General features: G+C 44.0%; 3 protein-coding genes and 3 pseudogenes across 6 annotated transcripts in view; 2 read left to right on the top strand and 4 right to left on the bottom strand.

Moving 5' to 3' along the window:
* The first annotated feature begins 45,614 nt into the window (after nt 1–45,614).
* Nucleotides 45,615–83,935, top strand: ccnd2a (cyclin D2, a). 4 transcript variants are annotated; one of them, XR_013500170.1, is made up of 6 exons: nt 45,615–46,276; nt 50,598–50,813; nt 51,607–51,766; nt 59,113–59,261; nt 66,196–66,332; nt 78,274–78,398. XR_013500170.1 is itself a non-coding variant. In XM_078235482.1 (5 exons), exons 1-5 carry the CDS (start codon nt 46,082–46,084, stop codon nt 78,427–78,429), a joined length of 903 nt encoding a protein of 300 aa, XP_078091608.1. In that variant the 5' UTR covers nt 45,615–46,081; the 3' UTR covers nt 78,430–83,935. The 4 variants fall into 4 exon arrangements, 3 of the variants coding, with proteins under 3 accessions (XP_078091608.1, XP_078091610.1, XP_078091611.1); XM_078235482.1 differs by lacking the exon at nt 66,196–66,332 and having other exon boundaries at nt 51,607–51,793; nt 78,274–83,935; XM_078235484.1 differs by lacking the exon at nt 66,196–66,332 and having other exon boundaries at nt 78,274–83,935.
* On the bottom strand, nt 72,459–72,678 carry LOC144508128 (U2 spliceosomal RNA; annotated as a pseudogene).
* LOC144508154 (U2 spliceosomal RNA) lies at nt 72,815–73,020 on the bottom strand (annotated as a pseudogene).
* On the bottom strand, nt 73,175–73,354 carry LOC144508160 (U2 spliceosomal RNA; annotated as a pseudogene).
* Nucleotides 83,936–90,161: 6,226 nt separating the features above from the next.
* On the top strand, nt 90,162–111,268 carry tigara (TP53 induced glycolysis regulatory phosphatase a). The gene is made up of 6 exons (XM_078235504.1): nt 90,162–90,251; nt 94,187–94,224; nt 96,065–96,186; nt 97,151–97,228; nt 106,845–106,955; nt 109,089–111,268. Exons 1-6 carry the CDS (start codon nt 90,187–90,189, stop codon nt 109,551–109,553), a joined length of 879 nt encoding a protein of 292 aa, XP_078091630.1. The 5' UTR covers nt 90,162–90,186; the 3' UTR covers nt 109,554–111,268.
* A 7,757-nt stretch (nt 111,269–119,025) lies between these two features.
* LOC144507486 (fibroblast growth factor 19-like) overlaps nt 119,026–144,179 on the bottom strand; it is a 48,939-nt gene continuing 23,785 nt past the window's right edge. The window contains exon 4 of the mRNA XM_078234612.1: nt 119,026–119,070. Within this exon, the coding sequence (XP_078090738.1) occupies nt 119,026–119,070 (45 nt within the window). The remainder of the gene's footprint in view (nt 119,071–144,179) is intronic.

Raw genomic sequence — 144,179 nt, forward strand, 5'->3', positions numbered from 1 at the left:
CCCCCCCCCCCCCTCACTGCTCCTTCCCTATTTGGCGAGCCTATGCTCACCCATTAGGGGAGCTTGTATTCCATGAGGCCCATGGGGAGATCTATTGACGATCCCCCATGGCCATAACAGTAACCATGATGCAGTGTCACATGACTAAGACACAGATCTGGTGGGATCCAGAAAAATACAACCTTGTGTAGAATCTGGGATGTATTTAGATCTGCAAATAAACAAGAATGTTTTTACGCATGACAGTCTATGGTGGCATTCTTAGGGTAACTGGCAAACCCTAAAGAAACCCCATCTGGACCCTGAACTCAAGAAACACTCAACATTTAGAACTCTAGTCAGTGGAGCATCACTCTCACCTGTTCGGCTAAGATCAAGTTCAAGATGGGATGCAATGCCTTATCTTGTCAGCTTGGATCTTGCTTGTGTCTCTCTTGGGCAGGACCATGAATAGGGTTCAATTGGATTTTGAATTTGTTTTTTGGAGCAAGCATGGAATGGTTTGGGTTTGTCTGGTCCACTCTGATTGGCTTTGTAACTTTAAGAGTTAAAAAATATTTTTAAAAGTATAAAGGAAGCTGAATATCACACACTTAATTTAAAATATTGGTAATTAATACCACTTAGGCTCCACAAGTTTTTTTGTGCTTTAAAAGAAAAGGAACATTTTGTTCATTCCTATTTTTCTTAAAATGACAGCAATAAACCCAGTAACTGGGTGGTTTGGGTGGTGGGTGGTCCATTGGTTACTGTCCTGTTCTTTTACCTCGATGACATCTGGGTTCCACTCCAGATCAGACAGATGGGATGAAAGTCCACTGTCTCTGATGGCTATTTGTATCCTAATTAAGATAGGTTTTGGCAGTCTCAGTACAAGTCCCACTGACAAAGTTAGGCCACAATGCAAATCTGGCCTCACAACAGTTCAAAAATGCAAAAAAAACCAAACAGTAAAAATGCATCAGAAGATTAGATAGATATTCTAACTTTGAAGTTGAATATTAACATTTATTATTCAGCTAATGATACCAAACTCCCTCATAGGATAACTGCAATGCAACACTTAATCAGTAATGTTCCTAACTGCTGTGCATGTGAATAACATGGCTAGATACTGAGATTGCTTCACGATAGGCATTCCGACATACTTTCCACTGTATTACGGAGGGAGTTCAGCAACTGGTTTAAAAGAATGGGAACAGATGTCGCTGACAGAAGGAGGCCTGTGACAGCCAGCAGTTTCCTTCATCCCCTGCGGAATGTGGTCAGGCACAATTTAGACGGGAAAAATCCTCCAAAGTTTCAAATTTGTACGGAAGGAAATATTTTGTCATTTTAAAAAATTTATCTTGCACTGCTGGGTCATGGTGCACAGATCAGGCAGCAGGGAGTGACCCCAAATAATCCTACTTTGCAATTCTTTTAAGGTCAGCAGCCGCAGAGAACCATATTTTCCCAGGTCCTCCCAGTTGTGGCTGGTCTGCATGGCTACAATGAGTGCATTGTTCCGGGATAAACTGCAAGTCCCACCTGTGACGCTATGATATCAGCACATGGATGAACATGTCTGGCCGCACAGTTGGCAACATGTCACACCACGTTTCAGCCTATCAGCATTGTGGGCTTTAATAACTCCAGTCTCAATCATTGAGGAATAATCAGTCCGTGTGTTTACTCCACTGGTAGACAAAATCACGTGCTCCAAAAATTTAATTCACAGAAACATTCTGGCTGTACTATAGCAATAATAGGCCACTCGGCCCCTCAAACCTCCTTGAAACCTGAACATCCACCATTCAATAAGATCATGGCTGATCGGATTGTAACTTCAACCCCATATTCCTGTCTACCTCCAATAACCTTTCACCCCCTTGTTAATCAAGAATCTATCCAGCTCTGCCTTAAAAATATTCAAACGCTTCCACTGCCTTTTGAGACTCACGAGCCTCTGTGGGAAAATATTTCTCCTCATCTCAATCTTAAATGAGCGACCCCTTATTTTTAAACAGTGACCCCAAGATTCTCCAACAAGAGGAAGCATCCTCTCCACATCCACCCGGTCAATACCCCTCAGGATCTTGAGTCGCCTCTTACTCTCACCCTCATAGGGTGGCAAGGTGGTACAGTGGTTAGCACTGCTGCCTCACAGTGCCAGGGACCCGGGTTTGATTCCCGGCTTGGGTCACTGTCTGTGTGGAGCTTGTGCACGTTCTCCCCTTGTCTGCATGGGTTTCCCCCGGGTGCTCCGGTTTCCTCCCACAGTCCAAAGATGTGCGGGTTAGGTGGATTGGCCATGCTAAATTGCCCCTTAGTGTCAAGGGGACTAGCTAGGGTAAGTGCATGGGGTTATGGGGATAGAGCATAGGTGGGATTGTGGTCGGTGCAGACTCGATGGGCTAAATGGCCTCCTTCCGCACTGTTGGATTCTATGCTTCTGTGGATTCTATGCTTGCGTTGTGTGGGGGAGGGGGGTAACCCCATTATTTTAGTGATGGGGGGAGGATGCCCCTATTTCCTGAAAAGTTGGTAGTGTTCCCGTTGACAGTGGGGGTGAGGGGGGGGGGGTGCGGGGTTGGTTGTCACCATTTCTATGGTGGAGGTGTTCTCTAACATGGAGATTGGGATGTCCTTTAAAAACTGCACCCTGATCTCGGTGAGGGTGGGCCAGCCAGCGTGCCTCTTGCATGCTGAAGGTGGGTGAATCCCAGCTGGGGGAGGTTGCCAGCACCAATGGGAATGCCACCAATTTTCCCACTGGAGTGGGCACTTACTTTTTTTTCCAGAGAATTGCGGCCATAATTTATTGCAAAAGCAAGATAGTGAGGATGCTGCAAGTCTGAAATAAAACCAAAAGTGCAGGAAATACTCAGCAGCTTAGGAAAAAGAAACAGAGTTAACATTTCAGGCTTTAGCCTTTCATCGGAATTGGGAAAAGCTATAGATGTAAAAGCTTTCAAGTGGGTGAGAAAGAACTAAAGGGATAGGGCAGAAGATGGGAGACGTTAAATGATGAAAGAGTTGTTGGTGCTGGGCCACTGGGAGTAATAATGGGACAAGTAAAGAAGCAAAGGATGAGTCGTGACAGAATAAACAGCTGCCATCCAAAAGCAAAAACAAAGAGAAAAAGGAGAGTAATAGTGAAACCTGCAAAGAAAAAGGAAACAAAATGGGACAGAGACTATGGTCTGAAATTATTGAATGCAATGTTGAGTCCAGAAAGTTGTAAAGTGCCAAATCAAAAGATGATGTACTATTCCTCGAACTTGCATTGATTTTCATTGGGACACTGCAGTAGGCTGAGGACAGTGGTCAGTGTGAGAGCAAGATGGAGAATCACAATGGCAAACCACTGGAAGCTCAGGGTCGTGCTTGTGAAATGATCAGAAGTGTCATAGAGTCATAGAGGTTTACAGCATGGAAACAGGTCCTTCGGCCCAATTTGTCCACGCCGCCCTTTTTTTTAAAAAAACCCTAAGCTAATCCCAATTGCCCACATTTGGCCCATATCCCTCTATACCCATCGTACCCATGTAACTATCTAAATGCTTTTTAAAAGATAAAATTGTACCCGCCTCTACTACTACCTCTGGCAGCTTGTTCCAGACACTCACCACCCTCTGTGTGAAGAAATTGCCCCTCTGGCCACATTTGTATCTCTCCCCTCTCACCTTAAACCTATGCCCTCTAGTTTTAGACTCCCCTACCTTTGGGAAAAGATATTGACTATCTACCTTGTCTATGCCCCTCATTATTTTATAGACCTCCATAAGGTCACCCCTCAGCCTCCTACGCTCCAGAGAAAAAAGTCCCAGTCTATTCAGCCTCTCCTTATAACTCAATCCATCAAGTCCCGGTAGCATCCTAGTAAATCTTTTCTGCACTCTTTCTAGTTTAATAATATCCTAGTTTAATAATAGTGTCCTGAAAAGTTGTCACCCAATCAGAGCTTGTCATCCCAATATGTATTGAGTGATTGGTGATTATTAATTGTTGCAATGCACTGAGGGGATCACAGTTTGCATTTGAGGTGTGAATTACACACTAAACAACTGTTCATGTTCAAAATGGCCAGCACATTTAACACACCATAAGCTTTCTAATTGATAGCAATGATAATCTCAAATGGTTTGCACTATTTGCAAAATGTAAATGATTGCCTGATATGAGTTGGGGTGGTTGAAGCAGCGCAGACTGGAGATTTATTGGGCCACCTGCTCAGTGAGCAAGAACTTGTGCATTTCTGCAGCTGCTATTTTTTAAGATTTGTCACCATTATATCAGCATGTGTGTGCTTTGTGCATATCGCAGCATTCACCAAAATGTGGTAGCTGAGTAGTGCCCGGAATATGGCAACTATAACTCTGATCATCTGGCCCCTTTCAGGGGGCGATCCCTGAGGACCTATGGGAAGCAATGCAGGAATTGGGAGCAAGGGCGCCCTTCCTGGGTAAGAGAAGACCCTTCGTTGCAGTCAGTGAGGAGAAGAGAGTTGACATGTATTGCAGTTCTGCCAGATCATTTTTTGGACATAAATAAATATTATTGATAATAAACCCTTCATAACTTGATGCCACAATGGTGGGGGGGAGGTGACCGCTGCCACTTTGCAGCAACAATCAGTGGAGCAGGGACCGCTGCCACTCCGCAACATTGATTGGGGGCGGGTGGGGACTGCTGTACACTCTGCAACCTGCGATCAGTCGGTCCGTGCGCGGGGGGAGGGGGGGGTGGTTTTGGCTTGCGGTTGATCCTGGCCGGGGGATGGGTCCGGGGGGGTCACGATTGGCTGCAGAGCCGCATGGTAGGGGGTGGTGGGGGTGATTGGCCACAAAGGCTGGCTATAGCTGAGGTAGGCAGCGAGATCTCATAGAGCACAGAGATCTGCACATGCGCAATGGCACCCTCTGCTGCTATCAGCTGGCTTTCGGGTGAGCTAGCCCTGCCCACTCCCCCTGCTGGTGAGAAACCTGTTTGGCCTCGTTTTTTTGACAGAGCCAGGTTAGATTCAATTTTTAAGCTGCCCCAAAAAAAGGCATGAATATTTCTCGTTTTCACGCTCGTTTGCCACTTAGAATTTTTTTGATAAGATCGCCCACATAGTCTTTTGACCAGATCATTGATTTGTTCAAAAATCATTTTAACCCCTGAGCTTCAGTCATCGTGGAGAGGTACAAATTTCATTCTGTAGTCCGGGAGCCAGGGTACACTGTCTTCCGTTTCATGGCAAGATTGAGAGGTTTAGCAGAGCACTGTGAATTTGGCCCAGATTTAGGGGAGCTTTTGAGAGACCATTTGATCTGTGGAATAAACAGCCTCATAACACAGAAGAAGTTACTGGCTGAGACCAAAATCTCTGTAGAAAAAGCTGTGGCGATGGCCCAGGCGACTGAATGTGCTGAGCAGGACGTAAGCGAATAACAAGTCGTGCCCAACGAGGTGAACTGTTTGTGCCAGAAAGCAGCTATTGCAAGGAACAGCCCAAGTGGCGGCACAGCAGAGCCCGAGAGGGGAGTGCAGCGTTGGGGGTGGAAGCTTGTTTTCAATTTTGGGGGAGGACACTCACAAGAAACTTGTCGGTGCAGAAATTATATATGATACCGATGTAAAATCAAGGGTCATTTACAAACATGGTGCAAAATAAAGTAGATGGGACAAAACATGCAAAAAAAAACAATGGCAAGTTTAAGCACAATTGGAAAATTGGATGAGGAGCCCGACAAGGGACCCGCGTTGACATAGGAGCTGCAGCCACAGTCATGGGGGCCAGGTATTTTGTTATCTTCAATGAGCTCTTCAACTGTTGAGGTTGTGTGAGTCAGGAGCCATATTGTCTACATATACAGGTGAGACATTGTAGACAATAGGGTCAGCAATAGTTGCTGTAACCTACAGAAACCAAGCAGCTCGAATACCTGTTCTAGTCACTGATCTTGCCTAACAGGTTGGGGTTGGCTGAAGCAGATAAAATTAGATAAGTTTAATATTTCCAACCAATGTGATGGAAATTTTCAAGAGTTACATAGAAACATAGAAAATAAAAACAGAAGAAGGCCATTCAGCCCTTTGGGCCTTCTCCGCCATTCATTATGATCATGGTTGATCATCCAATTCAATAACCTGATCCTGCCTTTCTCCCCATATCCTTTGATCCCCTGGCCCCAAAAGCTATATCACCTCCTTCTTGACATCCTGTGCAAATACTCTGAGGTTTGAATCCCATGGCAACTCCAAAATTCTTTTGGGCCTGCCCAATGTCTATTACATTGCATCATAAGCTTGAAGTAGAACTTGGGAGACTGGAAGATTTAGGTGTACAATTTTCTGAATGATCTGCACCCATAGTCCCTTTCACAAATCAGATCGTACTGAAAGAATCTGTGGGAATTATCCTGGGTGGAATTTTACGAGATTTTTTCTAAGTGTCCAGCTAGTCTGAAAATGGGAGAGTTACAGATCTGTTTTTTGGGTGAGTTTTCACACCCAATCTTAAACATTCTGTCTCTTAAAGATTGGCTAGTAATTTCTATGATGTGGAGATGCCGGCGTTGGACTGGGGTAAACACAGTAAGAAGTCTCACAACACCAGGTTAAAGTCCAACAGGTTTATTTGGTAGCACAAGCCACTAGCTTTCGGAGCGCTGCCCCTTCATCAGGCGAGTGGGAGTTCTGTTCACAAACAGGGCATATAAAGACACAAACTCAATTTACAAAATAATGGTTGGAATCAGTCTTTACAGGTAATCAAGTCTTAAAGGTACAGACAATGTGAGTGGAGAGAGGGTTAAAGAGATGTGTATTGTCTCCAGCCAGGACAGTTAGTGAGATTTTGCAAGCCCAGGCAAGTCGTGGGGGTTACAGATAGTGTGACATGAACCCAAGATCCCGGTTGAGGCCGTCCTCATGTGTGCAGAACTTGGCTATCAGTCTCTTGGCAATCACCAGGCAAGAGTGTTCTCTTCCTGTTGGGGAACACTTCAGCGGTCATGGGCATTCGGCCTCTGATCTTCAGGTAAGCGTTCTCCAAGGCAGCCTTCACGACACACAACAACGCAGAGTCGCTGAGCAGAGAACCTCTCCCGGCGAGGCCATAAAGGCAGGTTATCCTGGATGATTGAGCACCAGGCTCGGTAAGCAGACGCAAAGCAGCATCTGCATACATTTCAATAAATTAATCAGCCTCTCACCCATTTCTGGCTAGAGGCTGACCCCGCCGGAAATCCAGGTGTCGTAAATTCGCGACAGGTGCAAAAATGGCTGCCATTCCCGCTAGCCGCTTTACGCCTGATTTTACAACATTTTCCCACCACAAATGGGTGCAAAGAGGTCGTAAAATTCCGTTGCCTATTCCTAGAATTCAGGACTTCTACACCAAATTAGCAGGAGGCCTGAAGTATACCAGGTTAGATCTCAGTCTATTCCTACCAGCAGCTGGTGTTGGATGGGGATTCTCGGAGATTGTATTCTGCCCACAAGTGACTATAGCAGTACACATTTACCTTTTGGAGTCTCAACGGCCTGTGCCATTTTCCAGCATATGATGGAAAGTTTATGACAGGGCACTCCTAACATAATGGTGCATCTAGACTCACCTGATGAAGGAGCAACACTCCCAAAGTTTGTGCTACCAAATAAACCTGTTGGACTTTAACCTGGTGTTGTGAGACTTCTTACTGCATCGAGACAATGTCCCGATTACAAGAGGCTCACCTGAGGAACACAAGTCAATCTTAAAGGGCATTTTGAGAAGATTTGAAGAAGCAGGCGTCCATTTGAAACGAGAGAAATGCAGATAGAGGAAGTTATATACTTGGGTTTTAGGTAGACAATAAAGGCTTATATCCCTTGGAGGAGTTAAAACCATAAAGGAAGAATCACAGCCAAAAATGTGTCAGGATTAAAATCGCTCCTAGGTATCTTATTAAGGCAGATTCTCTCAAAATGTGTCTACAATCTTAGTCCCACTTCACCAGCTTTTGACGAAGCATCTGCGTTGGAAATGGGGGGAATCACAAAATGAAATATTTGCCAAAGTCAAGCAGGTTTTACAGCCGTTGGCACTACTTGCACACTTTGTTCCAACCAAACCATTGGTAGTTACCTGTGATGTGTCACCTTATGGAGTGGGAGCAGTTTTGTCCCACAAGATGTCAGATAGAGTGAAAGGTCAATTGCATTTGCATTAAGAACATTATCAGACACAGAAAAGGAGTATTCTCCAATAGACAAGGAAAGTCTGGCAGTAATTTATGCAGTGAAGAAGTTTCATCTATATATATATATATGGTAGGTACTTCATTGTTGCGTTTATCTGAGAGGATAAACCAGTGTCACCAATTGCCTCTGCGAGGATGCAGAGATGGGCACTACTGCTAGCTGCTTACAGCTACTCTTTCCAGCATCAAATAGGGACGCAAATATCAAATGCGGATGCACTCAGCTGCTGACCTCTGCCACAGACCTTCACCACCAGTACCACAATAAATTGTATTGGCGCTACACTTGATGGAGATTTTGCCAGTCCCAGCAAATCATATAAAAACTTGGAGTGACAGAGATCCAATATTATAAAAAGTTGAGAGAATGGTGATTCAATGATAAGTCAGAGCGACTTAAACCGCACCAGCAGCATAGGATGGAGATAACGTGAGGATGGCCTTTCATTTTGGAGAGGTGACAGCTTTTATTACAGGAATTGCATGATGCACACCCAGGACAAAGTAAGATGAAAGCACTTGTCCAAAGTTACTTTTGGTGACCAGGCGTCGATAAAGAATTGAAAGAATACTCAGCCAGTGCCCAAGTTGTGAAACACCAGCAGGCGTTGCTGCCATTGGCAAATATGCATCCATGGGAGTGGCCTGGTAGGCCGTGGTCAAGACTACATATAGATTTTGCAGGTCTGTTCAAGGGGCATATGTTTCTCATCTTGGTTGATGCGCATTTCCAATGGTCGGATGTCCAATTAAAGAAGTCTACAACGGTCACAGTCACCATCGACAAGTTGAGGCAGATTTTTTCCATTTATGGAATTCCAGAGGTCTTAATGTCAGACAATGGCAGTGTTAACAGAGTTTTGAAAATTTGTTAAGTAAAATGGTATTTGCCATGTTCAGCCAGCACCCTATCTCCCGACTTCCAATGACTTAGCAGAATGTTCAAATCACTGATAAAAAAACAAACTAATAGGCCATTACCTTTACATTCACCCTTGCTGCTGGGGTAGTCCTCAGTGGGCTGCCTGAACAGGAGAGCCATTTCCCCCTCCAACAGCCCATAGGGAGACCACTAGGGTATGTGTGGTGTTGCCTCCCCCTTTAGGGGCCTTAATTGGTCCGGGGACAGAAAGGCTGGTGTCAACCTTCATCACCTCAACTTAATTGGGGGGGGAGTTGGGAAGGTGACAGGCTCTCCTGCCCCCCACCGCCCCCCCCCCCCCCCCCCCCCCACCCCCGTGCCTTTGCACCCGATTATACACCAAACCTTCCTCACACCTCCCTGCCTCTTCCATGGTGGTGGTAGTGAGGGGGGGGGGGCGTAGGGGGTGTGTGCTGGGGATGAGGAATTAAATTCCTCGCAACATATGCAAGGTTTTCATATAGTGTGATTCAACTCTCCATTAATATATCGAAGCAAATGGTTCCAACAAGCAAAATCACCTGACTTTCAGATGATGCTACAGTAAGAGGCAGAATAAACCATGATGAGGAATGCAACCACATTCCGGAAGACTTTAGATTTTGAACTGAGCTACAGGTGTCCGATCCAGTTAATAGAGATTGGCAGAAAGTCAAAGGAAAAAAGACAGAGAATGTATTATCTGGAAGAGAATGTGCTGAAGCGATCAAAAGGCTATGATGAATAAACCAATAAAAACAGCACCACAGAGCTCAGCTGCAATTAAAAAAGAACACAAAGTATTGCGTTCTATTAGCGCAGAGATAGAGCACAAAGCTAAAAAGGTCGTGTTGCTGTTCCAGGACCTCAGTATACCCCTTGTAGTTATAAGCACATCACTGTAGGAAAGTTATTACAACTCAAGAGGGGAGACAAGGGAACAGCAAGGATATTTCTGAGATCAGAATTTTAACTTATGAGTAAAAGTAAAGGCAATTGGCCATTGTCTTTGGAAAAGAGGCTTTGAACAATTTCATTTGAAATTGTCCAAGTTATGAAATGTGTTGATCCTGTGGTGAAAGATTGGCATATAGTTAAGAACATTGAAGTTAGTAAGAAAGTATTGCTGAAAAAAAGAGACAGGCTGTTGAAGCTTTTTGTCTTGCACTCATCAGGACAATCCACAAGAATACCAATTCTAAAGGGACAAACAATTCATACTGCATGAGAAGAGAGTATAAATTGTTGTTCCCTTTAGAAGTGGCATTCTTGCAAATTGTCCTGATGAGTGCAAGACAAAAAGCTTTGACCGCATGTCCATTTTTTCAGAGGTCCTGTACAATTAAATGACTATGAGAAGGAAGGAAAGAATTTGCTTCATGTAAAGAAAGACTGCATTTATATGGCATTTTTCATATGCACAGGATTCCCAACTATTCAACAGCCCATTTATTACTTTTGAAGAATAAAATGTTGGGAATACACAATTTCTTTTGCACAGGATTGTCCCACAAAAGGGCACTGAGATGAACGACCAGTTAATCCACTTAGGTGGTGTGGTTGAAGGCTGAGTGTTGGCCAAGTCACTGGGGGAACTCTCTGTTCTTCTCTGAATTGTGCCATGAACATTTCCATCCAGCTGGATGGCTGATGGGTCTCAGTCTATGTAGATTATGTGTTCAGGTCCTGGAGCAGGGCCTAAAACAACAATCTCCGAACTCCCGAAAGTCCTATTACTGAGGAAACCTGGAGACAGAAAATCAAGCTAAAGCTTTCCACTAAATGAATGATAGAGCTGTGACGTAAGCTGCAAAGAGTGAATATGGAGGAATATTATGAGAAGGTCAACCTATGAACAGGAAATGGATTTTTTCAGGTCCGATAACCTTGTTCTGTTCGTACGATGCAACATTTCACAAAGAGTGGAATTGTGTCTTTGTCCATAGATTGTTTTTGGGGGTTACACACTGACACTAGAGGAATCCAGTGACGTTAATTCATATTAAGATGCCCTGAACATGGGCAGATGATCATAGACAAGTCACTAACTTTTGCTTCCATCCTCCTCCACCCTAAAAAGCTTGAGCAATTCTGAAATGTCCGCATGATTAAGTTCATTCCTTTCATCTTGCGATTCGTACGGTTAGTTCATACACTCTAACCCAACCTCAAAGCTTCCTTGTAACAAACAGACTTCTGTCATTCTCTCACACCCAACCCACTTCCCTTAGCTCTGGGTTGTTATGGGTGCAGCGGAGGCTCCCAGTCGCATCTCCAGCAGCAAGCAGAACCCTACTACTGCAGCAGGGGGAGCTTGTGCTGGTGCTGCGGACAGAATGCCACTGCTGTATCAGGAGAGAATATATAAAGTGGATGGAAGAGCTGGAAACATCAGTATTCAATTTTGTTTTGCTCACCTCAAGCAGGTGAGAGATAGGGCTGAGATAGGACTGACCTATTAACGTCATTGACTCTCATTCCCACCATTCAGAGATTTATGGGGTTTCCAAGAGGCTCGCTAGCTCCATCCCAGCAGCCAACCAGTCAGTGAGCCAGTACCAGAGTTCCACTTTTTATTTATTCATTCGTGGGAGATGGGTGTTCCTGGCTGGCCAGCATTTATTGCCCAAGCCTCGTCGCTCCTTGGAGGGCAGTGGAGTGTCAATCACATTGCTGTGGCTCTGGAGTCACATGTAGGTCAGACCAGGTAAGGATGGCAGATTTCCTTCCCTAAAGGACCCTGATGGGATTTTCCGACAATCAACAACAGTTTCATGGTCATCAGTAGATTCTTAATTCCAGAATTGAATTCAAATTCCACCAACTGCCGTGGCGGGATTCGAACCTGGGTCCCCAGAACATTAGCTGAGTTTCGGGATTAATAGTCTAGCGATAATACCACTAAGCCATTGCCTCCCCGCTGTTATTTACACGACAAACATAACAACATGAGACCAGGGCAGAAGGCAGGGTTCTTACGAGGCTGCAATGCCCTCAGTCATTATAAGTTTTGAGATTCAAATCCAGACACCCGAGTTGGGTCCAACACTTTCACTGTGGCAACCAGTTGGCCACATGTAATTCAGGGATTTTGATTTTGCCTGATTATCATATCTCACCACCAACTTGATTGTCTTGTATCCATCTTGGACTGACTGGTGAGTGAGGCAGGGACTTGTTACACTGTTTTCTAGAAAAGAAAGTGACTTGAACAATCCCCTCTCTCCCTGTTCGCACCCTTGGTGATCTTGCCCCAGTTCTTCTTCACATATGTGGAGTTGGAAATATTATATTCCTCAGTATTTCAACTAAATGCAAGATATGCTGCAGAATATCAAAGTGGAATGTTCCACAATAATCTCTGCTTACCTGAGAATGTTAACCTGAATCCTGTAATTCTTGTGAAATATTATTTAGTCGGTCACCCCAAGTATTGGAAAGTCCATCCTTCAGTGGTTACATCAATTGCAACCCTAATGTGCTTGCCGACATTAGTTCTTCCGGGCTCTGAAAAGAATATTTTCTGCCTCTGGCTCTGTAAGCTGTTCCACAAGCCCCATCCGTGTTACCTCCATCTGGTGGATGTTCACAGAGAGCTCTTATAGAGCTCTAGAAGTGTTGGCAGATGTAGGCCGGGAATTTCCGGCCCTGTCATGGCAGGACCCGCCAACAGAAATCTGGCGGCCCAGGAAAATGTCCATTGACCTTTGGTGGAACCTGACAATCCCACTGGTGGGCGAGGCCAAAAATCCCATGGTATCAACTCACCTCCTTTCCTGCTTCAACCTACTGTTGTCAGAGCATACACATTTATATATCCTAACCTAACTGACCTGCTGTAGGCTCACCCATGGTGCTGTTAGAAAGGAAGCTCCAGTTTTCTAATTCCCTTTAAGGGAATGGGTCATGTGACCTCAGCTGTGGAGTGAGCCGTTGGAACTTGCCCAGAGTGGGTAGTCTACGTTTGGAGTGTGGAGCGAATAGACAAACCCTTCGGAAAGGGTTTTACAGTCCATGGAGTATTTTTGAAGTGTAGCCACTGGTGTTATGTAGGAAACACGGCAGCCAGTTTGTGCACAGCAAACTGCCTCAAACAGAATTGTAATAATGACCAGGACCAGAATTCTCTGACCTCGCCCGCAGTTAGGATTATCTGGTCCCGCTACAGTGAATAGAGATTTGGCTGTGCTAAATTCTCCGTTCTCGCTGGCAGCTGTAACGGGGCATGGAAAACCGAAGAATTCCAGCCAAGATATTCTGTTTTTGTGATGTTAATTGAGGGATAAATGTCAGTTAGGACATTGAGGACAACTGTTATATAAGTTCATAAGATATAGGAGCAGAATTAGACCATTCGGCCCATTTGAGTCCGCTCCGTCATTCAATCATGGCTGATATGCTCCTCATCCCCATTTTCCTGCCTTCTCCCCATAACCCTTCAACCCATTACCAATTAAAAATCTGTTTAACTCCTCCTTAAATTTACTCACTGTCCCAGCATCCACAGCAATTTGGGGTAGCGAATTCCACAGATTCATAACCCTTTGGGAGAAGTAGTTTCTCCTCAACCCTGTTTTAAATTTGCTACCCCTTATTCTCGTCCTAGAGTGCCCCACAAGAGGAAGCATCTGCTTTATCCATACCTTTTAAACATCTTGTGTACCTCAATTTGATCTCCCCTCATTCTTCTAAATTCCAGAGAGTATAGGCCTAAACTGTCCAATCTCTCTTCAGATGACAAACCCCTCATCTCTGGAATCAATCTAGTGAACCTCTTCTGAACTGTTCCAATTTAGGATGGTATGTGGCTTGGAGGTAGACTTGTAGGTGGTGATTTTGCCACGAATTTGCTGCCCTGCTGCTTCTAGGTGGCAGAGGCTGTGGGTGAAGAAAGTGCTGTCATGGGAGCCTTGGCGACTTCCTGCAGTTCATCTTGTAGATGCCTCTGTACGTCACTGGTAGAACATAGAACATAGAACATAGAACATTACAGCGCAGAACAGGCCCTTCGGCCCACGATGTTGCACCGACCAGTTAAAAAAAAAAAAACTGTGACCCTCCAACCTAAACCAATTTCTTTTCGTCCATGAACCTATCTACGGATCTCTTAAACGCCCCCAAACTAGGCGCATTTACTACTGATGCTGGCAGGGCATTCCAATCCCTCACCACCCTCTGGGTAAAGAACCTACCCCTGACATCGGTTCTATAACTACCCCCCCTCAATTTAAAGCCATGCCCCCTCGTGCTGGATTTCTCCATCAGAGGAAAAAGGCTATCACTATCCACCCTATCTAAACCTCTAATCATCTTATATGTTTCAATAAGATCCCCTCTTAGCCGCCGCCTTTCCAGCGAAAACAATCCCAAATCCCTCAGCCTCTCCTCATAGGATCTCCCCTCCATACCAGGCAACATCCTGGTAAACCTCCTCTGCACCCTCTCCAAAGCCTCCACATCCTTCCTGTAATGTGGGGACCAGAACTGCACACAGTACTCCAAGTGCGGCCGCACCAGAGTTGTGTACAGTTGCAACATAACGCTACGACTCCTAAATTCAATCCCCCTACCAATAAACGCCAAGACACCATATGCCTTCTTAACAACCTTATCTACTTGATTCCCAACTTTCAGGGATCTATGCACACATACACCTAGATCCCTCTGCTCCTCCACACTATTCAAAGTCCTCCCGTTAGCCCTATACTCAACACATCTGTTATTCCTACCAAAGTGAATTACCTCACACTTCTCCGCATTAAACTCCATCCGCCACCTCTCGGCCCAACTTTGCAACCTGTCTAAGTCTTCCTGCAAACTACGACACCCTTCCTCACTGTCTACCACACCACCGACTTTGGTGTCATCAGCAAATTTGCTAATCCACCCAACTATACCCTCATCCAGATCATTAATAAATATTACAAACAGCAGTGGCCCCAAAACAGATCCCTGAGGTACACCACTTGTAACCGCACTCCATGATGAATATTTACTATCAACCACCACCCTCTGTTTCCTATCCGCTAGCCAATTCCTGATCCAATTTCCTAGATCACCCCCAATCCCATACATCTGCATTTTCTGCAGAAGCCTACCATGGTGAACCTTATCAAACGCCTTACTAAAATCCATATATACCACGTCCACTGCCTTGCCCCCATCCACCTCCTTGGTCACTTTCTCAAAAAACTCAATAAGGTTAGTAAGGCACGACCTACCTGCCACAAAACCATGCTGACTATTACCTATCAATTCATTACTCTCCAAATAACTATAAATCCTATCCCTTATAATTTTTTCCAACATCTTGCCGACAACAGAAGTGAGACTCACCGGTCTATAATTCCCGGGGAAGTCTCTGTTCCCCTTCTTAAACAATGGGACAACATTCGCTAACCTCCAATCTTCTGGTACTATACCAGAGGCCAACGACGACCTGAAGATCAGAGCCAGAGGCTCTGCAATCACTTCTCTTGCCTCCCAGAGAATCCTTGGATAAATCCCATCCGGACCAGGGGATTTATCTATTTTCAGACCCTCCAGAATATCCTGCACATCCTCCTTATCAACTGTAATACTGTCTATTCTACTCCCTTGCAACCCAGTGTCCTCCTCAGCTATATTCATGCCCCCTTGCGTGAATGTTTTAGGGTGGTGGATCGGATATATGACTGATGGGCTTCGGTGGGAATGTTTAGTTAGTGGAGTAATGGGGAAACGTCAGCAAATTAACAGGGGGGGCTGCAGCTCGAAGTAACGAAGTAAGAGAGAAGGGAAGTGTGGAAAATACTAAAGAGAGAATAAGGATATTTTAACTTGAGGTTTCAAAACCAAACAACATTAATAAAAACAAAATCTTTACTTGCAGAGTACTGAGGTGATTTAATAAAATATTTCCTTCTTCCAACTGTCCTGAAAAATCCTCTCCCGAGGTTACTTCCAAGGTTCTTGGAATCTGTCCACATATTGTACTGGCCTTGGTTTTACTCCAAAGTACAGTTCTTCTGCTGTGAAAACTTTTTACCATCTCTTTGTTTTGTGATCTTGCTGCAGAAATATCTGGAGTAAAGTGCAGCTTTCTATTCTCATTTTTCTGTTAAAATTCCATTTGGTTAGAATTTTCCTTTCTTTATTTCTTTTTGCTTTTAAGTCTCAGCTGTTTACTTCTGCAGTCAGGCCCAGAAGGGAAAAAAAAACCCGTTTGGACCAGTACTCTTCTTTCCCTGTTTTACTGTTTGTTCCTTCTGGGAGTTTTCATTCAACTAGTGGGCTCATGTTTTCAAATGCTATGATAGGACTTCTTGTATCCAGGTAGTTTGACATTGTTTAATGTTTCTTAGGCCTTCTGCTTTCCCTGTACCTTTATAGCAGTGTAAAAGCAGGATGCAAACAGCATTTAGCTTTATGTGACTGCAAATTTTCCAGTATGTTCTCGCATAGGAATGTATGAATCACACAACAGTTAATAAAATAATACAGCATCCTTTCTTAAGATTATTTTAACTCCATCAAATGATGGAAGATCAAGTACAGAGAGTTGGTAACCCGTTCCTTGTTCTTTTTAACTAGAGTTTGCTACTAAATTAACTACCAATAACTCCTAAATGAATTAATATTTACTCGTTGCTAAATTAAATATCCTCATCCGACACAAGTTAAAACATGCTTGAACGGTTTTGTTACAAGGCAGTAAAGGCCATGTCACTATGCAGTGCTTTTAAAGTACTATTACATCTATTCAAGCTATTATTGACATAGTGTATTAGAGAAGATCCCAATGCTGTGTATAATTTGGCTAGTCTTTCCCACACTCAAGTAACAAAACAGCATTTTCTGTCAGGCAGCTGTTGCTGTATCTTCATAATTCTTATGAAGGATTTTCCCAAGTTTAGTATTGATAGCTTTCTGGTTCCTCTGTTTGGAACAGCTGCTGCCTGATACCAGACGTAGTCCAATTTGTTTCCATTGCAACCCAAGCACATTTGTGAACAAGCTTTGTTAATGATAAATGAACAAGGTTTTTTTTGGATCTGCTCTTTGCCAGAGGTTTTCAGCAAACTGGATTGCTTACTCCCATCAGCAGGGAATATAACAGGAAGCATTTTTCCAACAAATGTTATTCTGTGCTTGGGACAACTGCGATAAAAATCCAAATCTCTAAGCAGCCCTTTACAATTTCACTCTCCGACACTGATTTCTTAAGGACAATGGGCTGAAAATCCACAGCTCTGAGAGGGTGCAGGGAGGGTCGACACGAATAATAATAACTCAGCAGTCCAATTGCAAGGTTAGGCTCGTGTACAGTGAAGAAAATGTGGCTTACAAAGGCATATGACTAAGGTTTTTAAAATGATGATGTGTTTGAATAGAGTACTGTAAGTTTGGTCACCATATCCTCTGTCCTGTGACTCAGGCCCCCATGTGTTTCTGTCTTCCATACCACCTCCAGTTACAGTGTCTACAGCTGCTGTAGCCTTACACTGTGCAACTTTTCCCCAAACTCCTTCTTTAAGACCCTCCCTCAGCAATGAAACTTTTCTAAACTGTCCACAACACCAAGCCTCAGAGCCCATCCTTTCATCTCAGATCAGGAGTTGCTGCACCCTATCTATTTCTCATATTTTAAACTAGCACAAAATGTTTGCAATGAAATTCATATCTTTACTACAACTGCATTTCTTTAAATCCCCTCCCCATGCCATTCCATCTTTCCCATGCTGTCCCTTTCATGCCATTATTATCCCACTTCTTTTATCCCACTTAGATAATCCCCAATTCATTCCCCAAATGACCCCTTCTCCCCATGCCATCCCCATCTTCAATTCCATCCTTCCCATGTTGTCTACCTGCTCTCATGCCATTCCCCTCATGCCCTCCCATCTCCCCCATGTTAACCTCAGTCATACTATTCCCCCATGCCACCCCGCCCCCCCCCTCCCCTTCCACTGGCCCTGTCCCAAATCCCTCAAACTAGGGTAACTTTGTTGTTGACCTCTCTTTCCTTGTGCTGTTTTGCTACTCCACCTATACCCACTGTCCTGCCACCGACTGCTGGCACATGCTCCAGTCCTTGGTGTGCCCCACATAGCTCTGCCTGTTCCAGGCAATGCACATAAAATCAACCCACTGATCAGAAATGTGTAGACTGATTGAAACTACATATCATTATTATTCTTATTCTTGTTATAGATTCAATATGCCAGATATTTAACCCATTGGAAACTCCAATATAAACCAGCTATTATGGGAAATCTCATTATAGGAGTGTCCAGTGGTTGCAATTATCCGTGGATCCTGAAGATTGCACTGTGCTGAGATTTTTGAGGTCAGAAGTTGGCCACACCTTGCCTGTGACATAATGCTGCTCGTCACATGACACCCAGGGGCGGAATTTTATGACCTCATCGTGCCCATTTTGCAGCAGGAAAAAGTCATAAAATCGGGCGTGATGTGACTAGTGGGAATGTTGCCCGTTTTCACGCCCATTCCCATTTTACCAAGATAAGGGAATGCGATTGGGACCCCATCCAAAATGGGCGAAACTTCAATTCGCATTTTGTTCGCATTCATCACAATGTAATTAGTGAGCTTCACTCCCAATCATCCCAGCTCACCTGCCTTCATGACCTCATTTGCTGCAGCCGGATCGGTCCGGAAAACACCTCCTCTATAAAGGTCAAATTCGGGCACTTGATCAGTGAGGGTGAGCGAGGAAGTAAGTCTCTGCTTTCAAACTGCTCCATGCTGCTCGGGAAGAGTTGTTTCGTTGTGGACATGTTGTGTTTCGGGTCAGGGGGCTGCGAGTGTGTGGGGAGGTGGGGAGCTGCTGTTGTTCATGGGGTCTGACTTCGACCTCTCAGGACGGACCTGGTTCAGAGCGCTGACCTCGGGTCTTAGAGCTGACTCTGGGTCCTAGTAGTGGCAGCAGCAAGCACTATTGCTGGTGGGGGATGTGCTGGAAACTCTCTGCAGTTTACTTTGTACAGTTCTGGTCACCCTATTATAGAGAGGATATTATTAAACTAGAAAGAGTGCAGAAAAAAATTACTAGGATGCTACCAGGACTTGATGGTTTGAGTTATAAGGAGAGGCTGGATAGATTGGGGCTTTTTTCCCTGGAGCATAGGAGGCCCCGGGATAAATCTTATAGACCTCTATATATAATGAGGGGCATAGATAAGGTAGATAGTCAACATCTTTTCCCAAAGGTAGGAAGTCTAAAACTAGAGGGCATAGGTTTAAGGTGAGAGGGGAGAGATACAAAAGTGTCCAGAGGGACAGTTTTTTCACACAGAGGGTGGTGAGTGTCTGGAACAAGCTGCCAGAGGTAGTAGTAGAGGCGGGTACAATTTTATCTTTTAAAAAGCATTTAGATAGTTACATGGGTACGATGGGTATAAAGGGATATGGGCCCAATACGAGCAATTGGGACTAGCTTAGTGGTAAAAAGTGGGCAGCATGCTGTAAATCTCTATCATTCTATGATTCTAAATGGCAGTGCTGCAGCCTCAGGACTTGTCAAGCAGCACTGTTTGTTGCCACTACTGCATGGGTTCTGGAGTGTGCTGTGAGTGGGGGGGAGGGGGGGAGCAAGCGGTGGGGGGAGGGAGAGGAAATGGTGGGGAGGGGGGGGCTGTGTTGCCATTCTGGGGGTGAAAAATCCAGGAAGATTCCTGAACAGAAAGGGCTTCCATTCAATAAATGTGCAGTTGGTGCGTGACCATCTGCTGAACATTATGCACGTCTGTGCCAGACACCCCAGCAGCCTGCATGACAGCTTTATATTGAGGAGTTCCAATGTCCCAGAGATCTTTGAGGAGGAGCTCAGGGTGCAAGGATGGCTCGTAGGGGACATGGGGTACCTGTTTCGGACTTGGCTGATGATGCCTGTGTGGAGGCCTGAGACTGAGGCAGAGACCTGATATAATGAGGCCCACATTGCCACCCATTCAATAGTGAAGTGGTGCATAGGGTTCCTCAAAATGCAGTCAGGTGCCTCGGCCGCGCTGGCGAGCCCTCCAATAAAGCCCCCTGATATCGCCCTGCATTGTGGTGGTGTGCTGTGCCCTACACAACCTGGCGCAGCAGCGAGGAGACCTTTTGAAGGAGGAGGACAAGGAGGCCGACCAATCAGGCGTTGCTGGGGAGGAGGCTGCCCAGCAGGAGGAAGTGGAGGAGGAAGAGGAAGTGGAGGAGGAGGGGGGAGGATGACGACAACCAGCAACACCACCCAGGCACTGGAGGACTGGCGGCAGCAAGGGTCAGGCATGCGAAGGCGGTGAGGGAAGCCCTGATCACCACACACATTGGTCACTAGGGGCCTGTGTTGCCACACATGGGCTCCACCAGTCCCCCTTGGGCTCTTGCAGTTTCCTGCAACATTGCAACACCAGAGTGGTGGGTCTGGGTATGCTGCGTGAGCGAGTTTCTGTGGAAGGCAGGAGGGTGATGAAGGGGGGAGGGAATCTCTCAAGGGTTTCTGGGGATGGCACGGCAGATGCTGTAAGTCGCAACCAATGCATGCCACCCAGCAAAGCCAGTGAATTATTTGAGCGCCTTGTTTTTCTCAGGAACAGTGCATCGAGGGTCCTCCCAAACTGACATCAACCTGCAGGCTCCCTCTGGCGACTGTTGGGGTAAGTACATTCCTGTTGGAGCACAATTAGAGACAAGTTAGTCACAGGTGTGAGGTGAAATAACAGAAGGGAGGCAGTTTTTACTGAATACCTCTTTCTTAACCCAGAGACATCGCACATACTGTTACTTGCTGAAGTTGGGGTAACAGCTAACAGCTAAGCTAAATTTCACTCGCTGAATCTGCAGTGTGACCATGCTGAAGAAATGATGCAAGTGAATGCCCAGTTTCCTGGCAGCTGGCATGATGCCTTTATTTTGTGACAATCAACTGCACCATCAGTATTTGAGGTACCTGCATCAAACTAGAGAGTGGCCTCTGAACAAAAAGGGTTATTCACTGACCATCTGGCTCATGAATCTAGTGAGCAAGCCAAGTGTACGTGGACAAAACACCTATGACCAAAGCCATGCTGCCATGTGAAGTTTAAAGTTTATTTCTTAGTATCACAAGTAGACTTACATTAACACTGCAATGGAGTTACTGTGAAAATCCCCCAGTTGCCACAATCCGGCACCTGTTCAGGTACACTGAGGGAGAATTTAGCATGGCCAATGCACCTAACCAGCATGTCTTTCGGACTGTGGGAGGAAACTGGAGCACCCGGAGGAAACCCATGCAGACATGGGGAGAATGTGCAAACACTGCACAGACAGTGACTCGAGGCCAGAATTGAACATAGGTCCCTGGCGCTGTGAGGCAGCAGTGCTAACCACTGTGCCACCGTGCCGCCCAAATGTCATTGTCATTGAGCTGGTGTTTAAGCAACGCTTCCATTGCATGGGCTATTCTGGAGGAGCCCTGCAGTGCAGCACACATCATTATTTTTTGTGTTCTCCTGCATCCAGCACAATGTAATCATTATGGGGACACAGCCCTTGCCACTAGAAGGAGTTGAGGAGGAAGAGGAAGAGGAAAAGGAAGAAAGGAAAAAGGGTCCAACACGTCCCCTTTCTGGTCAGGCTATCCTTGACTGACTCATCTGACTACAATACCAATGAATGCAGTCCAAATTTCTCAGTCAACAATAGCCTCACCCCTTCCCTCCATTGTTCTCACCATAGCATCCTCTTGGCCTCAATGTGAAGTAAACGTCACCACCAAACAACTATTCCAAACCAATATTATCGAACAAACCTTCCAACATTGAATACAAATGTCAACTAATCACCCTTGTACATTCGGGTGGTGCCTGCCTTCCATGTGCCTTTGCCTGGCCTAGTGTTTCCCCTGGTGGTGGGGGAGACTATGTGCTGGGAGACAAATATTTGGCATCCTGCTGGCGTACAATGGTGGCAGGAACATGCACCCCTGCCCATTATGACAGGTCACCATTCGCACCAAAGGCCAGAATGAAGTATCCCATTAATGGGATCATCCGCACCACCAATGGATTTTTGTACCGATCCAGAACATGTCTGGATCAACATGATTTGCTAATGTAAGACTTACCTGTGAGAAGGCCTGGGGCAGCTCACGGGGGCCTCCAGCAACCATACCCTGGAACACCACATGCAGCAGTGGGTGAGTGAACATTTACAACATGAACTGTTTGACTTCAGAACATTCTAGGAGGTGGATCTTCGAACTTCAACAGGGGTCAGTTGATGTCTGGGTGCCTTTTAAATATGGCACCCAAATATGAGCCATCCAGCCCACTCCGCCATGCTAAACATTAGGAAACCCCTGACTGCATAATTAATTAGGCCAGCATCGCACAATACGGTGTGAATTCCACGCAGCCTCTGCCAGAGGAAACTCACCTCGTTCCCACCCCCGTCATGGGAATTAGTACCAGAATGGAAAATGCTGTCCATACTGTCAGCTTCAACCCTTTCAACCCCAATGCTGGCATGGCTTTAGGCATAGCGAAGTGTAAGGTTTGGGTGTGAGACTTGCAGCTGTGCTAAGTGTGTGGAGTTGAGATCAAGCTATGAAAGCAAGGTATGAATCGGGTTAGAGGTCGTTGGTAGGTGAGGACTGGTGTTATGGTGCACATAATAGTGTGTGAGGCTAGTGGTGCAGATGGTGGAAAATGGCTTTTGAAGATACATCCACTAACCAGGACCTCACATGTGAGATCATTGAATATCTTTTGGTACTGCATTCAGGTCCATGAAGTGGCATTATTGGCAATGGTTTACATGACTACCTGCCCCCTTTGCCTTCTCAGAGTTTGTCTGGAGTTCCACCAGGCCCACCTGTGGATAGAGAATGTGATGATAATAGCGCAATTATATATATAATTTTTTTTATGTCTAAGGATGATCCCAGGAATGGTAGGCCTGACATACGATGAACGTCTGAGGATCGTGGGATTATATTCATTGGAGTTTAGGAGGTTGAGGGGAGATCTGATAGAAACTTACAAGATAATGAACGGCTTAGATAGGATGGACGTAGGGAAGTTGTTTCCATTAACAGGGGAGACTAGGACGCGGGGGCACAGCCTTAGAATAAAAGGGAGTCACTTTAGAACAGAGATGAGGAGAAATTTCTTCAGCCAGAGAGTGGTGGGTCTGTGGAATTCATTGCCACAGAGGGCTGTGGAGGCCGAGACGTTGAGCGTCTTCAAGACAGAAATTGATAAATTCTTGATTTCTCGAGGAATTAAGGGCTATGGGGAGAGAGCGGGTAAATGGAGTTGAAATCAACCATGATTGAATGGTGGAGTGGACTCGATGGGCCGAATGGCCTTACTTCCGCTCCTATGTCTTATGGTCTTATGGTCTTATGGAATGTTTAATTTGAAAATTGTACATGTTTAAGTTTAAGTTCATTTATTAGTGTCACAAGTAGGCTTATCTTAACACTGCAATGAAGCCACTGTGAAAATCCCCTTGTCGCCACACTCCGGTGCCAGTTCGGGTACACTGAGGGAGAATTTAGTATGGCCAATGCACCTAACTAGCATGTCTTTCGGATTGTAGGAGGAAACCGGAGCACCCAGAGGAAACCCACGCAGACACGGGAAGAACGTGCAGATTCCACACAGACAGTGACCCAAGCTGGGAATTAAACCTGGGTCCCTGGCTCTGTGAGGCAGCAGTGCTCCACTGTGCCACCGTGCCGAACAGCGGCAGGAAGAGAGAATGTGGTTGCAGATGCTTTACCATGACTATGATATGTAAAAGGATGGAACGTTTAATGTTGGGAAAGAAAGACTGAACTGGACTACACAACTATTAAATTTGCACGCTTAGATGTAATGAGATATGTACCTTCTCGAGTAAAAGCTCTGACGAAGGGTCATCCAGAGTCAAAATTGGCTCTATTCTCTCTCCACAGATGCTGTCAGACCTGCTGAGATTTTCCAGCATTTTCCGTTTTTGTAGTCTGGCTTCCTAATATAACTTGGTGTTCTGTTCCAGTACTCTAACAAGAACCTCTCTCCTCATGTGCATTCTTGCATCAAGATCTCCAGTGCTGTGCCGGAGAACCTTAGAGCCTATCCTCTACCATGTTGTTTCATTCTTGTAACTTTGCTATGTCCAAATCAATTCCTGCAATGAATTCCAGCACCACTTCAAAAGACGATGAACCTCCCCTTGACTTTAGTGCAGGGTGGCTTGAACTCATGCTTAGCCTCTAAAGATTTTATACCCCCTACTCAGGCATGCAGCTACTCAAATGCAAACTTAATGCTGGCTTCGACCTGTAATTATGTAAATGACCAGGCAGCACACAGTTCATACTGTATATCGTAACATAAATGGGCATGGGTTAAATGCGCGTCAAAGCTTCTGAGGCTGTTTTCTGGTCTTATCCAGTTTTTCTACCTCTTTCCCCCCAGTTTATTGTACTTTAAAATGGGTACAATGATGCTGAACTTAAGGCCCCATTGTCTCCATAAATCAATTAAGAATTTAATCTTTCCATGTTTGTGCTCAGTCGTAAACTTGTGTGTAGCCCAAATTGATAGTGGAGAAGCTCGTTCCCCCTGAATTAGGTCACATTACTACAAATGTTTCATCTCCACTTGAAGCAAAATATTGTTTTTTCCTTAAATGCCCAGCGTTGAAATGCTGAATTCATGCACTGTACAAATGAGTCAGACTTACCATTAATATCTTGTGACCCAGCAAGATAAAAGCTCACTGGAAGGAATCTCGGAGGCTGTCCCAATTCAAGGAATGTATGAGGGAGTTTAGTGGGATCATAAAGAATTGTTAGAGAGAACCATGATTTATAAACTTTAAGTGACCCAACAGTTGGATTTGTCTTGCATCAAGCACGCTGCTGTTCTATATAAAGATAAAGTGCTAGCAGTTGAATGTGAAAGTATTTGAAATTAAGTCAAAATATTCTGGTTGAAATTTGGATACGCCAGAGAGACTGAATTCTAACCATAGTGATCTTCCACATGTTGCCAATATTATACCCTAATATGCAGAAAGCAGGCTTTTTGCAAATGTCTAATTATATGTGATAGGCAATGATAAAGGGCAGATTTCATTATTGCACTGTGAACCCAGATCAATGAATCAAGAGCAGGAGTAGGCCATTCAGCCCATTGGTCTCAGTAACACTCATCTCTTTAACCACACAGGCTGGCTGTGCTCAGACACACTCCACTCTGAAACCAAATGCCACCCAATTGATTTTCTGTGGATTTCTCTCATAATAACCCGAGATGATTGTGTGATGATACTGTGCATTTAAGAAATGTGTTTTTATCATGTTTCTTGTAAGGAGTATGTTTAAAAGTCAGCTCTGTTTTACACGGTGCTAATTTGTCTGGGCAGCAGGCAGCTCAAATGTCGAGAATGCAGGATAATGACTGATTTTCGATAGGGGTAGGTGTTTGTTTAAACAGAGTTCACGCATTTTTGTTTACTTAGGGAATAGTTCTGGAGAAGATGGGAACCCGTACCAGATGGAGGGACTGCACCATAGCAGGACAATGGTTACCCTCCTCATAGGGAGATTTGCTAGTGTTGTAGGGGAGGGTTTAAACTAGATTGGCAGGAGGATGGGAACCTGAGAGGGAGCTCAGATTGGAGGAAGGCAAAACTGGTAACAGGAAATAGAAAAGTGGTAAGCAAAATTAGAAGGCAGATGAGGTGAAGGCGAGCATCAAACAGAATCAGAATGAGGAATCATGTTCAAGAGAGAGTTAAATGCACTCTAACTGAATGCATGTAGCATTCGCAAAAAGGTAGGTGATTTGAAAGATGGATATGATTTAATTGCCAATACTGATATGTGGTTACAGGGTGACTGATGCCAGGGACTGAACATTCAAGGATATGTGTCATTTAGAAAGGATAGATAAGAAAAGGAAAGGGGGGTGGGGCAGTGAGAGAGGACCTTAGATTGAAGGATCAAGTTGTAGAGTCAATTTGGGTGGTGCTAAGAAACGACAAGGGGCAGCAAACATTGGTGTAAAAGTTGCTTATAGGCCACAAACCTGTTGGGCACAGTATAAATCAGTAAAATAGAGCTGCATGTAACATATGTAATACAGTGATAATGGGTGAGTTCAATTTACATATACACTGGGTAAATCTAATGAGTACTAATGCTGTGAAGGATGAATTCCTCAAGTGTGTACGGGTTGTTTTAGATTTAGTATTACGTAATGAGAGTGCGCTAATTAATAACTTTGCTGTAGAGGAGCCTTTAGGAAATAGTATCCATAATATGATAGAATTTTATAATACATTTGAAAGTGATATTGTTCATTCTGAAACTAGGGTCTTAAATCTGAACAAAGGAAACTATGAAGGTATGAGGGCAGTTTTCTATGATGGATTAGGAAAATACACTAAAAGATTTGACTGTAGACAGACAATGCTAATATTTACATGGTCTACAACAAATGTACATTTCCCTCAGGCACAAAAGCCCAACAGGAAAGTTGAATCAATTGTGGCTAACAAAATAAGTTCAAGATTGCATTAGATCAAAGGAAGTGGCTTATGAGGTTGCCAGCAAAAGTGATAAGCCCAAAGATTGGGAGCAATTTAAAATCCAGCAAAAGAAGGCCAAAAAACTGAAAAAGAAAGAGAAAAGAGAATAATACAATCTAGCAAGAAACATAAAGGTGGACTGTAAAACTTCTTTAGGTATGTGAAAAGGAAAAGATTCGCAACGACAGACAGAGACAAAATAATTTATAATGGAGAATAGGGAAATGACAGAGAAACATAACAATTACTTTGTGTCTGTCTTCATGGGGGAAGATACAGAAAATCTCCCAGAAATATTAGGAAAACAAGCTGCTTCTGAAAATGAGGAACTGAAAGAAATTAATATTATAAAGAGGTAGTATGTGAAAAATTAATTGAATTGAAGGCTGATAAATCCCCCGATAAGCAACATCCCAGAGTGTTGAAGGAAGAGGCTGTAGAGATAGTGCGTGCATTGGTGGCTATCTTTCAAAATTCTATAGATTCTAGAAAGGTTTCTGCAAACTGTAAAGTGAGAAATGTAGCCCCACTATTTAAGAGAGGGAGAAAGAAAACGGAGAATGCAAACCTGTTAGTTTGACGTTACTCGTAGGGAAAAATATTAGAATCTATTTCAAACAATGTGATATTTGGGCACTTAGAAAATAATTATATGATTAGGCAGTCAGTTTGGATTTACGAATGGGAAATCAGGTTTGACAAAATTGTTGGAGTATTTTGATGATGTTACTTGCAGCAGAGATAAAGGAGAGATAAATGGATTTGGTGTATTTAGATTTTCGGAAGGTTTTTGATAAGGCTCCACACAGTTCTGTTAATGAAATTAGCGCTCATAGGATTGGGGGTAAGATACTGGTATGGATTTAGAATCACTTAACAGACAGAAACCAGAGTAGGAATAAACAGATCATTCTCAGGATAGTGGGCTATTACTAGTGGGGTACTGCAAATATAGATGGAAATGTGAATTGTGAGGAAGATACAAAGAGCCTTCAAGGGGAATTCGACAGGCTGAATGAATGGGCAAGAACATGGCAAATTGAATATAAAGTGAATAAGCATGAAGTTATCCATTTTGGTAGAAAAAACAGAAACGCAGAATATTTCTTAAATGGTGAGGGGGTATTGGGAAGTGTTGATGTCCAAAAGGACCTGGCCATCCTTGTTCATGAGTCATTAAATGCTAGCATGCAGATGCAGCAAACAATTAGGAAGGTAAGTGCTGTGTTGGCCCTCGTTGCAACGGGATTTATGTACAGGAGTAAAGAGGTCTTTCCCCAATTTTGTGGAGCCTTGGTGAGACCGCATGTGAAGTATTGTGTATGGTTATAGTCCCTTATCTAAGGAAGGGTATATTAGCCATAGAGAGAGTGCAATGGAGATTCACCAGACTTAACCCCTGGGATGGTAGGATTGTCTTATGATGAGGGGTTGGGGAAATTGGCCCTATATTCTGTAGAGTTTCAAAAAATAAGAGGTGATCTCATTGAAACTTATAAAATTCTTATGCAGCATAACAGGGTAGATGTAGATTGGATGTTTCCCCTGGCTTGTGACTCTGCAACTAGTGGATATAGTTTAGGAAGGCTGATTAAGACTGGGGTGAGGAGGAATTTCTTCACACAGAGGGTGATGAATCTTTGTGATTATCTACCCCAGAAAGCTGTGGCAGCTTAATCACTGAGCATGTTCAAGACAGAAATCGATAGATTTCTGGACACTAATTACATCAAGGGATATGGGGATAGCACGTGACAGTGGCATTGTGGTAGATGCGTTGGCTTGACAGGCAGAATGGCCAACTCCTGTTCCTATATTCCTAGGCTTCCTATTTTCCCCATGTTAGTACAGTATTATAACTTGCAAAAGGAACTATAATAGTATGCGCTCACTATTTAAACTCCTTGATGTACAATTTGATAGCATAATGTTTACACTGTTGTAGAAATGTTGTGAATTTAATTATTTCCAGAGTAAGTGAACCAGTATGCAATAAGTGAACTTTAACCCTTTCAGCATTGAATTTGCAGCTGTTATATGTGCATCTGTTTTCAATCATAGGTATAAAAATAGCTTTCCGTGAATTTCTAATCATCCTGAAACTTGCATGTGGGATATATTCAATTCACAAATTCATCCACATCATTGGGTGCAGAGATGATGTGGAATTTGAATGGTCCTCCTTTAGCAAAAATATTTTTTGTTATTAAAGTTCTGTTGAAGGGCTTTTACTGAGCATTACATAAACAGTAGGATGACAGAAAATTAGGTTTGGTGATCAACTGATGTTGGAGATGGCTATGCGTTATTTACTAACTGAGTGACCTCAACTACACTGATGAAATTGAATCGCAGACAAGCAATTGTCTTCATGCAGAGAATGATGTATGGTAATTCTGCGCGTACTTATTATGTCTAAAGATCACTACAAATTAGACTAATATGATGTAAGTGCATTAGCAACTACAGAAACATCAAAACTGATGACAATACTGAATCAGAGTAGCACATCCAGAGATAACAAAACAAGGAAATATCAAAAACTGGAGAATATCCATAAGGTATAAATGACTATATGAGAACACAGATACGAGCAAGTGTAATACACAGCAGAAATGGCAGCTCTTTATGATAGTGACACAAATGATTTTGATGTAAGAATGAAATTTGAGTCTCATTTTATGATCGGTCTTTTAAGGTTTAGTCAAAATTAGATACTGTACATTTCTCATAATTCTAGTTTGAATTTAAACAAGCATATAAATAGCATTCTAAATTTTCATTATGCCCTAAAGTAGATACAATTCTGATGACATGCTGTGTTGATGTACCAAAGGCTTGGGAATCTTTGGCCTCATCAAAATAAATGTAAGAAACTAAGAATCAAGAATGATGCGAAACAGGGTGTTGCCTCACAATTGCCCATTTTATTGATCTTGTAAAGTCTGGGAATGAACTCCTTATTTGTCAGAGATTGCTTAACAAAAGGCTTTACAATTCTTCATTTCATTCCAGTTTAACCCATCCTGTTTAAAATCTAGCAGAAGGACACTGAGAGACAAAAAAATCTCTGTGGGGGGAGGATTCAGATCATCCACTGTAAATTTGGCTAAAAAGAAATCATTGACAGACTAGGGAAACAGCATAAAGGGCTTTTACCAATAAAGGGCCTTTATAGAAACCCAATCCTGTGATTTAAGTACTTGTAGGAATGATTTCTCTCAGGATATTGCTGCCACGCTCTTTTTACTGTTGAAATTTCTTATTTATTATGTTTTTCCACTTAATCAGCCTATTTCTCTCACACCTCAAACAACAACTAGATTTTTTTCTAAACATTATTTGCACGTTTATTTAGTACAAATGTAATGCAACACCACATGGAACTATTCAATAGGCTGTAAATTCAAAGTGTATAACACAGCTTGTATGACAGCTTCTGGGGGAAGGGGAAACAATCCACTTCTTAAGTTAAGGCCATACTGAGTTTTTCTACCATGTATAATTCTTGAAAATTCAGATCAACAATTAAATCCGCATTTTTTCTGAGTTGTTAGTATATGTCGGATTGACAAATCCTGGGGATAGTATCATTAGTGTAAAAGGGGCATGCAAGTATGCCAGTTACGGTATATTAAGGATTGATGCCAAGTCAGAATGGTATGGTTGAATTAGCTAAAGATTTGTAAATATACAGATTTCTTTGTAGCCACTTTCCTAACATCAGTTGAGTGCTCAGTTATGAATTATCCTCAAAGAATCAGCATTGTGCCTCCAATTCCAGCATTGCTACAATCACTCTGCCTACTGCATGCAGACTTAATAAAAGAAAGACAAAACCAAGGTTTATACAGCACCTTTCTTCATGTCCCAATTAAAATGTTTGAGTTGCAGTCACTGGTATAATGTAAGCAATGGTATCAAATGGCAGAGCAGGCTCGAGGGCTGATTGACTTACTCTTGCTCCTATTACATAGAAACATAGAAGATAGGAGCAGGAGGAGGCCATTTGGTCCTTCGAGCCTACTCCGCCATTCAATATGATCATGGCTGATCATCCAACTCAATAGCCTAATCCTGCTTTCTCTCCATAACCTTTGATCCCATTCGCCCCAAGTGCTATATCTAGCCGCCTCTTGAATACATTCAATGTTTTGGCATCAACTACTTCCTGTGGTAATGAATTCCACAGGCTCACCACTCTTTCGGTGAAGAAATGCCTCCTCACCTCCATCCTAAATGATCTACCCTGAATCCTCAGACTGTGACTCCTGGTTCTAGACTCCCCCACCATCGGGAACATTCTTCCTGCATCTACTCTGTCTAGTCCTGTTAGAATTTTATAAGTCTCTATGAGATCCCTTTCATTTGCCTGAACTCCAGCGAAAACAATCCTAACCTAGCCAATCTCTCCTCATACATCAGTCCCACCATCCCCAGAATCAGCCTGGTAAACCTTCGCTGCACTCCCTCGAGAGCAAGCACATCCTTCCTCAGAAAAGAAGACCAAAACTGCACACAATACTCTAGGTGTGGCCTCACCAAGGACCTGCATAATTGCATCAACACATCCCTGCTTCTGTACTCGAAACCTCTCGCAATGAAGGCCAACATGCCATTTGCCTTCTTTACCACCTGCTGCACCTGTATGCTTACCTTCAGTGATTGGTGCACAAGGACACCCAGGTCCCACTGCACACTCCCCTCTCCCAATTTACAGCCATTCAGGTAGTAATCTGCCTTCTTGTTTTTGCTTCCAAAGTGAATACTCTCACATTTATTCAAATTATACTGCATCTGCCATTGATTTGCCACTCATCCTTGCATCCTCGTCACAGTTCACCCTCCCACCCAACTTGGTGATCATCTGCAAACTTTGAGATGTTACATTTTGTTCCCTCATCCAAATCATTAATAGAAATTGTGAATAGCTACATATGTTGGTATAGCATTCCGGATGGATGAGATGAACTGGGCTGGATGGCCTTTGTAACCTATAATTATTTTGTGAACAGAGGGTGGAATTGTGGCTGGAGTTCTGTTTATTTTCTTGCCAATTGAGATTTACTGTGAACAGGCTTTGTGTGATAAAATTGCCAGGTGTGTAATGGGCTGACAGTGCATGATTCTCAAATGTCTTTTCCATTGACTTCAATCCTGCCCTTTTGTCTACTTACCTACTATCTCACTCTATCTTGGTGCTTTTATGGATATTTTGAGGTATTTAAATATTGTGATAAAGTTGCTTTGCAAAGTAGATATTGAAAATATATTGTAGTGAGAAGCAGCAGAGTTTTCAGATCAGATCGGATCAAAAAAACAGATACAATTGTAAACCATTCAGTCTTTGTCCTCTGGTCTCTTGGATGTTGTGGTGCACAGAGACACCTGAAGGCTCCATGCTTCTCACTGAGCTTGAAGATCTATGTTGCTTAATTAATCCACTTTGTTGCTCAGCTGTCATTTGATCATTTTACCCTATGACATTACTGATAAAATAGAATATCTTAACTGGGTACGAGTAGGAATTAAGGGCCCCAGAAACAGGAAAAGCACCAGGGCTCATGATTTCTCTCCCTGGCCCTGCATTATACCATATGAATGAAGTATCCATCAATATTTCATTAAATTTACTATGGTCATGGAGGGGGGCATTTGGGTTTTCCATCCTATTTGTCTTTATTGCTGTGCTCTATTCTAGAACTTTTAACATTATTCTTCCAGAATGTTTTAATGTTATTCTTCCGTAACTCCTAATGATTAAACTAGATACCCCACAAATGCAAGTCTTCATACCCAGAAGTGCACGCTGAACCAATATAAAGGAACAAAAAATGAGGGACAAGTTTCATGTAATGAAATTAACGAAAAGAAGAGCAAGTTTTAAATTTCCGTACACAATTAACATTAATTCATCTGGTCCCTTTTAATGAAACTCTCAGAACATATTGCTGCTGTTATATTATATCAGCAAATACTTTCTGAATAGTGTTATTGTAGTGCTGTTGAGATGGGCAAGTCAAAACTACAAGTTACTAGAGCATTGATAACTTGTAAAATTTCTAAAATTAGCACACAATTGATTACTAATGAATATTAATGTTCAAAGGCTGCATGGGGGGAGCCTAATATTTTAAGTACTGGGACTGCAATATCACCTTTTTCATAGAAATTAACTGTGATATATGGCACAATTATGGTATATGGTGCAATGCAAAAAAATCATTGTTTATGACATGGAGTATAATTGAGACATAATTCAGAACCAATGACTCTGGACTTCAATCCCAGGGCAATCAAAAAAAAGTCCCATTTGTTAATCTAAAATAGTCAATGTGAGCCACGTACTTGCACATAAATAAAGCAGGTGCCAGAAAAAGGAATTACAGATTAAAAATTCCAATTGCACATTCCCATCATAAAGTATTTTTCATCAAGAAGGCATATCATGGGTGCACAGCCCATGATTTTCCACCATTGCCTGCTCAGAGCACAGATAAATCATCCATAATGGACTCTATGCTGGGAACATGCGATTTGCACGATTCTGCTTTTATTAGCTTGAAAAATTAAATATAAAACTGAAATGACAATTCATGAGATCTTGGTGTCATGACATAAATGTTCAGTTTTGTTCCCCTCATCCGGTGGAGGAGATTAATGTTCTCATTCAGAGGTACAAGGGCTTAACGTCTACTTGAAGAGCTCTTAATTAACAGGCTTAAAGAGCTGGGACTTTTTACTTTGGAAACAAGGAGATATGATTGAGGCCTTTAACATAGTGAAGGGATTAGAGTCCAGCACAATGGATAGATTAATTAAACGAGCTATGCAAGAAAGGACTAGACAACATCAATAGCAAGGCTTTTGGCTAAGATCAAGCATCTGATCAAGCCCAAGATGCTTCATCTTGTCAGCTTGAATCTTGTTTGTCTCCCTTGTGGGGACTTTGGGGGTTTGATTGGATTTTGAATTTGGCTTTTGGGAGCAAGCAAGGAATGGATTTTGGGATTTGCCCAGTCCATTCTGAGCACTGGCTTTGTAACTTTAAAAATTGAGTAAATATTTTTTTAAAGCAACTAAAATAACAACATGCATTTTACATAGTGCTATTAATATAGAAATAAAACTAAATAGGCACTCTACCAAAAGAAGACTGTATTGGTGGGGTTGGGGGGTCACCAAAGATGTGGTCAAATGGATTTGTTTGAAAGAGGGTCTTCAAGGAGTAGGCAGAGGTGAGGGGCCAAAAACTAGGAATCAACTGTGGCTCAATTGGTAATATTTTTAGAATCATAGAATCATCAAATCCCTACAGTACAAAGGAGGCCATTCGGCCCATCAAGTCTGTACCATTCATAATCCTACCCTGGCCCTATTCCCATAACTCCACACATTTATCCTGCTAATACCCCTGACGCTAGGGTCAATTTAGCATGGCCAATCAACCTAACCCGCACATCTTTAGATTTACTTATGACTCAGAAGGTTGTGGGTTCAAGTCCTACTACAGAAACTTCAGCACAATATCTAGGAGTGCTGCACTTCTGGAGATGCTGCCTTTTGAAAAAGACATTAAACTGAAGTCCTGTCTGTTCTCTTAGGTGGATTGAAAAGATATAGGTATCTGGCCTGGGTCCCCAGGGTCTCAAAGTCCTCCATGTTAGATTTTCACATCTATAAATTTAGGGCAGCCTGAATCAAATCTGATTGAGACGCTCAGATTGCTAGGGGAGCAACTACTACTGCATCTGAGAAAATGTCTATGGAAGGTCCAAATACAATGTCTGCATTATGTTTTCTTTTAATTAACTTAGCTGCAGCCTTGAAACAGTTAGTTTCAAACAAATGCTCCAAGTTTAAAATATCAGCATGCTCTGTAAGTCAAACAAAAACGCGAGTACGTGCAGAAAATAGCACCAACATGTTATTTTTAAATCCCTCTCTATACTATTCTAAACCAGGAAGATTTCAGCTTAAAAATTGGGGGTTGACATCTCTGCTAAAATAACAGAGATAAGCAGAATTTTCAGTCTCAGGTTTTAGCTTTTCAAGAACTCCCATGTAAATAGCCATAGAATCCTACAGCACAGGAGGCTGTTCAGCCCATTGTCTCTGTACTGGCTCTCTGAAGAAGCAATCCACCTAGTGCCACCCCCCACCTGACTTCTTCCTGTAGCTCTACACATTCTTCCTTTTCAGAAAATAATCAATTTCTTCCTGAATGTCTCAACGGAACCTACCTCTACCACACCCTCAGGCAGTGTATTCCAAATCCTAACCACTCGCTGCATGAAAAAGTTTCTCCTCATGTCAGCATTCCTCCCTTGTCTCTCACCTTAAATCTGAGCCCGCTGGTTCTCAAGCCTTCCACCAGTGGGAACAGTTTCTCCCAACTACACCCGCCTGCCCGCACTTTGGCAAATCAGACCACAAGGCTGTGTTCCTGCTCCCGGCTTACAAGCAAAAAGTGAAACGGGAGAATCCATCAAAGAAAGTTGTGCAATGTTGGTCTGAGGAATTGGATGATCTCCTATGGGGCTGCTTGGAGTCACTGGACTGGTCAGTATTTAAAAACTCTGCGACCAGCCTGAACAAGTATGCCACTACAGTAACTGACTTCATTAGTGAGTGTGTAGAAGACTGTGCCAAAGAAACAAATCCGTGTGTTCCCCAACCAGAAACCATGGATAAACAGGGATATCCACTGCTTGCTGAAGTCCAGGTCTGAGGCTTTCAAGTCAGGCGACACTGACCTATATAAGAAATGATGAAGAGATGCCGGCGTTGGACTGGGGTAACCACAGTAAGAAGTCTCACAACATCAGGTTAAAGTCCAACAGGTTTATTTGGTAGCAAAAGCCACTAGCTTTCGAAGCACTGCTCCTTCATCAGGTGAGTGGGATTTCAGTTCACAAACAGGGCATATAAAGACACAAACTCAATTTACAAAATAATGGTTGGAATGCGAGTCTTTACAGGTAATCAAGTCTTAAAGGTTTAGACAATGTGAGTGGAGAGAAGGTTAAGCACAGGTTAAAGAGATGTGTATTGTCTCCAGCCAGGACAGTTAGTGAGATTTTGCAAGCCCAGGCAAGTCGTGGGGGTTATAGATAATGTGACATGAACCCAAGATCCCGGTTGAGGCCGTCCTCATGTGTGCAGAACTTGGCTATCAGTCTCTGCTCAGCGACTCTGCACTGTAGTCATGTAACGAATCAATTCCAGCCTCCTGGACTACCTGGATACACTACAGTTTGCCTACTGCCGCAACAGGTCCACAGCAGACGCCATTTCCCTGGTCCTGCACTCAGCTCTGGAACACCTAGATAACAAGGATACCTTTGTCAGACTCCTATTTATTGACTACAGTTCAGCCTTCAACACTATTATTCCCATGAAACTCATATCCAAACTCCTTGGTTTGGGCCTTGGCACCTCCCTCTGCGACTGGATCCTGAACTTCCTAACTCACAGACCACAATCAGTAAGGATAGGCAACAACACCTCCTCCATGATCATCCTCAACAACGATATCCCACAAGGTTGTGGTCTCAGCCCCCTACTATACTCCTTATACATCTATGACTGTGTGGCCAAATTCCCCTCCAATTCGATTTTCAAGTTTGCTGACGACACGACCATAGTGGGTCGGATCTCAAACAATGATGAGACAGAGTACAGGAATGAGATAGAGAATCTGGTGAACTGGTGCGGCAACAATAATCTCTCCCTCAATGTCAACAAAACGAAAGAGATTGTCATCGACTTCAGGAAGCATAAAAGAGAACATACCCCTGTCCACATCAACGGGACGAAGTAGAAAGGGTCGAGAGCTTCAAGTTTTCAGGTGTCCAGATCGCCAACGACCTATCCTGGTCCCCCCATGCTGACACTATAGTTAAGAAAGCCCACCAACGCCTTTACTTTCTCAGAAGACTAAGGAAATTTGGCATGTCAGCTACGACCCTCACCAACTTTTACAGATGCACCACAGAAAGCATTCTTTCTGGTTGTATCACAGCTTGGTATGGCTCCTGCTCTGCCCAAGAAAGCAAGGAACTACAAAGGGTTGTGAATGTAGCCCAATCCATCACGCAAACCAGCCTCCCATCCATTGACTCTGTCTACACTTCCCGCTGCCTCGGCAAAGCAGCCAGCATAATTAAGGAGCCCACGCACCCCAGACATTCTCTCTTCCACCTTCTTCCTTCGGGAAAAAGATACAAAAGTCTGAGGTCACGTACCAACCGACTCAAGAACAGCTTCTTCCCTGCTGCTGTCAGGCTTTTGAATGGACTTACCTTGCATTAAGTTGATTTTTCTCTACACCCCAGCTATGACTGTAACACTACATTCTGCACTCTCTCATTTCCTTCTCTATGAACGGTATGTTTTGTCTGTATAGCGCGCAAGAAACAATACTTTTCACTGTACGTTAATACATACGACAATAATAAATCAAATCAAATCAAACATTGTTCAGATTCTCCATGATCTTGAATAACTTTATCAAATCCCCTCTCACCTTTGCTTCTGTAAGAAACACAATCCCAACTTCTCCGATCTATCTATGTAACTGAAACTTGTCACCGCTGGAACCATTCTTGTGAATTTTTTCTTCACTCTCCCCAATGCCTCCACATCCTTTTTAAAGTGTGGTGCCCAAAACTAGATGCAATACTCCATTTGACAAGTTTAACATAACTTACTTGCTTTGTGAGATGTGTTGGTTAGGTGCACTGGCCATGCTAAATTCTCCCTTGGTGTACCCGAACAAGCATTTGAGTGTGGCGACTAGATTTTCATGGTAACTTCATTGCAGTGTTAATGTAAGCCTACTTGTGACACTAATAAATAAACTTAAACCTATGTCCTTATTGATAAAGCTCAGGATGTTGTACATTTTATTAACCAGTCTCTCAAATTCTCCTGCCACCTGCAATGATTAATGCACATATACACCCATGTCCCTCTGTTCCTGCACCCCCTTTAGAATATTATCCTTTAATTTATGTTGTTGCTCTGTGTTCTTTCCACAAAAATGAATCGCTTCATACTTCTCTGCGTTAAATTTCATTTGCCATTTGTCCGCCTATTCCACCAACCTGTTCATGTCCTTTTAAAGTTCTACACTATCCTCCCCATGGGTCACAGTACTTCCAAGTTTGTATTGTCTGTGAATTTTGAAATTGTGTCCAGGTCATTGTCATATGAATCAGGAAGAGTGGGGGTCCTAACACTGACCCCTGGGCATCTCCATTATAAATCTTCCTCCAGTCCAAAAAACAGCCATTCACCATTACTCTGTTTCCTGCCACTCAACCAATTTTGTATCCCTGTTGCTACAGTCTCTTTTATTCCATGAGCTCTCCCTTTGTTCTCAAGTCTGTTGTGCAGCACTGCATCAAATGCCTTGTTGTGTCCCTATACACCACATTAACAGCATTACCCTCATCAACACTCTTTGTTACTTCGTAAAAAATCACAATTTAGTTAAATATGATCTGCCCTTAACAAATCTGTGCTGGCTTTTCTTCATTAACCTGCATTTACCCAATGACTATTAATTTTGTGCTATATTATCATTTCTGGAAGCTTTCCCACTCCCAAGGTTAAACTGGCTGGCCTGTAGATGCTGGGATTATCTTTATACCTTTCTTTTAACAATTGTATAACATTTGCAATTCCCCAGTCCTCTGGCACAACCCTTGGGTCTAAGGATCCTAATCAGCTTCTCCTTTTATCCACCCTTTTACTATTTATATGCCTATAGAAGACTTCTGAATCCCTTTTTATCTTAGCTGCCAGTCTCTTCTCATACTCTGTCTTTGATTATCTTATTTACTTTTTCAATTCCCCTCTATATCTAGCCTGGTTCCCAGTTGTATTATCCACCTGACATTTGTCATAAGCACATTTTTTATTCTTTATCTTAATTTCTATCTCTTTTGTCATTCAGGAATCTCTGGATTTGTTTATCATATCTTTCACCCTTGATGAAAATCAACCTTGCCCAAACTAGCTCTTCTTTAAAGGCAGCCCATTGTTCAATTGCAGTTCTGTCTGCCAAATCCTTGCCCTCCAATTTATCTGCGTCAAGTCCATTCTAATGCCATTGAATTTGGCTTTTACCCAAGATAATTATTCTTACTCTAAATTGTTTCATGTCCTTTTCCATGCCAGCCGAAACATTCTGATACAATCCCTTAAATATTCCCCTATAGACACTTGATCCAATTGGCCCACCTCATTCCTAAGAACCAAGTCTAGCAATGTCTCTGTTCTTACTGGACTGAAAACATACTGCTATAGAATTTTTTCCTGAGCACAGTTTAGGAACTTGTGCCCCTCTCTGCCCTTTACATTACTATTATCCCAATTTATAATTTGATAATCAAAGTCCCCATTTCTATAATTCGTGCACTGTCTGTAGTTTCCTTGCAAAATTATGCCACTACATCTTTCTCGCCAGTTGGTAGTCTATAGACTACACTGTACAACTTAATTGCAGTAAGAAGTTTAACAACACCAGGTTAAAGTCCAACAGGTTTATTTGGTAGCAAAAGCCACACAAGCTTTCGGAGCTCCAAGCCCCTTCTTCAGGTGAGTGGGAATTCTGTTCACAAACAGGGCATATAAAGACACAAACTCAACTTGCATGAATAAATTGAGCTAAATTGAGTTTGTGTCTTTATATGCCCTGTTTGTGAACAGAATTCCCACTCACCTGAAGAAGGGGCTTGGAGCTCCGAAAGCTTGTGTGGCTTTTGCTACCAAATAAACCTGTTGGACTTTAACCTGATGTTGTTAAACTTCTTACTGTGTTTACCCCAGTCCAACGCCGGCATTTCCACATCACAACTTAATTGCACCTTCCTTGTTCTTTAGTTCTAGCCAAACAGATTCTGTCCTTGACCACTCTGGCACTCCAGCACTGCAATGTTCTCCTTAATCAGTACTGCCAACCCTCCCCCTTTCCTATCTTTCCTGAACACCTTGTACTTGAACCTGCCCATGTTTTTTTTCTGCTTATCAACCTGTACCAATCATCAGGGAAGATAGTTCTCAGAGGGCACTCACGGGTTACGATTGTGAAGTCAATACAAGGCAAATTATCACAGCCTGCTAGCCGTCAGGAACCGATTTATTTATTAGTCTGCCGAACCAATTGCGCACTCATATGTCAACTAAAGCCCCTTTACGTATTAAGAATAGCATTTTCTTTCATCCCTCCTTTTCGCCCCGGTGCCTAGGCTCTCTGCCTCGGACAGGTACCTGCAGCCTCACCTGCTGCAATCCCTCAGTAAGAAGTCTCACAACACCAGGACTGCAATCCCTCAGCCAGCAGGCTAACCAGGGGAGGGACCTGACAATGCAACAAGCAATTCCCATTTTCCATCTGGCAAACCGGTCAAATTCAGGACAATTCCACATCTGCTGCTTCCAACTGCCACAACAGTGGGAAGAGCAGCCTCGTTGGTGCTGGAGGCACAACGCTATTGTCATCAAGTCGTCAACTTTAGTTTGGGTTGGATTTTTAATGCGGGTAAAAAAGATAAATTAAAAATAAACACTGCGTCAGGGTTTAGACGGTGTGTAACAAATTGAGGTTAGATAACTATCAAATATGCACACACAGGGTTGGAAGGTTTTCCGAACTTGGCAATTATAAGAGTCGCAGGTCTCTGAGCAAAAAGATTACCGGAGGATTGTTGCAGTGTTCACATTAACTATTTGACTCTACATGCGATACCTGGATTATTGTTAACCCCCATCGTTTTCATAAATGGGGACAAATATTTTAATTCTGTGATTCCGAATTCGGGAAAACTGAAGGAAAATACATTGGTAACAATCCCCGGAATTATTTTAATTTATGTTTCCCCTTCAGAATACGGTCATCATTGTGTGATCTTGAGCAGCATAATGCAACAAAAGCACCGCCGATGAATAAATTACAAATGCAAGTCATTTCTATATCCGGGTAGAGAAACTTCTTCGCCCTGCCTCTAGTAAGAAATGCCGAACTCAATGAACCCCTCTGAGAATGTCTTGAACGCCATTCAGTAACTGCAAAAGACTTTGGCTGTGAATGACAGTATGTTCCACTGAAATGGCCATGTTTAAAGCATAAAAAGTGTCCACTATAGAATCCCCACAGTACAGAAGAGGCCATTTAGCCCATGGAGTCTGCACCGACTCTCTGTTAGAGTATCTTACTCAAGTCCTCCCAACCCCACACATTTCCCATGGCAAATCCCCCTAATCTACACAATTTGGGACACGAAGGGGCAATTTAGCATGGCCAATCCACCTAACCTGCACATTTTTGGATTGTGGGAGAAAACCGGAGCACCCAGAGGAAACCCAAGCAGACACGGGGAGAATGTGCAGACTCCGCACAGACAGTGACCCAAGGCCAGAATCAAACCCAGGTCCCTGGCGCTTGTGAGGCAGCAGTGCTAACCAATGTGCCGCCATGCCACCCAGGAACAATTAACAATCAGACAAAAATGGATTTGCATTCAGATCATTTTATAGATATATTGCAATGATGCACACATTACTTCTGACATAGTCATTGTTGATGTGGAAATGCCGGCGTTGGACTGGGGTAAACACAGTAAGGAGTCTAACAACACCAGGTTAAAGTCCAACAGGTTTATTTGGTAGCAAACGCCACTAGCTTTCAGAGCGCTGCTCCTTCGTCAGATGGAGTGGAAATCTGCTCTCAAACAGGGCACAGAGACACCTACAGTGTACAGTGGGCCTAAGAAGATGTCATCCTCAAAGTGAGGGACAGTGGCCACCATCAGCATTACTATAAAAGCTGCTAATTTAAAATGTTGTATGGATAAACGGTTTCTCAACACATGTCTGGGTGGCACGGCGGCACAGTGGTTAGCACTACTGCCTCACAATGCCAGGGACCCAGGTTCGATTCCAGGCTTGGGTCACTGTCTGTATGGAGTTTGCACATTCTCTCTATGTCTGCATGGGTTTCTTCCGGGTGCTCCGATTTTCTCCCACAATCCAGATATGTGCAGGTTAGGTGGATTGGCCATGCTAAAATTGCCCCTGAGTGTCAGGGGTACTAGCAGGGTAAATGCGTGGAGTTATGGGGATGGAGCCTGGGTGGGATTGTGGTCGGTGCAGGTTAGATGAATTGGCCATGCTAAGTTCTCCCTCAGTGTACCCGAACAGGTGCCAGAGTGTGGCGACTAGGGGATTTTCACAGTAACTTCATTGCAGTGTGAATGTAAGCTTACTTGTGACTAATAAGTAAATAAACTTTACAGATGTAAATATGTGCTTTGCCTGCCCCGTGTGTCTTTGGACATGAGGGGTGAGATTTGCCGGCCATGCTCACCCCAAAACCGGAAAATCTCACCCGAGGTCAATGGACCTTTCCATGGTCCGCCCCTCGCTTGCTCCAATTCCTGTGGCGGGCAGGATGGTAAAACAAGCTCCAAGAACTCCAGCTGTGACTATAACACCATATTCTGCACTCTCTCCTTTCCTTCTCCCCTGTGTATTCTATGAACGGTATGTTTTGTCTGTATAGTGTGCAAAAAACTACACCACAAATCAAAGAACTATTGCTGACATTTATGGGGTTATCCCGGATTCCTGCAAAAGCAAAATACTGTAGAAGCTGGAAATCTGAAATAAAACCAAAAAAATGCTGATAAAAAGGCCATCTCTCCTCGGTTGCTGTCTGACATACTTCCTGAATATTTCCAGCTTTTTTTTGTTTTTATTCCCTCATTCCTGCTTCAACTGTGTTATCACCCATCTTTCTCAAAGCTGCTGAGACTGATTTGCAATGCAGAGTTCCCGGAGTGAAAAACGTGGACAAATGTGCTCAGCAACAGGTATGGGAGGATTGAACTCGCCCCTATGCTGCGCAGAGAGAAAAAAACAACAGGGGGCAGGTAGCAAAGTGCAGAATCCAAGGTATCAACTTAAACAAAATTCCCAAAACACAGAGTAAACCAAATAAAAAAAACCAAGGGGTAGCTTGCACAAAAGCACAACTGAAACAGGAATACGCAGCAACTTAAACATTGCACAACTTAAATCAAACACACGTTTCTGTGTTTTAAGATGCACGTTTAACTTGCTCAGATTGATGTGTTATGTTGGGGTTGCCTCGTATTTTCATAATTAAGGTGTAAAACCAGTTTAAACACGCTTTAACACTCCACAGCATCTTAAAACTGAAGCACTGAACATCCACTCATTCAACACAATCCTCAAACTCATCAGCACACAGATGTGGCTGCAGAAATATCCACCAAGCATTTTTTTAAATAGAAAACTGCATGCTCGTAATGTATTGTCAGGATATATTTGGACGGTGGACCTAGTTATTCATTTGGCTGTGTGCACAGAGCCAGTCTTTGAACGGTGATTTGTGCAGATGGCACTGGCCATACGTTCCGCTTTTGGGCCACTGCACTTGGCTGGAGAGCAGCCACACACAATCTTATTTCCTAGAAAGTTGCTGGCGTTTGATCAGCAGCAGTGGGAAGACTGACCGATCACGTTCTCCATTCCAGCCAATTAATGAAAGGACAAGGGAAAGGCGTGGGGCGGTCAGCACAGGAAGGATCAGCTAGCACTCTGCAACCATGTGTTAGCCACAGGCTGCCTGTCAATCATGGTGTGGAGATGCCGGTGTTGGACTGGGGTAAACACAGTAAGCGTTTTAACAACACCAGGTTAAAGTCCAACAGGTTTATTTGGTAGTAAATGCCATTAGCTTTCGGAGCACTGCTCCTTCGTCAGATGGAGTGGAAATCTGCTCTCAAACAGGGCACAGAGACACAAAATCAAGTTACAAAATACTGATTAGAATGCAAATCTCTACAGCCAACCAGGTCTTAAAGATACAGACAATGTGAGTGGAGGGAGTATTAAGCACAGGTTAAAGAGCTGTCCTGTCTGGAGACAATACACATCTCTTTAACCTGTGCTTAATGCTCCCTCCACTCACATTGTCTGTATCTTTAAGACCTGGTTGGCTGTAGAGATTTGCATTCTAATCAGTATTCTGTAACTTGATTTTGTGTCTCTGTGCCCTGTTTGAGAGCAGATTTCCACTCCATCTGACGAAGGAGCAGCGCTCCGAAAGCTAATGGCATTTGCTACCAAATAAACCTGTTGGACTTTAACCTGGTGTTAAAACTCTTACTGTGTCAATCATGGGGCAGGGGGCGGGGCTAATACAGCACCTGCCTGGAGACAATACACATCTTTTTAGCCTGTCTTGATGCTCTCTCCACTCCCATTGTTTTGTTTCTTAAAGACTGGATTAGTTGTAAGTATTCGCATTCCAACCATTATTCATGTAAATTGAGTCTGTGTCTTTATAAATTCTGTTTGTGAACAGAATTCCCACTCACCTGAAGAAGGGGCTTAGAGCCTCGAAAGCTTGTGTGGCTTTTGCTACCAAATAAACCTGTTGGACTTTAACCTGGTGTTGTTAAACTTCTTACTGTGTTTACCCCAGTCCAACGCCGGCATCTCCACACCCTGTTTGAGAGCAGATTTCCACTCCATCTGACGAAGGAGCAGCGCTCCGAAAGCTAATGGCATTTGTTACCAAATAAACCTGTTGGACTTTAACCTGGTGTTAAAACTCTTACTGTGTCAATCATGGGGCAGGGGGCGGGGCTAATACAGCACCTGCCAATCAAAGGCAGTGGGCGGAGCTATCCTTGCAACAATCAATCTGCCTGTGGGCGGGTCTCTCTCGCGTCCTGTCAATAACAGGCTGTGGGCAGATGTCCCCGCCTGTCACTGTCTGAGTGGGCCTCCCCGGCCTGTTCATCAGTGTAGGCGTGGCTCTCCCTCCCCGGCATGTTCATCAGGCTATGGGCGGGGATCCCTGTCCTGTCAATCACCCACTGGGCGGGTCTCCCAGGCCTGTCAATCACCCACTGGGCGGTTCTCCCAGGCCTGTCAATCACCCATTGGGCGGTTCTCCCAGGCCTGTCAATCACCCATTGGGCGGGTCTCCCAGGCCTGTCAATCACCCTGTGGGCGGGTCTACCCGGCCTGTCAATCGCCCAGTGGGCGGATCTCATCTGTCTGTCAAACACCCAATGGGCGGATCTCATCTGTCTGTCAATCAGCCAGTGGGCGGATCTCATCTGTCTGTCAATCACCCAGTGGGCGGATCTCATCTGTCTGTCAATCACCCAGTGGGCGGGTCGCCCAGGCCTGTCAAACACCCAATGGACGGGTCTACCCGACCTGTCAATCACCCAATGGGCGGGTCTCTCCTGTCAATCATCCTGTGGGCGGGTCTCCCAGACTGGTCAATCACCCTGTGGACAGGTCTCCTCGGCCTGTCAATCACCCAGTGGGCGGGTCTCCCAGATTTGTCAATCACCCTGTGGGCGGGTCTCCCAGGCCTGTCAATCATCCTGTGGGCGGGTCTTCCAGGCCTGTCAATCAGAATGTGGGCGGGTCTCACAGGCCTGTCAATCATTCCGTGGGCGGGTCTCCCAGGCCTGTCAATCATCCCGTGGGCGGGTCTCCCAGGCATGTCAATCATCCTTGTGGGCGGGTCTCCTCGATCTGTCAATCATCCTTTGGGCGGGTCTCCCAGACTTGTCAAGCACCCAGTGGGCGGCTCTCCCACGCCTGTCAATCACCCAGTGGGCGGGTCTACCCGGCCTGTCAATCATCCAGTGGGCGGGTTTCTCCTGCCTGTCAATCACCCAGTGGGCGGGTCTCTACTGTCTGTTAATCACCCAGTGGGCGGGTCTACCCGGCCTGTCAATCGCCCAGTGGGCGAGTCTCTCCTGTCTGTCAATCATCCTGTGGGCGGGTCTCCCAGGCCTGTCAATCATTCCGTGGGCGGGTCTCCCAGGCCTGTCAATCATCCCGTGGGCGGGTCTCCCAGGCCTGTCAATCATCCTTGTGGGCGGGTCTCCTGGTGCAGTCGGAGCGCCGGCAGTGGGGAGGCGGGATCGGGCTTTAATGTCCATTAAACCCGCGGATTCACTCTCAGTCCCGGTCCCAGCCCGTGTCCCTCTCAGTCACCGCGGCTCCTCATTCCCCCTCCCGCCCCTGGAGATGACCGGTGCCGGGGCCCCGCGCTGCTGTCCTGCCCGAGGCCTTTAATGAGCGGCCCGATGTGCATGGCCGCCCTCCCCTGCCGCCGGCCTCCCCGCTTCCCCCTGCCAGTGTCGGATGTGCGCGCTCTCTGCGCCCGCCCCGCCGCCGCTGCACACCGCCAGCGGCTGCCCGCTCCCTGCGTCAGCGCGTCCCGCAGCAGCGCCTGAGGGAGGTTAGGACAGGGACAGGCCCGGCCGGCCCGGGAGAGGAGAGGCGGCAGCGGAGCGTCCACACCAGCTTCCCCCCCTCTGCCCCCTGCCCCCTCTACCCGCCCGCAGCCGCCATGGAGCTGCTGTGCTGTGAACTGGAGACCGTGAGGAGGGCGCTGCCCGACCCCCGGCTGCTGCACGATGAGCGGGTGCTGCACAACCTGCTGGCGCTGGAGGAGCGCTGCCTGCCGGCCTGCTCCTACTTCAAGTGCGTCCAGCAGGACATCCAGCCCTTCATGCGGAGGATGGTGGCCACCTGGATGCTGGAGGTTCGTATTCGGGGGAGGCTGCCCGGTTACCCACCCGCCCCCGCCTTCCCCCCTTCTGGTACTCCCACGCCCCCCCCCCGGGTACAACCCCTTCACCCCCCCCCCCGGGTACAACCCCTTCACCCCCCCCCCCCCGGGTACAACCCCTTCACCCCCCCCCCCCCGGGTACAACCCCTTCACCCCCCCCCCCCCCCCCGGGTACAACCCCTTCACCCCCCCCCCCCCCCCCCCCCGGGTACAACCCCTTCACCCCCCCCCCCCCCGGGTACAACCCCTTCACCCCCCCCCCCCCGGGTACAACCCCTTCACCCCCCCCCCCCCCGGGTACAACCCCTTCACCCCCCCCCCCCCCCCCCGGGTACAACCCCTTCACCCCCCCCCCCCCCCCCCCCCCGGGTACAACCCCTTCACCACCCCCCCCCCCCCGGGTACAACCCCTTCACCACCCCCCCCCCCCCCCCCCCGGGTACAACCCCTTCACCCCCCCCCCCCCCCCCGGGTACAACCCCTTCACCCCCCCCCCCCGGGTACAACCCCTTCACCCCCCCCCCCGGGTACAACCCCTTCACCCCCCCCCCCGGGTACAACCCCTTCACCCCCCCCCCCCCGGGTACAACCCCTTCACCCCCCCCCCCGGGTACAACCCCTTCACCCCCCCCCCCCCCCGGGTACAACCCCTTCACCCCCCCCCCCCCCCCCGGGTACAACCCCTTCACCCCCCCCCCCCCCGGGTACAACCCCTTTAACCCCCCCGGGTACAACCCCTTTACCCCCCCAGGTACACCCCCCTTTACCCCCCCCCCCCCCCGGGTACACCCCCCTTTCCCCCCCCTGGGTACACCCCCCTTTACCCCCCCCGAGTACACCCCCCTTTACCCCCCCCGGGTACACCCCCCTTTACCCCCCCCCCCCTCCCCCCCGGGTACACCCCCCACCCCCAGGACACCCCCCTTCACCCCCCCCCCCCCCAGGACACCCCCTTCACCTCCCCCCCCCCCCCCCCCAGGACACCCCCCTTCACCCCCCCCCCCCCCCCCCCCGCAGGGTACCCTCCTTCTGCCCCATACACACACCCCCCCCGCAGGGTACCCCCCTTCTACCCCATACCTCCCCCCACGGCAGGGTACCCCCTTCTACCCCATACCCCCCCCGCAGGGTACCCCCCTTCTACCCATACCCCCCCACAGCAAGGTACCCCCCTTCTGTCACACCCCACGCGGAGTGCCCCCTTCTGTCTCCCCCCACCACTCCCCCTCTCCCCCACGGGGTGCCCCCCTTCCAACCCGTTCTCTCTTCCCCCCCTTCCCCTCCCTGCAGCGTACCCCCTTTTGTCCCCGTCCCCCGCAGGGTATCCCCCTTCTGTTGTCTCCCCCCCCCCCCCCCCCCTTGCAGGGTACACCCCTTCCGTTCCCCCCACCCCCCCTTCTGTTTCCCCCCCTTCCATTCCCTCCCCGCTGGGCACCCACCTTCCATTCCCTCCCCGCTGGGCACCCCCCTTCTATTCCCTCCCCGCTGGGCACCCCCCTTCTATTCCCTCCCCGCTGGGAACCCCCCTTCCATTCCCTCCCTGCAGGTTACCCCCCTTCCGTTCCCCCTCCCCGCAGTGTACCCCGCTTCTGTGCCCGTCTCTCCCCCCCCCCCTGCAGGGTACCCCCCTTTGGTCCCCGTCCCCCCCCTGCAGGGTACCCCCCTTCGGTCCCCGTCCCCCCCCTGCAGGGTACCCCCCTTCGGTCCCCGTCCCCCCTGCAGGGTACCCCCTTCAGTTCCCCCCCCACTTTCTGGGTGCACCCCTTCTGTCCCCCCGCCCCCCCAGCAGGGTACACCCCTTCTGTCCCCGTTCTCTCTCTCTCTCCCCCCCCCCCCCCACCCTGCAGTGTACCCCGTTCTGTCCCAGTCCCCCGCAGGGTATCCCCCTTCTGTCCCGGTTTGCCCCTCAGGGTAACCCCCTTCTGTCCCCATCCCACCAACAGGGAACCCCACTTCTGTCCCTGTCCCCTCTGCAGGGTATCCCCCTTCTGTCTCTGTTTCCCCCCAGCCCCCCGCAGGGTACCCGCTTCTGTCCCCGTCCCCCCAGAAGGGTACCCCACTTCTGTCCCCATCTCCGCCCCCCCCGCAGGGTACCCCCCTTCTGCCCCATACACCCCCCCCCCGCAGGGTACCCCCCTTCTGCCCCATACCCCCCCCCCCCCCCGCAGGGTACCCCCCATCTGCCCCATACCCCCCCCCCCCGCAGGGTACCCCCCATCTGCCCCATACCCCCCACGGCAGGGTACCCCCCTTCTGTCTCCCCCCACCACCCCCGTCCCCCGCGGGAGCCCCCCTTCTGCCCCATACCCCCCCCCCCGCAGGGTACCCCCCATCTGCCCCATACCCCCCCCCCCCCGCAGGGTACCCCCCATCTGCCCCATACCCCCCCACGGCAGGGTACCCCCCTTCTGTCTCCCCCCACCACCCACGTCCCCGGCGGGGTGCCCCCCTTCCAACCCGTCCTCTCTCCCCCCCCTTCCCCTCCCTGCAGTGTACCCCCTTCTGTCCCCGTCCCCCGCAGGGTATCCCCCTTCTGTCGTCTCTCCCCCCCACCCCTGCAGGGTATCCCCCTTCTGTCCCGGTTTGCCCCGCAGGGTAACCCCCTTCTGTCCCTGTCCCACCAACAGGGCACCCCACTTCTGCCCCTGACCCCTCTGCAGGTTATCCCCATCTGTCTCCGTCCCCACCCCCCGCGGAGTGCCCCCCTTCCGCTCCCCCCTCGTGCAGTGCCCACCTTCCGTATCTCCTCCTCCTCCCCCCCCCCCCCCCCCCGCGCGGAGTGCCCCCCTTCCGTCCGTGTGTCCCCCCGTGGGGTGCCCCCCACCGCCCCCCCCCCCCCCCGTGGGGTGCCTCCTTCCGTCCCCTGCACCCCCTTCCGTCCCCTGCCCCCCCCCCCCCACGGGGTGCCCCCCTTCCGTTTCCTCCGCCTCCCGGGTGCCCCCCTTGCGTCCCCCCCCCCCACGGGGTGCCCCCCTTCCGTGTCTCTCTCTCCCCCCCCCCCCCCCCGCAGGATGCCTTCCTGCTCTTCCCTCCCCCCCCCCCCCGCAGAGTAACCCCCTTCTGTTTCCCCCCCCCCCGCAGGGTACCCCCTTCCATTCCCCCCCCCCCCGCAGGGTACCCCCCATCTGTCCCCCCCCCCACAGGGTTCCCCCCTTCTGTCCCCCCCCCTTCCTGCAGGGTACCCCCATCTGTCTCTCCCCCCACAGGGTTCCCCCCTCTGTCTGTCCCCCCCCCGCAGGGTAACCCCTTCTGTCCCCCCCCCACCCCCCGCAGGGTACTTCCCTTCTGTCCCCATCCCCCCCCCGCCACAGGGTACCCCCCTTCTGTCCCCGTCCCCCCTCCCTACCCCCCCCGGCAGGGTACCCCCCTTCTGTCCCCATCCCCCCCGCAGGGTACCCCCTTCTGTCCCCATCCCCCCCGCAGGGTACCCCCCTTCCGTCTCGTCTCTTTCTCCCCCCCCCCCCCCCCCCCCCGGGCAGGGTACCCCCCCCCCCCCTTCCTTTCTTCCCCCCCACCTCTTCCCATCTCCTCCCACCCGCTCCACCCCTTCCCCCCCCCCCCTTTCTGGTACCCCTCCTTCCCACACCTCTCCCCCTCCCCTGTACCCCCCCTTTTCTCCTCTCTCCCCTGCCCCCCTTTGGTACCCCTCCTTTCCCTCCCCCCATACCCCCCTCTGGTTTCTCCCCTCCATTCTATTCTCTCTCGTTGGCTGTGGGTCTGGGCTGGGGTTTTGGAGAGGTGATGGGGGAAGGGAATCACAGACCCCCCCAGTACCAGTCGACCTGGTATTGTGGAATCAGAGGGTGGCAACGATTACCGGAGCAGCTGGGTGCTGCTGTCTTTCCTGGCTGGCTCATAGACTTCAACGTTGTCTGTTTGAGTGCAGCAGTCCGGGCAGAGTGAGAGTGGGGGTATGGCAGCTATCAGAGAGTCTGACATTGGCTGAGGGAGAAGGCCTCGATCAGGCTCTTTGGACAGGACAGTTGTGAGAGTTGAAGGTGGGTGGGCTGTAAGTGAGATCGGAGGGTGAGAGAGTCTGTGGCATTGTTTTGGGTGTTGTGTCAGACTGTGTGGACATCTTTTTAAGCATTGTTTGGAAAATGACAGTCAAGACTGGAGTCAATTGCCTCTAAGCATTTTGGTGCTGCGATTGTGACTTTAATTCATTTCTTGTTGACTGAATCAGAGGCATGTGACAGATCAGGGCTGGTGCCAGGGCCTCTCTCTCCACTAGCAGTACTTTCTATGACCTTGTTATTCCTCATATTTAGCCATTTTCCCCCCCCACCCTAGGTCTGCGAGGAGCAGAAGTGTGAGGAGGAAGTCTTTCCTTTGGCAATGAATTACCTGGACAGATTCTTATCAATTGTACCAACTACCAAATGCCATCTGCAGCTGCTTGGTGCGGTCTGTATGTTCCTTGCATCAAAGTTCAAAGAGACTATTCCTCTGACGGCGGAAAAGCTTTGCATTTACACTGACAACTCTATCAGACCACGCGAACTTCTGGTAATTTCACAATCTGCAGTTGTCTATGCAAAAATTTCTATGTTGCAGATTAGCAGAGGCCTATCTATACTTGGCCTATTATCAAAATAAACTTCCAGCCAAAGTGTAAAATAACTTTTAAGGTTTGCAATTTCTAGGAAATCTTGGTGTTCAGCTGGGAAGACCCATTCGGATTGTAAACTATACTCATAATTGTGAATATTCAAATATTTTATTTATAATATGACAAATTCTGTTCTTTAACTCCTGTTAACAGAAGTTAGCTTTTGTTCTTTAACATTTGGGGGAGGGGGGGAATCTTGAATTACTACTTTCTTCAGTTGCAAATATGAGTAAAACTCTTACGACTAAAATGTCCAGAATCTGGATGGATGAGCAGAACGTCTAAAGGGCACAAATTAAAATGTAAAAATGAAAAAAACTAAATGTGTGTGCTCCATTTTCTTGCAACAAGATAATTTGGGCAATTTTTGTTATCTTTGCTTACCGAATAATTTGAACGAGGCTTGAGTTCAATATTTGAAGTGTATTGTTGAAAAGGGTGGTATGCATTTAACATTGAAATGACTTGGGTCTGTTCCCGCTAACAATGAAGTGAATAGTACAAATTTCAGTCTATAGCACCCTCTGGAGGCAACTATTCAAGACTTCACCCTGAATGTGTCAGTTGTGATCCTACCATACAGTGGGATTCTTGTTTGAAATGACCTCTTTTCTTAAATACTTTCTGGTATAGTTTATTTTCTCCTGTCTGTTGGTGCCTTTCTGTGATGCATTTTTATCTTTGTGTTAGGAGTGGGAGTTGGTAGTTTTGGGAAAGTTGAAGTGGAACCTTGCAGCAGTGACTCCACATGACTTCATTGAACACATCCTGAAGAAGCTTCCTCTTCCTAAAGATAAGCTGCACTTGATCCGAAAGCATACACAGACCTTCATTGCCCTTTGTGCCACAGGTATGAGGAGCCTCGTATCTCCAACAGGTAGTGTTTTATGTATATAATTAGGATATGTCCAAAGATGTTCAGGTTACATGGATCGACCATGCTAAATTGCCCCTTAGTGTCCAAAGATGTGTAGGTTCGGTGGATTATCCATGGCAAATGCATAGGGTTATAGAGATAGGGTGGAGGGGTAGGCCTTGGTAAGATGTTCTTTCGAAGAGTTGGTGCAGACTCGATGGGCCAAATGGTTTGCTTCTGCACTATTAGGGTTCTATGTTGGTGGAAAAAGTTTGCATTTGATTGCCATAGTAAACCAGGCTGAACCTTGAGTTGGCTTTGATTGTACTTTGAATATGTAGAGGAAAGTTTGTGACACAATTGTTGATTCTGCTGCTTCTGCAATATTGTTTTGGTTTATATGAAATTGGGCACAATATGTACAGGTATCATAACTGATGAAAGATCACAGACCTGAAAGGTTATCTCAATTTCTGTCTCTGCAGATGCTGCCACCAAATATTCCAGCATCTTTTTTTATTGGGATTTCCAGCATCCACATTTTTATTTTCTATTTTGCCACACATCATTATTTGCTTGAGAAATTTTTTCACAAGAAATGAAAGCTTTTATTGTTGCTTTTTGTCTTTAATCTTTGAAAAATCTTGTCATTTTGCCCTTCCTGTGAACTTTTCCCATTCCAAATTCTTATGTTTTCCTTTATAATGGAAACTTTAAACTTGTCACACTGTACTTTTATACTATCTTATCAACGAAGGAGCTGTAGTGCCCCCATCAGAGGAAGGCTGTGACCACAGTGCAACAGGTTTATGTGGCCAATTTCCATTAGAAATGTAGACATAGGAGTTCATTAACAAAACCTAGAAATAGGGGCAGTATGAAAATATTAACATTCAGGCTCCATTGTGTCTGCATGCCCTGGTTCAGTTATCTTCTCCCTGTAGCTGCCTTACTTGAAGAATATACTTGATTTTGACTCCTTGTGGCTGATGTCATGGGAGATTGACTGGCATATTAATATATTTTGAAATTTATTTCCAGTATGTTCATGTCCATTCTGATCAATATTGTTTGGTGCTGGTTAATGGAGCACTGCACGTTGCATGCAATTAAAGTTTATTGGCTGATTATACATACTAATTTTATGAGGAAATATCTTTAATCAACTCGGACCATTTTAGCATTAGTAATACATGGGGCTGACATTTAAGTGTTTTAACTCTTCCAAAATAAAAATTGCCAATTTGATAATATAATTCCAAAGCTGGCTGAGAACCCTCTAGAAAGCAGCACCATGGCTTTTGTTTTGTTTAGTTTAGTGCAATAAGCAAAATTCAAAGACCACTGCAATAACTAAACAATAGGGGATGTGTAGAGTGACCTGCTTAAACAAGTTGGGTCCCTGTTCAGGGATTTAACATTCATAATTTACCATTTTAAAGCCACCTGTCAGTTATTGTTTGAAGATACTGAGAAACTTGAGATTAAAAAAAACTTGTATTGTTACACTATTAAATCCCACAAAAGATGTGTGTAGACAAAGGAGGGTATTTGGACCATCTGGTTTGTCCTTCTGTAGAAAATTAAAATCCTCTCCCATACACCATCTAACTGCCAATGAATATGAAATATATGATAAACAATAGATCGATGAAACAGTTGTTTGATATTTGATGGCAGTGCAGGTATCTGTACAGGAAAGCAGTTTCTTTTGAGACTGATATCTCATTAATTGCAGTATCTGGAGCACATTCTTTCCATTTCAACATGAAATTTGAAAGTTGGATTTTTTAGCCCCCTTTTAACTATTTTGACTACTTGTAATGTTCTTGTGTTGAGACTTAAATCTGCACTAGATGACGGGACTGGGGGCATTCTGGCCAAGTTTGCCGATGATACAAAGATAGGTGGAGGGGCAGGTAGTATTGAGGAGGTGGGGAGGCTGCAGAAAGATTTAGACAGTTTAGGAGAGTGGTCCAAGAAGTGGCTGATGAAATTCAACGTGGGCAAGTGCGAGGTCTTGCACTTTGGAAAAAAGAATAGAGGCATGGACTATTTTCTAAACGGTGACAAAATTCATAATGCTAAAGTGCAAAGGGACTTGGGAGTCCTAGTCCAGGATTCTCTAAAGGTAAGCTTGCAGGTTGAGTCCGTAATTAAGAAAGCAAATGTAATGTTGTCATTTATCTCAAGAGGCTTGGAATACAAAAGCAGGGATGTACTTCTGAGGCTTTATAAAGCACTGGTTAGGCCCCATTTGGAGTACTGTGAGCAATTTTGGGCCCCACACCTCAGGAAGGACATACTGGCACTGGAGCGGGTCCAGCGGAGATTCACACGGATGATCCCAGGAATAGTAGGCCTGACATACGATGAACGTCTGAGGATCGTGGGATTGTATTCATTAGAGTTTAGGAGGTTGAGGGGAGATCTAATAGAAACTTACAAGATAATGAACGGCTTAGATAGGATGGACGTAGGGAAGTTGTTTCCATTAGCAGGGGAGACTAGGACGCGGGGGCACAGCCTTAGAATAAAAGGGAGTCACTTTAGAACAGAGATGAGGAGAAATTTCTTCAGCCAGAGAGTGGTACGTCTGTGGAATTCATTGCCACAGAGGGCTGTGGAGGCCGAGACGTTAAGCGTCTTCAAGACAGAAATTGATAAATTCTTGATTTCTCGAGGAATTAAGGGCTATGGGGAGAGAGCGGGTAAATGGAGTTGAAATCAACCATGATTGAATGGTGGAGTGGACTCGATGGGCCGAATGGCCTTACTTCCGCTCCTATGTCTTATGGTCTTATACTAGTTCACAACGGGAGCGCTAAGGTAATTCTGAGCAGAATGCAAATCTGTAATTGTTACCTTGATGCACACTTTGAATCTATTTCACCTCCAGAGCAAAGATAAGTTTGTGGAGTTAAAGGTGTAATTCTGCTCCCCCCAAGTTGGAGAAGTAAAAGACAGTTCAGTAGCAGAGTGGTGTCATACCAGGCCTTTTTATTTTTCAACCTGTGTGCATGTCCTATTGCAATTTTATTTGAAGTAATACTCCAGGGTTAGCTTGTCCGTTCTCATCATTTATAGCATCTGACTCCATAAGATCATTTACGCATTAATTCTGAGCTGCAATCTTTGGTTGGAAGAATGGAGTCCAGGAAAGGTTTTACGTTATGGACAAGACTAGAAGTCCATTCCATATTCTCTGGCACAAAATTTGTGCTATAAACTGATGTTAGAGCAAATTTAAAATATCAAATTCAGCTACTCAATGCTGAGTGCTTTCTGGTGAATATAGCAACCACATCAGCATGCAGTGCCTACTATCTGTAAACATTGCAGTTGGAATGGAAAAGGGGTCGAATACATTAAGCAGGTTGCCAGTCTAAAATATCAGTACTGTAAATTACTCTTGGTTTGGTTGACATAGTTAATGGGTTTTGTGTTTTTACAAGATTAGAACATAATTACAGTTGGGGAAAGCCATTCAAACAATCTTGAGTCATCTATCCAGCGCCAATCTACTGTGACTCCTTTCCACTTCCCCAAGTCCTTACACGGCAGAATCCAATTGTTTCTTAAATGTTTCTATTTTTGCTACTTTGTTCAATTCTGGAAATCTGTTCCATGTGTCAGGGTTAGATTTTGTGTGGTGTATAAAATGCATTGCAACAAGAATGCTTGTTCTAGAAAGCTGTTGGGAATGGAAGTTGTAAATGGTGTGTGATATCCCAGTCTATTCTTCCACCATTCAAATGGTTATTGGATAAACATATGGATGATATTGGAATAGTGTAGATTAGAGGGGCTTTAGATTGGTTTCACTGGTCGGCGCAACATCGAGGGCCGAAGGGCCTGTACTGCGCTGTAATGTTCTATGTTCCATGTTGCCCCATTGAAGAAGAATCTTCAAATATTCTTAAATTTGCCTTTTTATTTTTCAACCTGTGTGCATGTCCTATTGCAATTTTATTTGAAGTAATACTCCAGGGTTAGCTTGTCCGTTCTCATCATTTATAGCATCTGCCTCCATAAGATCATTTGCAGAAGTCTTTCCTCACTCAGACTATTGACAATAGACATAATCTTCTGTCTCTGTTGTTGTGTTTTGTTGAATAGAAATGAATGCTGTATTTTGGGGCTGACTTGGAAAAAGCTCAGTTTGATTATGACTTCCTCTGATTTCAATAACCGTTTTACCTATATTGGATAACATTCTTTAATTGCTGTTCTGCATTGGTTGAATATTTCATGTTGGGTCTACTAGGAATACATGAATTTCTTTCAGTTTTACCCTTAACTACTGCACAGCATTTTGTTTATATAGTTGACATTTATTGTGGCATTGGGTGGACATGGAAATGTCATTGTTGTGAGGGGCAAGAAATGCAGCGTAATCTAGTAACACCAGATCTTCAAAGTTACATGGGGACAGGGAATAGTCGTGCCCATCACTGGAAGCTTGGTGCATAAAAACATCACTTGTGTGTTTCACGCAGGGTCCATGGCCTGGAAAGCTTGAATGTAGATTTCTCCCATCTTATAAAGGGACCAACTTCAACTTTCTATTGAAGCTATAGCAAGACTTAATTGGCTTCTGCAAGTGTCAACCAACGCCACATTCTCCATTCTAATGCCTAACAAGCACGCAATGTGCTAATGCTAGCATTAATGCCTTTGTGAACGTGTGCGTTGCCTGGTCCTGGAAATGGGACCACAAATGTTTGGTCCCTGCCTCAGTGTTAATTTAGTATTTCAAGATGAGTTACTTTTGATGACGTATGTTTTAGTACATACATAAAAATTTAATATAGAGTGAATGTTTGAAATTGTTACATGGAGAGATATGGGTGGAATCTTTTTTATTTGTTTCTATAAAAAAAATACAATCTAGAATGCAAAAAAGAGATCTAAAGATGTCACAATAAAGAACCCCATTCATAAGTGTAATATGCAAAGAAGCTGTGCAGTGATGCAATATAAAGAGGACATTTCTGTTCCAAACAGAGCGCAGCCTAAAAAGACACAATTTGAGTATAGTTTGTTCTGAGCTGATCTTCAAAACCAGAATCCAGTGGGCAAGAGGTGTTCTTATTAACTCGTACGTCGTGATTTATCTTCTGCAGGCATTCAAATTTTTACATTTTTAATCTGATTAGTCAGGTCAAACAGAGATCATTGAAATTTAGGCTACTGTGTCAGTTAAGATGTTTTCAGCTGTTGTCTTTCATTCTTTTCTGGTATCAGACTTGAAGTGTGATGGTGGAACATTATAGATAGGAAATGGTGCACTAAGAGTTGTGCTTTACATTTTTCTTTATACCCTCCATTAGCTTTGTTCGAAATTAAATTGAGTAAGCACTAACTTATAGTGGAAGGACTGTTGAATCATTTAATGCAAACATACGTTTCTAGTCTTAAGGAGAGCTGTGTTTAAACTGGCCCGGCTTTTTGAAGAACAATTTACTTCTATTTGCTAACTACCTTCATAACTCCTCAGTGCCCCAAAGTGTCTCCCCCGCTCTTTCAAGGAATTACTTGTTGAAGTAGTTGTACAGATAAATGTTGACTGAGAAATACCAAATAATGTACAGTCATTTTACATCTGACGAAGTGTGTGGCTGAATGGCATCTTTTGATATGGATTTCCTGAGGCATTGCTCTCAATTCTGATAACATGCTTTAAAGAAACATTTATTGCACACCGTATTATTTTGCTGGTGCAGTTAAGAACACAAAACCTAATTGTTACCAATAGGGTGGCATGGTGGCACAGTAGTTAGCACTGCTGCCCCACGGCGCCAGGGACCCGGGTTCGATTCAGCTTGGGTCACTGTCTGTGCGGAATCTGCACATTCTCCTCCTTCGTGGGTTTCCACCGGGTGTTCCAGTTTATTCCCACAGTCTGAAAGACATGCTGGTTAGGTGCAATGGCCATGCTAAATTCTCCCTCAGTTTACCCGAACGGGCACCGGAGTGTGGCGACCAGGGGATTTTCACAGTTACTTCATTGCAGTGTAAATGTAAGCCTACTTGTGACGCTAATAAATAAGCTTTAAACTTAGTGGATGAGGTTGTGCAGGGTCGAATTTTTCATCCGGCTGCCTTTCAGAACCCAGAATGCAATGTCATGTCTTTATTCTTTGCGTAGATTGCTCAGATTGCAGGCATTCTGATTCTTGTCCAAAAATGTCTTGGTCATGAGGAGAATGTCTGCGCATTCCAAGTGACCAATTTCCTTTCATTCTACCACTTCTAACACTGCAAATTTACACGTGTGACACCTGAATTACATTTTGTATTTAATTATGTTTTGGAAAATAAGTATCATAGAACTGCACCCTCCATAGTTCTTGTTTATACTGAAGGAGTAACAGTGAGAATTTATTCACATTAACATTTCAGAAAAAAAACTCTAAAATATTGTAATTTCTAGTTAGTGCTGTAGTTCAATTATTAATCATTCCTAATCATAACACACTACTTTCTAGGTGACCCACAATAATGCTGCCTTTTTTCTCTTTTTTTAAAAAAAAAACCCTCCCTTGCTAGCTTGGTCGGGTGAGCTGGCAAGTCGCATGTGTGAAATTGGTGCCCTGCCCCCCAGTCTTTTGTGAGCATGTCAGCTTGAATTCATATCAGTAGGAAGGTCATTTCCATGATTTTCAATAGCAAAGATGAGGAGATGGTTTCAAACAATGGTGCCACACTCTCCCGTTGGAGACACTTGCCTCAACAGTTGCAGTAGTTAATTAATATGCTAAAAATAGGAGCTACTGATACAAATCACTGCCTGTTGCACAACAAAGAGGGGACATGTGGGGCTTTGATAGCCAAGTTTATGGTGCTTGTTACGGAGGAAGGGAAGAGTGGAGATAGAAGCTATGCAAGTCTTTTGGAAGCTAGGCATTAGTCACTCTGGGCCTCTGGCCATTTGCTAGCTGTCTCATTTGCATTGTGAATGACATTAAAGGAGCTTACAAGGTTATTGGGCAATGAAATGCGTTCATGTGACCACACGTGGAAGCAGACCTACAGCAGTGCTGGTTGGCAGGGGCACTGTGACTCTTTATTCAGACATTCATGATCAGAGTGTTTCCGGGATATTATTTTATTGAAAAGTGGGCCATATATTTTGATTCTTAAATGTATTGTGATTAGCAAGAGTCATCTTTGAATCAATCTGCTCATATATAGTCTGAGGTATTATGTATTAGTTTGGCGGGGGGCGCGGGGGGTGGTGTGAGGGTGAGTGTTATTCTCGAAATTTGCTTTGAAAATCATAGCATTGTTTGAGAACATGTACAGTTTTTAAACCTCTGTTTTATCTTACCCTGCAGACTTCAAATTTGCCATGTATCCACCATCAATGATTGCGACTGGAAGTGTGGGGGCAGCAATATGTGGACTTCAGCTTGATATTGGCGACAGTTCTCTTTCAAGTGACAACCTGACAGATCTCCTGGCCAAGATCACACACACAGATGTGGTGAGTATCCTGTTACACTATTCAAAGGCATTGACAGATGGTTGGCAGCCAATATCTTTTCTCTAAACTATGTTCAATCTTTGTTGAAAATCCACATGCAGTTAAATTACTGTAGGTGCAAGTGTGGTAATATTCCTGGAACGCTACATTTTAGGGCAGTTGGGGATTTAGACCTTCTGATATGTGTTAAAATGAATAAATATGGGAAAAAAACAAAGGCGTGGTGAGAGAGGTCTTAGTTTGTGTAGCGGTGGGTTATACATCTTGAATAATCCTTGCAAAGCAGTGGATTCTTACAGAATCGCACCTTAAGCGATTACTGGGCCTCCATTTCTGTTTTATGAATGTCGGTATAGTGGCTTAGTAACACTGCGTTTGTCTCTGCCTTTGTGTATTGTATATAATATAAAAAGGCAAGTACTTGAGGTGCTAGTTGAAAATGTTTTAGAAGAAAGTAAATGTCCGTGTTCAGACGTAACAGTACTGTTGTGCTTAATAACCACTTGGTGTTCTCTTCTACTTGCTTGATCTTCTATCAGTGACTAATCGTGATTAAAGGCACATGATGTGCGTGCAGTTGATTAGCTAGTCACAGTGCATTTGGAATGCAAGAATGGAATGATGCAGTCATTGTACTTACCAGAAATTTGGAATGTATAAAAGGTGATTTTAACAGCCTTGGATTTAGAGTAGTTTGTGAACATGTGAAACTTAGGCCTGGCTTTTGCTGCTCTGATGTGGAGATGCCGGCGTTGGACTGGGATAAACACAGTAAGAGTTTTAACAACACCAGGTTAAAGTCCAACAGGTTTATTTGGTAGCAAATGCCATTAGCTTTCAGAGCGCTGCTCCTTCGTCAGATGGAGTGGAAATCTGCTCCCAAACAGGGCACAGAGACACAAAATCAAGTTACAGAATACTGATTAGAATGCGAATCTCTCCAGCCAACCAGGTCTTAAAGATACAGACAATGTGAGTGGAGGGAGCATTAAGCACAGGTTAAAGAGATGTGTATTGTCTCCAGACAGGACAGCCAGTGAGATTCTGCAAGTCCAGGAGGCAAGCTGTGGGGGTTACAGATAGTGTGACATAAACCCAACATCCCGGTTTAGACCGTCCTCGTGTGCGGAACTTGGCTATCAGTTTCTGCTCAGCGACTCTGCGCTGTCGTGTGTCATGAAGACCGCCTTGGAGAACGCTTACCCGAAGATCAGAGGCCGAATGCCCGTGACCGCTGAAGTGCTCCCCCACAGGAAGAGAATAGTCTTGCCTGGTGATTGTCGAGCGGTGTTCATTCATCCGTTGTCAGAGCGTCTGAATGGTTTCCCCAATGTACCATGCCTCGGGACATCCTTTCCTGCAGTGTATCAGGTAGACAAGGTTGGCTGAGTTGCAAGAGTAGGTACCGTGTACCTGGTAGATGGTGTTCTCACGTGAGATGATGGCATCTGTGTCGATGATCCGGCACGTCTTGCAGAGGTTGCTGCGGCAGGGTTGTGTGGTTTCGTGGTCACTGTTCTCCTGAAGGCTGGGTAGTTTGCTGCGGACAATGGTCTGTTTGAGGTTCTGCGGTTGTTTGAAGGCAAGAAGTGGGGGTGTGGGGATGGACTTGGCGAGATGTTAGTCTTCATCAATGACATGTTGAAGGCTCCGGAGGAGATGCCTTAGCTTCTCCGCTCCGGGGAAGTACTGGACGACGAAGAGTACTCTGTCCACCGTGTTTGTCTTCTGAGCAGGTCGGTGTGGTTTTTCGCTGTGGCGCGTCGGAACTGTCGATCGATGAGTCGAGCGCCATATCCTGTTCTTATGAGGGCATCTTTCAGCGTCTGGAGGTGTCTGTTGCGATCCTCCTCATCCGAGCAGATCCTGTGTATACGGAGGGCTTGTCCGTAGGGGATGGCTTCTTTAACGTGTTTAGGGTGGAAGCTGGAGAAGTGGAGCATCGTGAGGTTATCCGTGGGCTTGCAGTACAGTGAGGTGCTGAGATGACCGTCCTTAATGGAGATGCGTGTCCAAGAATGCAACCGATTTCCGGAGAGTAGTCCATGGTGAGTCTGATGGTGGGATGGAACTTCTTGATGTCATCATATAGTTGTTTCAGTGATTGTTCACCATGACTTCAAAGGAAGAAAATGTCATCGATGTATCTAGTGTACAGCATCGGTTGAAGGTCCTGTGCGGTGAAGAAGTCTTGTTCGAACCTGTGCATGAAGATGTTGGCATATTGAGGTGCGAATTTGGTCCCCATGGCTGTTCTGTGTGTCTGGATGAAGAACTGGTTGTTGAAGGTGAAGACATTGTGCTCCAGGATGAAGTGGATGAGATGTAAAATTGCATCTGGAAACTGGCAGTTGTTGGCGCTGAGCACTGAGGCCGTTGCAGTAATGCCATCATCGTGGGGGATGCTGGTGTAGAGTGCCGAGACATCCATTGTGACGAGGAGTGCTCCTGGTTCAACTGCTCCATGTGCGTTGAGTTTCTGTAGGAAGTCCGTAGTGTCACGACAAAAGCTGGGGGTTCTTTGTACAATGGGTTTCAGGATGCCCTCGACATAGCCGGAGAGGTTCTCGCACAGGGTCCCATTGCCCGATGTGATGGGACGGCCGGGTGTGTTTGCCTTGTGTATCTTCGGGAGGCAGTAGAGATCTCCAACCCGGGGAGTACGTGGGATGAGAGCACGGAGGGTGCTCTGAAGGACCTGATCAAAGGTCTTGATCAGAGTATTGAGTTGACGGGTGTGTTCTTTGGTCGGATCTGTGGGTAACTGTCTGCAGTGTTCCTCGTTGTTCAGTTGTCGGTACACTTCTTTGCAGTAATCCATTCTGTTCAGTATGATGATGGCCCCTCCTTTGTCTGCTGGTTTGATGACAATGTTGCGGTTGGTCTTGAGAGCGTGGACGGTGTTGCGTTGTGCTTGGGTGATGTTCGGGGCTGTCTTGTGAGTGCGGCTGATAAATTTGGTGTTGACGCACCTCCTGATGGCTTGGGCATACATGTCAAGTCGAGGGCAGCAGCCTTCCAGAGGAGTCCAATTCGACTCTTTCCTCTTCGGTTGCACTGCGGATCTCTGTCGGCTGTTCCGGTTCATTGGCTGTCTCATTGTCTTCACTGTTGGCCTCTTGGGGTTTGTGGAAGAACTCCCGCAGCCTCATTCGTCTGATGAATTCCTCTGTGTCTGCTGCGAGACTGATGGGGTCTATTTTGGTGGTGGGGCAAAAATTGAGCCCTCGGCTGAGAACTTCGATTTCATCTGGTTGAAGTGTGTAGTCCGACAAGTTGACAATGGACTTCCCTGTCGTGGTACTGTTTTCTACTGTGGTACCGGGGGAGCTTGGTTGCTGCTGGTGGTAATGCCGAGTTTCTCAAGTTTCCTGTTGTGTGTCTGGATGAAAACAGTACCACTGCAGGGAAGTCCATTGTCAACTTGTCGGACTACACACTTCAACCAGATGAAATCGAAGTTCTCAGCCGAGGGCTCAATTTCTGCCCCACCACCAAAATCAGTTTCGCAGCAGACACAGAGGAATTCATCAGGCGAATGAGGCTGCGGGAGTTCTTCCACAAACCCCAAGAGGCCAACAGCAAACACAATGAGACAGCCAATGAACCGGAACAGCCGACAGAGAGATCCGCAGTGCAACCGAAGAGGAAAGAGTCAAATTGGACTCCTTTGGAAGGCTGCTGCCTTCGACTTGACATGTATGCCCAAGCCATCAGGAGGTGCGTCAACACCAAATTCATCAGCTGCACTCACAAGACAGCACCGAACATCACCCAAGCACAACGCAACACCATCCGTGCTCTCAAGACCAACCGCAACATTGTCATCAAACCAGCAGACAAAGGAGGGGCCATCGTCATACTGAACAGAACGGATTACTGCAAAGAAGTGTACCGACAACTGAACAATGAGGAACACTACAGACAGTTACCCACAGATCCAACCAAAGAACACACCCGTCAACTCAATACTCTGATCAAGACCTTTGATCAGGACCTTCAGAGCACCCTCCGTGCTCTCATCCCACGTACTCCCCGGGTTGGAGATCTCTACTGCCTCCCGAAGATACACAAGGCAAACACACCCGGCCGTCCCATCATATCGGGCAATGGGACCCTGTGCGAGAACCTCTCCGACTATGTCGAGGGCATCCTGAAACCCATGACACACAGTGCAGAGTCGCTGAGCAGAAACTGATAGCCAAGTTCCGCAGACATGAGGACGGCCTAAACCGGGATGTTGGGTTTATGTCACACTATCAGTAACCCCCACAGCTTGCCTCCTGGACTTGCAGAATCTCACTGGCTGTCCTGTCTGGAGACAATACACATCTCTTTAACCTGTGCTTAATGCTCCCTCCACTCACATTGTCTGTATCTTTAAGACCTGGTTGGCTGGAGAGATTCGCATTCTAATCAGTATTCTGTAACTTGATTTTGTGTCTCTGTGCCTTGTTTGAGAGCAGATTTCCACTCCATCTGACGAAGGAGCAGCGCTCCGAGAGCTAATGGCATTTGCTACCAAATAAACCTGTTGGACTTTAACCTGGTGTTGTTAAAACTCTTACTGGTTTTGCTGTTCTGACAGTCATGGATCATTTTTGCAACTTAGGTTTTCAGAAAATGTTTAAATTGATGTGGCACTCCTGATTTTCGTGTGGACTGTTCAGCTGGATGATAGTGTGTAGGGGGAAGATAATGCACAGAGGATGGCTGAGATTCAACTTATTACATCAGTGGAAAAGTCCATTTGAGAAATGGGGAGAAGTAAAATCCAACTACTATATTCAAGGTCTCAACATTTTAATTGATCTATTTTTAAAACTTGTTTGCTGTTACTAATTAGTTATTTTAAAGAAAAGCAGCTGTGTGTTCCATCAGTTGGTAAGTAATTCGATGCTTACATGATATCTATATTTTGGCAGGGCAGAGTATTGCTGTAGGCTTGTGCAGTCTAGCCATAGCTTTAGCATGACATTACTTTCCAGACATGCTACTCTACATTTAGCATTTTCCTGTCCAAAATAGAGGGTAGTGTTCAAAAGCAACACTTAGCTTACAGTTGTGAAGCATAAAATGTGAATCAAGTATAAATGCTTACGGGATTCTTATACCACTGATGAAAGCTATTAGAGACATAGGAACAAATTTCAACCCAGATTAGGTGCAAATATTGGTGTAACTTAACAGCACAGACCATGAACCGACATGTTGGAAGTCAGTTGACACAATGTTTTGTTAGTACAAAAACGACTGCACTGACTCATTACTGGGACTGCTACGTGATGCATTTTAAGGATCCAGACTTGGGGTATGCACAGCACAATTTCAGCATTTGCAGATGGCACACAGTTCACAATACTTCCAAGTTGAGATGGATAGCAATGGACTTCAAGAGGATGTAGGCTGGTGGAATGTGTGAACTCGTGGAAGATGAAATTAATGTAGATAAATGTGAAGTGGTACATTTTTGTTGGAGAAACAAGGAGAGGTAATATAAACTGAAGAGCACAATTCTAAAGGAGCTGAAGGAGCAGAGGGACCTGGGTATATGTGCAAAATCATTGAGGGTGAAAGGGCAGGTTGAGAAAGTGGTTAAAAAGGCATGTGGAGATCCTGAACTATATTAATAGGAACAGTAGATTACAAAAGTAAGGAAATAATGATTAATCTTTACAAAACACTGACTCAGCCTCAATTGGAGTATTATGTCCAATTGGGTTGGATGTGATGACTTTTGAATACAGAAAAATATTGAAAATAGTTCCTGGGCCAAGGGACTTGAGTTGTGTAGAAAGATTGGAAAGGCTGTGGTGCTGCTTCTTGGAGAAGTGAAGGTTGAGCGAGATTTGATAGAAGTATTCAAGATCATGAGGGATCTAAACAGAGTAGATAGAAATTCTTTCCATTGCTGCCAGGGCTTAGAACCCGAGAGAAGTGATTTTAAGATGACCCAGCGGTGACATGAGAACCTTTTTATGCAGTGGGGATTGCATTAGGATTTGGAATATATTGCATGAGAATATGGTGGAGGTAGATATATTGGGCTTTCGTAAAGGAATTGGATAAGCACTTAAGTAGAGAAATTGCAGGGCCATGGGGAAAGGAACCAGCTGAATTGCCCTTGCGGAGAGCTGGCATGGGGATGATAGAATCTATAGAATCCCTACAGTGCAGAAGGAGGCCTTATGACTCATCAGGTCTGCACCAACTCTCTGACAGAGCATCTTCCCCAGGCCCACCTCCTGCCCTATTTCCATATCCCCGTACATTTATCCTGCTAATTCCCCTAACCTACACATCTTGGGACACCAAGGGGCATTTTAGCATGGCCAATCCAGCTAACCTGCACACTTTTGGACTGTGGGAGAAAATCAGAGCAACCAGAGGAAACCCATGCAGACACGGGGAGAACGTGCAAACTCCACACATTCGCCCAAGGCTGGAACCCCTGGGTCCCTGGCACTGAGGCAGCAGCACTAGCCATTGTGCCACCGAGCTGCCCAATAATGATGGGCTAAATGGCCTCCTTTGTCGTAACCATTCTGTGATTAGCAAGAATACATTGAGCAAGGTACTAAAAGTGAAAGATTATGAAAATTGCATTGCTCATGTCCTGATGGGAAAGGTAAGTATTGCAGGAATGCCCAAACATTAAAAGGAACGCTCAATGTACATTAGGTGTTGTGCAGTGTGACTACAAACAGCTCCAGGTTTAAGGCACTAATTTTAATTTTTCGTGAGATGGTAGCTGGAAGGCATTGGAACTACAAAGATTAAAGTATTTGAACTCCTGGTATGCAGCATGTATTTATTTATTTAAGTTGTTCTTGGTCATTGCCTGTTCACACAAGTGTATAATTTGAGAGGTAATGATATCCAAATAAGTAAATGTGCTTATATACTGCTAATGAGCCACCTGGTCTTTTCACAGATCAACTAAATGCTACCAAAGAGTACTGGCTCACCTGCATACCAGACATCATCACTCCCACTTGAAGCAGGCACCATTGCAGATACAGCCAAAGGGGAAAAGTTTGTAGTGATGTTGAGCAGAAAGTTCCAGGAAAGGTACAGAACACTGATTTAGAGTAGCACTGGAGGAGGCAGTTGTTGTTAAGTAGAGGTACAGTATGCTGTGTACTCCTCCTTGATTGTATGGGAATCTAAATTTCACACCTTCAAATGTCATGGCTATATGTTCTTCAGCATGAACCTTGAGTTCTGAGATGTTTAATAATGTCCATTAGGAGGCAGCCTCAGTATGATATTTGTGGAGATTTCATTGCATGACTTCAGTTTCAACCACCCCAACCAGAAAAAAGGCTTTTTTTTTTCCACCTCCAATATTTTGACTAAAAAGAAAGTTAGAAAAATACAGTTTCTTTTTCACACCCTATTGTTTTTCTCTTTGCTTGTAACGGTGACCACAAGATTGAACTTTGAGGATCACAGGAAAAGAAATCCTCATATAAATAAGGATATTTTAGAAATCCTCATCTGTCCAATTCTGCCTTAAATATTTCTGTGCTCTTTAATGTCCTCTGTCTTTCTTATAGCCTGCCCCATATGTTAACCACCCACTGTTTAAAATAGTTTAGGCTAAAATTCCTGTGCATCTTATAAGCTTGATCTGTGTCCAACACCCCCCAGTCCTGGAGTTAATTTCAAACATGGGGATTCCATTTACCTTTTTATTTAATACTATTCCCCTCCATGAAATCATTTGACTCCAACTAGTCTACTGAAATTCTTGTCCATTCCTTTGTAACTCTGAGACTTGACTATTCTAATGCTCTCCCGATTGACTTGGCAGCTTCTGCCCTACATAAAATTGAACTCGTCGAGAACCTGCTGCCCATATCTATGCACGTTCCATGTTCCATTTACCCATCACCCCTGTGCTCAGTGGCCCTCACTGGCTCCCCATGCAACAATGCCTCTATTTTAAAATCATCGTCCTTCTTTTCAAATCCCTCGCTGGCCTCCCTCGTCCCTATCTGTGCAGCATCCTCCACCACCACAAGCCTTTGAGATCTTTGTACTCTTCTGATTATGGCCTCCTGCACGTGTCTGATTTTAATCATTTCACCTAGGTCTTGGGCTCCCATACCCTCCAGCCTCTCTACCTCTTTCTCCTTCTCTAGAATGCTTCTAAAAACCCTACCTCTTTGATCAAGCTTTTGGTCATCTATACTAATTGCTCCTATGGCTTGGTGTCACAAATGGTTTTTTATTGGTGTCACACTTGTTAAGCAGTTTGGGACATTTTACTGTTAATTTAGACTACTTTATATGTAGAAAGAAAGACTTGTTATTTATATGGTGCTTTTCACAGCCACAGGACATCCTAAAAGTGGTTTACAACCAATGAAGTACTTTCGAAGTGTAGCCATTGTTGCAGTGTAGGAAACGTAGTAATTAATTTGTGCCCAGATAGCAATTTTTAAATAGTGAGGCATGCCGACCCCTTTAAATAAAACCAATTGTTGGATGCACCAGTGACTTTCACCTTGAAAGAAAGGTACAAGGTTGATAGAGACTTATTTATGAAGAATGGTGACTCATAATCTCATTCTAGAGTTCAATGTTATATTCAGCCAGCTGGACTTTTGTCAAAATAATTAGCTGTTTTAATCTTCCTGTTGGAATTCATCAGTCTATGGAAAAAAATGTGTAATAAGGACCAGAAAATCTGTCTTTGTGATATTGATTGAGGGATCAGTGTTGGTCAGGACACTGTTGTTCAGAATTGTTACATGAGATATTTTATGTCCACCAAACCGGCACCTTTCGTTTAATGTTTATCTGAAAGATGTACCGGGCGGCACAGTGGTTAGCACTGCTGTCTCAGTATCAGGGACCCAGGTTCAATTCCTAGCTTGGGTCACTGTCTGTTCGGAGTCTGCACGTTCTCCTCGTATCTGCGTGGGCTTCCTCTGGGTGCTCCGGTTCCCTCCCATGGCCCAAAGATGTGAGAGTCAGGTTGATTGGCCATGCTAAATTGATCCTAGTGTCTAAGGGCTTAGTGGGGTAAATGTGTTAGGTTATGGGAATAGGGTCTGGGTGATATGTGGTCAGTACAAACTCAATGGGCCGAATTGCCTCCTTTTCTGTACTGTAGGGATTCTATGACAACACCTCCAGCAATGCAGTACTGCTCTGGAGTGTCAGTCTTGATTTTTGTTCTCAAGTCCTCAAGTGGGACTTGAACCTGGGACCTGTTGGATCTTTCTCTTGAGAATAAACAACGCCAAGCTTTTCAACTTTAGTTAAGTTACGCTAGGTATCGGTTGTATTGCGATCCCAGTTGGTGTTGCTATTGGACAGTCAGATCCCAGAATGGATTCCTGGCTCAATAGACTGTCACATTTTTTTGTTTAGAAACATGGATTAACAGGGTCACAGAACTGCCACTTTAAACAAAAGAAAAAATTTCTTAAACATAAAAAAATTGACTATAATACAATACCCGAGGGGGCATAACTATAGGGTTCATGGTGGGAGATATAGGAAGGTGTCCGAGGTAGGTTTTTTACTCAGAGTAGTTGGGGTGTGGAATGGACTGCCTGCAGGGATAGTGGAGTCAGAAACTTTAGGAACATTTAAGAAGCTATTGGATAGGCACATGGAGTACTTCGGGATGATGGGGAGGAAATAGCTTGATCTGGGTTTCAGACAAAGCTCGGCACAACATCGTGGGCCGAAGGGCCTGTTCTGTGCTGTACTGTTCTATGTTTTATGTTCTAATACCCCTTCACCATACCTATATCTTCACAGATGAACACATTGTTAAGGATAACACAAGTTACCAAATATATCTTGTACTAAGATTCTCAGTCAGTACATAGTCCATGTAAACCAACAGGCCAACTGTGGTCAGACACACCACACTCTGAAACCAAGTGGCAGATGCCACCCAATACATCTTCTGTGGATTTCTCATCATCCCCCCCCTCCCCATGCCTATCACATTGAGCCAGCTGATTTCACTGTAATCTGATTTTTGCGGCGGGGGGGGTGGTAGGAAGGAAAAAGCCTTGGATTCTTCGCCCAACCAGTGCTTTCGCTTGGATGTCTTCACCAAGGATCCACTTCCAGGATTTCAATTTCCTTTCAATATTCCTCTGCCCTTGATTGCCATGTGCATTCAAACTTCTGCACTATCTCTCAGGTACCCAGTCACACCTATAGAGAACCACCTCTCTACAGGCTGTATTAAGGTGTCGCCAACCTTAAGATTACTTCAGATGTCTGGCTTCTTGCTAGACAACTTCACTAGGTTTGTACTTTTCATCTCTATAACTAGGAGCTTGTCTCTTTCGCTTTCTTTAACTTTACCGTACAATACCTTGTTTAGATTCTAGTTCTTTGTTCCTTTGACTTCAGAGGTCCTGGGACTTTTTTGTTCCCTAGTTTCTAGAACTATCTGTTCTTTAGCTTCTGGGACTTGCTTTCTGCCCCTTACTTATTATCCTGCCTCTCTGCTGGCAGTTTCTATGAGAGAGACTTTTTTTTCAGATACCTGGTTCCAAATGAGCCAGAAGTGCTTGTGTCTTTTAGTATGGGCCCCTGTTTGTTTTCACATTATAAACCTTTAATTACAGTGGAAGCACAATTTGAAATGAAACCAAAACCCACAGACATGCAGGCATTTTTAACATGAAGCTAACTAAAGTAATAACCTTTTTTCTCTCATAAACATAAAGTTAAACATCTTTAATTTGTTTCTAATACCCATAAATACAAATACAAACTGATTCCTTGCAGTTGATTGCCCTTTTCTGATGAGTTATCACAAAGTAATATTGCAAGCACATAGAAGCATGGAAGCCCTAATCAATGTGGGATTGAAGGTAACGGTAATTCTGGCAGAATCAATTATAATGAAGTCTACTGGAATAGCCAGAAACTATACCAGGGTATGGATATGTCCTGGGCTGAAATTTGCCAAGTCCTCTTGTTCGGGCAGAAAGTCTGCTCACCATTGCAAGGGGCTTTTAGTGTAAGGAGGTGGCTGGAGGAGAGAATGCTGCAGGTGGAATCCCCAAACTGACAGTGGCCTGCAATTATGACACTTTTTGTGATCATGTGAACTTCAGTGGCTACTGATTGTTGTATCTTAGCATTTACACCCTCCCCACCCCTGCAAAGGTGAATATTCAGCCCCATGTAAAGCAAAGCTATTTAATCTACATAAGCCATTTGTATTTGAGTGCTGTTGATACTAGGAAAACCTTGTGTGCACTGTACACTATCACTCCATCAAGGTAGAAGGGTTTTTAGCATGGGGTCATGTAATACTTTGCCAGGCAAACTGAAGGCTTATCCACTCATTGTGCTGCTTAATGCTTGTGGTTTTGGAAGCATATGACAGGACTTGCTCCCTCATCCTGCTTTGTTTGTTTGCAGACTGTACTTAGTATGCAAGAAAACAGCAGCCAGGGTTGACTGAAATGAATGGAAGAATGAGATCGTTTCCTACTTGTATTTGGTTGAGTTGGCAGCTATTAGCATTCATTCAACTTCTCAATCTGAGTGCTTTGCATGTGGAGCAACAGTGGGGTGATGCAGCTCCATAAAATAATACTGCTGTTCCATCACATCCCATTCACAGTGGAAAGCAGAATGTAGCAGGTGACTCTGTGCCAGTGATCTTAAAAATGAGGGAAATGAGTTTGTGTTTCCAAAGGCAGTTGTAAATTTTAACACTTTTGTGTTGAAGCAACCGTAGTTTGTTCAGTACACTCTAGTCTCAAAATTTGTACTAAGTGTACTTCAGGATTGCAGATTGGCATTAATGATGCTGTTGCAGCTTGGGCGTTTAGTGTCGAAAGACTCATAACATTTTTTACACCCTGTAAGTTGTGTAATGGAAATAAAATATCTTTTCCCTAGAGAGCAATTTTTAACTAATGAAGTATATTGACCCGTTTTTTAAAAAAAAAGCAATTGTTGGATGCATCAGTGGCTTTCACCTTGAAAGGTACAAGGTTGACTATGAAGAATGGTGACTCATGATCTCTGAGACTAGAGTTCAATCTTGTATTCAGCCAGCTGGATGTTTGTCAAAATTTTCTGTTTTAATCTTCCTGTCCAAATTCCTCAGTCTGTGGAAAAAGCTGCAGCTCCCTTGTGTGAAAACCTTCGGTTACCCTCCTTGATAATTTACATAAAATCTTCAGTAACCCTCTCGTCCACTTATAGGAGTTTGCAATTGTCTTTCACCTCTTGTTCCCTTCCTAGTTTATTTAACAAAAATAATAGGTTCCTAGGTTTTAGTAGTTGCTAGGGAAGAATACCATGTTCCAGTGCCAGAATCTGATTTCCTGTGTTCTTTTGATCCCAGTAATTTGAAGCAGTGGCATAGATCGGCTACTTTTCACAAGCTGTTAACAGCCATTAATAATGGATGCTTTCTCATGGAAAAAAATCAATCCTAGCTGATTCATACAAGAAAGAAAAATGTCTGAGTCATCATCCAAATCCACAATTTATTCAGTTTTATTCATTTATCAAAAATCTTAGTACTGTACTTAGGACTGCCATTTGCTTTGTAAATGCAATGCAAAGGGAAAGTACCTTAACATCCCTTAACTGCAAATATTTAACTGCCAGCTTTGTTAGTGGCTTTTTGGTCATATATAACCATCGCTTTAACACTTTACAAGACAATATTTCAGTAACCCTCCAAACATATTATTTTACCTAATACTTCGGCTTAACCTGTTAAATACCATTGTTTGGTTCCAAGGATGATAGTTTCTGATGCATTTGTAAATATTTTCCCTTTAGCAATGCAATGGTGATAGCATTACTCTAAATGTCCTAAATGGACTTTAGAAATAGAAGCAGTTGTGGGTGATGGACTTGATGTCCATTAAGTAAAATCTTTCCGCTTACCCACCAGTTCAATGTACCTATTAGGTATGTTGTGAGCAGTTTTGAGTATGAATGCACACATGTACTAGCGAGGGAGCAGAGCATTATGATTGTCCTGTAAAGTTACTGTCACAGATATTAGTACACCAAGAGTCCGAGTACTAAGTTTTTTTTAATACTTTTCCAATTCTATCAAATCAAGTCCAATTCAGAGTCTCAACAAGTTGAGACATTTCCGATCCAGGCTGACAAGACAGGGCCTTCACCACCTGTCTTGGGTCTGATCTACATGAGCCCAGCTGATTGGAGGAGGGGCAGGGTTCCTCCTGCAAGGCTGGATCTCATTTGCATTTTAGCCAAAAGTCCGAGATGCCACTTTTAAAAATTGCTTCATATGAATATGAAGCTTAAATATAACCTAATGACCTCAACCAAGCGCAGCATCCTGTCCATACTACGCTTGATCTTAGCCAAAAGGCCGAGAAGCGTAGAACAGATACTACACTTGATCTTAGCCAAAAGGCCGAGAAGCGATAAGTTTTTAAAAAATACTTTTCCAATTCAATCAAATCAAATCCAGAGTCTCAACAAGTTGAGACATTTCAGATCCAGGCTGACAAGACAGGGCGAGCGACCAAACCACCCTGTCCTGGGCCTGATCTACATGAGCCAAGCTGATTGGAGAAGGGGGAGGTTCCTCCTCCAAGACTTGAGCTCATTTGCATCTTAGCCAAAAGGCCAAGATGCCGCTTTAAAAAATTGCTTCATATGAAACATATGAAGCTTCAGTGTAACCTAATGACCTCAACCAAGTGCGGCCGACCATGGGCTGCCGACCATACTACACTTGATCCTAGCCAAAAGGCCGAGAAGCGATAAGTTTTTTAAAATACTTTTCCAATTCAATCAAATCAAATCCAATTCAGAGTCTCAACAAGTTGAGACATTTCAGATCCAGGCTGACAAGACAGGACGGGAGACCAAAACCACCCTGTCCTGGGCCTGATCTATATGAGTCAAGCTGATTGGAGAAGGGGGAGGATCCTCCTCCAGGACTTGAGCTCATTTGCATCTTAGCCAAAAGGCCGAGATGCCGCTTTTAAAAATTGCTTCATATGAAACATATGAAGCCTCAGCGTAACCTAATGACCTCAACCAAGTGCAGGCGATCCATACTACACTTGATCTTAGCCAAAAGGCCGAGAAGCGATAAGTTTTTTTTTTAATACTTTTCCAATTCAATCAAATCAAATCCAATTCAGAGTCTCAACAAGTTGAGACATTTCCGATACAGGCTGACAAGACAGGGCAAGCGACCAAACCACCCTGTCCTGGGCCCGATCTACATGAGCCAAGCTGATTGGAGAAGGGGGAGGTTCCTCCTCCAAGACTTGAGCTCATTTGCATCTTAGCCAAAAGGCCGAGATGTCGCTTTTAAAAATTGAGAAGCGATAAGTTACAGTTGGAAAGTTTACCTTGCTGAGTAAGATTCTGATAAATCTCTGGGCTAGATGTGGGCCAGTGATGAGTTTACATGACTATCTTCAGAGGAAGACTGACAGCTGGCAGATACAGTTTAATGTGGATAGGCATAAACTTTTTTTTTTAAACTTGCCTTTATATATTGTGCCTTTCATCAGCTCAAGACTTTCCAAAGCACCTTGCAGCCACTTGAGTTTAGTCGGTGTTGTAATATGTGAAACGTGACAGCTAATTTGCATACAGCATGTTTCCACAAAGATGACTATTGAATGAGGGATAAATATTGGCAGGGGCACCAAAGGTAACTCCCGTGCTCTTCAAAATAATACCATGGGACCTTTTATGTTCACCTGAGGGTAGACAGGATCTTGGTTTAATGTGTCATCTGAAAGATAGCATCTCTGACAGTCTTGCATCCCTCAATGCTCCATTGAAGTGGGCGCCTGGAGTTTTGTACTCCAGTCCTGGAGGGAAACTTGAACCCTCTAACCTTCTGACTCAGAGCGTGCCACCAAGTGAGCTGCTGATGACACTTGTTATGAAGAGAGGTTGTAGGGAAAGTGTATTAGATTTCTTCAGGGTCAGTTGGACAAGTATCTTGGAAAGGCACATATCACCAATCTGCCACTGTGAGAAGGACGCATAGGTTTTGTTTAGCTTGGTGATTGTGTTGCCATGTCTTTTGGACAATACTGTATGTATGAACATTGAAAAAGCTAAAATACAGTCTGGTTGCTTTGAATTTGCTGTGGTTAAGCTGTAACATTTAGTGCATGCATGCTTTGCCCATCTATTTGGTAGGCTTAGCAATTTTTCTTTTTCACCTACACCCTGTTCTTTGGAGCACAGTATTCTATTAACTTGCATACAGTCTGTACAACTTGTCTGAGGAGGAAGCCCTTTAGTGCCAAGCAGGGTAATTCTTCTTTCATCCATTTCAGAAGGAGCAGCTGCATCAGTGAATGGAGAGGTTCTGTGTAGACGTTGCACTATTCTTCAGTAACTGCAGTGATTTCCTGACTCCTTTATTCTCGTTGCAGAAATAAATCAGTTTGCCTTTAATTTGTAACCGCAGCTGTGCCAGATTCACAGTCTCTTCTCTCCGCTCTCTTACCCACACACCCCCCCCCCCCACCCCCATTCAAATTAGAAATGGGCTGCACCTAGAAGATCTGGTGGTGTCAGTTCCTGAACATGCTCATCCAAAGCCTGCAGTGCACAAGTCCTACAAGCCAATTGCAAGATGGAAAAATCTACCTTATGTGCTGGAGCTAAACTGAAGCTGAATCAGTGCTTGGGGAATGCTGACATTAAAAAAAAAAGTCTCTAACAATTGGGTAACTGGAGTTTTACACAAAAAGCTGCAACCCAGGCTGCCTCTATCCTGCAGTTTGGAGTATATAATGTAACGAGAAGCAGCAAATATTGTGGGTGTAAAGTTTATATTTAAGATCATGGAATAGTTCAGTAAACTTGCAAATTGTATACGTATTTATGCAATATTATGGAAAATTTTGGAGAAATTATTTTTTAAAAACCTAGTTTAAAATAATACGTTGGGAACGTTTTTAGGAAGGTGTAGAGTGGCTGGATTTTCAAAAGCCACAAAGGGCAAGTTCAGGTGGAGGCATGCATTTAAAATCGTGTTCTCAGATGGAGTGACTGGATCCCAACACCTTTGGAATGCAGAGTGGTTAATTGGGAGAAGGGGAACTAGCAATTCGTACAGCTCTAATTAACTGGTTGCCGAGCTTGCTGTAGATCTCATGAAGAATCTTGAGATTTTTCAACCAAGAGGTGCAGCGAAAACAGCAGGTCTGGTACACATCAGTGGATACATCTGTCATGATTACAGTGGGGAGCTAGGAGGGATAATGGATGAATTTGTCAACTGATCCTCAGCTGCTCAACCAGTGGCACAGAGTTGCTGTCACTGGTGATGAGAGGCTTGCATTTATGAACTGAGTGGCAGTATTCTTGTGAGGGATGGGAGGCTGCTGGCAATAATGGCATCAGAGGTTAGTAGAAGAAGCCCTGGTGAACAAACAAGCAACAGAACAGATGAAGGAGTGGAGTTGGGAACAGGCTCCTCTGACATTGAACAGAGTAGGGAGAAGGAGCTTCAATAGATGCACCTTCCTTGTCAAGAGGAAGTCAGGACCACTTAGAAGGGATGAAAGGGGAAGAAGGCATTACCCAAGACATCGGGTGTACAGGCTAAGAGCCATCCACTTGCAGGTAACAATGCCAGTGCCCAAAGTATGTGGTGATATAAAGAAGCCCAGGCATTGGAGGGAACACACTGAGGCTGTTTCTGGGCTCTTGGCAATTGGTGGTGGTGGTCTGGCACAGCCACAAGCCACATTAATCAGCAACCTTACACTTGAATGACTCTTAGCCTTATGACTGATTTGTTCTCTAACTTGCCTGCCTGCCTTGAATAAAAAATTATCCCACAAGCATGCACATCTGAATCATCTCATTGCCACCCAAGTAGATTGAGAATGGTTCACCACTGTCAACAATCTCCTGCTGCACCTAACATGATGCTGCAAGAAACCCAGCTCCCAACCATGACCATTAACACACGTCCTTTTTGACATTGAACAATAATAATACAAGTCTGATCGTGGGCATATGTAATAATTATTAAAGGATAAGTTCACTGCCATACAAATGAGAAAATATCACCCGAGTGACACACAGTGCATCTGATGTGGTGTCCTCTGTTCCCATCAACTTCTACTGGTTTGCTGCCCCTTGTGGCTGAAGATGAGCCGACAGCTTCCTGTTTCATTGGCTTTGCTTGCAGCTGGCATGCATGTGACTTTCATCCTCATGATAGAGGTGCCCTCGCGGACCCCTCTGTGCCTATATATTTCTGGGGCAGCTTCTGTCACAGGGCCTTGACAGGAAGGTGCGGAGGAATGAGTGACTCTGGCCCTGCAACAATTCTTCTGACCAAGGAGGCTAGCAATGATTGACTGGAATGGTATGTTCTGCTCCTCCTTTGAAACTGGCCCTATAGGAAGCACTATAAAATGGTAATGAGAACTCTGGTTGCTCATCAAGGGCCTCAGTACAACAAGCCCCATAGATGAGAGTGGTTGTTTGGGCAGGAGCTCTTCACCTGGAGATTGAGCTATCAAATGACTGCTCTTCATTATCTCCTGTCTCTCCATCACCCATGGCCTGACGTAACAGCGCCCTCACGATCTACCTCTTCCATTAGGGTCAGCTGAGACACACCACCCTTACGAAACAATTCCGTGGAATAGTGCTTTCTCCTCCAACACGAAGAAGAGATCATTACTAGGTCCCGTCACCAGGTCCTTCCTGGTGCTGCTGATTGAGTGCTAGACTTTCCCCGTGAGGCAATAAGAGATGTGAAGTTGAGGATAATTTTACTTGGCTATTCTGTGTCAGCAAAGTCAGAGGTCTAGATGAACAAAACCTAGTCTGCAACAGAAACAGATGAGTTTTGGACACATTTGAATTTCTGGGGGATGGGAAATTGATTAGGAAGATATTAGAACAATTGAATCTAGAGCTAACAAAAATATGGATAAAGGGTTCACCAGGTTGGAGCAGAGGAGGGCAGTGTTATGAAAAGTGGTTTTGATGATGGAAAAGATTTTGGGTCTGCACTGAACCCTACACCATGGGTACATGAATGAAGATGTAACATAGAAATTGCCATTGGTCATTATATGACTTGGCTGATATCCTGCTTTTTTGCAGTTGATGAAGCTAAATATTGGACAGCTGAGGAAAAGGTAACTGCAGTTTTACATCCCTACTGAGGCCAACTTTACTCCTCAGGGCTTTGTATGGCTTTGTTTAGTATGAGTGAGTTGACTGGAGAGAGGGGATGTGTAAGTGGCTCGGAAAGGGGTCTACGACAATAACTAAGAAACCTTGGTTTTTCCAATAGATGCCGTGTAGATGATCAGTAATGTAATGTCACAGTTGAATTTGATGTCTATTGAAAAGCAAAGTAATGCATTTTATGCAATATTCTGGTAAATCAAATAATTTGAAAAAAAAATGGGGAAAAAACTAAAATTGCTAATGTTTTGTTAGTATCAGATTTGATAATAAATTAGTACATTTTATCTCTGTCTAGATGTAATCTGTAATTATGATTACAATATCTTAATCTCGATTGACTGCAAATAATTGATTTTGATATCGATTGTATCATTCACAGTTGAAAAATGCTTCTGAGAATCTGTTGTACTTTGCCCTGGCCATTGCTTCTGTATTTTGACATTCCACCATTAATTTTTAATTTACTTTAACTTTTTTATCTTGGAATTGTGTTTTTAAATTTCAATGTTTATCTGACAATAATGTTTCTTTCATAAACAGGTGGTTTATTTGAACAGTCCCTGACTGAGATAGAGAGTAAAGATCATCATAGAAATCACAGGAGCGCTGCAGTGCAGGAGGCGGCTATTCAGCCCATTGATATTGCTAAACAAACAAAATGATTGTGAACCGAGGAAAAACAGTGAAAGAATATGATTTGCAGGATATATTACATCTACCTTCACCCTAGAGCAGAATGGTTGAAAAGTGTCGCAGTGTGATATTTATCAACACCTCAGAAGTTACATTTATGACATGATTTATCTTTTTATTTTAGGATTGCCTGAAAGCTTGCCAGGAGCAGATTGAATCATTGCTGGTCAGCAACCTGAGACACATTCAGCAGCACCAACAGCAGCAGGACCCTTCAAAGAGGGTGGATGAACTGGACCAGGCCAGCACTCCCACAGATGTGAGAAATGTAAATCTGTGAGGCTGCTGGAATGGAAAGGGCTGTGTGTGATCTTCCCTTTGGGGAGAAATACTTTTGTTTTTCCTTTTTAAAAAAATGCTCCCACATAGAAACTATCTAAAGCTTATTTTAGAAAAACAAAACTGATATTAAAAACTCTGGTGCCTATGGTGTTCTGCAGAAGGGAATCCCACCTTATTTGTTTGCATAATTGCTGTTATATTATCAATGATGAACATGCTTAAAAAGCATAAAATAGCTAGCTAAGTGCAGGCCTGTGTATGTGGGATCAAATGATTTAGATATTTACTATTCTATTTTATGGTGCATGCACCCTCTTCAGATATAAGAACTTTTGTGGCTCAATTTAGATTGCAAAGCAATAGCCTGAGGGATTGGGGAGGGTTGCTGGAAAATAGTCTTCTCTTTTGTGAATGAACCATCTTCAGTGTAGAAGGAATGTAACTGCCATAACATTGACCCTTTCATCTTCCAATGAAGTTCAGTTATTAGCAGATTTGCTATGATGTGGGTATATGTTTTGCCTTAAATAATTAGCATGTGTATGGAAGGTTCCTATTTAAACCTACTTTAACTTCTTTGTGTCTTGGGTGTTTTATACATTTCTTTACTATGTGTCTATGTCTCGTCTCTTCCTATTGTCGTTAGTTCTGTATGCCACTTGCTTTTTCCCCATGTGTCTCTCTCATCTCTTTTCAACATCTTACTGCTCCCTCTCTATCTTTTCCCATGCATTTTTCTCTCTTTCCCCCTTTTCCCATGCTTCTTCCTCTTCCCTTTTCCCATACGTCTTTGCCTTTTACCTGTTGTGTGTGTTTGTGTGTAGCTACTCTCTTCACTGTATCATCTGTTTCTAATTCTGCTGTCCAACTTCTCCCTCCATCAATGTATGTCTCTAACTCTTTCTAATTCCTTCTTCAGAAATGGTTCATTCTAAACACAGCAGCATTGTTAGCTGCTCCTCTAACTGTGGGCCAAACTTGAATGCGTCCAGGGAATTCCTGATTCAACTGCCTGTCAGCTGATTACACTGCCATAGAACTCTGCATTAGAAGATATAACACAGGGTTGTCCAGATTGATGTAGATCTTTTGGTCATCACTATTGATCTTGCAGAGAGATTTCAACTGTGATTACCTAGCATTTTGTGTGACAAGCAGAGAAACTGAACTGTATCCTTCCACTTGAAAAGAGGCATAAAACTTGTCAAAGAGAAAAACTTCCAAATGTTTTGTTTTTGTGCAGACATTGGCCCACAGTTAGCATTATTGTAAACCATTTCATTTGAAAAGCACTTTGAATATATTTCCCAAGGGATGGATGGAATGGTTTATGAAATGGACTTGTTTTTGTTTCCCAGTATCTGGTGTATTATATAATTATGGTGTTGCTGGAAAAAGGAACAACACTTTTATGGAAGACATTCCAGTTTGGGTTGCAACATTCCGCAAATCTTCAGTAACTTCATGTATTTTCAGTGTCATAGAAGGATCTTGTGTGCCACAGGTGTACCGAGCCTTGGACATTTGGATGAGAATCATTGCTGGTGCGAGAATCATTGCTGGTGCAAGAAGCAGCAAATACCATGGTTCACAACTTGTTGTTATTTGAAAAAATTTGTATTCAGTCTACTTGAATTTTTCTGCTCCATCGTTAGGGCATGGATGGTAAAGAGTTGGGGCGGTGTTTATTTGCACATGTTTTGTAACAGTCAGAAATTTGCAAAATGAAGTTATTGATTGAAATGTTGAACTAGGGATTTGTGAAAGGTGGGACTAAAGAAAGTATTCCGGGGGTGGGGAGGGAGGGGGTTAATAGATTTTTGCTGAATTGACACAGCCTGACCTGGATTGATGAGGGTAGAAAATGGAGTACGAATCTTTATTTTGCGCTGCTATGAAAAGCTATGATTTTTTTCATTCTTATTCACATTAACAGTACTTGGCTGTATTGTTTCACTGAGTGTGCTGCTATTTTATAAACATTTTTATAATATATTATTTTACTGCTTAAGTTTCAAAATCCTGAAGTAGTGGGTAATGGAAAATGAGTACATTGATTTACTGGAAGTGCCCATGTACAGTTTTTTCCAGTATTGTTTCATGATTTTCTTTTTGTCACATTCTGCAAAGACAGCATAGTTACCTCAGGTTTACTGGACAATAAAATGGTTCATATTCACAATACCTCACACTTCTACAGTTTCTGGGGAACCTTAAAGGCTTCGTTGCTATAAAGAAATATGGTTGGGCACACTGTAGTACAGTGCTGCCTCAGCTGAGATGCACAAGCTGGTTGCACAAGCAAAAGGCTCCCTTCTGGGCTCAGTAACATTACCATGTACCTCATTTACTTTCAGATGCACAACTCTGTTCTTAAACTTTTTGCTTTACTGTGTGATGCCATATCAATACAATGTTATTCTCTCACAAAGTTCTCTTATGTTTTGTTATTCATATGGTTAGGGATGAGTAGAGAGCATTTATAGTTTGAGTACAATGTGGAAAACTTGTGGGAGTATATGATCAGTTGATGGGTACAAAGCTGAATTCAGTAGATTTGTGAATTGTTTGTTCAGTATTGATTTTTATTCAACTTATAATGACTTTGGATCATGGTTTTATGGTGTGAAGGAAATAGGCATGTCTTATGGACAATAAAGTCGCTTGGTCCAAAGTGCATGTGTGTGGGTCTTTTTCACTCTTATTTTCACACGTGTCACCCAAAAAGTGGCAACTCTAGTTTTCACGACTTAATTTTAACATGCATCATACTCATAGGATGTGAGCTAATACAGCTTATGCTAAGTGATGCATTCTGATGAGTAGAGCAGAATCTTGAAAGACATTTAAATGTAACCAAGTTGCATTGTTTGATCGGGTAAGAATTGGATATTATGGTTAATTCATTGTGCCTTGGTTTACTAATTGTGGTGCTATGCAATAGGTAATCCATCACAGATTTGGGATATAATGCTACCGTGTAATGGTGTGGCTCTGTCCACAAAATCCACATAGTTTTGGGATTCTGCTGTTAGTGTCACCATCCATTTTGGACACCTGAAACATTCCTTCTGTGGGTGTTCATTGTCATAACCAGCTGAACCACGGAAGACCCGGAAACATTCAGATCATTTCAAAAGGGGGATGTCAAAATTTCCTTCTACCTGGAATAAATTGAGGATTCCTGTCTTTTGATCATTTGGTTACTAAGTAAGAAGTGTCACAACACCAGGTTAAAGTCCAACAGGTTTATTTGGTATCACGAGCTTTCATCAGGTGAGTAATATATTGCTTTATTGGAAGATTATAGGACATGTTAATACTTCCCCCATTTAATTCAATTACAGTAGATCTCACTTGTATCCATGTTAGTAACCATCACGTTGGATGTGCTCAGACTGCAAATAAAGAATTCCAATTGACCATTTATACTACTGTTATGAAGATTTAGCCAAGCAATTCCAAACCAAGGTTTCCTGCAAATGTTTATGTTGGCCTCTATATTGAAAGGTCAAATGCTGTAGTTTTTCCATACAGTAAACCATAATTCTAGAAATACTAAGTCAGACTACCTGAATAAAGCAGCTATGGGAAAGGTAAAATTGTTCTGGTGGTATACTGATTAAATTTCATGTCACACCAATTTGTGACATTTTCAAATGGATAAATGTGTTGTATGAGTCATAATCTCATTGCTACTATGATTTTTTATGACTTGAGTAAGTCTCTTTAAGATAAGCCCTACGAGATGTTTTAACAGCTTGGAAATTATTGCCATAAATATTAAAATTAGATGACTAATGTTTAATGGTGACAGTATTTTAGTGGAACTTTCTGATCTGGTTTTGCTTTCACTCCCACTTGCCAATGGAGTATTCACAGTGCTATGATTAACCCAACATGAGCCCATTCAATGTGTACTACAAAACAAATGACATATTTAGAAGAGGAAAACAATCCAAAAATGATGCCTGCTTGTAGGAATACCTGGTGCTGACTAGGTTTGCTGTAAAGTCAATGTGCTTTCCATGTTATCAATATCTAAAGTGGCAAATTGTAAATACTTGCAATTTTAAAACAATTGGGTGAAATAATGTACCGTCTGTAAAGGTATGCAATAGGTTTGGGTGCCCTCAACCCAGCTCCAAGGAGACAATCAAAACACTAGCTCACAATCCAGCACTTTTTAAAGAGTGGCAATCTCTCAAAAGGGTGAGTAGCAGAATTGGAAAAAAATGCATGGCGAGGTTGAGTTTGCAACACTTCTTGGGAGTGTCAGGAAGCTTCATTAAGTATATGGCCATACGGTTTCTGTCCTGGTAGTGCCTACCAAAGTCATCAAGATGTGTGCGCAGTAAACCAATTTATCAAGGTGGGTGCAGAACAAATTGAGCTTGTTTACTTGGTGGAAAATGCTGTCAGAATTGTGTGGTTTCAAATCAATGTTGAATCTCAAATAATACTATGTGGAAGCAACAATGCTGAGTTCTTGTATTTTTTGCTGACAATGGGTCTAATCCTCGTCTCCATTTAAAGATTAAGATAACCTTTTTGGCACTGGAATTTAAAAACGACCAGAAGCCATAATTTGAATCTTGTAGCTCTGATGTAAAAGTATTTTTTTATCTAAACCTGCTTGTAAAAATTATTGTTTTATCTACCTGAGCATATTATAGAAAACAAAATGAATTAAACTAAGATGGATAACAATCTTGCTAGTCAGATTAAAATATGAAGTGGTACATGGTGGATTATGCTTGCAATCTCTGTTTTTACAGTATGTGAACAAACAGATATCAGATTATAGAGCAAAGATGAGTTAAGGGGTAGTGAGGTGCATATTCAACATGTTTCTCACTCTCCTATGCTACTTTGCCCCCAAATACTTACCATACTTGCTGTGCCTAAAAATGTTTCCAGCTTTCTCCCATTGCGGCATCATTCTAAATGTTTTACCAATTTCCTTATTCAATATTCAGCTTTTATTTTGAAATCCACTTTCCAATGGCCTCAATTTAGTGGAATGCAACTTGTATATCAAAACTGTCTATCAATGCAGGCTTTTCAGAGAAAAATAGACAGTTGTGGACTTAGTCTGGAAAACCCCACAAAAATTTGGAAGTTCCTGTGTAATAAAAATGGAATTTGACTTGTTCCGTCATAAATTCTTGACCTTGCTGATCAATTCTTCAGTTTGTTTTTTAAAAAAATCTTTCTAACAGTAAATTATAAATAAGAATATTTTAGTAAAAGGTTCTTTTCAGGCTTCCATCACTCGTGTTAACGCCAGTGGTTTGACAGCAGTCCCAATCCATGTTATGCTGCCTCTAACCACATTTTCTAACCTATTTCTCACTACTTGTTCTGTGGAATGCACAGCCAATGCAAGGCCTCAGTAAGAAATATTCAAAGTTTAGAAGCTTGAAAATACAGAGTTGTTGTGCTGCTCCTATGCTCCAAGTGCAAAACGAACCAATAAACTGCCCAGTAAACAAACATTTTGTTGGTCCGAATCACTGTTTCTTGTGTCTGTGCTTCAGGTAAAATATTAGAATTCAGCAAATTTATTTTACTTATTTATTTACCCTCAACTTCATAGTATGAAACTATGTTGGAAATAACCCATAGACAACACATCATTTATGGTTTGGCTGGATTAGTACAACCACTAGTTCACTTCTATATGGTTTTTGGGATTATTTCAGTTACCATGTTGTTTCTTATAAAAAGTAATCTAGATTTCATTTCCAATTGTTGTTTTCAAGCATTTTTGTAGATCGTAGCTTTTTAATACAAACTGATTTACTTTAATGGTACAAGCCACCAAGGCAGCTTGCTTTTGTCTTGAATTCCTATCCCGTTTCTTGAAAGTAGAAACTTCTGTTGAGATTAAGTTTCACAGCCATCTATTCGGCAGCACTTCCTGTCTTGGTGAGGTTATTTTGCACAAATCTGAGGCAAATGCTCAAGAATTAAATACTTTACACCTGGAACTGACGTTTTGTGGATTTATAAGACAATGGCAGGAACACCGTTACATTGTGTTACAGCACATTGCCACTCCACGACAGAAGGTTTTGGCAAAGTTCTACACTTTTTTGAGCCCAATGACTTTTGTTATGTTGCAAAGAAAGGTTTAATTCATTAAGCCTGTAAAATATGTTGCCTAAAAAGCCCGGTAAAACCTGGAAATACTGGATGAAAATTGGGTTGATTTCAAAACATGCAGCACTCCTTGAGTTTATAGATTCTTGCCAAAACTTTACCACAGAATAGCTGTCTAACATGTTTGATTATCTTCGACTGTACTTGCAGTTAAAAGTTTATTTTGAAAAAATGTTGGTGTATCTTTTGAGGGCAGGATGTTTGGTCTCCAAGTTCTGTTTTATTTTGCTTGGTATCATCGTATGGTATTCTGCGAAAGAACTTCAACAAAATTGACATTTACCAACTTTTTTTAGTCTTAAACATATACACACTGGAAAAAGTTCACTGAACGCAAGCCCCTGAAAAGGTTTAAATGCAAATCCTGACCTTTGCTATAGGAATCGATAGATGTAAACTCCCAAGTACAAGAACGGAGGTTTGTATTTTCTATTTTCCTTTTGCCCGGCTCGTTATGGTGAGCGGGCGGGTAAGTGGAGCTGAGTCCACGAAAAGATTAGCCATGATCTTATTGAATGGCGGAGCAGGCTCGAGGGGCCAAATGGCCTACTCGCGCACCGAGTTCTTATGCTCTCCTACTTGTTAGAGGATCAAAATTTGGAACCTTAAGCTTAAAAAATTTCTTTCCTTCTCAATTTTTGAACATTTAAAAGTCATAGTTGCATCACTTAGTGCATGGAAGGAGGGGAAATCATGAATAAATCATGGTTAAATTAAAGGACTATTAATCCAGAGGCCTGATTGAATAATCTGGAGTTGAGTTCAAAACCCACTATGACAGCTGGGAACTTAAATTCAATTGGACAAATCTATAGTAAATAGCTAATATCAATAATGTTAACTATGCAATTACCAGTTTGTTAAAAATCTGTCTGTTTCACTGATATTCTTTTGGGAATAAATCTGCCATTCTTATGTATGTGACTCCAGGATCACAGCATTGTAGTTGATTTTTAACTGCTGTTATGACTGGTTGGTAGGAGTCCACAGTTCCTTGAGCCCCACTACACACAGGTTCCACCATCAGTTTAAAAAAATTTAATTCACTCACCAAAAGGACAATTATTTACCTTCACTACTGTTAGGCCCAGAATAAAAGACTTTAACCAAGCTTCTTTCAATAAACTCAGCAATGGATTTATTATAAAACACCAGTTGTTGTAAATAAGTTGCAAGAACTGGTTAACACAATTGTAAACCAGAAATATAACCATCTACCCTGTTTTAAAATACCCTGTAAGAAGTCTCACAACACCAGGTTAAAGTCCAACAGGTTTATTTGGTAGCAAACGCCATTAGCTTTCGGAGCGCTGCTCCTTTGTCAGGTGAGTGGGAGATCTGTTCACAAACAGCAAACAGGGCATATAAAGACACAAACTCAGTTTACAGAATAATGATTGGAATGTGAGTCTTTACAGCTAATCAAGTCTTAAAGGTACAGACAATGTGAGTGGAGGGAGCATTAAGCACAGGTTAAAGAGATGTATACTGTCTCCAGCCAGGACAGATAGTGAGATTTTGCAAGTCCAGGCAAGTCGTGGGGGTTACAGATAGTGTGACATGAACCCAAGATCGGTTGAGGCCGTCTTCATGTGTGCGGAACTTGGCTATCAGTCTCTATTCAGCGACTCTGCGCTGTCATGTGTCGTGAAGGCCGCCTTGGAGAACGCTTACCCGAAGATCAGAGGCCAATTGCCCGTGACCGCTGAAGTGCTCCCCCAACAGGAAGAGAACAGTCTTGCCTGGTGATGGTCAGGTAGACAACGTTGGCTGAGTTGCAAGAATATGTACCGTGTACCTGGTGGATGGTGTTGACATCCACCAGGTACACACTCTTGCAACTCGGCCAATATTGTCTACCTGATACGCTGCATGGTACGTTGGGGAAACCATGCGGACGCTACGAAAACGGATGAATGAACACCACTCGACAATCACCAGGCAAGACTGTTCTCTTCCTGTTGGGAAACACTTCAGCGGTCACGGGCATTCGGCCTCTGATCTTCGGATAAGTGTTTGCCAAGGCGGCCTTCACGACACACGACAGCGCAGAGTCGCTTAGCAGAGACTGATAGCCAAGTTCCGCACACATAAGGACGGCCTCAACCGGGATCTTGGGTTCATGTCACACTATCTGTAACCCCCCGGACTTGCAAAATCTCACTAACTGTCCTGGCTGGAGACAATACACATCTCTTTAACCTGTGCTTAATGCTCCCTCCACTCACATTGTCTGTACCTTTAAGACTTGATTAGCTGTAAAGACTCGCATTCCAATTATTATTCTGTAAATTGAATTTGCGTCTTTATATGCCCTGTTTGCTGTTTGTTAACAGATCTCCCACTGACCTGACGAAGGAGCAGCCCTCTGAAAGCTAGTGGCGTTTGCCACCAAATAAACCTGTTGGACTTTAACCTGGTGTTGTGAGACTTCTTACTGCGTTTACCCCAGTCCAACGCCGGCATCTCCACACAATTAAAATACCCAGCATGTATACGCAAACAAAGGGCTAGAGTCATTTGGGGAATAGATTGTGGGGGGGGGGGGGGGGGAGAGGATAAAGTTCACAAGGTTTTGATGCTGTCAATCTGGAGTCCCTTTGTGCGCACACATTGCTAGTTTCAGTAGAGGCCTGGAGGTTCTCGGTGTGGAGGAAAATATGACCATTTCAATCCTCAATGTTTCAGCCTCGGGTTTTCCAAAGACAGCTGGACATTGTTAACCACTCTATCTCGGGCAAGGTAAGGAGAATGACAGCTGGGCAGCTTCTCACTTTGAGTTCCGTCCCAATTGAATTTTTAAAAAGGTTCAAAGCTTCAAACTCCTCCCTGTCATGTGATTTCCAGTAAATCACTAGCCTTTGCCTTTTAGCCAGTTATTAAAATAATTGCAGTGCAAACAAGCCACGCAGTTCTTCCCCCTCTACAGTACCATGCTGATAAGCTGATTTCATGGAAAAGGAATTCTGGCTCCCAGTCCAAAGGTGAATTTATGAACTTTTAAAATCCAAGTGTCCAAATAATGCAATGTTCTTAATTTTAAAATAATAGAACAGTTTATGAAGATATGGTTTCCCCTATACATCTGAACTAACCTAGCATGCTACTCTTGGGGGGAGATGATGATGGTGTGGTGGTAATGCCACTGGCCGAGTAATTCTGAGGACACTGGTTCAAATCTCTCAGTAGCAGCTGATGCTGTTTGAATTCCATTAATGAAGAAATAAGAATAAAATATCTTGACCAATCATTGGACACAAACGCAAGCCCAACCCAGTCAATTCTCAAAGTTGTTCTCACTTAACATCTGGGGACTTGTGCCAAAGTTGAGAGTTTGGGCTCATTGTGAAAGAGCTAACACAAGGGGAAAAGCCTACTTGACCTCAACATCAATCTGTTAGAGATGCATCAGTCCTTGAGTGCACTGGTAGTGATCTTATAAAAGACAAGTCCAATCTTCACACTTGAGGTTACCTTCTGATGTATTATGTGGCTTTAGGATAGATTCAGAACCGATCTAGCCTCTTGAAACTTGACATCCACGGAGCAGTGTGGGCCATTAGCAGCACAATTCTAGTCATCCAACAATCTGAAACCTCATTGTTCAGCATTTATCTTGTCACCATCAAGGCAGAAGACCAATTCTGATTCAATGAGAATGATGCCAGGAACAGCACAAAGTGAACCTCGAAATGAGGTGCCTTTTTTTTAGTGTGTGCAGTAATCACCAAGTCTGGCAATAGCTTCCGCAGTGGTCAACTGGAGCTGCTGAATTTTCTTAGTGGGGCAGTCTTCAATGATGTCAGTCATTGATGGGGTGCACCGTAACTGCAATCTAGGTTACCTGCAATGCCGCATGTGTACCAATTTGCTGCATAAAGACCTTGACAGCAATGTTTGAGTGATTGATGTTGGTGTGGCAGGTTGAAGCTGGATCGGTGGGCTGTGGGATCTGTGATGAGGAAGTGGTTTTTAATGGTGGTGTGTTGATGCCATTCTCACTGCCACAGGGCCTCTTATTCCTTGGCATGGTGGTCTTAGCCATACGAGCTGGTGTGTTGGGAGGCAAGCAGCCAGTGGATTATCAGTAAGGTCTTCGTATAGCAGCAGGCTTGGGTTGGTGTCGACCTTCTCCAAGAGCAATCTCCCTCCTTATTTGAGGGGGTGGGATGTTGCTCAAGATTGAGAGCCAGGGGTTGAGTTAATTGGAGGGTACCAACTGGTGCATGGTACTCTGCAGTCAAATAGATGATGGCAAGAGCTGAATTCCTGCAGGTTGAGCATCTGCACCCAACCAAGAGCCAGCAAGTTTGCTGAGGAGGTTGTTCCACATTTTGATCTAACCTGCTGTCTTGCTCAGAAGTTTTTTGAATGTTAGTATTCGGTCAAGGGTAACATCGAGATAAACACGATGTTTGTAATTTGGTCTCTTTTGCCATTCAAAGAGATGTTGAGTACCCTCTTGGCACTGGCATGATGGTGATGGAATAAATTTGAGACTGTTTTGTTGCTGCTGGGCTGAAGGCTCCATATCTTACCATAGTTGGCCAGCTTTGCAACCTTGTTGTTTAGTATTGCCTCCAGTTTAGAAAATGCCCAAGCCTGAGGCACAGTAGATGTTGTCATAATGTTTGGAGGAGAAGCTACCACAGAATTACAAGTATGCTAAATCATTTATCCAGATTCAATGGTATTATCATCACTGAATCGCTATCAATATCCTGGATTTACCATTGACTGGAAACTTAACTCTGGCTACAAGAGCAGGTCAGTGTAGATTACCAGCACCTCAAGATTGGTGTAGAATCTCCATGAATTGAAGATTAATCCCCAGGGCCCTGCTGTCTGCAATACTGGAGAAAAATCATCAGGGCATTGAAAATGTTTTTTTGTCATTTTCTTTGAGCCTTTCTCTTTACCGACATAAAAATATTGGGAAGTGGAGGGGAGGAGGCCAATAGTCAGGCATCGTACAATTAGGTAATGAGTCTTTTTTGCATACGAAGGCAGTGCATCACAAGAATGAATGTGTTGGCTGACTAATAGCTGGAGTATTGGGGGCGGGGTGGTGGGCAGGGAACTTCCAAGAATACATTTAAACACAGTTGACAAACCCTATCAGGAATCTGGGTGTACTAGGGTGAGTGACTCCCCAAAACTTTCCATCACTTGCAAGGCACAAGTGGGGGAGCAAGAATGCAATATCATGCACTAATGCCATTTAGGGAAGCAAATCTGCCGTCCTTACACGTCTGGCCGACATGTGACTCCAGAGCCACAGCAAAGTGGTTGACTTTCAACTGCCCTCGGGCAACTAGGGATGGGCAAAAAAAAATGCTGTCCAACCAACGACACCCATGTCCCACAAATGAATGAGAGAAGACTTGCCCGGATGAGTGTAGAAGCGGGTGACGGTGTGAATGGGTGCGGGTGTGAATAGGGCGGGAAGTGAGAATGAATGGGAGCAGAGTGGCGGGAATGGAACGCTGAATTGTTCGCGTCACCGGGAAGCCTCCCGCTCCGATTGGTTGCTATGCGGGTGATGTCATGGGCCGGGCCAGCCTATGGGAGGGCGGTTTGCTGCGATGTGATGCTGTTTTGCGGGAGAGCCGGCTGCTGGGGCAGCATGAAGTTCGGCGTCACCTTGGTTCGCCAGTGAGTAGAGCGCCGGGTTAGGGAGGCTTGGGCCGGCGGCGGCTGCTGCCTGAAACACAGGCCTCATCCTGCGCTGCTGGGCCGTTGCGCTCTCTGCTCACACCACTGGGGATTGCCATCTATCCGCAGCCCTGGCTGGGCGCAGCAACCTGAGTTACTCATCCCCTGCTTGCTCGCTGGGCCTGTTTGAATATTGTCGGGAGGGACGATTCATAACCTTGGTGCCTCTCTGCTGGGTTAATGCTAACTGGCAGCTTGAAGTCCCATCAGTATCACAAACTTGTGAAGAGTGTAGAGTCATTGACTGGAAATGCATTCATGGCCCGTGTGGAGAAGAAATTGGATATTGCTCTTGGGGCTAAACGTATCAAGGGATATTGGGGGCAAGGTTGGGGGGGGATTAGGATATTGAATTCGATGATCAACCATGATCATAGTGAATGGTGGAGGAGGCTCTAAGGGCCGAATGGCCTACTCCTGCTTCTAGTTTCTATGTTTCACAATGTGCACCCACCAGGCCTAAGATTGAAAAACAGAAAATGCTGGAAAACCTCAGCAGGTCTGACAGCATCTGTGGAAAGAGAATAAAGCCAACGTTTCGAGTCTGACTTGAAACATTGGCTCTATTCTCTCGCTACAGATGCTGTCAGACCTGCTGGGATTTCCCAGCGTTTTCTGATTTTGTTTCAGATTCCAGCATGTGCAGTATTTTGCTTTTATTTAAGCCTAAGTTTTGTCCCTTGGCCTGAGACTTCAACCCATTCTCTCTCCACAGATGCTGCCTGATCTCTAGAGCATTTCCAGCGCTTTCTGTTTTCACGTTGAAACATTAACCGTGTTTCTCTCTCCACCGTTGCTGCCAGACCTGCTGAGTTTATCCAGCATTTTATGTTTTTATTTCAGATTTTCCAGCATCTGCAGTATTTTGCTTTTGTTTTCTCTCACTAAGATTGGACACTCCTAACTTATCTGGTTAAAGCACACCTTTCAAACTTTACGCAAAGTCGTAGGGACATTAATAATCCAACATTCATCTTGTGCAACTTGAGGTGGAGGGTGTTAGTAGTTCGGGGAAAAAAGCCAAAGGACGTTGCAGCACTGGAGCAGGCTGTTGCTCTTTGAGAGTTATCTCAAATTATTAGCACTGCCTTACTCTGTCCCATAGCCCTGCAGTTTTTTTCTTTCCCATATGTATGCATGTATAACCACCCCATTCTCTTTTAAAAGTTCCTGTTGAATCTGCTTCAATTGTCTTCAAGCAATGGAATTGTGAAATCAATGTGACTAAAATTTTTAAAATGTTTTTTCTGCATAACCAAATGAGGGTATTTACTTTTAATGAAAAAGTGAACGTTAGTGAATTTTGCAGTTACCTTTTTCACCCATCAGGTTGTATATTCAAAGCTGGCATAAGGTACATGAGGGGAGAGCACAGTGCAGAATTTGGCATGATGTAATCAAATCCCCATGATTAAATTTTGCAACAAACCAGAATCACTTTTTAAGTCCGAATGTAATTCTTTATATGGCATTTAGTTTTTGTCTTAGTGGATTCCATCTGGATGTTCACTTCTCTGTCTGCAAATTTCGTGACGCATTTAAAACTGGTTTGCCCCAAATGTCATATTCCTGTTTGAGCCTGAGTATGCGGCCTACTGCAATGTGCTTTGTGGCACTGAGTGGCAGTAGCAGGGTTTCAGGTAGTGAGGTTTTCCAGATTTCGGAGCACTGCTGATAATGCACACATGCTTATTTGAACTCCAAATAGGCCCAACTGGTGCCACACAAAAATAGAGAAAAGAAATTAGTGTCAATGTGAATACATGTGATGCCAAGCTGAATGTTGTCCACAGAAATATTAGGTATGCCGTGAGTTGCTTTGAATCTTGCATACTGTGACAGGCCAACATTTGAGATCTGTTCCAGTGAGATAAGCTGGATGGATGGCTCCTGGGGAATCTATCTATCCTCTTTGACCTTGGCTGATGAGACTAATTGCCATGACAACCAATAAGGCCAAGCAACAAAACAGTGAGGTCTATGCCAAAACCTGGGTTCATAACTAAGCAGTGTTTTGAAGCAATGATTCTGTTGCCTGGGCGACTTAGTGACTTTTAGTACACATGACAGAAATTGTCCAAGCTAGTGATGATGTGCTGTATGCTCTATAACATTACAATCAATGGAGGCATCAGCATGCAGGCGATGAGCAGGACAAAGAGAGATTCAAGGATGTGGATGAGACATTCTTGCGTGGCAGCCAGTAGTGTCAAAAGATCATTCCAACATTCTTCAGCTGAGCTGCAGCATTGTCATTGAAAAATGGTGGGCCATCATGACTGTTCCTTCCACTTGTCCTTGCAGTGCTGATGCTGTCCTGCAGCTTATAAGAAAGGTACAGTCACTTCCTGGAATTGGTGACTGCTAGCTATTTGCCAGCAATCCGGGTTAGTGATTGGGGGAGACTGGGAGAATAAGGAATCCAGCTCTTTAAGGTACAGTGCATTTAATGTGAAGGGCCGTTCTGCATTCACTCTGTATGGTCTATTCTGCTATTAATGGACATTACTTTTACCATTGATCAGCTATAGATACATGGCATAATACACATACTGTTGATGTAGAAAGGGAGGCTTTCATCATGTTGAATGCCAAGCAAAATGTATCATCCTCTTAATGGACTCCACTTCTGCGGAATTACTTGCTGGTTGTGGACTGTTCAATTCTGGAATTCCCATTTCATTGTGTAGCGAGCCCAACAAAATCAAGCGTGCTTCTTTCCAGACATTTCTTAAGAGAATTGACCACACCTGTCTTCACATTTGAATTGTGTACCTGCAGCAAGCAGAATAATGAGACACTGTAATATGACAGTTTTTACGTAGATTCAGTAACTTGAAAACTGCTTGGCTTAATTATCCTACAATTGCACAATGGCTCATTTTTTGTTTCTTATGATTGTGTATATGTGACGTAGGCATGGAAAGACGAGCTCTCCATTACCAATTTTGTCTTGTTGATCATTGCCTTGCCCTACCTTGGATGGATCAGGTATTCAGTTATTCTAAGCAGCAGTCAGAGAATCTCAGAATGGTTGCTGCAGAGGAGACCATTTGGCCAATCGTGTCCCCGCTGGCTGTCTGAAGGAACAATTCCCACTTTTTCTTCCTGTAGCCCTGCACATTCTTCCTTTTCAGATAATCCGAATCCCTCTTGAATGCCAGTTTTGGGCTTGTAATAGGCTTCGAAACATTGTCATGCTGAGTGTTCAGACGGTGGCTTTCTGGAGCACTTCCTTAGGTATTTTCTTCTTATTTCCAAAGATGAAACCTATCTGAATTCGTCCTGTAATCTGAAATGTGTATAACAAATTGTTTTGGAGCTGTGATCCTTCAGTTCTTGTGTACAGCAATGGCACTGCACTCAGGCAGTTGTGTTCATTTCTGTATAGAATTAATCGTTGTGTGATTGATCTGTAGAGATTTATGAATCTGGTATTGTGAAGTGGGAGATGGTGGTGTAGTGGTAATGCCACTGGGCCAGTAATTCAGAGGCCCAGGCTAACACCCTGCTTCAAATTTCACCATCTGCCATGGTGCTATTTAAATTCAATTAATAATTCCTGGTGTATAGTAATTAGTAATGGTGACCATGTTATTTAAAAAAAACCTTTCTGGTTCATTAATGTCCTTTAGGAAATGAAATTTGCCATCTTTACCTGGCCTGGTCTACATGTGATTCCATGTGTTTGATTCTTAACTGCCCTCTGAAATGGCGAGCAAGCCACTCAGTTTCCAGCTACCTAGCTATGGGCAACAAATGCTGGCCCGGCCAGTGATGCCCACATCTCCTGAAAGAAAGGGGGAAAAAAGTATGAAACTGTGATTCTTACTGTTTATTGGTTTAACATTGTATTTCTTTAAACATTTTTTTAGTGGTGAAACAAGATACAATAAAGCAAAGGTTCTTCAAGGTAAGTATTGTTCAAAAATAACGTAATGTTTTATCTCAAGCGTAGATTTCCAATTATGATTAGCTGTGCAAAAAGAAATAATAAGCAAGTATTCTGTGGAGACTCTGCTTTTGAAATATCTTCTCCCCTTTATTCATTTGTGGGTTCCCCTGTGTTAAGGAACGTTCTTGGGAAGGTGAGTTGCTTGCAGGACTTGACTAACTGCCATCAAGAAAAGGATGCTCGGATGTGTGCAAAGATGTAGTGAAGTGGCTAAATCTCTTAGCTTGATCCTCTTGATTTGTTTTTACTTCTTGCCGGTTCTTTCAGTTTAGCTGTGCTGCATGATGTAATCCACCATTAACCAGTCTATGCAGCATTGTTCTACCACTCTACCATTCATTTTCTACTTAAAAGTGATCTTTACACAAGCTGCTTATTATTATACGCTATCTTCTAACACAAGTAAAGGTAAAAGAAGATTTATTATTTGCTTGTAATTTGACTAAACTACTCATAAAACTTTAATGTATGAAGATGACACCGAGGGCAACATCCTCTAGCCCTGGAAGATTTTCAGGCCTTGAACCCGATCACGATCAAACCCTACCTGCACGATCTTCCCAGAGGTGCATAATTAACAACCTACCTCCACATCTGCCTTCCAGTTAGGGACAGCTGATGGTCTGCACAGTCAGGAGGGCAGTTTCAGCTCCTGCAGTTGTGGGTGATTTGGCAGCCCTGCCAGGCGAGGTGGGCGCCACTGATGGAGTTGGGAAATGGCAAGGATGCCTCACAATGGAGGCCCCATTTGAATGCTTCTGGAAATTTTAAAATTAAGCTTAAGCAATGGGATGCAGCTGTAGCCCCCTCATCTCCATGGCTTTGGGATGGAACGAGGCATCAATGGCTTTCCCCCCAACCCCTACTCTGCCCAATTCCCTGGCCTGCTGCTGGGATGCTTAATCTCAATGGGGGGCCCAACTGCCATCAGGAAGATGCTGACAGTGTCAATAATATTCCCACTGGTGAACACTTCATTGCTACAAATTGTTTACTTGCCGCTATTGGTTTGACCCCTCCTCTGGCAAAATAGCTTGTGCATGAGGTAGAGATGCCGGCGTTGGACTGGGGTAAGCACAGTAAGAAGTCTCACAACACCAGGTTAAAGTCCAACAGGTTTATTTGGTAGCACAAGCTTTCGTAGCACTGCCCCTTCATCAGGTGAGGGGCAGTGCTACCAAATAAACCTGTTGGACTTTAACCTGGTGTTGTGAAAATAACTTGGAGGCAGGAATACATTGGGAAGCCACAGGTTTCAGAAGATTCTACTCTTAATCAGGAGGATGTCTTATCTAATTTGGCTGAAAGATCTTGGCACTGAGAAGTAAGTAGACTTTAAACTACCAGGTTAAATAAAATATAGTCCACATGTAGATTAAACCTCTTCCAACTCGATTGTAACAGTGCCATTGTGTAACATCAAAAGAAAATCACATAGTCCTCAGCAACTGAAACCTCTTTCTGACACAGACCATCGTAATGATCTTGAGGGATTGTCAACTTAGTTTTAAGTTTTGCTATACATCTGTGCTGTGCACCCCCATTTACTTAGAAACAAGATTTCCCAAACTCCTGTTATGTTGGATTTTTACAGGAGAACGTTAGCCAACTTGTCACATCTATACATTGTGGCAAATGGATACCAATCATTACACACACAGAAGAAAGGGTGTTCTGCAGACTTAGCCACCCTTTTACTTTGTTCTTCTGTATAATTTTCAACACTTCTACAATTATGTCTCTTAAAAAACATTAAGCACAAAAAATATTGCTCTTGTATCTTTTTATCCCTTTTCAGGGCAAGGAGTGGATGAACCGCTGTCCGAGTTTGGCTTCAAGCAGGCGAAGGCTGCGGGTCAGGCTCTCAGGGAAATCAGGTTCTCTCATGTGTTCTCAAGTGACCTACAGCGTGCTAAACAGGTGCTTTTTACCTTCATTCTGTTGATTTTCTTCAAGTGATGATTTAACTTCAAGAAGTTATTGGTTTTGTGACTAGCTTTTTTGTATCTAAGTTGGACGAAAATGCAACATGCTAGTAACTGTTTCAGGAAAATAAGAGTTATTGAATGTTGAAATAATAAAGATGAAAGTGCTGTAAAAGCAAAGTAGCTCTTCAGTTCCCTAAATGAAGGAAGGCCCATGATCTCCTCCATGACTAGTGCAAGGAGACAGGTCCCAAATCCACTCCAATCCCAACAGGGATTGAACCAATGCTGTTAGCATCAATCTGATTTACACTGGTCATCCAGCCAACTGAGACATGTGAAAATAGACATGGAACTTTTTTCAGAATGTGAGATTGTGAACCTGCCATGTTTCAAATAGCGATGTTAAAGTCTCCAATTGCTGGGAAGATAAAGCATCTTTGTCCCATTTAGCAATCTTTTCATCTTAAAACTTTTGAGAATTATTAAACGTTGATTATTTTTTGGTGCTGATGCTTGTTATTTGTTAACGAGCATAGTTGAATGTTTGACTCTGAGTTTGATGGTGCTGTGGGTCTATGCTCTATCCTTTCCCATTCGGTACCTAATCCTGAATGTGACTCAAAAAATACTTCTGTAAATATTCATTATATAATTTTGACCACTTTTTTTTAAAAAAATGGTTGAGATACAATTTGAGACAAAGTAACAAAAAAATAATATAGAATAAGAACAGCTCCTGCTGTACATCCGCTTTTCTTGCAAAACTGAACTTGCCATCAAAAGAAATTAACTCTTTCTATTTTAATGTATCCCATCAGAGAAGTTTTGCATTTCCAGCAAAACAATAATTGTGTTGGACAAAGTAATGATTAAGAACTCCTTTTTGTAAACTTTATGACTTTTCTACAAATTGGTTTTATTTGCTGCTAATTCACTGCATCGTTCCTCTGTTTCAGACTGCATCTGCTATTGTATTAGAGAATAGTTGTGGACATAAACTTGAAATAGTCTCTGATACAAGGCTTCGAGAAAGAGTAAGTATCAAACGTAAAAGAATGTCTAAAATAATACATTACGAAATAAACTGGGACTCTGAATAGGTTGACAAGTGATTTCAAAAACGCCATGGCACATGGATTTTCACAAAGTATGTAATCTGTTGTAAAATATTGCATTTAAGCTGAAGTTGTTTATATAGCTCGCGGATCAGCTCACCAGAAAACGAAATAGCTCTGTGACAAAAAAAAAACTGCCTTGTAGCAGGGCACACTCCAGTGACCCAAACTTCCAGCTCATGGTTTTGCTTTTCATACCATTGCAGTTTTCTTCCCTGTAACCTCCTAATAGTTTTCCTGTGCGTGTAATGCACAAGAAAGTGAACAGTCTATTGAATTACTATGTTTCACATCTGCTAGGTATTAGCAGATATGAAACATAGCCTTATGCAAGCCATAAATCAGCTTATGGCATAAAAACAGTAACTGAAACATAGGAAATAGGAGTAAGTCATTCAGCCTATTGAGCCTTCTCCATCATTCAGTGTGATCATCGCTGATTCTGTATCTCAACGCCATACTCCCACTCTCTCCCCATACCTCTTGATGCCTTTAGTGTCTAAAAATCTATTTATTTCTTAAATGCATTCAGTGACTTGCCCTCCACAGCCTTGTGGTAGAGAATTCCCCATCTTCGTCTTAAATGGCCTAACCCGTATCCTGAACTGTGACCATCTTGTTCTAGACTGTACAGCCAGGGGAAACATCATCCCTGCAACCAGTCTATCCAGCCCTGTGAGAATTTTATATGTTTCAATTAGATCCCCTCTCCTTCTACTAAACTCAAGTGAATACAGGCCTTGTTGACCCAACCTTTCCCCATACAACAATAATGCCATCACAGGAATCAGTCTGGTGAACCTTTGCTGTGCTCTCCCTCTGTGGCAAGTGAATCTTTTCTTGGATAAAGGGATCAAAACCCTTCAATTCTGCAGGTTTGGAAAGATCCAGCAGGCCAGGTAACATTGGTGTAGAGAGAAACAGATTTATTGTATCAGATTGATGAACTTTCATCAGAATTGGAAGAAGCTGGAGATTTAGCAGTTTGCAAACGATAAGTGGAAAATGGGCCCAGAGGAGAGAAAAAGAACGAAGATCTGTGATGGGGTGGAAGGCAGGAGTGACCTGTTTGATGGTGCAGGCTGAAAGGGAAAGATAATGTGACAAGTAAAGAAACAAAAGATAAGTCTGGAGGAGCTGTAAATGACAGCAGCAGAACTACTACTAGGACCTCCTGTCAAAAAATGGGAGCATTGCTTGTAGTCTGAAGCTATTGCAATCTCTGGTTGTATAGCACCTGATCAAAAGATGACGTGTTGTTCCTCGAACCTCCGATGAATTTTATTGTAATGGTATACAAAACCAAGGGCAGAATAGGAGTGGGACTGAATTATAATGGTAAGGGGGGGGGGGGGGGGGGGGGGGGGGGGGGCGCCAGGCGGCACAGTGGTTAGCACTGCTGCCTCACAGCGCCAGGGACCCGGATTTGATTCCCGGCGGTCACTGCCTGTGCAGAGTTTTCATGTTTTCCCTGTGCCTACTCGGGTTCCCTCCAGGTGCTCCGGTTCCCTCCCACAGTCCAAAGGCGTGCTGGTTAGGTGTATTGGCCATGCTAAATTCTCCCTCAGTGTGCCCGAACAGGTGCCGGAGTGTGGCAACTAGAGGATTTTCGCAGTAACTTCATTGCAGTGTTAACGTAAGCAAACTTGTGACAAATAAATAAACTTAAATGCTGGTTGCTATTTGAAGTTACTTGTGCAGATCCCACAGCTGTACTTACTTAACTTCTTATTTTGAAGAGGTGACATCTCAAATTATTCGTGACTCCTCAGATAGGGAAGCAATTCATGTTCAAATGCAACAAGGTCTTGACAATATCCAGGCTTGGGCTGATAAGTGGCAAGTAACATTCGCTCCACACAAATGCCAGACAATGACCATCATCAATGAGAGACACTCTAACCACCGCCCCTTGACATTCGATGGTGTAACCATCACTGAATCCCCCGCTGTCAACATCCTTGGGATTACCATTGACCAGAAACTCAACTGGATTCACCCATAAACACAGTGGTTACAAGAGCAGGTCAGAGGCTGGGAATACTGCGGAGAGTAACTCACCTCCTGACTCCCCAATTCCTATCCACCATCTACAAGTCAGGAGTGTGATGGAATATTCCCCACTTGCCTGGATGCGTGCAGCTTCAACAACACTCAAGAAGCTTGACACCATCCAGAACAAAGCAGCCCATTTGATCGGCACCTCATCTACAAACATCCACTCCCTCCACCACCAAATTCTGAGTTGCAGCAGTGTGTACTATCCACAAGATGCACTGCAGCAATTCACCAAAGATCCTTAGACAGCACCTTCCAAACCCACAGCCACTTCCATTTAGAAGAACAAGGACAGCAGATACATGAAACCACCACCACCTGCAAGGTCCCCTCCAAGCCACTCGCCGTCCTCATTTAGAAATGTATCACGGTTCCTTCGCAGTCACTGGGTCAAAAGGAATTCCCTCCCTAATGGCATTGTAGGTCAACCAACAGTACATGGACTGCAGCGATTCAAGAAGGCAGCTCACCACCATCTTCTCGGGGGCAACTAGGGATGGGCAATAAATGCTGACCAGCCAGCGACGCCCGTATCCTACAAAAGAATTTTTTAAAATTGTCATGTATAAGCCTTTGAGCAAGTGCCTTACGAAAAGCTGCTTTAGAAATATCATTGTTTATTATAGGTAGATTTAGGATGTAGATTTAGGGGAGTCTAAACGCAGACTGGATGACTGCTTTGTGGAACACTCCAGTCCATCCACAAGCATGGCTCTGACCTTCCTGCCACTTGCCATTTCAATTCACCACCTAGTCCTCATGCCTGCCCTTGGCCTCCTGCAGTGCTCCACAGATACCCTATGCAAACTGGAGGAACAGCACCTCATCTTCCTATTTACAGTTTTCTGGTCTTAACATTGAGTTCAACAACTTCGGACCATGAACTCTCCTCCATTTCGATCTATTATTTCATCTTTTTTATTGCCCCAAGCCCCTCCTGCCACAGGGCCATCTGTAGGCTGACGGATCCTTACTTTAACAGGTTAGTTGACTATCTTTTGTTTACAGTTCGTAACTTGTACGTGTGCAAATTTTAATTTGAATAAGGTGAATCAAAGTGGCTTTATTCTACATTTCCTGTCACTTGGTGAAAAATGAAGCAGGGCATAATGTCTGTACAGGCTTGCTTTTGAGCTGCAGGGTTATAACGATTGTTATGAACCGAGATTGCCTCCTCCTGCCTTTGACATTGCACGTCTCTGCCTCAGTCCAAATGCTGCTGAAACTCTCCCATTCTTTTATTATCACTAGACTCGACTATTTAATGCTTTCCTGGCTGTTCCCCTCTCCACCCTCTGTAAACTTCAGCTCAGAGAATACAAGCAACTGTTTTAGAATACACACCATCACGTTCACCCGCCATCCTCTGTGCTCACTAACCCATGTGGGCTTTCAGCAGAGAAACAGCTTGAATTTAGAATTCTCACCTTTGTTTACAAATCCCTCCATGGCCTTGTCCCTCCCTATCTGTGTAACTTCCTCCAGCTCTATATAACCCTCCCAAAATTCTGCATTCCTCTAATTCTAGCCTCTTGTGTATTCCCGATTTCCATTGCACCATTATCTGGCGCCATATTTTAGCTATCTAAGCCCCAAGCTCTGGAATTTTCTCTCTAAATCTTTCCACACCCTCTCTCCTCCTTTTGGGATCCTTAAAGCTTCGCTGTTTGACCCAGATTTTGGTCACCTGGCTTCCTATCTCGTTAGGTGGCTCTGTGTCAGTTTTGGTCCTGATAAGCTGCCTGTGGATATTTTTCTACACTGAAGGCATTATATAAATGCAATTTGCTATTCTCAAGCCATGACATCATACATGAGGACGGAGACAAACACTTGGCTGGTAATTTATCTTGCATAATATTAAGTTCTTGTTTGACATTGACTCAGTTAACATTGTTTCACTTTACAGCCGTGAATAAAGTAATGTCAGCTAATCTGTTCATCCAGTTTCATTTTAACATTGTTTGTCACAGACTTCCTCTTCTGTGGCCTGTCTGCTCACTCCTACCCTTGCTGACCCCCAGCCTCTTGCTTCCTGGCCTTGCTGACTAACCCCCCCCCCCCACCCCTGCCAAGCACACCACCGCCCTTGCCACCCAGCCTTTGTTCTTGCGAGGAACCCTCAAGGTCTGTTCATCAGTGGCTCCTCATTCCTGCTCTGGCTCAGCTCCTGACCTCCATCTAGTGGCAGATGTTGGTTGGTGCAGGTAGTTAAGACTTCAACTACTAACTGTATAGACCAACTACTGCCACTCGATGGAGCCTGGTCAATGTAAGAGTACTGAGGTGAATACTATAATTTTAAAAAGTAGTTTGTATATTGTATTTTTATATTTAGCGATGTGTTTTATTTTGCAAGTTATTTCAGCTAGGAATGCACAGTGCTGCACCTATATGTTACAGTATTTCAACCTGTACACTTTTTTTCTGGGTGACAAATGTCTGAAGGAAGCTGACTCTGACTTTAACATTCGTTGTTTCATTTAAAGTTGCAACTTTCAGGAACACAGCCAGAACTTTAAAGGAGGAGTTACTGCAATGAAAATCATAGTTTTTAAATAATTGTTACTATAGAGTAAGTAAAATTCTGGAACATTTTGTTTTTTTTAATATGAATTTACCTACAGCAATAATCCTGAGCTGTGAAGTACAGTTTTCGGTAACTATAACTTCTATGTTGTCTGATCTCTCCTGCGCTGAATTTATGCTTACAGATATTAATTACCCGAACAAAGGAGAGCTTAACTTTTGCTACAGATAAAAACAAAATCTAAGACCAGTTTAAAACTGGAGGGAGTTTTTTATTTGAATCTAATCCATGTTAAAGTATATTATACAGGTGAGAGGAGACAGATGATGCATAATGGTATGGTGCAATCTGTTGTATTATACTCAAAGTTCGAAAGCTTCTAAGAATGTTTCATCAATGGAAATGTGTGATTTCTGTGTTGGTCAAAGTAGGAGGACATAAACACGTAATGACCATTTTAGATTTGCAGTTTTCAGATGAGAAACTGCACAAACCTTGTTCCTCATATTGCACTTTGCAAATAAAGTTAATTTAATTTGTATAAATTCTGTATTTGTTTGGTGAACATGACTATTATCTGTTTGTTATTGGCACGACTGCCTCAATACCACAGATAGGAGGCTGCGGAATAATTGTTTTCACACTTAGATTACTTTGTAATTTACAGAAGGCTGAAGTAATTATCTATATTATAGTAAAACAAGCTTTTCAGTCACCGCACAACATTTTGTATGGACTGCAAGGAGTGTTCTTTCTGTGCAAAGAATGGGCTTTTCAATGGGAGTACAGGAACTCGCAGGTTCTGGTAGAGTACTCAGGTTTAATCACTGCTAGCCAGTCTCCATGGTGCTGCACAAGCACCAAGTGTAATCTGCAGTTAAACCAGGGGCACGGTTGGGGACTGGTGGGAGATAATTGAGTCGGGACATGCAGACATAATTTAGTCCCTGTTTTAGAGTAATATGCTCCATCTTTTTTTTTTTAATATCACGTGGAAAGCTTATTGCAGTTCGGGAAGCAGTTAAGTAGGGTGGAATTCTCCCCCCAAAAATTCTAAGTGTCGAATTTGCCTGAAAACTGGAGAAATTCACGCTAGCTTTTTAGGCGGGAATTCGGAGAAGAATCTCCCAGACTCTGTGCACTGCAGAGGCCACCAGCGTGAATATCATTAAAAACTAGCGGGCAGGGCCTATCCAGCTGGAGAGGCTGAAATCAGCACGCAGAGCGGGCTACTGCTCATGCACCGATCTGTCTTTGCCGAGATTGGCGCATGCACAGTGGTCCCACACTGACGACCCCCCGATTACTGGCTAGCTCGATCATTGGCCAGCCCCATGACCCCCGCAATGCTGGATTCCATCCCCCCCCAGCCCCGATCTCCGTTAGTGGGGAGCTACTGTAAACCCCACTGGAGTGAACCACTCTGGTGGGAGTGGATGCTAACAGTCCCGGGCCAGCTAATCACATTTAAATTATATGCAAATAACCATTTAAATGGTCTTTGTGCTTCCCTGCCAATTTCCGGCGTGGATCTGATGCCGCTGGAAATCCGGCACTGGAAGACGTTAGCGAGGCACGAACGCGTGCGTGAACCCCGTGAATCAGCCAACGTGAGAATCTCCCAGCCTGCTGCGCTAACAAATTAGCGCAGCGAGATGGGAGAATCACAGCCATAGTGTTGATTCCTGCTTAGGAGTTTATCTGCAGTACAGCCTGAACGAAGGAGGTGCAAAGCTGAAGCATCATAGTGTCACGAGAATCATTGAATGGAAAGAGCACAGAAGGAGGCCATTCATGTCTTTGCTGGCTCTCTGCAAGAGCAACTTGGCTAGCCCCATTTTTTCCCTGAAATCTTGTAATGTTTTTTTTTCTCTTCAGCTAATTATCCAATTTCCTTCCGAAAGCTACAGTTGAATTTGCTTCTGTCACACTCTTGGGTAGTGCATTCCAGATCCTAAATCCATGCGATGTGAAAATGATTTTCCTCATGTTGCCTTTGGTTCTTGTACTATTTGGCCTCCTCCTGAGATCCGCAGCATCATGCTGCCAGTCTTCTGTCAATTTGATTCACCCTATGTAATATCAAGCAATGGCTGAAGGCACTGGATGCACCAGAGAATGTGGGATCTGGCAACATCCAGCAATTGTACTGAAGACTTGTGCTCCAGACCTCACCACACCCCTAATCAAGTTGATCCAGTAGAGCCACAACACTGTGTTAAACTGGTCAGTGTAGGTAACTGCCTTGGTATGTCCTGTCCACAAAAAGCAGGACAAATCCATTCTGTCCAATTATTACCCCACCAGTCTAGTCTCAATCATCAGCAAACAGATGGAAGATGCTGTCGACAGTGTTATCAAGTGGCACTTAGCAATAATCTGCTCATTGATGCTGAGTTTGGGTTCTGCCAGGGCACTCAGCTCCTGATTTCATTACAGTCTTGGTACAAACATAGAAACACAGAAGATAGGAGCAGGAGGAGGCCATTTGGATTTTCGAGCCTACTCCACCATTCATCACGACCATGGCTGATCGTCCAACTCAACAGCCTAATCATGTTTGCTCCCCATAACCTTTGATCCCATTTGCCCCAAGTGCTTTATTTAGCTGCCTCTTGAATACATTCAATGTTTTTGCATCAACTACTTCCTGTGGTAATCAATTCCACAGACTCACCACTCTTTGGGTGAAGAAATGTCTCCTCATCTCCATCTTAAATAGTCTACCCCGAATTCTCAGACTGTGACGCCTGATTCTGGACTCCCCCACTATCGGGAACATCCTCCCTACATCTACCCTGGCTCGACCTGTTAGAATTTTATAAGTCTCTATGAGACCCTCCCTCATTCATCTGAACTCCAGCAAAAACAATCCTAACCTAGTCAAACTCTCCTCATACATCAGTCCCGCCATCCCCAGAATCAGCTGGTAAATCTTTGCTGCACTCCCTCACTAGCAAGAACATCCTCATAAAAGGATGAACAAAATAGATGAATGTAAGGGAGAGGGATGGGAGTGGCTGTCTTTGACAACAGAGTCTTTGACTCTGCTTAAGGGAACTCTAGCAAAATTGAATTCGATGGGAATTGTGGGGAAAATTCTCCACTGATCAGGTCATACCTAGTACAAAGGGAGATGGTTGTGTTGATGGAGGCCAATTATTTCAGTCACAGGACATTGCTGTAAGAGTTCCTCGTATTCAGCTGCTTTATTGATAACCTTCCCTCCATCATAAGGTCAGAAGTGGGGATACTTACTTGTTGATGACTGGAATGTGTTCAGTAGCATTTGCAACTCCTCAGATACTGAAGCAATCTGTATCTATATACAGCAAGCCCTAGACAACATTCAGGTTTGTGCTGGCAAGTGCAAGCAACGTTTGTGCCACACAAGTATCAGTCAGTGACTGTCACCAACAAGAGAGAATTTAACCACCTCCCCTTGGCATTCAATGGGATTGCAAGTGCTGAATGTCCCACCATCAATATCCTGAGACTTGCCATTAACCAGAAACCTAACTGGAATAGCCATTTAAATGCTGTGGCTACAAGAACAGGTCAGAAGCTGGGAATTCTGCGGCTAGTAACTCACCTCTTGCATTCCTAAAGTCTGTCCACAAACTACAAGGCACAAGTCAGGGGTGTGATGGAACACTCTCCACTTGCTAAAGAAGCTTGGCACCATCCAGGACAAAACAGCCTGCTTTGATCAGCACCCCATACGCACCAACTTAAACATTCATTCCCGCCTCCACCAATGTGCAGTGGCAGCAGTGTGTACCATTTACAAGATGTACTGCAGCAACTTGCCAAGCCTCCTTTGACAGCACTTCGCAAAATTTGATATCTACCATCTTGAAAGACCAGGGCCACAGGCACATGGGAACACCACTAACCGCAAGTTTCCCTCCAAGTCACACCTCATCCTGGCTTGGAACTATATCCCATTCCTTCACTTTTACCAGGTTAGTATCCTGAAACTATGGACATATCTGCACCATATGGACTCCAGCATCTAAAGAAAGCAGCTGACACATCATTCTCAATGGCAATTACAGCTGGGCAATAAATTCTGCTCTTGCTTCTATTTTTAGACTAACTGAGTTGACAAATAAATTTAGGACTTGAATAAATAAAGACTTGCCATCGACTCATCAATCAGCTGCATCCCTTGTCCTGACACCATTTTATCTTATCGGGAGTTAACTTAAATGTTATCTGTATCTGTCATTAAGTATATAATTTCAGATTTTAATTTACTAAAAAATTCAGAACCCTTGTGTGTTGCTGCCTCTTTTTATTTAATTCCAACATTGTCCCGAGGTGTGATTAGTTTAAGGCTAATTATTATAAATTATCAAATTGTCTTTAGTTTTCTGCCAAATTAATTTGTAGTTGAATTTTATTTGAAACGCTATATAAATTAATTTGTAGTTGATTCATATTAATTTGTAGTTGATTCATTTTTAAAAAAAAATAAAAATTAAAAGCTTGCCCAGTGTTCTTATCCCACATAATTCTTTTGTTCTGTGATATGTCCACTGCTCTCTCCCACTGGGCTTTACTGTTCTCTCCTGCTGTGCTTTGCTGCTCTGCAGCTGTTGGTGATTTCTGCGCTGTTTTTAAGGGCACTGCTTTCACAGTGCTTTGTTTCTCAAGTGGAAGGATGTGATTATAGGGTGTTAGTTTTGATAGGCAGTTCACATATTACTTGTGGACAAATATTATAATGGGAAAAGCTTAACTAAAGAAGTGAAGCAGTTACATACTTACAAAAAGTGAACGTGGTAAGTTATTTGCTTGTTATGTGTCCTGTTGCTTTGACAGCAATTGTTCAATGTGATTATGCAGAAATCTGTAATTGCAGATACAATAAGTGCCTTATAAGTTTTTTGTTTCCAAATTACAACAACATTCTTGCAACTTTAATCCTATTTTTGTTCCTAGAAATATGGGATCGCTGAAGGAAAGCCCCTGAGTGAATTAAGAGCACTGGCAAAAGCTGCAGGGCAGAAATGTCCTTATTTTACTCCACCAGGAGCAGAGACTGTGGATGATGTAAGTCACTTATTGATGGATGGATGTGGCTGATCACGTGCTTAAAACACACAAACTACCTAACTCTCAGATTTAGATTGGGACTTCGATTCTATTCATATCTTAGGGTTGCGCGGATGGAAAATCCTGCCCAATGTCTTTGTCTAAGACACTTTGGTTGGAATTTTCTGGTCCCATCCAGTGCAGGGCCAGAAATTCCCACCCCAAGTCACATTTTCCATCCTGCCCCTGACAATTCCCACAATGTGGAGATGCCGGCATTGGACTGGGGTAAATACAGTAAGAAGTCTAACAACACCAGATTAAAGTCCAACAGGTTTATTTGGTAGCAAACGCCACTAGCTTTCAGAGCGTGCAGCTCCTTCGTCAGGTGGAGTGGGAGATCTGCTCTCAAACAGGGCATACAGAGACGCACTCAATTTACAGAATAGTGATTGGAATGCGAGTCTTTGAAGCTAATCAAGTCTTAAAGGTACAGACAATGTGAGTGGAGAGAGCATTAAGCACAGGTTAAAGAAATGTGTAATCTCTCCAGACAGGACAGCTAGTGAGATTTTGCAAGTCCAGGCAAGTTGTGAGGGTTACAGATAGTGTGACATGAACCCAAGATCCCGGCTGAGGCCGTCCTCCTGTGTGCGGAACCTGGCTATCAGTCTCTGCTCAGCGACTCTGCGCTGTCGTGTGTCGTGAAGGCCGCCTTGGAGAACGCTTACCCGAAGATCAGAGGCCGAATGCCCGTGACTGCTGAAGTGCTCCCCAACAGGAAGAGAACAGTCTTGCCTGGTGATTGTCGGGCGGTGTTCATTCATCCGTTGTCGTAGCGTCTGCATGGTTTCCCCAATGTACCATGCCCCGGGACATCCTTTCCTGCAGCGTATCAGGTAGACAATGTTGATAACACCATTCACCAGGTACATGGTACATACTCTTGCAACTTGGCCACGTCTGCCTGATACGCTGCAGGAAAGGATGTCCCAAGGCATGGTACATTGGGGAAACCATGTAGACACTACGACAACGGATGAATGAACACCGCTTGACAATCACCAGGCAAGAGTGTTCTCTTCCTGTTGGGGAGCACTTCAGCGATCACGGGCATTTGGCCTCTGATCTTCGGGTAAACGTTCTCCAAGGCGGCCTTCACGACATGACAGCGCAGAGTCGCTGAGCAGAGACTGATAGCCAAGTTCCGCACACATGAGGACGGCCTCAACCGGGATCTTGGGTTCATGTCACACTATCTGTAACCCCCATGACTTGCCTGGACTTGCAAAATCTCACTAGTTGTCCTGGCTGGAGACAATACACATCTCTTTAACCTGTGCTTAATACTCTCTCCACTCGCATTGTCTGTACCTTTAAGACTTGATTAGCTGTAAAGACTCGCATTCCAATCAGTATTCTGTAAATTGAGTTTGTGTCTCTGTATGCCCTGTTTGTGAGCAGATCTCCCACTCCACCTGACGAAGGGGCAGCGCTCCGAAAGCTAGTGGCGTTTGCTACCAAATAAACCTGTTGGACTTTAACCTGGTGTTGTTGGAGTTCCCACAATGAGCAGGGCTGGAAAATCCCGACCTTTGTCTCAGTTGTTATTATACTCAGCCTTGAATCAGAAGGCCTTGGATTCAAATTCCACTTGAGATTTAAGCACATAATCTAGCCTTCCGTGTTGACCTGTTGAAGATGTTGCTTTACGGTTGAGATTAAGCTGGGAACCCATATGATTGCTTGTGTTAATGTCAAAGATCCTATGGTACTAATCCAAGAAGAGCAGCAAGTTCGCAATTTCCTGGCCAATGTTCATCCCTAAACCGATATCACAAATGCAGGTTATTTGGTCATTACCTCATTGTTGTTTGTGGGACTTGCATTATGCAAATTGGTTGCACTTCAGAAAATCATAAAAACCCTACAGTGCAGAAGGAGGCCATTTGGCCCATTGAGTCTGCACAAACAGCAATCCCACCCTATCCCCACAACCCACATATTTACCCCGCTACTCCCTCTAACCTACGCATCCAGGGATACTAAGGGGCAATTTAGCATGACCAATGCACCTAACCCGCAGGAAATGTTTCTCTAATATTTTGCATCTGTGACAGTTTGAGTGACAATGTGCTGTATGTTTTACAGGTTCAAGTTCGAGCAAAGGATTTTTTCAATTATTTATGTCACCTTCGTCTGACACAAGCAGGAAAAGACAACAGTGCGCCAGATCAGGTCAACGCAGTTGCTGAGCATTCAAGAGACTTGCATGGTCCACAAGAAAGTCTCAGCAGTGTGAACTCCAACACCTGTGACATAAACGGTAGCAATTCGGACAAGGGCAGAGATCTGACAGCTAATATACTCGTCGTCAGTCACGGTGGATTTATGCTACAGTGGATTAGGCATTTTGTAGAGGATTTGAAATGTCCTTTACCGCCATCCTTTGACCAGTCCAAAGCTTTTCCTGTCAGTCCGAATGCAGGAATAAGCAGGTTTGTCATTACTTTAGATCCGGTAGCAAGCTCATCTCCTCAGATAGCCTGTGATTATCTATATAAGTGCAGCCACCTTGATGACATAGGTGTTGAACAGGATGTTATGTCAGTCTGAACCCATAGTGATAAATTATTCTTCGTCAGGCATGTTAGCTGTAAGAGTATTTAGTTGCCAGTATACAGATTTGATTGCTAAAATCAGTCTCTGATTAAAACCTGTGATTACAAGCTTCAGAACAAAAGTAAAATACTGAAAATTAAAAACAGAAAATGCTGGAAATACTCAGCAGGTCAGGCAGCGTCTGGAGGGAGAAACAATTAATGTTTCAGGTCGTTTTTTTTTTAACCACAACTACAAAAGGTGGATGTTACAGATTTTGAACAAGTGCGGGGAAAGGAAAGGGGGTGCAGCAAAGAACACAATGGAAGGTCTGTGGAAAGGTACAAGGCAGGAGAGATTAAATGAGGCTGTATAAGACTCTGGTCAGACCCCATTTGGAGTATTGTGAGCAGTTTTGGGCCCCATATCTAAGGAAGAATGTGCTGGCCTTGGGAAAAGTCCAGAGGACGTTCACAAGAATGATCCCTGGACTGAAGAGCTTGTTGTATGAGGAACGGTTGAGGACTCTGGGTCTGTTCTTGTTGGAGTTTAGAAGGATGAGGGGGAATCTTATTGAAACTTACAGATACTGCAAGGCTTGGATAGAGTGGACGTGGAAAGGATATTTCCACTAGTAGGAAAAACTGGAACCAGAGGGCACAACCTCAGGCTAAAGGGATGATCCTTTAAAACAGATGAGAAGGAATTTCTTCAGCCAGTGAATCTGTGGAACTCTTTGCCGCAGAAGGCTGTGGAGGCCAGGTCATTGAGTGCCTTTAAGACAGAGATAGATAGGTTCTTCATTAATAAGGAGATCAGGGGTTATGGGGGAAAAAGCAGGAGAATGGGGATGAGAAAAATATCAGCCATGATTGAATGGTGGAGCAGACTCGATGGGCCGAGTGGCCTAATTCTGCTCCTATGTCTTATGGTCTAAATGTCAAAAGCGTTGATTGTGCAAGAGAAAAGGAGATGGTATGGGCCAGGTAAAGAAACAAAAGATGGATCTAGGGGTGGCATAGGTGAGAGAAGCAGAATCATCAACAGCTGCCAAGTGGGAAAACACAACTAGCATTTTTAACTCTTTCTAGTACTGACAAAAGATCATCAACCTAAAACGTTAAGTTTCCCTTTCTCCATGAATGCTGCCTGACCCTGCTTAGTATTTCCAACACTCTCGTTTTTAATCTCTTTTTCAAATTTCACCATGGTATATTAAAATAGTGCAGAGAAACTTTTTATTTATTGTAGGAAACTGCCTTTTAATATTTCCTTCCATGTGGCATAGAGCAAAAGATTATCCATCTCTTTAATGGGTGTGAATGGTGCTTTAGTTTCCTTACTGAGAGAAGGCATTCTATAATTTATTGCTTGAATCCGTGGTTACTGATTGACTCTGTGACAAATTCCTCACAACAGGAGTTATTTGGTGCAAACATATTGTAACTATTGAGCAGCATTTTAAAAACTAGTCGGGTATAATGAGACTTGTAACCAGTGACATTACAAAGCGTATTATTAAAAGATTTTAAGCACCTTGAAAATGGTTGTCACCACTGCTTGAAAACCTAAAGGTGCAGCTGCATGGAAGTGTGCACCTTTTGCATGTTGATGTGAAGAAAATACAATTGTTATACCTGTAAATTTGATTGAACTGAGATAAATTAAACAAAACTTCATTGGATAACTGTGTGCTACAGTAGAGATGAGAATAAAATCCCATGCTGTGACTTGATTGTTTTTCTTTAACGTTTTACTGAGTAAGTTATGCTTCTAACAGTTAACCTGGTGCAGTGCTTCTGCAGCTCACAGAGCTGGGACCTGTGTCCTCATCGAGAAGTGAGCTAATGCTGTCGGTGAGGATTTAAATTAATTTGGCAAGGCTGGGTGTCAGGATGGATCATTAACAAGAAGAAGCCAGGTGCACAGAGAACTGAGAGAGCTCAATTGCACTAGGATAAGGAGTTGTTCAGCAATAGTAGGGGTCAAACAGGTCAAATGCTAGGGAGCAGAAGATGGGTTTGGAATACATGTGTGTAACTGCATGTGGTTGGTAAGTAAGGATATCTTTTTTGGAAAGACAGTTGATTCTCAATGGGCCAAATGGCCTCCTCATGCACTGTAGAGGTTCTATGAATCCCCAACTTGATGTGGTGGAAAGGTTTGCAAGGTCTGATGCTCCCTTTGTTCTAGGTGATCACATATTTCAGCATTGGTTTTATCAAACCAGTCATGATGACGACGATACTGGAACCCAATTTTCTGGGTACAGGAGTTTAGTGCAACTGAGATTTTCAAAGCTTCCAAATTTCTCCTCAGACCAAGACTCCATCCACAGATTTGTAAAGAGAAAGAACTCCCCAAACCACCACCGCCCCACATCCCCTTTCTTGAACAATCTTCAAGAAGGGAGTTGAATTATGCTGTGCAAACCATCGTGTGATTTCCCTTTTCTCCATAACAGGGAAAATCCTGATTTGTATTCTGTTAAATTGTCTACTTCCTGCGGCTGAGGAACTCCTCTCAAAGACACAGTGTAGCTTTAGACCTTCCAGCGAACCCTCTGATCCAGTCTCTGTTGCCAGACAAATCCAAGAAAAATGCCAGAAGAACAGTACCAGGAACTCGTCCACTGAATCAAAGCATTTGCCTGTTAATTGTGAAGCTCTGTAGATTGGGAATCCAAATGTTTGGAGCACAGCAAACTTCCCAATCCTGCAATTACTTCACCATTATACAATTGCAACAACCTTGAGTGGAAGATCGAAAAGAGATGCTTTCAAAGTGTGGACTGGAGTTGAGCAAGGCAGTTTGAAAGCTCCCATACTATTTACAATCTACCTGACGCTAGCTACTCACCTCATCAAAGATCAGTTGTCCTCTGGTGTCAGTATTGAATGCTGTTTAGATAGAAAACTCTTTAATCTCAGTCACCTCCATGCCAAAACTAAACCGGCCATCTTAGACATGCATGATCTACAGTTTGCAGGATGACTTCAGTGCTCACTCTGCATTAGATTTGCAAGCTACTCAACTTCTCCAATCCTGCATAGAATATACTGGCCCTCCTTGAATATACTTGGCCTCCTGCAACAAAATCTCCAATATCAACCCACATCAAGTTAGCCAAATATTCCACCTCCCTTTTAGATGAAAGACTCCGAACACTTCCCATACTGCGGTAGCTGCAAGTCATAAAAGTCCTGGTGTACAGATTAATTGTCACCACACTCCCCGTACTTCTGTGATTGTGTATCAGTGATGTGTAAGAGTGCCGGAGAAATTCCATCAGTACTGCCTCTGGCATACCCTCTGGACTCGATGGGAGGACGGTCGAGCAAACACTAACCAGCTCAACGAGCATTCAGGCAAAACTGCAAAATCATCTTTGATGAACAGGACACTGGTGTCCAGGTGGTGGAAAAGCACCTCCCTCACAGGGTCCTGTTTTCTCAGCCCTTAAATGGCCAACTTCCCCGGGGAGGACAAAAAAAAAACACATCAAAGATAGACTGAAGCTCTTTGTGAAACACAACAGCACTGCCAGATGACTGGGAGGAGTTTGCTACCAGTCATTGATAATAGCAGCAACTTGTCCATCAAGCTGCATCACCAAGCCCAGCATCGTAATAATGAGGAGTGGCGGAGAAGGAAAGAAAAGGAAGCACATTCGGCATTGGAGCCCAAACATACGTGGGGCTGTGAATTGGCCGAATCGATTATAGGCTCCCTCATCACCCTCTCCTTTCTGATTTGGTTGGCACCTAATTCCCAAACTCCTCAGATTTCAATTTCTCAATCTTGTATTTAAATCCTCTTGCCCATCCCTGCCTCAGTAGCTTTCCCCAAACTCTCAATTCACTTTGCTCCTGTGCTATCCCTTGTGTTTCATTTCACTGTTAGCAGCCATGATCACAGCCACCAAGTGATCTCATCTGAATTTCCTTCTTTAAACCCCATTGTCGTCACATCTTTAAAGACTCTCTTTAAGATTATTTTGACCAAACTGATGGTCACTCATCCGAATAGCCCCTTCTCTGGTTCTGCTTGGAGGGGAACTTGCAGACGATGGTGTCCCCCATGTATCTGCTGCTCCTGTCCTAGCTGGTAGAGGTCGAGGGTTTTGGAAATTGCTGTTGAAGGAGCCTTGGTGAGTTGCTGCAGTGCATCTTGTAGTTTGTACACAGTGCTGCCACTGTGTATCAGTGGATAGAATGAATGTTGAACGAGATGAATGGGGTGCCATCAAACAGACAGCTTTATCCTGGATGGTGTTGAGCTTCTTGTGTTGTTGGAGCTGCACTCATCCAGGCAAGGGGAGAGCATTCCATCAGACTCTTGACTTGTGCTTTGCAGATGGTGGACAGGCTTTGGGGAGTCAGGACGTAAATTACTTGTTGCAAAATTCTCAGCCTTTGACCTGTTCTTGTGGCCACAGTATTTATGACTGGTCCAGTTCAGTTTCTAGTCAATGGTAACCCCCCCCCGGGATGTTGATAGTGGGGGATTCAGCAGTGGTAACATCATTGAATGTCAAGGGGAGATAGTCATTTCTTGGCACTTGTGTGGCGCAAATGTTATTTGATACCCGTCAGCTCAAACCTGGAAATTGTCCACGGCTTGCTGCATATGGACACACAAGACTTCAGTATCTGAGGTTTTGCAAATGGTGCTGACCAAGGTGCAAATTATCAGCAAACATCCCCACTTCTGATCTTATGATGGAAAGATGGTTATTGACGAAATAATTGAAGATGGTTTGGTTTAGGATATTATCCTGTGGAATTCCTGCAGTGATGTCCCGGGACTGAGATAGTTGACCTCCAACAACCACAACCATCATCCTTTGTGACAGGTATGACAACCAGTGGAGAATTTTCCCCCGATTCCCATTTACTGGTTGAAGATGTTCAGCCTTGTCTTTTGCACTGATGTGCTGGACTCGTTGAGGATGGGGATATTTATGTAGCCTCCTCCTCTTGTTAATTGTTTAATTGTCCAGCACCATTCATGACTGGATGTGGCAGGGCTGCCGAGCTTAGATTTGATCTGTTGATTAGCAGATTGCTTAGCTCTGTCTATTGCATACTGCTTCTGCCATTTGGCATTACCACACTCTTCTTTGAAAACCATTTCATATTTTCACCATGAAGTTTTCTTAAGGTTCAGGAGTCACAAGATTGGTGGTTGAGAAATCGTAAGTGATTTTCAGATAGACTAAGTTAATTAAGCAGCTACAGTTTAGATGTAATGCATAAGCTAAATAGACAGGAAAAGCATATGATCCATAACAGTTGGGAGTGGCTTGCTGATCCCAGAGGATGACCTGACAGGTGGTGCTGAGTGTATTGATCTCTGTAGCATGGAGCGGTAGCCTGAGTGTTGGGAAGCTCTTCCTCCAGTCTTCCTCCTTCATCTCCATCTTCTGCACTCTTCTTCCACCTGAGGAAGGAAGGTGCCTGACAAGGATAGCCCCTGACTCTGAGCACCCACTAATATATTCTATTTCCAGGTACTGGTAGTTAACCCTATTTTAATCACTTGTTCAAATCCTTCTAACCAATGAATAGTCATAGAGTTTTACAACACACAAAGAAGCCTTTTGGACCATCGTGGGCATGTACCCAAGATGTCAGGGTAGTCACCTTCCAACACTTTAGTTGAAGGTCACTTTGTAGTTTACGCTGAGGGCCATTTGCTAATGCCTACCAGGCACTTGTTTAGAGAGTACACAAGATTCCAGAAGACTCCCTGCTGTCCATTCCGAAGTGTATACATCTTTGTTTTGTCTCAGCCCCTGGCTGCTAGGAATGGGTTTTTTCTGAAGAGAAAGAAAGCATGTAATCTCCTGCTAAGGGTTCACAATACTATGCCTGCTAATTCTATAATATTCTTGAAGGCACCATCTCTTACAGTTCTTAGCCTTTCCCTGCAGAAGAACATTTCCTTTTACATCTCTCTCTGCATCCTATTTATTTTATTTGGTAGGTTTTTATAAAATGTTTAATTATTTCCCAGGTGTTACCTACCAGCCTTTTTCCATAATCTCTGATAACCTGTCAAAGCATTTTTGCCTTCCCTCTAGATACTGAATTCTTCTTGTGTTAACAAACTTCCATTTTACAGGATGACTGCATTTTAAGCAATTCATAAATCAGCGATGGCCTTAAGAAGTTTCACACCCCACTGGTTGGTTAAATTGATCTGGAGGTAAGATCAGGCTGCTTTGAAATGACTACATTATTCTCCACAATTGAAGCCTACTCTTCCACGTCTCTAAACTGCAAACCTCATTGATGTCTCAGTGTCCATGAACAGCAGTGAAGTGAAAATCAACGCCGTTTAGATTGTGGAACATTACTTCCATTCACCTCCTGGCAGAAGTTTGCTTATGTTACCAGTTTTTTTTGTACTTTAATTACAGAATATTATACTTTGTGACATTCAGTTAAAATGTTATTTAGTAGTTGTATAAAATGATTTTCTTTTGTTCTTAATCTTAACTGATTTAGCAAGAAGTCTCACAACACCAGGTTAAAGTCCAACAGGTTTATTTGGAATCAGGAGCTTTGGGAGCGCCTCTCCTTCCTCAGGTGAGTCACTTGATGAAGGAGCAGCGCTCTGAAAACTCGTGGTTCCAAATAAACCTGTTGGATTTTAACCCGGTGTTGTGAGACTTCTTACAGTGCCCACCCTAGTCCAACACTGACATCTCCACATCTTAACTAATTGACACATTTGTGTTCACTGTGTGCACAGTTTGGGTGCAGCAAGTGCTTATATCCCAAAGAGCAGATTGAATATCGTTTGTGAAATTTTAAGTATTCTGCCCCATTGAAGTACCTACTTACCTCACAGTTAAAAGTTCTGAAGAAGGGTTAGAGCTGAAGCATCAGTTTGTCTCCTCTTTCCAAATGCTTTCTGTATATTTCCAACATCTGCATTTTTTAAAATGTCCTTATAAAGATACAAGCCTGAACATGTATTGCCATTATTTAGGGAATCATTGTTTATCTGTATACAACATTGAATAATCTTATTTACAGTAAAACAGATGAACTGATGTTGCACCAAACAACAATGCAGGGTTTTGCTCAGCACTGGTTGAATGTGAACACTAGGTGGTAGCAAAGTGCAGCAGTTGATAGCTCTCGTGAGGAAAGGGGAATGCCTTTGAGTGTTATATGTCTATGTTGGAATTGCATTGTAAGGTTTTGTAAGGATAAAGTTTTAAAGTTTGTATATTGTTAAAGTTTGTATATTATTAGTGTCACAAGTAGGTTTACATTAACACTGCAATTAAGTTATTGTGAAAATCCCATAGTCGCCACACTCTCGCGTCTGTTCGGGTACACTGAGAGAGAATTTAGCATAGCCATTGCATCTAACCAGCACGTCTTTCGGACTGTGGGAGGAAACCGGAGCACCGGGAGGAAACGCACGGGGAGAGCGTGCAGACTCCGCACAGACAGTGACCCAAGCCGAGAATCAAACCTGTGTCCTTGGCACTGTGAGGCAGCAGTGCTAGCCACTGTGCCACCGTGCCACCCTAAACGTCCTCCTTACATCTGGGGGATAGTGCCAAAATTGGGAGCGCTGTCTCACAGACCAGTCAAGCAACAGCCTGACAGAGTCATTCTCACAGAATCATACCTTACAGATAACTCCCCAGACACCACCATTGCCATCCTTGGATATATCCTGTCAGGATGTGGAGATGCCGGCGTTGGACTGGGGTGAACACAGTAAGAAGTCTCACAACACCAGGTTAAAGTCCAACAGGTTTATTTGGTAGCAAATACCATAAGCTTTCGGAGAGCTGCTCCTTAAGAGTCGCTGAGCAGAAACTGATAGCCAAGTTCCGCACACATGAGGACGGCCTAAACCGGGATGTTGGATTTATGTCACATTATCAGTAATCCCCACAGCTTGCCGCCTGGACTTGCAGAATCTCACTAGCTGTTCTGTCTGGAGACAATACACGTCTCTTTAACCTGTGTTTAATGCTCCCTCCACCCACATTGTCTGTACCTTTAAGACCTGGCTGGCTGTAGGGATTCGCATTCTAATCAGTATTCTGTAACTTGATTTTGTGTCTCTGTGCACTGTTTGAGAGCACATTTCCACTCCATCTGACGAAGGAGCAGCGCTCCGAAAGCTTATGGTATTTGCTACCAAATAAACCTGTTGGACTTTAACCTGGTGTTGTGAGACTTCTTACTATATCCTGTCAGGACAGATTCAGCAGAGGTAGCAGCACAGTGGTATACAGTCAGGAGAGAGTTGTCCTGGGAGTCTTTAACATTGACTCCGGACCCCAAGAATCCTCATGGCTTCAGGTTAAACATGGGCAAGGAAACATCTTACTCATTACCACATACCGTCCTCCTTTGGCTGATGAATCAGTATTCCTCCATGTTGAACAACACTTGGAGGAAGCACTGAGGGTGGCAAGGGCACAAAATGTACTCTGGTTGTGGGATTTCAATGTCCACAACCAAGAGTGGCTCAGCAGCAGCACTACTGATCGAGCTGGCCGGGCGCTAAAGGATAAAACTGCTAGACTGGGTCTGCAGCAGGTGGTGAAAGAGCCAATAAAAGGGAAAAACATATTTGTCCTCATCCTTACCAATCTGCCGGCTGCAGATGCATCTGTCCATGACAGTATCAGTAAGAGTGCCCACCGCACAGTCCTTGTGGAGACGAAGTCCCGCTTTCACATTAACCTCCATCATGTTGTGTGGCACTATCACCATGTTAAATGGCAGGCTGGAAGGGTCAAAGGGCATCTTTCTATGTCTCAATTCATACGATTCTATGGATTAAGTGTGCAGAGAAAGAAAGATGTGTTATTATTTAATGTGTGAAGATCCCTATATATTTCTTAGTTTGAAAAGTTCAATTAGAAATTGGACTTAGTAGTTCTTTCTTATCCATGACCAAGTGAAACGGACTTTATTTACAACAATTTTCTTAAGTACTTTATTTGTTTAGGATTTTACTGAAACAAATCTTTCTGAACATCTGTATATGGTGAAGTACATGCCACGTTGATCACTAATGAAAATTTTAGAACTGGTTGGAAATGTCCGCCACCGTGTGGTGATAAATGGTACTGCCAATGACAATCCAGAAATAGTGACTGCCCAGCAAGTAATTGTGAACAAGTGACCAGATGGATAAATTTCATAAGTGGTGGAAATGCTGTAAAAATGGCAAATAATTTGGATTTAAATGCGACAACATTAGCTAAGAAGGAGGAACTTGGTGTAGCCAAAGTACATCAGTCTCATTAAAGGGATATAACACCACAAGTAATAAAGTTTAAAGTTTATTTATTAGTCACAAGTAAGGCTTACATTAACACTGCAATGAAGTTGCTGTGAAATTCCCCCTAGTCACCACTGTCCGGGACTTGTTCAGGTCAATGCACCTAACCAGCACGTCTTTCAGACTGTAATGTTCAGTATCACCAGATTGGCATCAATTAAGGTTGTACAGGGCAGGCTACTCCATTGTTGGGTGAATTTATCTAGAAGTAATAATAAGAAGTTTAATTATAATAAAATACAAACTGGGTTTGTCCTGCTTAGAGCAGTGGAAGTTAAGGGCAATTTGATAGGGATGTTCAAAACCTTAATGTTTCCCCACCACTAACATTAGGCCAATTGACTTTTAACTGTCCTCTTCCTTTATCTGAGCAAAAGTGTAACACTTGCCATCTTCCAGTTCTCTGATCCATAGGGTTTTAAAATAAATAGGTGAGAACATTGTAGATGCTGTGACTTTAATCTTTAATATCCTTTCAGAAACAGTTCCTTTAGATTGGAAAATTATATATTGCTTCTCTATTTAAGAAAGATGTGAGACGGAAGTAAGGGAATTATAGACCAGTTCACCGAACGTTTGGTGTTGGGAAATTGCTACCGTCTATAGTTAAGGATAGGGTGACTGGACACCTTCAAAATTATCAGCTGATCAATGAGAACCAGTGTGGATTTGTAAGGGTTAGACTGAGACCCTAAGTTAATTTGAGTTAGTTTATTAAGTTGGTACCTTCAAAGAGATACCTAAAGAATCAGCTTAAGTATTCTGAAGAGCTTACTAAAGTTGTGAATAGGGGAATGTTTATGGGTATCATTTGTATTTGACTTCAGGACAGCATTTGATGCAATCCCTCATAAAAGGCTGAAGTTGAAACTCATGGAATTGAAGGCAAGTTATTGACTTCTTTTAGAAATTGGCTGATTTAAGGGGAAAAGAATGGGACAAGTGACCGGTACTCTGGCTGGCAAGATATGGCTAGTGTCTCACAATGACCTGTGTTGGGGCCTCAGCTATTCACTGTTTATTAATAACTCAGATGATGGGATATCATAGAATCGCAGAGTTATTACGGTGCAAAAGAGGCCATTTGGCCTACTGTATCTGCACCGGCTCTCAACCGAGCATCATGACTTAGTTCCATTCTCCTGCCTTTTCCCCATACATTGTTTCTATTCAAGTAATCATCTAATGTGCTTCTAAATGCCTCAATTGAACCTGCCTCCACCACACTTCCAGGCAGTACATTCCACATCCAAAACACTTGGTGAAAAAGTTTTTCTCACATCACATTTGCTTCTTTTGCAAATCACTTTAAATCTGTGCCCTCTTGTTCTTGATCCTCTTACGATCAGGAACAGTTTCTCCCTATCTACTCTGTCCATCCCCCTCATGATTTTGAACATCGTTATCAAATCTCCTCTAAGCCACCTTCTCTCCAAAAAGAACAGTCCCAATCTCACCAATCAATCCTCATAACTGAAGTTTCTCATCCCTGGAACTATTCTTGTAAACTTCTTCTGCACTCTTTCCAATGCGTTCACATGTTTTCTATAGTGTAGTGCCCAGAACTGTGCACAATATTCCAGCTGAGATCTAACTAGTGTCTTGTATCAGTTCAGCATAACCTCCTTGTTCTTGAACTCTCTTCCCCAATTAATAAAACACAGGATAGTGCAGGCTTTATTAACTGCTCTCTCCACCTGTCCGGCCACCTTCAATGATCTATGTACCTACACATGGGGAGACAGTGACATAGTGGTATTGCCACAAGGCATGATCTGAAGACCTGGGTTCAAATTCCACCATGGCAGAAATTTAAATTTTTTTTTAAAATCTGGAATTAAAAAGTCTACTGATGACCATCAAACCATTGTCAATTGTCATAAAAACCCATCTGGTTCACTAATCTGCTATCCTTACATGTGACTCCAGATCCACAGAATGTGGTTGATTCTCAAATGCCCTCTGAAATGGAAGGGAGTAAGGGATGGGCAAGAAATGCCAGCACAGCCGGCAATGCCCACATCCAGTAAATTAAAAAAAACATTTTTACCTCTTATTAGAAAGAACTTTACCTCTTATTTTCGAATTTTACTTTTTAGGTTATATTGTCTCTCCATTTACTTCCTACCAAAATGCATCGCCTAAGAGAGATCCACATTTGTTGTCGCCGTATTGTAAACAAATAAACGTGATGAAGTGAATGGGCAAAACGGCAGCAAATGGATTTCAACTTCAGCAAATGTGAAAACTTTGGATCTTTGAACAAGTCAAGGTCAAAGAGACATGGCGTTTCAGATTTGCATCATTAAAATGTCACAAATAAATATGATAAGCATTCAAAAAGGCTAATGGAACGATGGCCTTAATATCTAGCAGAATAGAATATAAACCCTAGTAAAGTCACATCTGGTGCAATAGGATTAAATAGTGTACTCCTGTTTCCATGTTCTGATGACACTACTCTAACAAAGACTGGAAGATTATGGTCAGAACCACCACAATTTGCCACTCGTGCGTTTCTCTCTCTGTGTTCCGGAATGTGGACCCTGTCTGGACCAGGTGACATTGAGTATTGCCAACCCTTTAATTGCTTCAATTTCACTCCCACATCTCCCTTTACAGTGGCATTGGCAGCAACCTCTTCCTCAGTGAAGTCAGATGCTAAATATTCATTTAGTACTTTAGCCATGCCCACTATCTCCACAAAACAATCTCCTTTCCAATTCCTAAAACCTTTCCTTTGACTACCCGTTTAGTATTTAAATGTTTACAACAGATTTCTGAGTCCCTTTTTTATATTACCTGCCAGTCCATTCTCAAGCACTTTCATCCTTTGACTTTCCCATTTTGGATCTGCCCCCCCCCCCCCCCCCCCCCCCCTCCACCCCCTCCACCCCCCTGTATTTTTATTTAATTTGGTTTTCTACTAAGTTATCAATCTGACATTTGTCATTTCCCTGTTTCATTTTCATCTTTAGACATCAGGGGAGCTGTAGTTTAGGATGCCGTTCCTATTTTTAAATTAATTCTTGGGACATGGACTTCACTGGCTTGGTCTACATTTATTGCCCATCCATTATTGCCTTTGAGAAGCTGATGGTGAGCTGCCGCCTTGAACTGCTATAGCCCTTATGGCGTAGGTGCGCCCACAGTACTGGACACTGCTCAAGGTAATGTGTCTATATGTGAACTATGTCCTCACTGAAAGCTTTCTCCTTGATGCAAATAATTACAAGAACTATTTTAAGCTCATTTTCAATTCTTTCTTCATTAGCATTTGGTGTGGTTCTCATCTTTTCTCTGATTACCTTCTTACTGTGATATTATCGAGGTTGATTTGAGGTTTTACTCATTTTAGATTTCTCTTTGCCCCTCTTAATCCATTTCTGTGTTTTTTGGGTGGCACAGTAGTTAGCACTGCTGCCTCACAGCACCAGGGACCCAGGTTCGATTCCGGCCATGGTCACTGTCTGTGTGGAGTTTGCACGTTCTCCCCATGCCTGTGTGCGTTTCCTCCGAGTACTCCGGTTTCCTCCCACAATCCAAAAATGTGCGGATTAGGTTGATTGGCCGTGCTAAAATTGACCCTAGTATCAGGGGGATTAGCAGGGTAAATGTGTGGGGTTACGGGAATGGGATTGTGGTCGGTACAGACTCGATGGGCCAAATGGCCTCCTTCTGTACTGTTTTGATTCTATGAAAACCCCTTGGACTAACTTTTCTCTTTGACTGGATTTGTCGAGTTTGTTTTTATTCTTTATTTCATTGGTCGACCAATGCTCATTTGAATTGCCCTATTAAGTATTTCTTCTGCAAGCCAAGCAGTGGGCCTTGAGAGGAATTCGACTGAAGTGCCAAACCACCCACTCTAATCAATTTGCTTAGGCTCCTCCCTCATTTTCTTGAAGTGGCCTTTATAAAATGTACACATGGCCTTTGGTCCCTCAGTATTGCAGAATCTCAGATTTATGTTGACAACTCGCTCACCTAACATCCCCTGTTACCTTATCTGGGGTATTCGGTAATGCTGCAGTGCTTTGTCACTCTTGGCTCACTTTATCATGCACTTTTCACATTTGCTCATCTCTGCATTTTGTACAAGGCTGTGACTTTCACTTGGTTTCTGATCTTTGGCACATACAGTATTGCGATTGGCACATTCTATTTCAAACACGTGAATGGCTGGTACCTCCTGATTTTTTTTTTGTAATATTTTCTCCCACTTTTTACTTGTTTGTCAGTTAGCAATGTATTCACTGTCCATCTGTTACCTAGTCCGATATTAATTTTCTATGGATAATATTTTAAAACTGTTGATTCTGCAAGGAGGTTGTCTGTAACTCATGGTTCAAGTAAACAAGCCACTCTATCATTCATTGATCCCATTTGAGTAAGCAAGTGCTCCAGATTCTGCTGGCCACAGTTGATTAAACAAAAGCTCCCAATACAGGAAAGAGATGGACTGGTGCAATGACAATAATCTCTCCCTCAATGTCAGTAAAACGAAAGAGATAATCATCGACTTCAGGAAGCGTAAAGAAGAACCATGCCCCTGTCTACATCAAAGGGGATGAACTGGAAGCAGTCGAGAGCTTCAAGTTTCTAGGTGTCCAGATCACCAACAACCTGTCCTGGTCCCTCCACGCTGACGCTATAGTTAAGAAAGCCCATCAATGCCTCTACTTTCTCAGGAGAATAAGGAAATTCAGCATGTCCTCTACAACTCTCACCACTTTTTACAGATGCACTATAGAAAGCATTCTTCCTGGATGTATCACAGCTTGGGATGGCTCCTGCTCTGATCAAGACCGCAAAAATCTACAAAAGGTTGTGAACGTGGCCCAGTCCATCACGCAAACCAGCCTCCCAACTATTGACTCCGTCTACACTTCCTGCTGCCTTGGTAAAGCAGCCAGCATAATCAAGGACCCCCCACACCCCGGATGTACTCTCTTCCATCTTCTTCCATCGGGAAAAAGATATAAAATACTGTGAACACGTACCAACCGACTCAAGAACAGTTTCTTCCCTGCTGCCATCAGACTTGGCACATATTAAGCTGATCTTTCTCGCCACCCTAACTATGACTAATACTACATTCTGCACCCTCTTTTTTCCTTCTCCCCTGTGCACTCAATGAACGATATGCTTTGTCTGTATAGCGTGCAAGAGGCAATACTTTTCACTGTATCCCAAGAAATATGACAATAATAAATCAAATTAAAACAGATCTAGGTAAGGATCAGTGAGTCATGGTTTATGGGAAAGCCTGTGGTCCCTGTCCAGCTGCTAGGAGAATTCTCGCACTAACATTGCACAGGGCTTTGCGCTGAGCTTGGAGCCCATGAGAGAACCTGTGGACCCAATTATGATGCAGCTTCTGATGGGTAAAATCTCAACAGCCATTGCAATGAAAGCAGAAGCCATGCAATGCCCAAGTGTTCCAGTGGACGCTCTGACCAAAGCCATGCAAACCCAACTCACTGCCATGCACAATCCAGGCTACAATACCCTGAAATGGCTCCATTCATGTGATCCCAATTGGGGGAGTCTTTGCCAGGAGTCTGTACTAAGAGGATGGTGCACACTGGGCTTAATTAGCTGCTAGAGTGGCCAATGTCTGGGCACAGAACTTTGGGATGTACAAACATCTGTACTTGTACAGTTGTTCAGTAGTCATAAAGTACTCATTTTGAGTTGAGAGCTTTCCAGACATTGGGAGCTGGTTTACATAACCTAACAATGACAAAAATACATTTCTGAATTATACAGGCAAACTGGGAGCTTAATCCAATCGCAGCCAGATATAAGATGGCTGTCCCAGTATAAATGCCACACATACAGATATTTATCTTTATCACCACTTGCACCTAAAAATTGGATGCACTAAGTGATCCTCGCGGCCTTGATTCCAATGATAATCTGGCGACAGATGTTTTGATTATTTTGTTAGGTTGCCTTGGATGGGGTCTTCCTCCTTCTCTGTGGACCATGAACACTGACTTGATGGGATGGATAGCCCTGATAATAAGGAATGGGATAAAGACAGCTGAGGGAAATGATCTTAACTTTGAAAAATCAAGATATAGGATTATTTTCACGGTGGGTGTAGTTTACCTGTCGTGTCTCTGTAGTGTCAGGTAGAGTATAAATCAGGATTGCAGGCGTGTTTGTAACAGGGAGAAATTTCTTCACTCAAAGGATTGCAAATCTTTGAATTTCTCCAGCCCAGAGAGATTATGGATGTTCAGTTGTTGTTTGCATTCAAGAAAGAAGTTGATAGGTTTTTGAGGACTGAGGGAAAGAAGAGATACGGGGATAGTGCTGGGTGTTGAAGTTAGAGTCGAAGATCAGCCATGGTCTTGTTGAAATGGCAGAGACATTCTTTGTCTTTTCTTCACAGAAAAAGACTCAAAACAGTTCAGCAAATAATGGGAGACCTGGAGGGGGGGGGGGGGGGGGAGCGATCTTATTTAAAAAATTCAAAGTCCAGAATGAGTGTGAAAATGGGAGAGTTTCAGATCCGTTTTTTGGGTGAGTTCAAATCTGCTATCTTATCCATCGGCTGGCAGGCTGCAATGGTAAGATTCCTCCGCCCCCCCACGCACACACAGAGTCTAGTGGTATGAGGAACTTAAAGAAATTAGTATTAATAAATAAAAAGCACTGGAGAAATTAATGGGCAAAAATGAGAAGTTAATTTGTAATTAATAATAATGGAAGAGCAGACAGCATTTAGGGCTGAGATAGTTCAGGAATAAACTGGCCACATCCTATTGAAGGGAAAAGATAGCGCATCCAAATGTACCGTGCTGTGGCAGACACAGCAAATTAAAATTAAAATAAAATGGAAAAAGGAGACTTATGACAAATGTCACAAGTCAAATTCAGTTAGTAATTAGAAAGACTATGGAAAATACATGAAGGAATTGAAATAAAGTTAATTCGGGAAGCAAAGAAAAAATATGAAATGTTTCGGAAGTAACACTAAATTGAATTGTAAGACATTTTATAAAAATATAACGTGTAAGTTGGTAGTTAGGGAGAATGACCCAAAAGGGTAACTTCATGTAGAGGCTAAATATTTATCTTTACAAAGGAAGCAGATAATGTGAAGGTTACACTAAAAGAGGAGGTGAAAGGTACAGTCAGAATAATGAAAAAGGGAAAGCATATTCATAAATCATCATTATTCAAAGTGGTCAAGGTTCCCAGTCCAGATGAAATGCATCCTGTGTTGCTGCAGCAAAAGTAGAAAAAGCAAAGACATTGGTCACAATCTTTCAATCCTCATCCGAGTCAGGAGTGGTGTCAAAAAACTGGATGTTGCTAGTATTATACCACTATCCAAGAAAGAGGAAAGGAACCATAGAACCCCTACAGTGCAGAAGGAGGCCCGTCAGCCCATCAAGTCTGCACTGACAACAATCTCACCCAGGCCCTATCCCCGAAACCCCACATACTTACCTTGCTAATCTCCCGACACTAAGGGGCAATTTAGCATGGCCAGTCAACCTTTGGATTGTGGGAGGAAACTGGAGCACCCAGAGCAAACCCATGCAGACACAGGGAGAATGGGCAAACTCCACACAGACAGTCACCCGAGGCCGGAATTGAACCCTGGCACTGTGAGACAGCAGCGCTAACCACTGTGCCACCCAACCAGTAAATTACAGGACAGCTACCCTAACACTGATCATAGAATCATAGAATTGCTACAGTACAGAAGGAGGCCATTCGGCCCATTGAGTCTGTACCGAGCACAATCCCACCCAGGCCCCATTCCCGTAACCCCACACATTTACCCTGTTAGTCCCCCTGTCACTAGCGTTAATTTAGCATGGCCAATCAACCTAACCTGCACATCTTTGGACTGTGGAAGGGAATCCATGCAGATACGGGGAGGAAGTCCAAACTCCACACAAACAGTGACTCAAGGCCAGAATTGAACGTGGGTCCCTGGCGCTGTGAGGATAAGGAAATTCAACATGTCTGCTGCAACTCTCACCAATTTTCCAATTCAATCAAGTCAAGTCCAATTCAGAGTCTTAACAAGTTGAGACATTTCCGATCCAAGCTGACAAGACAGGGCCTTCACACCTGTCTTGGGCCTGATCTACATGAGCCAAGCTGATTGGAGGAGGGGGAGGATTCCTCCTCCAAGGCTTGATCTCATTTGCATCTTAGCCAAAAGACCGAGATGCCGCTTTTAAAAATTGCTTCATATGAATATGAAGCTTAAATGTAACCTAATGGCCTCGACCAAGCGCAGCATCCGATCTATACTACACTTGATCTTAGCCAAAAGGTCTTTACAGATGCTCCATAGAAAGCAGCCTTTCTGGATGTATTACAGTTTGGTATGGCTCCTGCTTTGACCAAGAATGCTTTAGAATGCTCCTTTAGAATGCTGCTGCCTATTTCCAAGCCTAGATCATTTATAAAGATTACAAAGGATCATGAACGAAGCCCAGTCCATCACGCAAACCAACCTCCCATTCATTGACTCCGTCTACATTTCCCACTGCCTCGGAAAAGCATCCAGCTGGTGTGAATGGTCAGAAAATTCTGGCTCTAGTGTGTTATCAGATCAAGGTCTGTTCTCTGTGACTTCATGAATATACTTTGCAACAACTTGGTCATGTGATTGTGAAGATTTGTTATCCTGGTGGTGGATATCTTCATACCTCTACACCAAATAATCAGTATCCGAGACAATGCAAACATCTCCATGCTAAAGAGTAGCTCTGTGGACACAGGCAGGTTGGGAGGAGAGGTAATTGTGCAAGCTATGTAGAATAACCTAAATATAAGATAACTCAAGCCCCCAATGAAACAGTGATCTTGGGGCAATTTATGATGGCAGAGCCATTGATGGGAAGAGGATTGGTTACCTTTCTGTCCAAGGCATAGATGAATATTTGTGATTTTACTGGGTATTTGGTGGTGATATTTATGCTTTAGTGAATTGCCCGTATTGTTAAAAAAAAGTATGTTTTGTTATGTATACGTTTGTAGTAACATTTACGTTTGTGTTAGTGAATATAACTATCTCTATTGAGGCCAAAATCTTTATTTATTCAATAGTGAGCAGACAAATAAGATGAAACCATTTGCTAAGAGAGTTCTGGGGTCATGAAAGGCTCTATATAAAAGCAAATCTTTCTTTATAAAACAGATAATATAACAATCATGTGTTCATTATGTGCTGCAGGTACTGAAATATAGTGAACATAGAAACATAGAAACTAGAAGCAGGAGAGGGCCATTCGGCCCTTCGAGCCTGCTCCGGCATTCATTTTGATCATGGCTGATCATCAAATTCAATATCCTGATCCCCCCTTCCTCCAATATCCCTTGATCCCTTTAGCCCCATGAACCATGTTATAAATGTGATGTATGTTATTTGCTTGCCTTCCTGAGTTTTAGCCATGTTCGCCAATGCCTGAATATTGTAAAAAGCATTTGGATAAGTACATGGATGGGAAAGGATTAGACGGATATGGGCAAACCCAGGCAATTGGGACTAGCTGGGAGGGCACTATGGTCAGCGTGGACCGGTTGGGCCGAAGGGCCTGTTTCCGTGTTGTATTGCTCTATGACTCTATGATTCTAGCTCCAAACTGCCTAAACTTTGGCACTCCACTTACTTAGACACCAATGTTGGAGTTAATTTCCTCCCCAGGACTCCACCTCAATCTTTTTATCTCCTGGCATCCTGAAAGTCCTCTATCTTTCCTTCTATCACCTTAATCCTTGTTGGCTCTATGGCCCCGTGTCAGATGTTAGGAAATTCTTCAGTTCTTCGCAGCTGAACGGAATTGTTTTGGTTCCCTTTTGTTTCCCCAGTCCCTGTGGACTGTATTGGACCCTCTGGGCACAGTACCTGGTACCCCGCCAAGTCATTTCCCATCAAAAGACTACCCCTATAGAGATTGTCTGTGTACTGGTGACCCACTTACTCTGTAGGTGAATTTTTACTAGAGGCACGTTGTAACATTTGCCAGTAAGGCCTTTTACTGTGTTGTTTGTCCTGCTTTCAGGTGGCAAGTCAGCAATCTTCACTGCGAGCAGGGTTCAAAAATACCCTGTATCTCCAAAAATAGTAATTTCTTTTCTTGGAACATGTGATTCAAATGGAGTCATTTTCTCTTTCTACAGAAAACCTCGCTATGTATCTTGTCCTACCCCCATCTCATTTGTGTCTGGCTTGGTAAGGTAAAGGTAAAGTCGCCATAGTCCCAAATGACTATTGACTGCTCTCCCCTTTGAGGATGAGAGCTGACTGGTGGTGATTTAACCTGAGGATCACCATACCTCAGGCAAGGGGCAAAGTTGGGAAGGTGAGGCCTTCTTCAGTACAAGAGTTGGCAAATCATGTTGCAGCTATATAAAACATTGGTTAGGCCGCATTTGGAGTATTGCGTGCAGCTCTGGTTGCCACACTACCAGAAGGATGTGGAAGCTTTGGAGGGAGTGCAAGGAAGGATCAACAAGATGTTACCTTGGTCTTGAGGATATTGGCTATGAGGAGAGATTGAATAAACTAGAATTGTTTTCACTGGAAAGACGGAGGCTGAGGGGAGATCTGATAGAAGTCTACAAAATTATGAGAGGCATAGGGTGGATGGTGAGAGTCTTTTTCACCGGGTGGATGTGTCAATTACAAAGGAGCACGCAGGTTCAAGGTGAGAGGGGAAAAGTTTAAGGGAGATATAGAAACATAGAAACCCTACAGTGCAGAAGGAGGCCATTCGGCCCATCGAGTCTGCACCGACCACAATCCCACCCAGGCCCTCCCCCCACATATTTTACCCACTAATCCCTCTAACCTACGCATCCCAGGACTCTAAGGGACAATTTTTAACCTGGCCAATCAACCTAACCCGCACATCTTTGGACTGTGGGAGGAAACCGGAGCACCCGGAGGAAACCCACGCAGACACGAGGAGAATGTGCAAACTCCACACAGACAGTGACCCGAGCCGGGAATCGAACCCGGGATCCTGGAGCTGTGAAGCAGCAGTGCTAACCACTGTGCTACCGTGCCGCCCCAATTTACTAGATCCAAATATGTGGGGCAAGTTTTTTACACAGAGAGTGGTGGGTGCCTGGAACATACTGCCAGAAGAGGTGGTGGAAGCAGGCACATTAGCAACATTTAAGAAGCATCTAGATGGGTAAATGAATGGGGAGGGAATAGAGGGATATGGCCTGAGTAAGGGCAGAAGGTTTTTTTTAGTTTAGTTATGGCACCATGAGGGCCAAAGGGCCTGTTTCTATGCTGCACTCTTCTTTGTTCTTTATGAACAATCTCAGCCAATCAAGGAATTGAACCTGCACTGTTGGCATCACTCCACATCACTAAGCAGCCATCCAGCCAACTGAGCTGTACTTTCAAGACAATTGACATGGTTGTGACTGCAACTTCCCCTGCTGGTTTCTTGGTGAACCAACAGTTTTATTTTATGTACCTCAGCTTGTTGCATTGGAAGCAAGCAGGTGTGGTTTTCCTGATTTCCTTTTCAGGTTATTTCCTTTTCAAGTTGGGAATTGATCTGCCCCACCTTCTCTATTCTCCTTTCCTTTGGAGTTTATTTCTGTTCCATCCACTTCCTTCCTTTCTCTTCCTTGCTGGCAAGAGTTACTAGATCCAAATTTGTTTTGGACTAGAGGTTTATGAGTTCACATAGTCATCAATCATGATAGCTATGTCTTTGACTGTAAACCCTGTGTTTCTCTATGTGAGTGTTGAGGCTGTATAGCAGACAGTTCTTAAACTCCAGAAGCAGTACTATTTTTCTTAACCCTTCATGTGTGGTTAGTTGGCTTGGATCCACTGGTTCCTAAATTATTAGTGATAGGCCTCCACCATGGGTTTATAAGCACTGAGAATAGCAGCCTTTGTCTGATCATAACTGACAGAAACCTCAGCGGGCAGCAGGGACGAAACCTCACGGATTTTCCTACTGGCTGGCCTTGTATCCGATGAGTCCAAAGCTCTGCTGACCATTGCAATTGAGCTGCCAGTTTTCTGAAGGCTGAAAATAAAGTTTCTACATCCTCCTCTTCAAACTTAGGGACAAAGCAGGAAATCTTTAGGGGATCAAATTTTGGCTCTGGCGTAAGTCTACCTAGGTCAAGTCCCCAGCTGCTGCAATCTGTCTCTGCTGCTGATTTTTCTGTGACTGTCACTCTCTCTCAAGCTCTCTGAGCTGAGAAGTACGATCTCTCTCTCACCTCCCCTTGGAACTCCTTTTCCTTCTCTCTAGCCCTCCGTTCTTTGAGGTGAATTTTGTCTGATACCCTGATCTGTTTCAGATTCTTTAGCTTTTATCTGTTCCAAATCTATAGTGAGGTTGATTTGCTGGACAGCATCTTTAGTACTTCGGATATCAGTGCTTCATCGTATATATTCAATTCTATCTGCTTAGCTATGGCTTTCAGCTGTTCTGTGTTTAAGGACACTAACATTTGCCAAGTTAAGTAATTTCTTGCAGAAATGCTTTAACATGGAAAGTAGCATTTTACTTTCTATTGTTAGTTCTCATAAAACTCACTGCTGTAACCCCTTTCATTTCTTGTTTCAAAAATGTTTGGCTATGTAAATTTTCCCTTCTATTTCCAATTCCTTTAAAGTCAAAACTTGCCTCATTTGTAATGGATACAATTCCAGACTGCAACACCCAAATTGACACAGACAAAATGTATGTGCTTTCTTACTGTCCATGATCATGTTTCATACGTGAGGTCTACGTATTTCCTTATCCACGGAGTGATTGTCCCAATAGAATCATAGAATCCTACAGTGCAGAAGGAGGCCATTTGGCCAATCGAGTCTGCACCAACCACAATCCCACCCAGGCCCTATCCCCATATAACCCCATGCATTTACCCTAGCTAATCTCCCTGATACTAATACTACATTCTCTCTTCCTCCTTCTTCCTTCGGGAAAAAGATACAAAAATCTGAGGTCACGTACCAACCGACTCGAGAACAGCTTCTTCCCTGCTTTTGAATGGTCTTACCTTGCATTAAGTTGATCTTTCTCTGCACCGTAGCTATGACTGTAACACTACATTCTGCACTCTCTCGTTTCCTTCTCTCTAAACTGTATGTTTTGTCTATATAGCACACAAGAAACAATACTTTTCACTGTATGTTAATGCATGTGACAATAATAAATCAAATCAAATCAAATAAGGGGCAATTTAGCATGGTCAATTCACCTAACCTGCACGTCTTTAGACTGTGGGAGAAAACTGGAACACCTGGAGGAAACCCACGCAGACACGGGGAGAATGTGCAAACTCCACACAGACAGTGACCCAAGCCGGGAATCGAACCTGGGTCCCTGGCGCTGTGAGACAGGTCCAAATTTAAATAATTCCAGTAGCAAGTGGTCTTGTGAGTTTTAAAATAAAGAAGGTTATTTATTATCCCACATTTGCCCCAGAGCTTTAAAATGAGACACTTCACTGGCTCAACTGACACACACTCTCACAAAATCAGATACGGCTGAAGAAAAAAATACAATTACAAAGTATAGTTGTCACAGTCTCTCTTTCATGGCAGGCCTGCAGTTCCTTAGATGAACTGAGGCTTTTAGTTGAAGTGTTGGTCATGTAGGCAACGGAGTCTCGGTAAGCTGTGGAGCTTCTTGTAGTTGATTTTTAAAATTCATTCATTTACCGGATGTGGGCACCACTTGCTAGGCCAGCATGTATTGCCCATCCCTAGTTGTCCTTGAATAGTTGGTGGTTCTCAGGTGAACCTGTAGTTAAAACAGGCTGGGGAGTGTCATTCTCCTACATTCAATGTATGGCTGTTTATTACCTTTGTTGTTTAGTTGACTTGCAGCTGTTTTGATGGTTTTTCTGATGGACTCTGGTGGAACTCTGTCTCTTCAAGCAGCTTATACTGTTTTAAAAGTAGGCAGAAAACATAGCTGTTCCCATCATGTGCCTTGTACAAATTGAAAGTCCTTCATCCAAAGAAAGGTGGTGTGTTGATTACACATTCTATATCATTGTTCGATACTTTGAAATTTATCCTGTCTAGTTTGGATGAGGGGCCATCACAATAGAATGGAAGGTCTATAGGATCAATTTAAAATTCATCTAAGACATGAGTTTTGATGTCTTGTTTCTCCATTGTGAAACAAAAGGACGAGTCAACTGGAATACTATAGTTCTTTATGTTGATGCTTCATCTTTAAACAAAGGGATGTGTGAATCTGACAAATGAATGTCCACATTTAGTTCGGTATTTGCTTGGGGTTCAGGATTAACTGGCTCAGAATGGCAAAAGTCACATGATCTTCAGTCATCATATTAATAGACAGTGCGTCTCCAAAATCTTAATGTGTTGTCTGAAAGTTCATAATATACTGGCTCAAGACAGTCAATCACATCAGTGTCAAGTGGCTCTTGGTCCACACATGCAGCCAACTACCTCTCAAAACATTAGCTTTCAGTTACACCTTGAGGTCGCATTAGGATAGGTCACAATGGCTCTTGTCTAGAGACCCAGGAGAAGAAGATAGAGGAGATGTTTGTAGATTGCGACATGAAGGATAATTATTAAACAAATATTAATGTCCCACCAGAGACAGGTATTTTCTCAGTAAGATTTAGAATAACCCTGTTAGCTGCTGCATTGGTTATGTAGTCAGGGGAGTGCTGTTAAATCTATGAGAATGTCTGCCTGATAAGTTACCGAGATATCTCCCTGGTAAAGTAGACAATGCTATTTTTCAGTAAGTATTTTCATTGATTTCATGTTTATCATTGATAGACTCTGGTGACAGGGAATTCAGAATCGTTCATTCTCATAAGAACCTCTCTTTAACAATTTTATAGTTGGTGTGTACACTGGCACTCCATGTGTCATGGGAAACAATGTAGCAGATATGTATTATATGCTACTACAAGAGAATTGAAAAATAACCCGTGTTGACTTTGGGACATCAGGATCTGGGAGAGGGGGTGCACACAGTGCAAAACACGTGCTACTGGGGGCTATGGTAACCCAGGCTCTGTATTTTAAATGGAGTTCTTGCCATTGTCCAAAGCCAGCCTGATGGTTCTGATTTTGCTTTATAACCGGTCTTTCAGGTCAGTTTCACTGACAGTTGCTGCGCTGCTGCTTCTGAGCTTCAGACAGCGTCATGGTTCTGATTTTTTAAAAAACCTTCCAGAAAACCACAAAGTTGCCTAAATGTTAGCAGAATTCACAGAAACTATCACGAGAGTGCTTGGTTGACAATCTGGTTGAAAAATAGTAAGTGAAATCCCTGGAATAAATTTTGCAGATTGGGTGATGTAAAGGGGGGACTTTTAAGGTCATACTGAATGGATAAGATATGTTGAGGCATCCATAATTATCTTGTGAACAGAGGTTGGAATAGTGAGTGGAGTTTGGTTTATTTTGTTGCGAATGGGAGTTTACCGCGAACAGGCTTTTGTGGGGTAATTGCCAGGAGTGCATATTTGACCCTTAGTGAATCAGTTTTAAACCATACCTGATTATCTAGAGGCTTTTCCATTGACTTCAATCTTGTCCTATTTGCCCACTTACCTATTGCCCAATTCTATTTTGGTGCCTTTATGAGTTTTTTGAGTTTTCAGACTTGCTGACCAAGAAAACACAGATACAATTGTGAACCATTCAGTTTTTGTCCTCTGGCCCCTTAAAAGTTTAGGTCGGACAGAGACACCTGAAGGCTCCTATGTTTCTCACTGACAGTGATACTGTACAATCATTCCACTTTGTTGCTCAGGAGTCATTTGATCTTTTTACTCTGTGAGATTACTAATACAATAAAATCCAATTTGTATGAAATAATTACATGGAATAATATCATGTGCCCAAGCAGGAGAAAGTTTTTTTACTTCTTCGACAGAATGGAAAATATCTTGTGCAGCATAAGTAGTCTGAGTCATTTGGAAATCAGGTGTAACTGTGTCGTGAATTGTTGCCATTAAGTGCTTTAGAAAAGGAGCCTAATCTATCATAGAATCCTTACAGCGCAGAAGGAGGTCATTTGGCCCATCGAGTCTGCACTGACCAGTGGAAGACACAAATAACATGCCAAAAATTGATGACAGGAAGGCTATGGCAGGTGAGGACCTAGAAACTATCATTATCATGAAAGAGGTAGTGTCGGGCAAGCTAATGGGGCGAAAGGTAGACAAGTCTCCTGGCCCTGATGGAATGCATCCCAGGGTACTAAAAGAGATGGTGGGGGAAATAGCAAATGCACTAGTGGTAATTTACCAAAATTCGCTGGACTCTGAGGTGGTTCCCGCAGATTGGAAAACAGCAAATGTGATGCCACTGTTTAGAAAAGGAGGTAGGCAAAAGGCAGGTAACTATAGGCCAGTTAGCTTAACTTCTGTAGTAGGGAAAATGCTTAAATCTATCATCAAGGAAGAAATAGCGAGACATCTGGATATAAATTGTCCCATTGGTAAGACGCAGCATGGGTTCATGAAGGGCAGATCATGTTTGATTAATTTGGTGGAATTCTTTGAGAACATTATATGCGCAGTGGACAATGCCGCACCAAAGACTGCTGCATAAGATAAAGGTGCATGGTGTTACGGGTAATGTATTAGCATGGATAGAGGATTGGTTAACTAACAGAAAGCAAAGAGTGGGGGTAAATAGGTGTTTTTCTGGTTGGCGATCAGTGACCAGTGGTGTGCCTCAGGGATCAGTGTTGGGACCGCAATTGTTTACGATTTACAGAGATGATTTGGAGTTGGGGACCAAGTGTAGTGTGTCAAAATTCACAGATGACACTAAGATGAGTGGCAGAGCAAAGTGTGCTGAGGACGCTGAAAGTCTGCAAAAGGATAAAGATAGTCTAAGTGAGTGGGCGAGGGTCTGGCAGATGGAGTACAATGTTGGTAAATGTGAGGTCATCTATTTTGGTAGGAATAACAGCAAAATGGACTATTATTTAAATGGTAAAAAATTGCAGCATGCTGCTGTGCAGAGGGACCTGGGTGTCCTTGTGCAAGAATCACAAGGAGTTGGTTTGCAGGTGCAGCAGGTAATTAAGAAGGCAAATGGAATTTTGTCCTTCATTGCTCGAGGGATGGAGTTTAAAAACAGCGAGGTTATGTTGCAGCTGTATAAGGTGCTGGCGAGGCCACACCTGGAGTACTGTGTACAGTTTTGGTCTACTTACTTGAGAAAGGATATACTGGCACTGGAGGTGGTGCAGAGGAGATTCACTAGGTTGATTCCGGAGTTGAGAAGGTTGGCTTATGAGGAGAGACTGTGTAGACTGGGGTTATACTCATTGGAATTCAGAAGAATGAGGGGATATCTTATAGAAACATATAAGATTATGAAGGGAATAGATAAGGTAGAAGCAGGGAAGTTGTTTCTACTAGTGGGTGAAACTAGAACTAGGGGGCATGGCCTCAAAATAAGGGGGAGCAGATTTAGGACTGAGTTGAGGAGGAACTTCTTCACACAAAGGGTTGTGAATCTGTGGAATTCCCTGCCCAGTGAAGCAGTTGAGGCTACCTCATTGAATGTTTTTAAGGCAAGGATAGATGAATTCTTCAAGGGTAAAGGAATTAATGGTTGTGGTGAGCGGGCGGGTAAGTGGAGCTGAGTCCACGAAAAGATCAACCATGATCTTATTGAATGGCGGAGCAGGCTCGAGGGGCCAGATGGCCTACTCTTGTTCCTAGTTCTTATGTTCTTCTGACCACAATCCCACCCAGGCCTTATTCCCATAACCCCACATATCCACCCTGCCAATCCCCTGACACTGGGGTCACTTTAGCACAGCCAATCAACCTAACCCACACATCTTTGGACTGTGGGAGGAAACTGGAGCACCTGGAGGAAACCCACGCAGACACGGGGAGAACATGCAGACTCCACACAGACAGTGATCTGACACCAGAATTGAACCCGGGTCCCTGATCCTATGAGGCAGCAGTGCTAAGCACTGTGCCACTGTGTTATGCTTCATAACATGGAATAGACTGTGAATTGGACCAACAAAAGCATATTGCCAGGAGCGTTCTGGGGATTACTCCTCCCAAACTGGCTTCCTGAACTAAGGAAGATTTCTAAACAGATTAGAAAGATATTTATGCAAAGTGTAAACATGGAACAGATGAGGCATTGTGTGAAGTTGGAAAAATTCATTTGTCACAAAAAATATCTGGAAGTGACAGCCCTTAAATAAGCAGCCATCTGTGGATGATCAACTGGGAAAGTAGTTTTCACAGAATCACAGAATACCACAGTGCAGAAAAGTCTGCACTGACACATGAAAGGCTCTGACCTGCCCACCTAATCCCACTTGCCAGCACTTGGCCCATAGCCTTGAATGCTATGCCGTGCCAAGTACTCACCCAGGTACTTTTTAAATGATGCGGGGCATCCCGCCTCCACCACCCTCCCAGGCAATGCATTCCAGACCATCATCACCCTCTGGGTAAAACAGTTTTTCCTCAAATCCCCTCTGAACCTCCCACTCCTCACTTTTAACTTGTGTCCCCTCGTAACTGACCCTTCAACGAAGGGGAACAGTTGCTCGCTATTTACCCTGTCCATGCCCCTCATAATCTTGAACACCTCAATCAGATCGACCCTTCAGTCTTCTCTGCTCCAGAGAAAACAAGCCTATCCAACCTCTCCTTATAACTTAAGTGTTCCATCCCAGGTGAATCTTCTCTGCACCCCTTCCAGTGGATTCACGTCCTTCCTATAATGTGGTGACCAGAACTGCACACAGTACTCCAGCTGTGGCCTCACCAAAGTTCTATGCAACTCCATCATGACCTCTCTGCTTTTGTAATCTATACCCCGATTGATAAAGGCGAGTGTGCCATATGCCTTTTCCACCACCCTATTAACCTGCCTTTCCACCTTCAGAGATCTATGGACAAACACGCCAAGGTTCCTTTGTCCTTGGAACTTCCCAGTGTCAGACCTTTCATAGTATATTTCCTTGCCAAATTACTCCTTCCAAAGTGCATCACCTCACACTTTTCAGGGTTAAATTCCATCTGCCACATATCTGCCCATTTGACCATCTTGTCTATATCTTCCTGTAACCCAAGACACTCAACCTCACTGTTAACCACCCAGCCAATCTTCGTGTCATCGGCAAACTTACTGATCCTACCCCCCACATAGTCATCTATGTCATTTATATAAATGATGAACAATAGGGGACCCAGCATGGATCCCTATGGTACGCCATTGGTCACTGGCCTCCAGTCACTAAAGCAAACATCTGTCATCACCTTCCGTACCCTACCGCTAGCCAATTATGAATCCACCTTGTCAGATCACCCTGTATCACATGTGCATTAGCCTTCTCAATAAGTCTCCCATATGGGACTTTGTCAAAGGCTTTGCTGAAATCCATGTGAACTACATCAACTACACTACCCTCATCCACACACTTAGTTACATGCTCAAAAAATTCAATCAAATGTGTTAGGCATGACCCCCCTCTGACAAAACTATGATGACTATCACTGATAAAACCTTGCCTCTCCAAATGGAGATAGATTCTCTCCTTCAGCATCTTCTCCAGTCGTTTCCCAACCACAGATGTGAGACTCACTGGTCTGTACTTCCCTGGCTTAGTCTCTAAAACCTTTCTTAAATAGTGCGACCACATTAGCTGTTCTCCAGTCCTCTGGCATCTCCCCGGTATGCTTGCTACCTCTTGGGGGAAAGAGGGTCGGCGAGGCTGTCATATGAAATGCTGCAGTTTTAAAGTATGTCTTCATCAAATCACCAACTAAATAGAAGGAGAATCCAACTCAGAAAGTATTCCAGACGGAAGCATCAGAAGAAAGTTCATACTTCCACCTGAACTCCCACTCACCTGACGAAGGGGCAGCGCTCCGAAAGCTAGTAGCTTTTGCTACCAAATAAACCTGTTGGACTTTAACCTGGTGTTGTGAGACTTCTTACTGTGTGTACCTCCCCAGTGGCCAGGGAGGAATTAAAAATTTGGGTCAGAGCCCCTGCAATTTCCTCCCTTGCCTCCCACAACAGCCTGGGACACAATTCATCCAGACCTGGAGGATTATCCACTTTTAAGCCCACCAATACATGCGATACCTTGTCACTCCTTATGATTTTCTCTAGAGCCTCACAGTCTCTCTTCCCAAGTTCCATAAATACCTCCTCATTCTCATGGGTGAAGATCCCTACCAATGTCCTCTGCCTCCACCCACAGATTTCCTCTGGTCCCTAATGGGCCCTACTCTTTCCCTGGTTATCCTCTTCCCATTGATATACTCATAGAATATCTCAGGATTTTCCCTACTTTTACCAGCCAGAGTTTTTTCATATCCCCTCTTTGTTCTCCTAATTGATTTCTTAAGCTCCATCCTGCACTTTCTATACTCCACTAACGCCTCTGCAGACTTACTCCCCTTATACTTGTTAAAAGCCTCTCTTTTCCTTCTCATTGTATCCTGATTGTCTCTGGTCATCCATGGTTCTCTGGGTTTGCTATATCTTCCTATTACCCCAGAGGGAACATGTTGGGCCTGTACCCTCCCCATTTCATCTTTGAACACCCCCACACTGCTCTTCGTAGGTTTTCCCACAAGTAACTCGTTCCAGTCTACCTTGTCCAGACCCTGCCTAATTTTGTTAAAATCTACTCTCCCCCCAATCCAAAACCTTTTTCTGCAACTTGTCAATTTCTTTGTCTATAACAAATTTGAATTGAACCATGTTGTGGGCCTTGGTAAAGGGGAAACCGGCATGGAGGCGGGCATGGATTGCGCTACTTGCCTCACGCCCGACTGTACCAAGTTTTCCCACCTGAAAACGGGCACAACTTGATGGTAAAGTCGGGCCCAGAATCTGTGATTGGAGAGCAACTCTGTCTTTCCCAAGCCTGCTGCTTCTCCAATCACAGGAGCGGCAAGAGCAGGAGAGAGGGAACCTGTGGATGGAAGAGCTGGAGACATCATACTGGCTGTTTGCACTGGCCGATGTCTTTCAGCTGCACTGAATGATTTGTAACAACATCTTCCGGAGGCTAAGGAGAAGTAGCAGAAAATGAAAGAACAGGAAGGAGTCTTCACCAGTAACAAGGCTGGAGCAGGCCCAGGGAAACTGTTACCTTGTATCAGCCTGAACGCGGCACAAGCCACTCCCAGAGAATAGGAACTCACCTCTGGTGGTACTGACTTATCTTGAAGGACGTGACTGAGTGCTGTGTCAGTGTATCCAGGGATGGAAGAAGGAGCACAGGCAGCAGCAAGTGAATGGGGCTGTTCCCTCCCCTCACTCCCATCCTCATTCCCTTCTACAACTCTCCAACAATTGAACAATGGGAATTGAAGCCTGGAGATGGTCTTTCTGCTCTATACAGAACAGGTAGTCAAAATATATAAAACACAACTTGACAGGTTTTCTGGCGACCTGGGTTCCAGTATTGAATCTTTCCTACAAATATGAATTTACTGTACCCCAAATGATGCAATGTGCAGAACATGTTAGGGAGGACTGAGACAGTCACTGAAATCAGTGTTACTGTCTGCACAGGGTTATAAATAACTCATGGATATTTTCCTGTCAAATTAACAACATTGCATGATGCTATTAAAATAAAATTTGAATTCTCTGACTTGTTTAATAGTTGTTTAATTGTGAGTGGCACAGTGGTTAGCACTGCTGCCTCACAGCGCCAGGGACCCAGGTTCAATTCCAGCCTCGGGTCACTGTCTGTGTGGAGTTTGCACATTCTCTCCATGTCTGCGTGGGTTTCCTCCAGGTGCTCCAGTTTCCTCCCACAGTCTGAAAGATGTGCTGGTTAGGTGTGTTGACCCGAACAGGTGCCGGAGTGTGGGGACTAGGGGATTTTCACAGTAACTTCATTGCAGTGTGAATGTAAGTCTTACTTGTGACTAATAAATAAACTTTAAAATAAAACTTTTTTTTTAGTCATGATCACCTATTGGACTCACACAAACTAACATAGCATGATATCATTGCTGATCTTAATATTAATGACCCATGCTGCATTGGTATCGGACAATATTTGTAACCAGGTACCAACAATCATTTTACTAGCACCTTTCTTTGACTGTTTGATGCATTGATTGGCGAATCATGAACAAGGAAGAAAATAACAAATGATTAAGGGGGAGAGTTGGACGGGAGGTGCTGGCAGGTAGGGAAGGGGAATGAGGGACAGGAGATGCTCTTGCGTCTAAGATTCCTCTCCCTCACCCTGTGAGAGTTTAGATTACTTACAGTTTTGGCAAGTTTGAAGGCAATATATTTGCACTGCAAATGATCTGTTCTCCCCCTGCATGGGATGGGAAAGGCTTTATTGCCTTGATAAGAATATTCCTTTTCATATTGAAAGTGGAGACAAGACTACTGGCTCCAGGAGTGAGCCAAAATGTACTCGGAAATAAGGCTACTATTTCTGCCAAGTATGAATATAACAAAACAAAAACCACATCCATTAAAAAAAGCTACTGAACTCATTTACAAACTATTTCATCAGTTTCAGAAGTAAAGTTATACCCTTGATCTGAACCGATTGAGAAATGAAAGTGGATGGAAATTTTTTAATCTTAATTCCAAAGCACTCCCACTGCATTTTTTATCTCAACCATGTCACTTATGGTAAGAAGATTGTGACACCATCCATGTTTACTTTGGCAGATTGATTAGTACACAGCCGGTTGTGAAATATGCCAGTAAAATTCCAGTTAGAATGACAAATAGGATGCAATTTTATGAGATTTGCTCTAAGTGTCCAGCTAGCGTGAAAACGGGAGAGTTGCTGATCCGTTTTTCGGGCGAGTTTCCACTCCCAATTTTATGCAATCTGTCTCTGAAATTTTGGGCTAGACCGTTTCTGGCCACAGGAGGTAGTGGGCGGGACTTAACTCACCAGACAACCAGCAGCTTAGATCGGAGCCACAAACTGCGCATGCGCAGAGAAAGCGAAAAATTAAGCACCTCTCCTGGCAGAACCCTCCTGGGCCAGATACAACCTCCGCCTTCCCTCCCCCACCAACATCGGAGTCCCCCCCGACATTACTGACCCATTTATCCCCTCAGCCTGCCCCCCCACTCCGACCCACTTGGACATGGGTCCCCTCACCACCCCAGCCCGGCCCCGATGGCTGCCGGATATGACCCTCTCTCGCCCCTGCCTCCGATCTCCCCTACCCCTGGCCTCCCTCGCCCAGCCCCCCAGCAGTCCCTCGCCCTGCCCCTCCCCCGCACACCCTCGCCCTGCCCCTCTCGCCCTCACAGAGGCACATTCCCCCCCCCACCGCCCGCCCCCGCCCCATCAGCACACCTGCAAGTGCTGACTTGGCTCCCCCTTCATGGTAACAAGGCAAACTTTATTAAACTCACTGGAATGCTCTAACGGGTGTGTGACCCGCCCAAACTGCCAGCAGCTGATCTGCCCTAACAAGAGAAAGCTCCATAAAAACCTCAAGGATGGACAGACAGGCAGGCAGTGCAGGAAGAAATGGCCTCAAGGAAGTTAGCACTCAGATTTTCGGAATCTGATCTGGCCAGGTTCCTGGAGGTGGTGGAGGCAAGGCGGGACACCCTCTTCTCTGATGGAAAGCGATAGTAAAGCACCCTGGGACGCAGTGGCCGCGTGTCTGAGTGCCAGGGCATTGGCCATGAGAACTGGGAGCCAGAAAAAAAATGAATGACCTAATCCGGGCAGCAAGGGTGAGTGTGTAACCTCATCTAGCATCTTTCCCTTAAATGACCCCCAGATCCCTCCACCCCAGCACCCTGCATGCTTCCAGCTCCTGACCCCAAAGCACCTCCCTCTTCCTCCCAAGAGTATCACAGCCCTCTGAGGGCCACCCCCTGATACGCTGTAGGACTCCTTCTGTCCCCACAGGAGAAGAATGCCCATAACCGCCGGAAGAGGGTGAAGACAGGGGGGTGGTGAGCCTGAGATCTGGGTCCTCACCCCCTTTGAGGAGCGGGCTCTCGAGCTTCGGGAGAGGGGCGGATGTGGACATTAAGTGACAGCATGGTTGGGCTGGAGCATAGGAGTGAGCAACTGCCAATCCCCAACTTTATGGAGAAATGTCAAGAGAGTTGCCTGCATCCCAGATTCCTCTCCCTTCCTTGCACTTAACCTGGTGTCCTGCGTTGCAGGAAGGGACCCCGACACGTCCGGCCATCTGTGACTTACACCACCTGCCGTTGCATCCCCAGGACCCACAAGAGATCCCTCCCCTCCCCCACCCCTCCCGCCCCGGGGGGCCTGCATGGAGGTTTAGTGATCCCTTACCCACTACCCAGATGTGGGTCCAGATGCTAGCATGCATGCAAAGCACAGGTAGGAGTCAGGCTGCTTTGCACCAGGGCATCATCACAATGGTGCTAGCGAGTCGTCATCACCCTCCTGCCTACCAAAGAAACTCGTTAACACAGTGTACCCAGACCCACCACCCTGGTGTTACACTCATAGAATCATAAAATCATTCGGCCCATCGAGTCTGCACCAACCACAATCCCAACCAGGCCCTAACCCCATAACCCCATGAATTTACCCAAGCTAGTCCCCCTTACACTAAGGGGCACTTTAACATGGCCAATCCACCTAACCCGCACATCTGAGGACTGTAGGAGGAAACCGGAGGAAACCCACTCAGACATGGAGAGAATGTGCAAACTCCACACACTCACTGACCCAAGGCCAGAATTTAACCTGTTCCTCGGTGCTGTGAGGCAGCAGTGCTAACCACTGTGCCAGCGCGCCGCCCCAAATGTTGCAGAAGATTATCGAACTCCGGGATGGGGGGGGGAAATGGAACCCACGTGCGGCAACACAACCTTCCATTGCCCAAAGCAGGTGCTGATCAGGGCCTCACACGCCGCCCTCGCATGCCTGACCCTAGCTGCCACCAGCCCTCCAGCTGGTGGTGTTGCTCTTCATATACCTCCTCCTCCTCTTCCTCCTCCTCCTGCTGGGTGGACTCCTCCCCAGTGACGCCCGGCTGGTCAGCCTCCATGTCCTCCTCCTCAAGAAGGTCTCCTCACTGCTGCACCAGGTTGTGTAGGGCACAGCACACCGCCACAATGTGGGACAATATTGTACACGGGGCTATATTGGAGGGCCCTGCCAGAACACCTGGTCCTGGTGATCCAGGCACCTGAACCACATCTTGAGGAGCCCTACGCACCGCTTCACTATTGAACGGGTGGCAATGTGGGCCTCATTGTATTGAGTCTCCGCCTCAGTCTCAGGCCTCCGCAGAGGCGACATCAGGCAAGTCCGAAACGGGTAATCCATGTTC

The sequence above is a fragment of the Mustelus asterias genome, chromosome 19, assembly GCF_964213995.1.
Source record: "Mustelus asterias chromosome 19, sMusAst1.hap1.1, whole genome shotgun sequence".
Classification (NCBI taxonomy): Eukaryota; Metazoa; Chordata; class Chondrichthyes; order Carcharhiniformes; family Triakidae; genus Mustelus; species Mustelus asterias.

Excerpts from the sequence above, each read along its gene's own strand:
- ccnd2a (XM_078235482.1), top strand. The coding sequence starts at position 46,082 with ATGGAGCTGCTGTGCTGTGAACTGGAGACCGTGAGGAGGGCGCTGCCC. Across the intron at positions 50,814-51,606 it reads TCAGACCACGCGAACTTCTG|GAGTGGGAGTTGGTAGTTTT; the intron begins GTAATTTCACAA and ends TCTTTGTGTTAG. Across the intron at positions 59,262-78,273 it reads AGATCACACACACAGATGTG|GATTGCCTGAAAGCTTGCCA; the intron begins GTGAGTATCCTG and ends TTTTTATTTTAG.
- tigara (XM_078235504.1), top strand. The coding sequence starts at position 90,187 with ATGCTGTTTTGCGGGAGAGCCGGCTGCTGGGGCAGCATGAAGTTCGGC. Across the intron at positions 90,252-94,186 it reads GGCGTCACCTTGGTTCGCCA|TGGTGAAACAAGATACAATA; the intron begins GTGAGTAGAGCG and ends ACATTTTTTTAG. Across the intron at positions 97,229-106,844 it reads ATACAAGGCTTCGAGAAAGA|AAATATGGGATCGCTGAAGG; the intron begins GTAAGTATCAAA and ends TTTTGTTCCTAG.